At 40.6% G+C, this 144,179-nt stretch overlaps 1 protein-coding gene across 1 annotated transcript; it reads left to right on the top strand.

Moving 5' to 3' along the window:
- Positions 1 to 46,024: 46,024 nt before the first annotated feature.
- Positions 46,025 to 135,188, top strand: MBOAT2 (membrane bound glycerophospholipid O-acyltransferase 2; the record flags this gene model as incomplete). The annotated part of the gene is made up of 13 exons (XM_084260997.1): positions 46,025 to 46,096; positions 61,345 to 61,490; positions 64,635 to 64,712; positions 103,687 to 103,782; positions 107,117 to 107,172; positions 116,260 to 116,314; positions 117,158 to 117,341; positions 122,890 to 123,082; positions 126,013 to 126,116; positions 126,486 to 126,550; positions 131,617 to 131,749; positions 134,233 to 134,384; positions 134,966 to 135,188. 13 exons carry the CDS (start codon positions 46,025 to 46,027, stop codon positions 135,186 to 135,188), a joined length of 1,557 nt encoding a protein of 518 aa, XP_084117123.1.
- Between the last annotated feature and the right edge of the window lie 8,991 nt (positions 135,189 to 144,179).

Here is a 144,179-nt window from a genome sequence, read left to right as displayed (position 1 = left end):
TGGTTTTAGTGGTGGGTAGGAAGAGGGGGGATTACCCAGGCTACTGGAAAAACTTACTCTGTCCTGCAGTCAAATTCCTCACGCAGTCAAAGGGGAAAGCAGAGGCTTGTAGTGAGTATTAGCCTGGCAACAGTAACTTTAATTACCATACAGCCACGAGAGAATTCTAAGTCCACTTCATCCTTCCTTTCCAAAAGTTAATTCAGCTTTCTTCTGAAAGACCCATATTAAAAGATTTTTAATTTTTTTATAATTCTGTGTCTCATTTCCTGCGTGGGACCTTAATCTTCTAAAAAATATCCATTGAACTCAAAGGTTATTTCTGTCTTGTTTTGACGCTACGAATTTAAAGAATGAGATCATTTCGGTTGGATGCCCAGCTGTTTAAGAATCTGTATCTCTTTTTAAGAAGTGCAAGAGGAAAACACAGTGTCCTTGCCAAAAAACCAATCAGATAATAAGATTGCATTTTATTTAATTGGGAAGAAGAAGCAGACATGATGTGATGTGTGGATGAATCAGCACAGACAATGTATGTGACCCAAAAAGCTGTTTAATCTCCAAGCAATTGCCATGCTGTGTGTGGAATTACTTTTACCTCTCGCGCTGTAGTTTTCCATCTTTGGTGCATAATATTGCTGAAACGCTGGATTTCCACGCTGTGCCGCTTCTGCTGGTTTTATCACAAGTTTATCTTCCCAAGGCCCATTTCTGGAAGAGATAGAGGAGAAATCTTGGACACTCTCAGTTAAAGGTTAGTTTCTGTTCACCCTGGCAACAGGAAAAAATTACAGCCGTAATGACGATCAATCCAGGATTTCTACAATATTTTTGTGCTGCCTGTTGCGTGATTTTTTTTTAATTTTTTTTTTTAAGTGAGGACAAGTAGAAGAGCTCATGTGGTTTGGATCCTTGCACAGTTAAAACCGCCGGTGGAGGTCAAGTATGAGTTGCAACATGCAGCAAGATTATTATTACACATTTTATATGGGGGAAGGTGAAAGGCTGCGTGGTTAGCTCACTGTCCCTGCCTTGCTGTTGCTAGACATGATGGACAGAATACAGGGTGGTCACCTGTGTTTCCAGAGGAATGATCTTTTCCCTCCCTTTATCATTCCTTTAAATTATTCCTTACTTTAACCTTTGTTTATGGCTTTGAATTTAAAGGACCATCATCAGAGTTTAGGATACAAGAATTACAGTCATTTGAACAAATTTTGGCATGTTGCTTGAGTTACTGTAATGTTTGCTGCACAGAGAGTGTTTAATTATAGCAGAAGGCGCTTTCCCTGTACGTGGAATTGTTCAATTATGAAATCTGCTGCGGATTAGAGATGGAAAGAGTGACTGAACTTGAACAATAAGCAAAAGACACTGCTGATGCTACGCTGGGATGCAGTTAAAGGCAGAGCTCATGGGAAACAAATACAACTACATTGCCATCAATTAATTACTATTAAGAATGTTTTCCTCCTAACTGTTAATGCTGATGAATGAAACCAAATTCTGAAGCTGTCCCTGCTGGTATACCCTTACCCTTCTGAAGGGTCACGCCGCTTTATTGCAGCTGCTGAAGACAGAGGTACAGAAAAGTTGTACGTTTGGTCTGCTTTGATGTCTTGATAACTTGCTACAGTGGCAAACAATTACACAAGGATATATTGGGAATTAGGCAGAATTTCTGGAATATCTGTTTCAAATATATATATTGGAATATCTATTTCAGATATATTGGGAATTAGGCATAATGCCTTTAGTATTATTTTAAGTATAGTGCCATTGAAACCGAGAAATGATGAAGTTCCACTGAATATTTTCAGTATGTTCCTACTCTGTATGTTGACAAATATAAATCTCCTCTACCTGAGGAGGCTGAGCCATTTCCCTGTTCAGCTCTTCCCTGCAGGAACTGCATTTTGCATCTTGATTCTGCCACCATCCCCTACTTACAAACTGTCACAATTAAGCTATCACTCTTAAACTGATAAAAGGCCTCTTTTCCCCACTCGTTAAATAATGTCAGGAGCTCTCAGCCACCTGAGGCCAAGAGAGCAGCAGGATTTGAAAAGGATGACAAAACCCTCTCTCACAGGGATAATTGGAGCTTTCACAGGCATGGGATGTGAATGCTAAAAGGACACAAACCACCCCGTGTTTTACCTTTGTATCCAAACACCTATAGAGCTTGCAACATGCCGAAGTGCTTTTCCTCTTGTTATCACAGTCTGCTCTATTGTCACCATGTTGAAGTCACACCTCACGTCTTCTTGGCTGCTGGTCACCATGCCCTTTACCCCCTTCGTAACTATTATCTTTTTGGAAGGCAGAGAGTTTGCCAGAGGATGGTGAGCCTGTTGTGGGAACCTGGGCATTGTCCACTGGATCAGGCCCCTCTCCCACAGCACCATCTCCATCAGTGGCATCAGGAGGTGGGACAGGCATCTTGGTGGCACATCTTGGTACTAGTCTGCAGAGCAGGTGGGGAGACAGTACGTGTCCTTGATCATTGTGGAATGCTGATTCAGGAAAAGAATTGGGAAGGAGACATCCATAACAATTCCATTAAAAATGGAAGCTGATTTTTTTTCTTAAAGTTAGCTAGGAAAAAATAAAAATCAGAAGCAACAATAATCTTCCAATTAAAGACATCTGAGTATAGCCAGATGTTGTAACAGTTAATGTCTGCTTCATTTATGGGGTATGTCAAAGATGGTAACTTTTGCAAAGAAGAAACTATAAATAGAATTTGGTAAGCAGAAGGAACTAAGAAATACTTCAGAGACAGCTGGAGTATCTTTTTTGGTGAATTTATTAACTGACCAGAAAGTTATGATTCCTCATTTGAGAGAAAAGACAAGCTTGACTAACATCCCATCCTGGGTCAGGGAAGACAAAAAATTAAAAATAGAAGAATGGTTGATGAGAAATTGTGGTGGTTTGACCCTGGCTGGTGGCCAGATGCCCACCAAAGCCCCTCCTCAGATGGACAAGGGAGAAAATATATATTATGAGGCTCAGGAGTGGAGATAAGGACAGGGAGAGATCGTTCTGCAATCATCATCATGGGCAGAACAGACTCAGCATGGAATAAAACGAAAAAAGCATTAATTCATTACACCACACACACAGAGTGAAACCAGAGCAGAATAATGAGAAGTACAACCAGATCTTAACGCACCTCCCAGCATCCCTCCCTTCTGAGCAGTAGTGGGGTGGGGAGGGCATTCCTCACACCCTTCCCCTGCTCCAGCGTGGGGTCCCACCCACAGGAGACAGTCCTTCACAAACTTCTCCAACCTGAATCCTTTCCCATGGAGCTTCAGCTCTTCCCCAGCTGCCCCAGCGTGGGTCACTGATGTGGGGTGCAGTCATAAATCATAGAATGTCTCTCAGTCTCTCAGGCCCAGACTGATCCAGCCTGGTCCCCCATGGGGTCACAAATCCCCTCAGCAAACCTGCTGCAGGGTGGGTCTCTCCCCATGGGCTGCAGGTCCTGCCAGGAGCTTGTTCCAACACAAGTCACAGTGTCTTCCGTATGTCTCCACCTGCTCTGGCGTGGGACCTCTCCACAGGCTGCAGGTGGGGTCTCTGCTAGTGGGGTTTTTTTTCTTCTTAGTGTGATTCCCAGAGGTGCTGTGACATCGCTGATGGGCTCGGCCTGGTCAGCAACGACTCAGGCCTTGAGCTGGCTGGTGTTTGCTCTGTGGGGCCTGCAGAGAGCTTCTGGCTGCTTCTTGCAGAAGCCACCCCTGCAGCCCCCCCCCCCCCTCCCCCCGCCTTCTCCACCAGAACCCAGCCCTGCAGAACTACAACAGAAACATAAAAAAAATTTAAAAAATGCAAAATTCATGAAGACATTAAAGAAAAATCTCTGGTCTGTGAGGCTTAAGAGATGCATCCCCTGTTCAGGGCTGCTGCAGCATGCACACGCTTTACCTCGGCATGTGAAGTCAGTGACAGGTGGGATTCTGTATGTTCTCCTAAGTAACAAACAGTTAGAGGTTGGGTATGTCCTTCTTCCTGTTCTACCTGCCAGTGTTCTCATTTTTTTCCTTTTCCAAAGGGACTGCCAGTCTACTAAAAACAGACTGAAGAGAAGCACCTTGAAATGTAGTTGAGAAGGGAATAAAGCCCTGGGCATTCTCGTCTTGAGCTGAAAATGAGTTTTACAGGTGCAATGACCCTGCAAACCCTCCCTAAGGTTTGTACCCTGCTCCATCCCAGCCCACATCCAGCTTGCTGAGACCTCTGCTGAGACCTCCCTGCCAGCTTAGAACAAGTTGTACCAGGCAGTAATGGTTCCCTGACCTGTATAAGCAAGTCTAACAATATTTATGTGGTTTTTTTCTGACTTGGCTATGCCTCTTCCTGAAACGCCATCTTTACAAATACAGGAGTAAAACACCATGCTTGACATGCCTGGTGTCTCACAGCATGAAAGCACTGTGAGCCTGCCCTCAGTTCCTCTCATGAAAAGGGACCTGACTGTATAGGTCTAAGTCTTTTCCTGTAAGTTATGAGCCTCAGACACAAATAATTTGCTGTCTGAATCATTATAACTTTCAGGATGGTTTCTGAGATCACAACTCCAGCACTTTGTATCCGAATGAAAATAGATTCATAGAATCACCTGGGTTGGAAGAGACCCTTAAGGTCATTGAGTCCAACCACAGCCTAACCCTGACTAGCCCACCTCCAGATCGTGTCCTTAAGGAATTCATCTACACACCCTTTAAATACCCTCAGGGATGGTGACTCCACCACCTCCTGGGCAGCCTGTTCCAGTGCCTGACAACCCTTTCAGCAGAGAAATTCATCCCGGTATCTAACCTAAATCTCCCCTGGTGCAATTTCCAGCCATTCCCTCTTGTCCTATCGCTTCTCACACGAGAGAAGAGACCAACTATGACATCTCTGCAACCACCCTGCAGGTAGCTGTGGAGAGCAATAAGGTCTCACATTGCTGAAGGAAGGTGCAGGAACCAAGCAGCAACATGTCTTTTTTAAGCTGAAAGACTTTTGTTGTTGTGTTGTTGAAAGAACAATGTTAATTAAGACATATATATCCATATAAGAAATACCTACACCTTCCAGCATAAAACAAAATACCACCTGTGTATTGCGGTGTTTCCTCTTGGCTGCACCTCTGTGAGGAGCAGGAGGAGCCCATGGACCTAATGCAGCAGCGCCTCTTAGTGACAGAAGTAAGTTCTGTTTTTAGTACTAAAGCAGAAATGTTTTTGCTTGCCTTGCCTTTCACTTGACTCCAAAGTCACTAACAGCAGGCAATCGTTTAACTCCTAATAACTTGTATCTGCGAATTCTGCTTAGTATTCAAGCCGCAGCTCTTGTTACATTAATGGCTATGCATGGGCTTCCACTGCAGCCTCCCCTTCAGAGCAGGAGCTGACATTCATCTTTTTGGGTTTTACAGGTAGATTTAAGGTCTGAGGAAAATGCATCATGTTATTTCAAAATTTTTCTCATCTTCAGTACATTAAAGATGCTTTTTTATTATGAGATGTTTAATTTGCTGTCTGTTAGAATTTCAAAACAGATTGCAGGCTGAATTCATCTTTAGTCAGGAATCACCCCTCCACTAGCCCAGGATGCCCAAAGCCCCATCCAACCTGGCCTTGAACACTGCCAGGGAGGGGCCAGCCACAGCTTCTCTGGGCAGCCTGTGCCAGGGCCTCACCACCATCAATGTAAAGAATTTCTTCCTCATATCTCATCTAAATTTATCCTCCTTCAGCTTAGACCCATCAGCCCTTATCCTGTCACTCCATGTCCTTGTAAACAGCCCCTCTCCAGCTTTCCTGTTGGCCACTTCAGGTACTGGAAAGCTGCAATAAGGTCTCCCCATATCCTTCTCTTCTCCAGGCTGAACAAGCTCAACTCTCACAGCCTGTCTTCACAGCAGAGGTGCTCCAGCTCTCTGATCATCTTTGTGCTCTCTTCTGGATTCACTCCAACAGCTCCATGTCTTTCCTGTACCACTTCATGTGGTTCTCTTGGGCCCACCTCTCAAGCTTGCTAAGGCCAACATGGTGCCTACAATAAAGGTTTATTCTAAGCTCTCTGTGCAAATTACTCCAGTTAACAGAAAAAAGACATGTTTGGTTTTTTAAACTCACAACTTTAAACCTTTAATAACATCCAGAATATTTTAGAAAGAACTGGTAGCCTATCTGCCTTTCTACCTATGCCTGGAAATACTTCATTGTGTGCCAAGTTTATCTGGGGGGGAAAAAAAAAGTAATTCAACAGGTCAGAGGGGACTACAGTAACAAAGTAAATAAAACATAATCTGTGATGCATAAGACACTGATCCTTGAACATGTCTGAAGACCTAAGTAGTGAATTCTTTTCTTTTATGCTTTCCAGACATTTGCATCAGAAGCTTCATTACGGGTTTAGAGTTTCCCCTGGTTCCTCAGCTTCTTTAGGAGATTCATTTCCCATCAGGCTTCTTTATTCCCATTTTAATGTTGGTGCTGCTTTTTGGATAAGCTGGGGTCGTGTCCTCCTGAGCCCCCACTGCTGCTGGGCTCTGCTTGCTTGGCAGCCCCTGGCCCCGTGTCCAGCACACGGGTACAGCCTCATCTCTTCTCTCTGCTTTTCCAGGTGGGGTGGAGGGAGGAGAGGTGTCTGCTCATGAGCTTTTGAAACCGCTGGCAAATTGCAGCTTCGTTTGGCAGAAGGGCTGGAGTTGTGAGTCAAATCAGAAAGCAAGGGCATCCAGTCCAGGGTGAGGTACCTGATATGCAGCAGCCTTTTGGTTGTACCAAAGGTCTTCTCCCACACGTCTCCGGGAAACTAAGGGAGAGAAGCAGTTGCTGCTGAAGGCCTCCAGAGGGAGATCCTGCCCACCTCAACCCCAGTGCCTAAACGCGTCTCTAATTCCACCCCGAATTCCTTAAAGTTTCATGAAACTAGATGGCCAGGGTGTGGAGAGGGAAGCTATAAATACCGTGGCTGAAGGAGCAGCTGCAGAATGAGTTCACCTGTAATCAATGGTGAGAGAGAATCTGAGCTGGAAAAAACCAGCCCAGTCCCTCCAGCTGTGGGAAAAGCTGTAACCAGAGTTCACACACCCCATAACCCCAGTTGTCTGGAGAAGCCTCCATTAGGTACAGCAGTCAGTCATTGCATGAGAAAGCAACCCTGAGCTATCAGGCTGCATATGTAGCCCTTACTGAGCGTTGGGAATTCTTTACATAGTTCAAAGCAGCATACAGAGCCATGGAGGAACAGCTGTGGCCTCTAAGAGATGGTACAGACCAGATGCAAATCCCTGGCAAACCCAGAAATAGATGTTTTGAATGATGACCAAACATCATCCAGGATGACAAAAACCATAACCAACAACTGTTCTATGTCAAAGAGCAGTTCCAGCACCAATGACCTAACACAACAACTCAGACTCCCTTGGAGACGTGCAAGAGCTGGTCAAATCTCACTTCACAGTGGCTACATTTTTCTGTAGTAGACAAAGAGTTGATTGGATGCATTTGGTAGTTGGTCACTTTTGTCACCAATAAGGTGTGTTGAGGGAGGTTGTCCAGTTGGGATGGATGCTGAGAACATGGAGAGGGGGCTGCCAGGAAAGGTAGGGGTTGAGAGTGTATGGCCTACAAGGAAGGGTTAAGGGAGCTGCACTTGTTTCACCTGGTGTGAGGGTGCTAGGAGTGACCTGCTGAGAGGAATGCATCCAAGAGGAAGCTCAGTGGGAAAGAGACAGAAGGAATGTCACACAAAATCCCAGACATACCCACAAAGCATAGGCACACAGCCCTGAAGTGCATGTGACGTAATCCAACATAGTCAGTGAGCTGACAGGGTAGGTCAGATGGCCAGTTGTAATGCACTCAGATGGGAAGACCAGCACATCCCTGAGGTTACAGCATACACACAGACCAACTTTTGTCCAGTTTCAGACCAACTCCTGTTTGGGCTTTTCTGCTGAAAAATGTATGTCTAATATGCAACTACATCAAGAACATACAGGGGCCATGAAGATGATGGAGCATCTCCCCTATGAGGAAAGGCTGAGTGACCTGGGGCTGTTCAGCCCTGAGAAAAGAAGACTGAGAGGGGATCTGTTTATAAATATCTGAAGCGTGGGAGACAGGGGAAAATGGCCAGCCTCTTCTCAGTGGGCTGTGGGGACAGGACAAGGGGCAATGGCTGCAAGTTGGAGCACAGGAAGTTCCACAGTAATATGCGGAAGAACTTTTTCATAGTGAGGGTGACAGAGCCCTGGGACAGGCTGCCCAGGGAGGTGATGGAGTCTCCTTCTCTGGAGATATTCAAGACCCATCTGGATGCCTATCTGAGTGATATGTCCTAGGGAGCTGCTTTGGCAGGGGGGTTGGACCCAATGATCTCTGGAGGTCCCTTCCAACCCCTATGATTCTGTGACTCTGTATTGTGCAGTCATAAGGAGCTTGTGACTTCACATGGCTACCCTGATTCAATTTAAAATGTTTTCATTTATCTGGTACAACAGCACATAAGGCAGCATGTGGCATTTCAGAGAGAAACAGAATTTTTAATGATGAAGTAAAAAAACCCATAGAAAACCTGCTGCATTCACCCCAAAAAAGGAGAATGCAAAGTTTGGTAAATAATTTGAAAGTTGGGATTGAAAACAGAAAATTAGAAGTAGTGATTAAAAAAATTGTAAATGTTTTAAGAAACTCCTGTTGTGTGAAAATATTTATTTTTCAATAGTTTTTACCATGAAAAATAAGTTCTATGGATATTGCCCTGCAAATCACAGCTACACTCTTGTAGTAGAAACAGCCAACCTCAAAATGAGGTTTTTCTGATCTCCACAAAGATTAAACATATCAGATATGTTCTTCATGAGTTATCAGGTATGTTCTTCACGAGTTATCAGGTATGTTCTTCATTAGTTATTCTGGTCTATTAGTTTATCTTTGATCATCTAGTTTAAGGCAAAGTCATGTTACATAAACTCTTTAATTAGTCCTCCATCTAACATTCTTCATTATCTTTGTTTTTCCTTTTTAACTGCCAGCCAGGTTGCAGCCAGGTTTTGCTCGCCAGCAGCTCCCTGGACCAGAGAAGAGTTAAGCTGCTTTGGCTTCTTGCTCTGATACTTCTTTTTCCCCTGAGCATTTGATCCCTCACTCATGCTGACAGTCAAGGCTGGTTTGAGTCACACTCTTGTTAGAATCTTTCCTGAAGATTTCAGTGTTACTACAAGACCTGTCACAGCGTGAAGCACTGTGTACCCTGGTCCTGTCTAGAAATGACTTCTCAGAAAGCTGTGACCCTGATCCTGCATATACAGACACACATGAGGATGCTGGTGCTTGAATCACCCCCCAAAACCACTGTAAATATCTCAAGCATGAAGCTATTTATATGAACATATGTTGGCAAGTTGCTGACTACTACAGACACACGTGCTGAGGTGATTACAGTACAACTGAATACTTCATTTAATACAGTCTGGCTTTGGTTTAATAAGGTGAAAGCAAATAGATGAACAAGATTCTTTTATTCATGAGCTCTTGAAAACTATCCACAGAACGTGTGAATCCTTCCAAAGTGAGAGCTGAAGAGGGGGTGGTTACAAGGGCATCCAGTGATAGGACAAGGGGTGATGGTCTTAAGCTGAAGGAGGGGAGATTTAGAGCAGATACTAAGAAGGAATTCTTGCTATGAGGGTGGTGAGACACTGGCATGGGTTGCCCCAAGGCATTGTGTACAGAATAAGAGGAGTGAAACTGATGGGAACAGAGGTAATATTTTCCTCCCTTCCTCTAATACCAAAAAAGCCTGACCTGAATGGAAAACCACAGATGCTTGACACCATCCTTGCCCAAGCTAGGCAATCCCAGAATGCATTAAATTGTCAAGAAAACAGTAAGTACTCGATCTACAAATCCTATTTTTATGTTGTTAGGCAGAATAAAACCAATGAGCTCTAATAATTTAATGATTATTTGGGCTGCAATTTCTAGATCTGTTTATGGAGAAGAGAACCACAGAATCACAGAATGGTTTGGGCTGGAAAAGATCCCCCAACATGGATCTAGTTCCCACCCCCTGCTATGGGCAGGGACACCCCATCCAACCTGGCCTTGGGCACTGCCAGGGAGGTGGCAGCCACAGCCTCTCTGGGCAGCCTGTGCCAGGGCCTCACTGCCCTCAGTGTAGAGAATTTCTTCCTAATATCTCATCTAAATCTACCCTCTGTTAGTTTAAAACCATTACCCCTTGTCCTGTCACTACACTTGCTGATAAAAGGTCCTTTCCCAGCCTTACTGTTGGCCCTTTCAGGGGTTGGAAGGCCACTATAATGTCTCCCCAGAGCCTTCTCTTCTCCAGGCTGAATAAGCTCAACTCTCAGCCTGTCTTCATAGCAGATGTGCTCCAGCCCTCTGACCATCTTCGTGGCCTTCTCTGGACTTGCTCCAAAAGCTCCATGTCTTTCCTGTACTGGGGACCCCAGAGCCGGACGCAGCGTTGCAGGTGGGGTCTCATGAGAGCAGAGCAGAGGGGCAGAATCACCTCCCTTGACCTGCTGGCCATGCTGGTCTTGATGCAGCCCAGGACACAATTGGCTTTTTTGGGCTGACAGCTCACATTGCTGGCTCATGATGAGCTTCTCAGCCACCAACACCCCCAAGTCCTTCTCCTCAGGGCTGTTCTCTACCCATTCTCTATCCAGACTGTAGTTGCTGAGATATAGTCAAAGTCTGCAAGGTAGGGGCTGTAAACAGCAATACCCTGCCGGTGTCCATTTTGCCTGGTGGCAATGAATCAAGCTGAAGATTGACTGGTTTGGACAAGTTTTCTCCCAGTAGCAAGTGGTGTATAGCAAGTGTTTGGGTTTAATATTTCTAAATAAATCACTGCATTTAACCTTACAGGAACAATCAAGTTATATAAAACATAATTTATTTGTGAAACTTCAGTAGTTGGATATTTTTTAATTACTGAGGAAAATTAAAAAAAATATTAACTCCAGTATTGAGTTCCTCACTTCCTTGGGCTGAATAAATGGAGTTTTCTATGAAGTGAGAAGAAAGCAGACATCTGAAACCCATTTAGTTTTGTGTCCTCAAGTCTCTGTCAACTGTCTCATCCTCTTCTGACACAAGTACGGTCACTGAGCTCGGGGCACTCACCCTCAGTTACCTAGTGCCAAGAATGATACAAGCCAAGCATCACCATTGAGTGAAACAGAAAGAGAAGAAAGTGGGGAAAGGGGAATCTGTGCCAAGGCAAATGCAATCCTGAGGCTGTACTGACCTGAAAGTGCAAGTTCCAGTTAGTGTAACCTCAGCCAATGGCCTGGAGCTCATCCGGTGAACTTCACGCAGGGAAAACATGACTGCTCTGCAGTTTGAAGCAGTGTTGCTCTGCAGGGGGCTGATGTTTTGCTCCTGAGAAGCACTGCCCTGGTCTCTGGTAAGCAGGGCATCCTGCTAGTGCAGGCACCGGTGGAGCTGAATTACGTTTGCCGCTTCTCGCTCCTCGGTGGCACCACCGCACAGCTCTGCCGGCAGCACCTCCTTGTCACCAGCCCTCACATGGGTCCTGCTTGATGTCCTAATTCACACAGCTTCCCGCTGGAGCTGCACAGCGACGTATCTATCATCTGCCACGAGAGTTCCACTTAATGTGTGCGGTGTGGAGAGCAACACCCATCACAGTTCTGCTTTTGTGCCGCCTGCCCACCCCGCATCGCTTTCCCGCACAAGCCTCCCTCCGAACCCCCTCCCCGAGGCCGGCACGCTACTCCATTCCCAGCCCAGAAGTGCTACTCTGCACTGCCGACCTCCATCCCACCAACACTGTGATGAATATGGCAATTTGTTTTCTTGGCGCAGCTTCCGTGTGATGCAGTAGGTAAGTTCAATCAATCAAACAAGCGATCTGCCCTTCCCAGATGGATAATAAAAAAGATGTAAGGACTGAGGTATTGTATCAGGCCAGAGGCCCAGCTCGTTCATTAGTCTTTCCTTGAAAGTGGCTGACACGAGGTGCTAGGGAAGCAGCAGACGAGCAAGAACAGCATGTGGTGGCTCTCCCCCAGCTCACCAGCCATCCTTCAGCGATCTGCAACTAACTGCCTTGCTGAGAGGTGACAACTCTCTGTTTCATGGCACTTGAAGCGTTTTCCTTTCATGAATCTAATTACTTCCTGGGTGTGTATAAAATTTTACTGTCCATAACATCCTCTGCAAGCATTGCCCAGCTTTTTGCTTTGGAGGCTGGTTTAATCTCCAGTTTTTCCTCAACCTTACTAGCATTATTCTCATAATTGCAAGCCTGGTGTTTTTATTACTTTCCGACTAGTGCGTTGATAAATCAAAAGTTATGGTGCAGACTTTAAGGAAGGTAAAGAGGGTACTGAGGGATTTAGCAAGCAAATAAGATTTCTTCTCCTTGGTATCCAGTGATAGGACATGTAGGAATGGTTCAAAGCTGTGCCAGGAGAGGTTCAGACTGGACATTAGGACACATTTCTTTACCAAGAGTGTGGTCAAACACCGGAACAGGCTTCCCAGAGCTGCTCGATGCCCCAAGGCTGTCAGTGTTTAAGAGGCAGTTGGACAGTGTGCTTAATAGCATGCTTTAACTTTTGGTCTGCCCTGAAGTGGTCAGGCAGTTGGACTGGATGATGACTGTATGTCCTTTCCAACTGAAATAGTGTCTAGTCCAAGCATTAGAAAAGGTGTAAACACCCATGATGCTGAAAAAATTTCTGCTGCAGTAAGAAAAGATGTGATGGGAGTAAAGTGTTCTGACTGTGAAGGAAATTACTTTCCATCAGTGCAATGTATTCATGTCTGAAGTATCTAGTACGAGATCGGTTGTGTCTAAAAATGGACTGGACCTGACCCCTTATGGAAGAGGAAGGATCCCTCTGCACTGGCATTAAAAGCTTTCTCTCTCTGCAGTGAGTGTCTTTACTTTCTTCAATACCTGGGAACCAAACTGTAGATCTCATATTTTCTCACTGCTCTTTGTGCTTTGGCATCTGACCCAGTTTGGATTTTCCCCCACCAGTTTCAAACCAGGGTTATAAATGGATCACACAAAGTTTTTATCTAATAATCACTATGTATTAGAGGAGGAAGTTATAAATCCATTTATTTGCTCGTCCATATTATCTACCAGTATCTAATAAAGTTACAGCTAATTTAGGAAGTAGCAGGAGTACAGTTCCCTGGTCAATAGCTGAAGAGTGTTACCTGAATCTGCTCCAGGTTCCTTATGTCCACAAGTCCCTCTAGTCCCTGGACACACACGTGGCAGTGGCCTGGAAGTAACTTCTGCAGTGCTTCCTGTGCAGTAGGATTTTTGCATCTCCTCTGTGGCCTCTGAGAACACATAGACAAGCACGAGTGAGAATCGTCAGGCTTTCCATCTGTGTGGATTTACTGCTCGTTATAACACCAGCATTTCTGGAGCTTGGATGCCCAGACTGGAAGTCTAAGTAAGTTGGTAAAAATAAACAGGGCAGACAGAACTCGGTGCATTAGGTCTAATCCCGACGATAGCGTGGGGTGGCCTCATTTTGCACTGGGAACTGGCAGAGGTAGCAGATAAGGAGCGAGTGGTGACAGATGCCAGTTGGCACCCGATAAGGAAGCTTGGGTTTATAGCCCACACTGTGAGTTAATAATGGCTACAAAAGAGGACACACAGACCAAATTGTGTGCACTGGTGAAAAAGCTTCTTAAAAGTCAGTCTGGACGAATGAAAGCTGGATTTTTGTATGCTGCAGCGTAATGACCACACTGAGCAGAGTTCATGTGCCACTGCAGAGGTAATTGCTAAAAACTTTTTTTTCAAAGTTCCTTTAAATTTTCTCTCCTTTAAAAAAAGTGAAATAAAACTAATGAACTGTCTGTGGCTTAGGAGTGCAGCTTGTCAGTCCTGTGTTGTAACAGAGCGGTCACTGGACAGAGAACTGTGGCATTGGCCACAGACCATCTTACTTGAATTACTTACCCTCCCTGTGCAGCACTTGGTATTTGCCCTGAGAAGTGGTGTGCTTACAGGTAACTCACTGGGAGAAATTAATTATCCACATACATCCATAGGGTATTATTTCCCCTCCTGGGTTATCAGAGTAAACAGGGAAAATTCCAGTTTTCATTCCTTACCCAGCAGAGGACGAGGTGCCCCGCGGGGCTCTGCGGCGGTTCCGGTGCGGCTGTGCCTCACGCCCGGCCGTCGCTTGTCTGGTGTGGGATGGGCAGGAGTCCAGCGTGGAGCCTACCTGGAAAGAAATGCCTGAAAGTAAGAGGTGGGGCACGGTTAGCATATGGGACAAGCTGTGACTGCTGGGAGGAAGACGTTAGTAGGATGTTTACAATCATATGTAAAGAACGAGCGGGCAAACGGTCTCGTTTTCTTATGATGGTCCAAAATGAGGATAATTATACTTACCTTATTAAGCACACTAATTAGAGATCTAAACACAGAAAGCACCATATGTTCCTAACGTGATAGTCTTCAGCTCAAGGAAGGGAGAATTGCAGAGATAACAGGAAAGGGAAACAAAGGGAATATCAGCCCTTGATCTGGTGCTGGAGTGGCAGAAATGCCTCCATGGTATTTAGATGAGGGCTGTGAGGAGAACTATTTCAGGCACCTTTGCAGCTTCTTCTTCACCAACATAGATTCATGTAGCAGTTCAGGTGTCAGCTAACTAAAAAGAAGTGGCATCTTCTTCATTTTGACCTCTTGCTAACTCCAGGATAAGCTGAGCAATTTTATCTTTTCGTTTTCTATTCTTCAATGGACAGCACATGCTACTGTGACAACACAGTTTATCACTAGCATCTGATATAAGATGGGAGGGAGATATTTGATGTATTTCATAGAATCACAGGATCCTATAAAATTTTGTGTTAGAGGGACCTGAAAGCCCATCCAGTTCCCACCCCCTGCCATGGGCAGGGACACCCTCCACTAGCCCTGGTTGCCCAAAGCCCCATCCAACCTGGCCTTGAACACTGCCTGAGAGGGGGCAGCCACAGCTTCTCTGTGATACCAGATAGTCCAGGGGCTATCTGGGGAAAAAGCTGAAGATGAAGTTCATAGTTTGGTTTTTGACTAGCCTTCAAAGCACAATACAAAACCAATACAGTAAAGAGTCTGTGATAAATGAATATGTTGGTGCCTAATAAGTGCCTGCACTCCACACTGGTCAGGTATCCAACAGGGACAAATCAGGGCCCTTTGGATACTGAAGACTGTATTTAACCCATGAGCCCTTGTGGGAGAGCTCAAGTAGAAAAGCAGGGGTCAGAAGAAGGCCAAACCCTTTTGCAAAGGCAGGCAGAAATGCAATACCCTCCATGTTACTCTTTGTTTCATCGCTCCAGTTTAAAACAGATTTCATCAAAGTCTTTATTGCTTCTCCATGCAGTCTGCAGCATACTAATCTAAAACGTTCTAAACAGGAGAGTAGTTTCATCTCCTCCTGGTTTGGCTCTGACTGACCTAACCTTTTCAGTTCCTTTTCAGTTCCTTTTCTGACGTACTTCAATGAGGTGAGAAAGCCTGGAGGCAAGGTCTAAACTTGGAAGGGATTAGCAGTACAGCAATGCTGGGAGCCCCTGCTTGTACAGGGCTTGTGATATGTTCTTGGCTTATGGAGATTTTTTTTTTTTTTATTATTAAAGGGGCACAAGTTCATCTCTCCTCATCATTTCAGTGGAATGAGTGATCTGGGCGATTCTGTGTTATGTAACAGGACCTAGACCCAGGTGTTCAGTCAGTACAGATTTATCTGCTGCGATTCATATTGTCACTTTGGCCTGGCTCAGTTCTGATAATAATGATACAGGGCCTGGCTCAAGTAAACAGGTCTCCATCCCACTAACTCCTCACTGGTAACACTTTGCACTGCAAAGTATTCTCCAGAAAAGGAGACAAACCTCCACGAAAGGAGATCGTCTCCATCTCTGCTCACTCCTCCAAAGCTCACCTTGAGGTCAGCTCCCCAGTGATTCCTGCTATTTGTCAGAATACACAGAGAAGGGTCCTAACATTAAGCCCTTCTACCATTTACTTGTTCCAAGGTAAAAAATCACTGTGCAATGTGTTATGGGAAATAAAAGCACTATTATGGGCAGATTTTTTGAAGTGGCTGTAAAGATCCTCAGACAGCTAAATGCAGGACTGATCTATTTTCTTTTCTGCTTCCTTAAAATCCCATTAGTTCCTTTTGTTTCAACAAGGTGGAGAGGAGATTTGTTTTCAGGGATCTCTTGACAGCTGCAATGCCTTGTGTTTGATTTTATGCTTTACTAAAGGCATGCAATAATCCCCCTACAATGCACCGCCTGCCATGTTCAATTGCTTCATTAAGTGACTGTGGTGAACTCATTAGGACTATAACAGTTTAAATCTATTTTCCATAGCCAGCCCAACATTAGGAATAAAATGTTTGCTTCTTACTTTGGAGTCTGAATGCTACCTTTCTGCTAGAGGGGGAGAAATAGTAAACTGACCATATAATTGGAAATGTGGGCTGCTTTTCACAGCCCAGAGTCATTCTCCTCTCAGTGTCCGTGTAGGTATGACCTTGCTTAACAGTTTAACAGTGAACTGATTTAAAATAAACTAAGAAAGAGCAAACTGTTCAGCAATAAACTACACAATGTGATGAACAGCGGGATGTTGAGTCACAAACAGCACACCCATATGACTGACAAACAAGGTGTGTCTTGAAATGAATATGGATATCCCCACAAATCCCAGCATTTGCAAGTATGGTTCCAAGCTTGTTTGTTTGTGTGGCTTTATGTGGGATCGCAGCTAAATCTGAAATAAGCAAAGAAAGAACAGCAAAGGTTCACAGAAACAATCATCTGGGTAGGCACATCATTAATCAGATTGCTACTACTAGAACAAGAATGATGAATGTCAAGTGCTTTTAAGAGCTCAAGGAAACAAGAACTGAGCATTGGAACTAATAATTCCATCCATCTGTGGGAGAGGTGTCCAAACCCAGAACAAAAATTCCAAGATTTACTCTCTGCCACGCTGGCCACATCAGACCCGCCCACCACTGTCATAGCACAGGGGGTTCTCTCAACAAGCTGGAACTGTTGGGTAGTGAGAGGGGCTTCGGGATCAGAAAGAGAATATTCAGCATTTGGGTGGAATTTACATACATTTAAGATACCTCTAAAAGTTAAGACATATTATAGTCTGTATAGGTAGATATTCTCATTAGTAAATCGACTCTAACAAGTTAGATGACATACATTGAAAGTTCTGGCAAGTTCTTTGTGTTTCTTGTTATAGCACAAAACTTCTTGTCCTTGATATAAGGACTCTCATTGCTGCAGTATTATTTGATTCGATCAGATTGAATTAAGAGAGTGTGAGTACTAAATATAAAAAATAATTTCCTGAATGTTCAGAGAAGGCATAAAACAGACCTGCAGCTTTCCATATAGTGCAGTAAGCTGCTCTCTTTGTGCTGGTCTATATTCTGCTTTTCTTGCTTCAGTTCACGACTACAATCATCTGAAGAGAAAAGCCAAGTTGTTAAATGACAAGTCCATGTAGTTTTTCAAGTATGAAATCAGTGACCTTGTTCTAGGGTGCACACCACTTCCTAGCCAACTACCGTCTGCTCTGGTGAGGCACTGTAGAGAGGAAGCTATGTAATTGGGAATAAGTCTTATTTCAAAAAGTAAAGAAGAAATGCAGTATGTGGCTGATCTAAATGTGATTGTAGAAGTATTTTACAGCGTAGATTGCATTAGCAGAGTCTCTGAGGCAAACGCTGTTTGCTTCAGTGGAGCTGGGCTGACTGTGGCTGGCAGCTTTTAGGCAGGACGGGGTCTGCCTTACTAAATGTCTATGCTAAGAACAGGGGATTCTACTTGACATGCAAGTGACACTGATGCTAGTTATATTCTGACTGTAAACAAGGAACAGTGCTGATCACTCAGAGCATCTAAGGGTTGCACTTTCTTGCCCATTTCTGTCCATTTTGACATCAGGATGCTGATGTTATTTGTGCTGTGGTTTAGACAATAGCTGATGCTGGGCAGCCCGGTGGCACTTTATGCAGGGGGTTGCACTACAGTGACAGAATGCTTCTCTCCAACCTTGTGAACAAAATGTGTACACATCCGTTAATGAGAGATGCTGGAGGTGTGTACAACTGAGGGATCTGCTTCTCTCATCTTCTCCCTGCAAAATGAAAGCTCAGTCTGAAGGATCTTCAGGCTCAGTGCATTATTTACCAGGCACTGCCGACCACTGACCTTATCACTTAATCAACAGTTTTTGTTGATTATATACAAAATATTATATACAAGATTTCTCTCCAAACACCAGAATAAAGCTTTTATAGGCATGAAATACTGAGTTGACTGAATTTGATTAGAGGTAGGGTAGAGAAAAAAACCATCCTTATTACTCAGTGTGAAGATTTACCTCCACTACAAAATTTAAATTATTTAGGCAACTATACATTAATTGTTAGTCAGTCATCTTGAAGTTTATATAAAATAGTTGCTCATAAGCTTTTAAGAAAGGAAAAGGTTTGTATCCACATATTGCAATGAAGTTTTTTTACTTGTCCTAGGGACCCTGCTTTGGCGGGGGGGTTGGACTCGATGATCTCTGGAGGTCCCTTCCAACCCCGACAATTCTGTGACCCTGTGAATCTGCAGGAAGCTTCCCAACCTCTCTCTTGACTTGGCTGGTTCAGCAAGCCCAAAGAGCAGCACTGGCATGTGCTGTGGCTTAGCCCCAGCTGGTAACAGAGCACCATGCAGCCAACGGGATGGGGAAGAAAATGGAAAAAACTCATTGGTGGAGATAAAGACAGTTTGATAGGGTAACAAAGGAACAGACTAATAGTAATAATAACAATAATAAGAATAAAACAAGTGATGCACAACTGTAACTGCTCACCACATGCAGAAAAAAACCAACCCAGCCTGTTCCGGAGCAGCAATTGCACCTCCCAGCTCACGTCCCCAGTTACATACGGAGCACGACGTTCTCTGGCAGGGAACATCCCTCTGGCCAGTCGGGTCAGCTGCCCTGGCTGTGCTCTCACAGCTTCTTGGGCACCTGGCAAGGCGTGAGAAGCTGAGAAGTCCTTGACTTAGTGCAGACAGTACAACTGCCTAGTGACAGCTAACACCACCAGTGTGTTATCGACATTATCCTCATCCTGGATCCAAAACCCAGCACTACACAAGCTGCTAGAAAGAAAATTAATTCCATCCCAACCAAAACCAGAACATGCCACTTCTGTGATTGTGACTGGCAAATTGCAGACAAATTCCATTTCCTTACCCAGATCTGTTCCTTGCCAGTCATTGAACTTCATATGCACTTCCAAGCTGGTACATGGCTGAAGGAAACTGGTGAGGCTGGGAGACAGCTGGGACATGGGTTTGTTCAGCAACATGAATCTGTAGTGAGCTCGTTTAGAGCTAGCTTTAATAACCTTGTGCAACACAAAGACTGATGGAATGGAAATTAAAAATGCAAACCTTTGATAGGGAAAGATCTGTATCTCTTGGTGGACAGAGTGGAAAGAACCATCCTGTGTTTAATATTGACAAATAATTTAAGAGAATGAAAGGTCATACTTGTACAGAAGGGAACAGCAACCTTGGAAATGAAAGCACTTGCAAAGCAGTGGCTTTGCCTAACTGTTGAAGAGAGAAGCTGCAACTCAAAGGGTTCAGACATCAAATATATCAGTAGATGCATGAATTATGTTTGCTAGGCCATCACTACAATAATGGGCTAAATACTTCTCCACAGCACACTACAAGTGTCTCGCATTATATGTCCATGAAATGAAAAGCTCACATCAGTTGCACTGTATGCAAATATTTGCCCTAACTGTCCATGTACCTTGGGTTTTCCATCAGTTAAAGACCAGTAAAACACCTGTCTGTATCAAGAGTTGGTTTCTTTATGTACTTGACATGAAAGAAATGTGGGGATAGAAGCAATGAATATTTTATTTGATGAGGTGCATTATGTTTTCTTCTTCCAATTCACAGTAGGTTTTCTCTGTACTCTCTATCCTTTCATTTTATCACTGAAGTCATGTTCAGTTTTACAAGATCGCTTTGCTCTTCAAGTGTATTATCCAGGGGTGGTCTGCAAATCCCATTGGTTATGATCTCAACCAAGTAAACTAGTACCTGAAGTGGTAGGTAGATGGGCATGTTAATAATTTACATCACAATGTTTTTATTAAAGGTAACCGAATTGATTAATCCTTGCAGCACATGACAACAAAGTGCTCACAATACACAAAGGAGCCACTATCAAATATTAATTCCAGGCTCTGAGCAACAGAAATGCATAAAGAACGTTGATGGAGAATCGCTGGGGTGTGATACAAAAGGGGAATTTTACATCTTATTAGAAAACCTATCAAAAGACTTTTGATGCTGGATTTTTATCTCATGGGTTGGATTTCTGGAAACAGGTCAAAGGTTCACGGAACATAATTAATCAAGCAATTAATGCATATTATGACTTTCATAATGGATGATTGCTGCGCTCACACAACATGAAGCATACATCATGTAGGTGACTTGCCTACACAGGACAGGGATTTGTGCCGGTTCCTCCCTTCCAGCCATTGGATTTCTCTGTCCAGCCCATCACCATTGCTGGTGTAACAAGCTGTGACTCATACGAAACCTGCCTCCTACCAGCTCTCTGCCAGCTCTCTGCAGCGATCCTTCTCAGGTGAGCATACTGCGTCCTCTATTCGTACCTGCACTGCCTGCCATTATATATCAATAGGTGATTTCAGGGACTTGCACTCATCTAACAGCCCTTCCAGGAATCTAACTTCTTTTTCAAATTTGTGGGGGCCTCAAGCTGATGGAGTCCATCTATACTGCCCAAAGTTAATTTGACAATTTCTGTTTGAAATCACAAAGAAATGCCCTTGGAATTTGAAACATCAATGTAAATTCTGTGAAATGATAAAGAAATAACTTTGTTCTCATTGAATGCGCAAGTAAAAACCTACCTCTAAGTATTAATGTAAGCTATATAACTCATCAGTGTTAGTGGACTTCTCTGTATCACTGGAAGATAAAGCTGAATTTTGACAATTAACTGGAACAAAGCTAACATGAATGGTTGAATGATTGGTAGGTATTAAATGCATTTGCTTCCTGTATCTATTATTATATCACTATCCCCTGGACATCTGTGATGATTCAAGCCTATGACATCTAACCAGCTATGTTTTATAATTGCACCAGAAATGAAAAGCTTGTGTTAATATATATTTCTAAAAGAGCTGTCACACAAACAGGAGTTTTCCTTATTGAGGAGACTGAGGTGGAAGCTTTATTCACGTATATGAATAGTTGCATTGAATCTGGAAAGCTGATTTATCTGCATTTAACTAAACCCTAACCCTGAGTCAAGATGCCTGCTGCCCGAGCTGCAGTCCAGCCTTGCAGTGCTGACAGCAGAGCTACCACCTTAACTGCATTCACATAACATCTGTTGCCTCAGCACCTCCGAGCACCCACCGAATGTTAACTAACCAGGAGCCTGCCCCTGCTCTTTCTGAAGGCAGTGGCAGCATTCCAGTTGTCCTCAAAGGGAGCAGGCACAGGCTCCCAGCCTCATAATAACGTAAAAGTAGGTTAAGGATCTCTGTGTTCACGGGAGAAGGGAGGGATAGTGGAGCTGAAGAACAGAACCCAAAAGGCTTTTCTCTAACTGTAGGGCTCCCTTCCCCTGGAAGAACAAGTAATATAATTTACTGGTGAGACCACAAAATGAACCATAAAGAAGGAGCTGCTCACAAAGGCTTAAACTATTGTTGCCTCAGAATGTGACCTTTTTCTTAGTCCAAAAACAACAACTGGGGACAAAGCTGGGCTTCCTGGGATGTTCCTCTCCAGTGGCTGCAACAGCCCTGCAAATAGCTGCTCCTTGGAAAGGTACTTTTCCTTCACTCTGGGGCTTTCTCTACAGAGATATGTGGTATTTCTAGAGGTCTAGTTACTTTGCCTCTTAAGTTTTCTGTGTCCATGACTGATGTGTTTTCCAATCAGTGCTCTTGGTCTTGACTAACCTCACAAGGAACAGAAGTCAATATGCATTTGCAGGTTCACTCTCAAGCACTTTCCTTGTGGCTGTCCTCAGCTCTGACTCCCATTTCAATCAAGTGCTCTGGCATCTCCTCTTCATTTGGATCAGGTACCTCCACACCAAGGTCCACATGGAGGATCAAGGGTCACGATTCTGTTAGAAGCTGCCGGCTTGGCTGTTCCTTGTGCAAAGATAAAGAGCATTTAGTTAAACAGCATCTTTTCAACACTGTCATACAGAGGATATACCATCAGAGCCCATAAATGAAAGGGGGGCTTTCACAGACAATGTCAATATTGTTTCAAAACAAAAAAAGCCCTAACGATGTATCTGAAAAGAAGGAAGCAGAAACCAGCCTGTAGTGATTTTCCTCTAGTTGGCCTATACTTTAGAAGACTGAATTAATTTTTTGTGAACAACTGCACCAGGGAGCCTATGGCCTATTTCCATCAAGCCCCCGTGACATGGGAAATGCAGATGAAGACACTGGAAGTTCCTGCGATGACATGTGTGTCACACGTAGTTCAGTGAGGAGAATTGCTGTAGCAGGAAGGACCAATATTGATTAGTTTATCTGGCCTTTACAGAAGACATCCTCAGAGAAACTTGTCCCTGCTCAGCAGCACTGTGGAGGGAAGCAGCATATGAAGATCCATCTGCACAAAGGGATTTAAATGGGCATTTTTTGTGGGCACAGACAGGACCATCTCCCTGCCTTAGCAGCCACATCACTCCTTTTCTTTTAATATACTCTAAACAGCATCAGCTTTGGAGATGTAGAAGTGTTATTTATCTCTGCAGTACGAACAACCCCCACAGATTTCTGGCCACATTTGCTGCCTGCCTCCCAGTTTGCATTCTGCTCACCATCCATCTTCATTGACTTTTCCCCCACACCACCGCGAGATTAGAACACCACGGGAAATTAAACACAGTGCATATAAATCATGTTTATTGTTGCCTCGGCTACAGAAAGATAACAAGAATCAATAAGAAAGGCACGATGACTCACTGTTTTATTAGTATGCTCAGTTTTTCATGAGCTATGTCTTCATAAAGAAAATGGTTTAATTGGACCACTGAGATCTTGAAGAATTCATATATTCCTGGCTATTTATCTTCTCAGCCCTCAGTTTCTGATTTTCCACAGCACTTAGAATCATGAGGGAAAGAACTTTACTTCTCTCAGAGAACCTGACAAATTTTTAAATGGCAGAGAGGTTTGTGAAGGCAGAATTCATCTTGGCTGCAGTACCCGTGGCAGAAAGCAGGTCTCTGAGCAGCCTTAACTGGGGAGGAAGCAGACTGCCAAAACAACACCCAGAACTGGTGGTTCAGATGACTGAAGTGTTGTCCTTTTGTCTTCTACCCTCACAAAGCATTAAGCCCTGCCATCGTGAACAGAACTACAATTTCTCCCTGACTAATCATAGGATCAATGGAGAACCTTATTTTGACCATTCCTCATGATTATTCATCTTCTATCACAAACTCTGGTGACTTCATTTCTATTAAATGCTGTCTTATTTAAATGTGTTGCTACTGTTTTTCTGGAAAATGTTATTCAAATACAGGTTAGCCTATGCTTATCAGAATATGGAGGCCATACAACTATCCCTAATAAAATCAGATCCAAACATGTTTCCTTGCTTACAGCAGTCCTTAACCATGGCTTTCTTCTGGCAGCAAATGGGAGGATTTGTTTCCTTGACTGCTTCATACACTTCACCTGCATCCTTCTGAGTTGCCTTTGCTCTCCACAATACTGTACAATTGTGGGTGTTTCTCTCCAAAGCACTCAAGGATGGAAAGGCAAAATCCAACCCCTAGCCGTGCTGTAAGATACACCATTCCTCTTTCAGTCTTTCAAAGGAACATTCCACAGACATTCAACAGTTGCTTAGGTTATGACTAAACTCTTTTCTCATGGGTTAACAACTTCAGAAGCAAAATCTCCACAAATATTCCACTAACATCCCCAAAAGCCTTAGGAACTTCCTTACTCATTTGGGCAAACGGGCCCACATTTCCATACAACTTGTTACTAGGGATCTCTATATATATCATTCCCACCTGAGCATTGGGCCTGTCTTTCCACACAGCCAATCATGAGGTCCCTGCCCTGGATCCTCCCCATTTGATGACAGGAAAACTGAGCTGCAAACTTCTACTGTACTGCCCTAATGGCAGCTGATTTACCATGAATGAACTTTAATGCTAACAGAAATGATCAACAGCAATGGATGTGAGCACTTGGCTCATGCTGCCAGTATGGCTTTCCACTGGGTTGGTCTGTCACTGCATCTCTACTCATTTCTGGCATCCCTCCACCATCCAAACTTTTTGGTTGTCTCTTAACTGCCTCATTCATTGCCCTCACCCACTGACCACTGCAGCCTGGCTAGCATTAAAGATGATAATCAATAAGATAAAGATGCTCTTTGCAGAAGTGACTCGTTCTTTACCATCCTCTGGTCCTTGTAGAAGCTGCAGGGGAAAATCTGTGTCTGGCAGTACTGAGCCCATAACTGATCATGTTAACAAAGGTTAATGACTTCAAAAGCTACTAAGTCAAAACAAGTTTTAAAAAGAATATGTACTTTCTTTGTACGAAACCCGTAGTCGTTCCCTAGCACCTCTGCATCATGCCAGGATATAAAATCATACAACTATTATTTTCCAGTGAAATTTGTTATTTTCTATATGTAGAAAACAGTAATATGTTTTGAAATCATACTGGAGGTTCACACTAGTTCTGCTGAAGAATCTGCTTTTCATGACAATCAAGCTCACAAGCAATACAAAGAAGTAACCTGCAAACACAGGATCACTCAATAACCTCAGTCTTAATCACAGCTGGAGGCTTTCTTGTTAAATCTCAGGGAGAGAGTCCAGAGAAGGGCTACAAAGATGATTAAGGGCCTGGAGCATCTCCCCTATGAGGAAAGGCTGAGTGAGCTGGGACTGTTCAGCCTTGAGAAAAGAAGACTAAGGGGGGACCTTATTAATGTTTATACATATCTTAAGCATGGGATGCAGGGGGAATCAGCCAGCCCCTTTTCAGTGGTCTGTGGATACAGGACAAGGGGCAATGGCTGCAAGTTGGAGCACAGGAAGTTCCGCACCAACATGCGGAAGAACTTTTTCACAGTGAGGGTGCCAGAGCCCTGGGACAGGCTGCCCAGGGAGGTGGTGGAGTCTCCTTCTCTGGAGATATTCAAGACCCGTCTGGACACCTATCTGTGCAATATGAGCTGGGGAGCTGCTCTGGCAGGGGGGTTGGACCCGATGATCTCTCAAGGTCCCTTCCAACCCCTATGATTCTATGATTATCTGTCTTTCTACCTGACCTGAAGGGGAACGTGTTATGCTGATCAAGAAAAACACCTGCTCTATGCCTGTGGGTGTTTTATTAAGGTGAGCAAAGGTGGTGCAGCAGTAAATCACCATCGATGAAGAGCTCAGATTTCTGGGTCAAACATCAGCACAGCTGCTCATGTTGGGATACTTCTGGCAAATGTTGGAACAGTTGCAAATGTGGCCAAAAAGATGTTTTTCTTCAGAAAGTCAGAATTTCTTCAGAACCTTAAAATGAAGCCTTAGAATTTCAATTGTCATGGTGGTGCAAGGCTCTACTGATCATGGGAGAGAACACATTGCCAATATGACGTTTTAGAGCTGACACTTTGACAGCCCTGGCAGTGCTGCCTGAACCAGAGTTCATCTCTCCCCTATGAAAGGTGATGGTGACAAGGCTGCTGACACGTCATGGTCCAAGCCAGCATTGACAAGCAAGGATGAACAATGTTTTGTTAGACACTGAACGCACACTGGAAGTGGGGTGGCTAATAGTTCTTGCTCTGCACAATGCAAATGTCATTGGAAATGCAGAAGGCACCAAACCAGACATGAAAGGAGCACACTGGCAGCTTCTGGAAAGCCTTCTGCCTGTGCTAAAACCAGTCCAAGCTATCAGTGCATATTTGTCAGCTGAGGATGCAACAATGTCATTCAATGTCTGCCTCAATAGGGCTTCTCAGTAGACATATGATAGCAGATGATGATGGTATCCCAGCAGTATGTAAGTTTAAAACAAATTTATCCACAGATAAATCTGTATCTATGGCTGCTGACTCAACATGAGTGCTACAAGCTGCCAGCTTCATAAGCTCTTTCAAGCTATCACGTTGGACCTACTCCACAAGCATAACCTTGTTTTCTAATGAGCTCAAGAAACAAAGTTGCACAGCTTCAGCCTCAGTATGCTCAAAGATGAGATTCAGCAGCTGGTCACTGAGGAGAGAATGTGCTGGAAAACAGCAGTCAAAGAAAGAATACAGATTATTAAAGTGCTCTGTAGTGGTGGGCTGAAAACTAAAAGTGGCCAAACTGGTGGCTGGTGTCCTTTGTCATTCCTGGGAGAAATGTTGCATATGACAGTCTTTTCTGTTGCTGTAACAAACCTATAAAGGAACTATATTATTTGCTACAGCAAACTTTTTTTTTTTTGCTTGAAATGATTGATCTCTGATTGCAGTCAGGAAGAAAATCTTGATAAAATCACAGTTGACTTACAGCTCTTCATTTTCAGTATTTTTCAAATAAAAGTTCTTGAATATTTTCGCCAATTCTTTCTTGAAAAATTTCTTATTTTTCTATAACAAAGTTTACTGACTGCAGCTAAAAGCAATTTTTCCTAGGTTAATTACTGACATGCAGTGCATTTTATTCAGAACAATTTTTCACAACTGTATCAACAGCCTAAGAAGGGGCCACCTAGTTGCATGGCAGAAACTGTCTACCTCACAACATGCACTCTTTCTCAACAAATACTGGAATAAAATAATTCTAGTATTGGAGTTATGCTGGAAGACATTAATAGTGGAAGATGTTAAAAAACCCATCTGAGATGCACAAGGCACGTACTGGAGTCTGTTACTTGTAGGACTTACCTGCCTCGTGGGATGGAGTCGGTCACTGGCTGCAGACAGGTTGTGATTTGTATCAGGTAGCACTGGAAACTCTTGGCTCATTTTTCAATCACATTTTATATTTGATCTTTAGCTGTACTTAGAAAGCAAAATTAATAAGCTATTCCAAATGCAAGTGTAACATTTTCTCCTTAAGACTAGCAGAGCTCAGCTGTAGATTCCCCTGGCTGGCTGACAAGAGGTTTGAAAATCGCTTAAAATTGACTGAATGGCTGAAATGACTCAAAATGTACAGCATTTATTTAATGCCAGCAAAGGAACTGTACAGCTTTGTTAGTTTGATCTCAGTTCCTTCTGTTAAGAATCCATGAACATTCCCAATGGGAAAAGGAAAAAAAAATCCTGTAATGCAGGGCAGGACAAGCAAACACTGAATTCTGAGCTGTCAATCCAATCCATCCTGCTGAGTGGCTGACTCAAAATCATGCAGAAACGTATGAATGGAATAACTAAGGAAAATATCTTAAACACACATAGCAAAGTGCAATTCACTGTAGTAAGATTGTTGCACTTACAGCAAATTAATTACACCGATTACTTTAGGGCACTGGCAATGAGTGAAGGAATTAACTCATGGATGACTTGGAATACTGGAAGGAGCAACGATGCCAGGTGCTCTGTAAGGACAGCTCCCAGTGCAGGACCATCAGTGGGAATGGGACTTTGAATTTTGAGCTAAAGAAGCATATGAAAGGAAGTGTGCTCTTTCAATTAAAGCACACAGTGGGTATCAAGTACCCAAGTTGACTTTTACTGACATTAGAACAAACTAGTGAGTTTCTGAAAAAACCTTTCCAATGGGAGCTATAAGGGTAAAACAGTGTAACAGCACTTACAAATTAATTTAATCTATAAAAGGAAATGTGTGAGATGGTTGTCAAAAAAAGCCAGAGACTGGCTTTGCTGAGGTGATACTTGCTGCTCCAGCATTCCTCTTACACTTTCTTCTTCAAATTTCCCATCTCAAAGCAGATGCAGTTCTAATATGAACAGATGTTGAGCTCAACCTGCTCAACAAAACATTCAAGGTAACCCACCCCTTTCTGGAATTTGACAACCATAAAAAAGAAATAAAGTGAAGAAACAGATACCAATTCAAGCTTTCTGACTGTGTTTACAGTGTCCCACCCTTGCAAACCCTTCTAGACTGTACAGTCCTTGCCCCTTGTTCTACACAGCCACTCCCCAGTTGCTTTAACCAGCTTTTGGTTACACAGTGAGTCAACTGGCTTATTAAATCAGCATAAACCATTACACACTTTCATTACACACATGTATCACCAGATTTGTTTCATGCTGAATGCCCACATCTATGCTTACTTACCTTTTCTTGGCACTACAAGACTGACTCCATCAATATTTGTAAAGTGCCATGCACTTGTTGGGTAAGAACTGTACACATGCAATTAGTAGGGATTACTATTGTTCATCTTTAAACAAAAAATAGCATTTCAATCTCAACTCCTGAGGAATCTTGTGTTCAATCTAGACATTTACTTCAGAACACTGAGCAGAAAAACTACCACTAAGGGCAATGGTTTTATGGTAATGCCAGCAGTACATAATTAGATGATACATTAAACTAGAAATCTCAGGCTTAAAATCCGTGGGAAACAATGCTGTAGTCACATACTGAAAGCATGTGCTGGATGAATCAAGATGATGTAGCCATTTGGTTTCCCTCTGCCATGCATTTGCCAGTTGCCCTCTCAGCCACACCTTGGGAAGGTTCCTGGGCTGCTCCACAAATGCCACTCAGGATAGTGCCTCTCTTCCTGGGACACTGCAGGAGCTTTACAAAGAAAGAGAACATGTGGTCAGTTTTGTTATGCTTAAAATCTCGCTGGTGGGCACAAAAGAAGCATTCCATAGATGTATTAACTAAAGACAAGAATTTGCTGTTAGTATAATGCAAATCTTCACAGTTTAATAAAGGAATCAGCATTAGTCTAGATCTAATTATTATGGGAAAACAAAGACTAACAATGCAGAGAGGATATTTATATATGGGAAAAGTTACAGTAACAGCAATCTTCCTTCTACTTAGGGTCATATACATACATTTTCTAACACACATTTACATCTTTATCTCCAGGTAACGTTTAAATTTACTATATATGGACTCATTTGTGAATTTTAGATACTATTTCTTTGTTTTCTTTGTACTCCTAAAACCAGCTTTGTCCAGCTCCAGGTATGCAGGTTCTTTTAACTGTTGCAGAGCTGTTTCTGGCTGTGGGGTCTCCAGTCTGGCCCCATCTCTTACCATCCACCCCACACACCTCTATGATACATCCCATCTCCACTTTTCCACGCCTCCACTGGCATACCAGCCCTACATGCCATTGTGGTGTCAGTTGTAAACATCTCTTTCTACCCAGAAAAACTGGTTGTTATTGCTGTCTATATAAAACTATTGGTTTATCACATACAAGTTAAGTAAAGCATATTAGATACAGGCACCTGGCCAATGACACAATTTGATGCCACAGCTAATCCAAGTAAAACAAAGTTGCAGGCAGGTCAAGAAAAGTTCAGGCAGAGCCCAAGGTTATTGCAGGCTCAGGACACAGCTTATGGCCTCTTACTGGCCATGGTGATGCTGTGTTGCAGGGTTACATGGTCACAAACCCGCCTGATAGCACAAAGCGCTGCCATGGATGCTCCTCCTCGAGCACTCACTGGTAGCTGTGTGCCTGGCTGGACTTGGGTGTGAGCCTCTTCTTGTTCATGCTTCTGTCCAGGAAGCAGCCCTCCACGCTCCTATATTTGCTCCATGGCGTAACGGCAGCCTGACTCAGGGAGCTCAGATTTCACTCCTACACCTGCTTCAGCTGCTGTCCCCACTTTATCCTGCTCACTTGCACCGTGGCTTCAGCAGAACCACAAACTGCTGGGATTTAAGCCAGTCCACCCTTCATTTGCCATCCCCAAATCTCCTGCTCTTCTGCCTTTTGGATGAACTTCCCCACTCCAGCGCTTCACCGAGGCAGTGTTGTACAACTGTGTTTGGACTTCAGCCTGTGGGCTCCTCCAGGCTGCCAGCCCCAGTCAGTCAGAGGCGCTCCTGACACACAGCCGATCAGTAGGAAGCGTGCAGTCAGATCCCAGTCAGATCCTGCAGGGACACAGCAGGCCTCATGACTTCAGCTGATACCATAAGCAGATGGCAGCAGTGCCTTTTGAGGGAGGCTGCACATAGCAATCCGGGGAAAGCATCAGACCCATGACGTCAACTTCCTGAAAGGCAACGGGTCTGAACCATGTCGGGACATGCCCTGGCTTCCAGCCTTTGCTACACAGAGCCCTGTAAGGTGCTCACATCACCTTCAGCACAGAGCTTTCTGCAATCCTATCTTTTCTTTCACAAGTCACTTTTTCAGAAGGGAGGAGGGTAGAAGAGTATGCCATGAAGTGTAGCCAGAACACAGACATGACCAAGTGTCCCAACACACAATCTGGAGCAACCTCCTTAACAAATGGTTCTCCCAGAAGCCAGAAGAATTACTGGGACATCTGGTACACTGGGAGCAATCCTTCTGTGCTCTGAATGAGGCCCCCAAACCGCCAAGCACTGCTTTTGTTACTGTTTGAGGAAAATCTCTGTGCAACAGGGAGGAGATTTCTGCGTAAGAGGCTACAGGGAGCCTCACCACTAGAAATGATCCTGCCCTCTTCACAGACTGACTGGTTTTGATCTACGGAAGAAACCAAGTAATGGGTTTATGCCTGCTGCTTGCATGGATGACTGCCAAGAGGAGGTGTTTTTATATACATAAACTGAGCAATTGGCATCACTTTGAACTGCCACAGTGTTGGGGTTTCTTTAAATTATGTAATGAAACACATCTCAGCAACTGCCACACAAAGGTTAAAATAGTTTAAAATATGCAATTCTGTGCATAAATATTCAGATAGCAAAAAAGTCTGGTTTTATCATGGTTGCAGCACTTGTAGACAAGTACAGCAAACTCACAGGGAGAACTTTCAGAAGCTGAGGGCTTGTGCCACATTACTTTGACAGCTGCCTACAGCCAGGTCTGGCATAGTGCTCTGCAAAGGAAACAATCTAACCCAGTATTTCCCCCATCAAAGAATCTACCTTGGATACTTATTGGCCAATTTCTTCACAGTGAGACATCTTTGATGGATCTCTTGTTCTGGAACCTATGAGAATGGCAGGGCAGCTCCTTCAACACTGTCAGAGTGGCCCTGCCCAAAGTCACACAACAGTACCAATGCTGCAGAACTGTTAACCATCTCATTAAACTTCTTTCTCCTGGGTTAATTTAAACTAATATCTGTTTTCATAGAGGGTTGTCCCCTAAGTGAGGATGATTTGTGGGTCTGTGGGAAATGCTGCAGCCTGTATTCATCATCTGCATAAGCACAGTGCCTGTGAATTAGTCTAAGGAAAAGTTCTAGCTAAGCTAAGCTGTGGTTTAGCTTTTCACTTGTGAGGCTGCTTTAGTGGGTGACATTTATGAATGTTAAAAGTCACCAGAGGTCTGTACTGCTGGTCTGTTTTAAGTGGAAGCTGTCCCAGGCAGTGCAGCAGCCAGTGCTTTTTGGCATGGGTTCCTTTGAGGATCCAGTTGTAGAGCTGTATCAGAGATATATTGGAGATCCTGGTGATAAACTGCATATCACTTGCTTCTCCCTTTGCTGCGGCAGATAAGCTGTCCTTGAGGGAAGACTGATTGGCAGGGATGATTCAAAAAGTAACCTCAGATCAGCATTCTTCCATATCCAGATATAATGTAATAATTGACCGTATTTAAAGAGAAAGCACTTCAGGCAATGGATTTGGTCAAATAATAGCACAATTTGTGTTCAAGCTCCTGTAATTCTCAGTACTTCTCATTTTACTTACACACTATGTGTTCATAAGGCTATCAAAACACTTTGCACAGCCTGAAGAGAATGCTCAGGCCATGCTAGCTTTGGAGATTTCCTTTCTTCCCCATTCAGGGATCTCTAAGATATTTACATCACCAGTGGGTGACCACAGTGGTCACCATAGTGTAAGACATGAGAAAATACACCTCTATACCCAAATTAAGAGGCAAAACAATCACCAAAGTTATTGCAGGCACGTGGGAGTTCCCACCCTGGCAGGGTTCTTGGAAGCAAAGTCCTTTTGTAGAGATAGCCCAGAAACACTTTGAGCATTGGTTCAGTGACGAAGGTCTAGAAACCCTCATGCAGGCACAAGAGTATGTTCAAGTCCCAGCACTGGCACTTTTGCTAGGGCTCTGAGAAACACCTCCTACGGACACACAGACACATGATCCTTGTCTCACAAGTTCCCCTGCAGGTTCACAGGCAGGCACCCCAAACTTCTCTGAATCTTTGGTCTGTTCTCAGAGAATGAAAAAAACAAAGGTGAGTATTTTGTGAGGTGCTTGCATAGCCCCACATAGTAGTCAGGCAACCTTTGTAGTCCATGCCAAATGTAGGTGTAGGGAAAAAGAAACTCCTCAAACGCAGAAGAAATCCCAACTCATGTCCTTCCTAGCATTTCAGAAGTTGAATTTTGGCTTGTTTGCATACATTCCCACAGTTAAAAAGTACATTTACTTTTTCATAGCAATCTGACAGGTCTCCCTAAATAGTTTCTTGTACACTTTGCGAATTTAGTACAGTTCTCTGTTTAAACACACCACATTGTTCTCCCCAGTAATTAAATGCTTGCCTAATGAAGTCCAAGAAATAATCTGTGACAAAACACCCCAGGCAGAAGAACAGCCCCAGACACTTTGAAGCTTAAGCAAATATAGACCACACCAACTGCTAGAAATGAGGACAATGTGTTGCAAGGTATTTTGCAACTTAATACTGTACATGGTTGCAGGCAATTACTTATTGAAGTACCTGTGAAAAGCAAAGAAGTAAACATGTTCAACATTAATTTCACTAGCATCTCTTGGCCTAGGTCAACCAGCTACTTACATGGCTGGTTTATGTCTGTGAAACTCTGCTACCTTTGAGTAACTAAGAACAAAATGTCCTGTGTGATCCACATTGTGTGAGGTTGCTTTCAGGACATGTCAGAAGGTGACAGGCTCAGACTGACAGCTATACACGTGGCAGTAGTTTTGGCAGTGAGGGACCGCTCACTTGGTCAGGAACATGTTGAAGTGGAGTCTTCATCCAAATGGGTGTTAATGAACGTTCCTCCTAATCCTTCAGGACAAAGGAATGCTCTTTGAGGTTAACTTGGGTCTTTCAAATGGTGCAGTCAAGTAGACATTTGTATCCTGTAACTAGAACATTCTAAAAACCAGCTCATATTTCAGCTGTGTTCCTGGATAACACAGTTATCTACTGGGTCTAACAGTTGACTTGCCACCACCAGTCCAACCTCTACCACTTCTTGACTGAGACACCAGAGATTTGAGGCAGGTTCTTCACACAGAGGTTCTCTGGGATCACTGGTATTGTTCTGTCTGCAGTGAGAGGTATGAACAATGCAGGCAGAGTTATCCTGCTCTGAAAAGTCTACTCTGCAGCCACAAGAGATCTTCCACATCTGTGCTGCTTCCTTCCTTCCTGCTTTATCTCCTTCTCAGCACTGTAATGCCTCTCTACAATGTCTGTGCATTGTTCCCACAAAGAAAACATGACTTGCACACATAAAGATACAGGGGGGGTTGCCTTTTTTTTTGGTTGTTTAGGGTTTTTTTGCCTTTTTCCCTCCACAGCAGTAAGCATGAAAGTCTGAGTCTAGATCAGTAACGTGCAGACTTCAAAGGATTGAAACAGGCTGGTTTATTGGGTCCTGTAAGAAAACTGCAATGCTCCTCCCAGGATAATACAGCCAAAAGTTCCAAGCAGCACAGCATGCACACGGGTATTATGACCTCACATAAGATTCAGAAAGCAGCGTGGGATAGTAAAAAAAAACCCAAATAAGCCAAAACAAAGAGCTTTGCACTTCCCAACTTGCAGGGCAAACTCAAGTACATACATCAGCAAGTAGAAGAATGATGCAATTAAGCAGCATAGAACTTGTAATCCCTTTAATACAAGCACATCTGTCAACAAGCCTCCTCTAGTTAGGTGTAAAACACATGCTTCTGCCGTGCTGCCAAATTTAATATATAAAATTTTGGCAGATTTCTTTAGGATCTATGGGTGGAATTATATACAATCAATCTCACATGAATATATGAGATAATTATGTATTACAAAGATTGAATTGATGAACATTTTCTCCCTTATGTGATGGAGCTTTATCCCTGTTAAAGGTAATGTACTCCTCTCAAGCCTCAATGATTTAACTGATTTTCATGGCATTTCTTTTTACTGTAAAATTTAGAGCAAGAATCATGCCTTTCCTTTTGTTTATGTAGACCCATCATGCTGGACACCCTGCTAAACCTGTTCCATAACACAGTTTAAAGAAAGAGATCATCAAGGAAGCAGAGAAACCGAGGTCCAGCCTCTATATTCTTCCCCTAAGACACAAGCACCCAGCTGTTACCAAAAAAAGAAAGCCTTTGCAATCATTCTGGACTGACTAATTGCATATTTGCCACAAAAGACTTTTGGAGCTTATCATGAAAGCAAAGGGAAGTTGTTGAATCTCTGCTAAGACTCACACGGTTGATGACCTGGATCCTAGAGCAATGTCCAAATTGTTGAATAATGGCTGTAGAATCTCTTATAAAAGGGAGAAGAAACCTTAAGTGTGGAGTGTTTCCGTGTACATGTCGTGCCATGTCCCACAAGGAGATGGGAGGGGAAATAAAAGACATCAAGGAAAAAAAAAAAAAACCCAAACCCCAACAAAGTAGGTATAACCACAGCTAGGAGTAAACTGCAGGAAAAGGGGTGATTTACCCAAGTATTATCCTGAGCACCATCCAAAACATGGCATCAGCCCAGGCAATTCCAAAAGCCAAAAAGTGTGTATAAACTACTAAAGATTCTCTACAAGTGTGGTGAGAAGCATCTTTAATCTGTTTCCCCTTTATTTAGTGACATTGTTCCACAGATACATAAAAAGCCACAACTAGCATTTTCTTGAAGTTGATTATAATCAACTTCCTCAAACACGCAGTAATAAGACAAGTCTCTGCATGGTTGAATCATAGGGTTTCCCAGCAAGTTCCCTGAATTAACAGATTTCAACAGAAATCACGTTTTGTTGGGTTTTTTGTTTTGTTTTTTAGTCAAAGGTCTCTCTACAACTGGAAATTCCAGTCTAGAGGATGTCTATTGGCAACTCAGCATGGAGTGCCAGAAGAAACTGTTGAAGTCTGTTCTGCAAGCATTTGTCCATTTGTATCTATTTCACCCCCCTTTATGCCTGAATAGAAACTCCTGACCAACAATGTAAGTTGAGGCTGTACCTGGGTCCTTATGCTCTTATGCTCCATTTGGAAATGATGGGATTTATCTCAAACCTTTGTCGCTGCCCTAACTTGATAGAATCACAGATTCCATTCCACAACCCCTCTGGGTTTCAGTGTCTGACCGCCCTCACTGTAGAGTTCTCTTTTAAATTTAAGTGGAATTTCCCATCTTTCAATTCCTGCCCACTGCCACTTGCCCTTTCCAGGCAGCAGTGACAAGATGCTGGTTCTGTTGTCTTTTACTACCTCCCTTTTGGTATTTACACACATTGATAAGATCTCTTGAACCTTCTCTCCTCCAGGCTGAACAATTCCAGCACTCTCAACCTCTACTTGTATGACACATGCTCCATTCTCTTAACTATCTTTGTGACCCTTCACTGAACTTGGCTACGTGCTTGTCTCTGAGGCTGGGTAGCCTAGAACTGGACACAGCACTTGAGGTGTGATCTTCACCAGTAAGGAAGGGTCACTCCCCTTGACCTGATGTCAACACCAAGGATGCTGTTGGCATTCTTTGCTCTAAGTGCACTTTGCTGGCTCATGGTCAACTTTTTGTTCCCTGGGAGCCCTCCATCCTTTTCTGCAAAGCTGCTTTGTGGCCTTCAATGTGTACTAATGCCCAGGGGCTAATCCTCACCCACTGCAGGACTTGGCGCTTCCCTTTGTTGAACTTTATGAGGTTCATGAACAGGAGCTGGCCCGTTACTCCAGTGCACCAAGGTCCCTCTCAGTGGCAGCACATCCAACTGGTTTATCAAACTCTCCTCTCAACTTTGTGTTGTCTGAAAACTTGCTGGGGGTGCACTTGGTTCCCCATCATCCAGGTCCTTAACAAAGAGGTTAAACAGTACAGGCCCCAGTATCAACCCACATGGTACTGCACTAGTGACTGGCTTCCAGCTGGACTTCATGCTCAGCCCAACCCTTTAGGCCCAACAGTTCAACCAGTTTTCAGTTCACCTCACTATTTGTCTGTCTAGTCTGTACTTCGTTTGCCTGTGTGGTTGTTGCCAGAGAGAGCATCAAAAGCCTTGCTAAGGTCAAGGTAAACAACATGCACTGCCAGTTATTCCATTGCAGAAGGCAATCAGATCGGTCAGGCATCATTTCCCCTGCATATATCCATTCTGACAACTCCTAATCATCTTGTTCATTATATATTTGAAAATAGCTTCCACAAGGATTTGCTCTATTACCTTCCCAAGGATTGAGAGGATTCAGACTGGAGAAGAGGAGGCTGAGGGGAGACCTTATTGCTCTCTACAGTTACCTGAAAGGAGGTTGTAGTGAGGTGTTGGTTTCTTCTCCCTCATAACAGGACAAGAGGGAATAGATTCAAGTTATACCAGGGGAGGTTCAGATTGGATATTGGGAAAAAATTTCTTCATCAAGAGTAGTGAAGCATTGGAACAGGCTACCCAGGGAGGTCGTGGAATCACCGTCCCTGGAGCTGTTCAAAAACCAGGTAGATATGGCACTTCAGGAGATGGTTTAGAGGTTATGGCGGTGTAGTGCTTACGATTGAACTTGATAATCTTGAAGGTCTTTTCCAACCATGATGATTCTATGATTGAGATAAGGCTACTGGGCTTGTAGTTCCCTGGATTCTCCTCCTTGCCCTTCTAGAAGAGAGGTATATTTGCTTTCTTACAGTCCTCAGAATCTCCTGATTGCCATGACATTCCAGATGAAACTGAAAGAAGCCCTGCATGCATGGATGAATCCCACCAAATCCTACAGATTTGTGTATGTTCTATCTGTTTTTCCTAACTGGAACCTTCTCAAGTCAGGTTAAGTCTTAAGAGCTATAGACTTTTCCACTGATGTCCATAGCCTGAGATCCCTGAAAGGAAATCTTACCAGTAAAATCCAAGGAAAATAATTTAGCTGTGCTGTATAAATCACTCCATTTAGTTTAGCTGTGATATTTCTTCTATCTGTGTTAGAAGTAGGAAATGAACACTGTCAGTGACTGAGGATTGCCTCTTGAGCAACCTGTACCTGATCAATATCTAAAACTACTGTTCTTACTGGTGAATGACATATAGATATTAAAAGGTGAAAAAAGCATTAGAAGTCACTGAGGGCATTTGCCTGCAGAATCATATAGTGATACTGGCAACATAAATCTGGTTTAGAGAAAGGAAGACAAATCTCTCACAAAACTGGAACAAAATTATAGCAATCAAAAAAGAGCCAGACTCCTCCTTGTGAAAAGAATATGAAACCATATTTTTCCAAACAAAAAGCATAACTTTTATACCTAAAAACTGGAGATAATGCAAAAATGAAAGCAATCATCTCCATGGCTTTGAGAACTGAATTTTGAAGTTTCTGATCAAATTCCTGTTATTGTACTGCTAAGGAAGCAGCCTTGTTCACTGAACTGAAACGATACTGGAAGAGCTTCCTGTTTAAAACAGCAGGGAGTGCAGCCCTGAGAACATCAATCACAGTTCATGGTATTAAGGCGACTGGAGCATTGCAGGAACAGGGCTCCATTCAGCTTCAAGGGTCCCCTGCAACATTATATACTGCAGAATCCCAACGTTAGTATTTCTTCACTGTGACACAGTAAGTGTCTAACAGAAACTGGTATAGTTAGGAAGAGATGGAACAACTTCACAGCGCCAGAGAATCCAATCAGTGGTCCAGCACCCTCTTGCTCTGGCGTCTTTCAAAAAAGGTGAAAAAAAAAATCTGAGGAGTCAATTGCATAATAATCCACACACCAGTGTGTTCCACAGGACAAGTAACAATTGCTTAGCTTAGTAACTGAAAGTCCAAGGCTTAACGATTTATATCCCTTGTAATTTTAAACTATGTCTACAATTGCTGGCATTTTAAAAAATGCCTTTAAAGTGGCTTTGATTTTCTGGTATTGATTTCCACAGAATAACTACATATTTTTAAGATTTGCTGTCTGTTCTACATTCTTTAATAGAATTTTACTTTAATACGGGATTTTTAGGAGAAAACTAAGAAGAGTTAAGTGCTTCACTGTTCTCTCAATTTTGCAATAATTGCACTCTGTGTTTAAACAAGACAAGGAAATATAGCCAGTGCTCCTATAAAATCTTCAGCACTCACAATTCCTTGTTAAAAGTAAATGTACTCATAATTTGTCAATTAAAATGTCAAAACAAGCAGCAACATGCCAGACAGATTTTTCTCTCTACATCTTCCTTTTCTAACTATGTGGTCAAATTCTTATGAAATGGACCACTCTGATCTCCTTAACAGAGTACAGCATGTTGATGTTACGAACAGTTTTTGCTATATGCACACATGTATCTTAATCTTCACATAAGTGATGAAGGTGCTACCATCTTAAAGCAAGAGATGGAATACTGCCTATGCGTTCAGGCAGTTTAATCTTTCACAGCCCTAAATATTCCCAAGTACAGTTTAGAGACGTGTTAAATTTGCTATCATCTTAAATATCCATTTCAAAAATCATAGAGGACATGACAGCCAAACTCTACTCTTACATACAGTTTACGGGGTCAAAAGAATGTAAAACTGTGTAAAATACAGCAGAATAAAATATATCCAATGTGATAATGCTTTAATTGAACTGACGGGGAAAAATCTGGATTTTATATATAGATTGGTATACCCCATTTACTAAAATGCTTCCTTAGTTTCCTAAGTACGTTTTCTGGAAAATAATTCATATCCTGAAGTGTTTCATGTTTATACACAGCATTCAGAGACAATGCTGTTTGACCAAAAGACTGAACAAATTAACATCTTTGCTTATGCAAATAACATCACTTATATAAATGGAATACATATCTAAGCTTGTATATAACTTGAAGTAACAATCAGAAACTCTTAATACTAATGTACATTGTTGCTACTGCTCACAGAAGGTTCCAGCATCGGGCATGCTGTGGGGAGAACTACACTATTATGGCTGTGTCTCACAAATTTGCATTTGGACAAGGCCTCACATGTTCACAGAGGGACACTTAGGAGATGGAATAGCAAAGGAAGATGCAACTAACAACATTAAATCTCAACAGCATACTTTTACACTCAGTGGCTGACTGGTGTGAGGCTCCAGGTCCATTCCCTCTCAGGTCTCTAGATCTCAGAGTTGAGTAATGCTTCCCCTATCCTGCTGCTCTGAAAGGTGAATGCTTACCCACCCGAACAGGCAGCAGCCATGTCTTGCTTCTTGTACCCAGCAGGAGAAAGGCACTGGGGAAGAAGGTGGGACCTGGAGCAATTCCAGAAACATTCAGGCTCTGACTCCGTGACAAGTTCAATTGCACCAGGCTGCTCCAGGCTCTGGCTGACAAGTCTAATACCCTGAATACCCACTTCCTACTCATTACCTGACACTCACCTTGATGCCAACACACACCACTGGCTTTGGCTGCTACGCAGTCCGACATGACTTAGTGGCTGGCAAAGAGGTGGCACCTCAAGCTGTGCTGGCTGATGCTGCTGAAGCCAGAAGTAGCAAGGGAGTAATTTTAAGAGCAGAAGCCTCCAAACTGTGTGTGGAGGAGGAGACATTAGTAACAATGAGATGAGTAGGAATTAGGTGTGATATGACCAAGCCTATCCTTTTCAGTGTTGATATGTGCAATTTTTATAAGGAATCTAAAATTAGTATCAGACAGTAAAGCTAATAAGATGCATGTACACTGAAAATGTCTTACAACAAAACCCACAGAAAATATTCCAAAAATAAGAGGGTAATTGAAGCTTAAATGAATGGACAAGGACTAACCCCAGAAATCCCTCAAGGAAAAATTCCTACTCCTTACTAAACAGAAACACGACCAGGATTGAACACGATAATTCATAAACACAGGAAGAACCATCCTGAACTAAGTACCACTGACCATATGGACTGAGAAAGCTATTTAGGGCGAGCCAGTCCTGGGGGACAGAAAAAGAAAATTCCACAGTCCTCCCTTTCTCTGAATTAACTGTGAACCTGAAGCAACTGAAAGGAAAACTTATTTGGTAAGCTTAACTTTAAATTGTATTTTTGTTATTTACTTTGCACCCCTCCTACACGTCAACCTTTGCTCTTAGAATAAACTCACTTTACTCTGCAAGCTTATCTTGGCATTAAAAGGAATTCTTAAGCAACTCTGGGATGAATAAGGCATATTATTTTTTCAGAAACAATTGATCCAAATACAGAAGAGTCTTAGTCCTATCTTGTCGCACTCACCTAGGGCAAGTGGTAAGAACCCTGGGAACTGAGCTCTCTAAACTGCAAGGATCAGCTTCAGAACCTGTAACATCAGATACCGAGAAAAGGCAGGTCTCCCCTTTCAGCCAAAGGACACACAATACAAAGCCCAGAAACCTGAGAGACTTGTTAAAAGCAGTTATTTCCATGCCCTGATATTACAGTGTGACTAGAAATTAAACTAAATTGTGTACTTGCTGTAAATTCATTCATATGTGTTTAATCTGAATGTGCTTTTTAAAATAGAGTTAAATCAATAAATTTGTCAATTCTTTAATACTGTTTTATAGTAGTAGGCTCCTTGCAGAGTTATCACCAGCCTCTCCCATCCACCATTATTGTCACAGCTCAGTAAATACCTAATTAAGCTCAAATACACTGTTCTTAAACTCACAACTTAGTTTGCAGTTCACTACTTTTATTACAGTTCTGAAAAAGGGCTTCTATTCCCCAAATTTTTCCATCATCAGAATGACAATTCCCCAGTTGCAAGTGGCGCTAGTTATTACACTCCGAAATATTTGTACTGTTTCCCCAGAAAGAATCAGTATAATTTGCTTTAAAAAGGCAACTCACTCATTTATAACAGTAACCATACGACTACTTGTTGAAGTCAGTTGGTTTGCCCTTGTCATGAAAGCAGGAAGCTCCTTTAGTGAGGAAACGATGATTGCTAAGATCTGTACCTGAGAGTTTATATTTACAGCTTAATAGTGAAGGCAGCTTTCAACCAACCCTCTTTATGAAGCTCTGCTTGATTTTACTAATTGACTTAGTGTTATAAATGAAAACCAAAGTGGAGTGAGTTGAACATGAGTCTATTTTTGAGAGACATCGTTGCATCTCCCCATCAGGGAATTTACAAAACTTCAGCACTTTGAAGAAAGTTGGTCCAAAACAGTTTTATGATAGAAATTGGTTGCTGTCTTAAATGAGAGAAGCTTGCTAGCTCTCAGAGTAGCTGTAAGACCAAACCAACAAGTCAAAAATGTTCTGCTAAAAGAGTCAAAGCACGACTTTAGCTATCCTGTAGCTAGACTGTAGAAAGGTATTAATATTTTTCCTAAGTAGAGCGCCAAACAAATGTTACTTCGGCTGGCAATCAACAGTATCACCATGAATAATCCCTACTAATATTAGCAAGAATCACATTGGGCACTAAATTAATAATGTAGCAGAACTGGCTAATTAAAGATTATATTAGTTCAGAAAACAGCTGACATGTGTGAGGCTTATTGTGCTGTACAGAATATTTGAAGCAATAGCAGAAGACTGCTTAGGAAGAAAGGTGAGGCAAAGATATAAACAAATGCCAAAAATGTCAGTAGTAGATTTTTTATGAAGAGCAATTCAGTCTGACTGGCAGCAGCTTTTCCAGAAATATTCTTCACTTCGGAATGAAGCCTTGAGTATTTTATGCTAAGCAAAGCCAGGTAAGTAAGGCTCAAGTAAGACCTTCCTGTGGAAAAGCGATCACCTCTTTATAGCTAACACTGAAATCCATTTTCCTTTTCATCTATTTTGCTAAAAGGAGTTTCAATAATTATTCCTATTTTCTGATTGTGAATGCATTCCCAGAATGACCTTATCAAACAAACAGAGCAACAAAAACTGAACACAATGGTACATCTAGTTACTCTGTCCCACTGTCCCTTCCTGTCCTCCACCACAGCGCTTCTGTTTCTTGTTCTTTATTGTATAATGTCATATGGGAAGACCGGTATTGTAAACATCTGAGAATCTTCAATTGCCATTCAACTAAACAAAGTTTACAGGAAACCTCTGGTGTTTGTTACATCAACGTCACATCATTCTGGCAGATTAAGTAATCTCTGTAGAAATGAAAGATGCCTTTCTGATTATTTTTATACCTAAAAACTATAAGCACTTATGGGATCATAAAAACTTAATCACAGAACATCAGAAGAAGTTCATCTAATGCCAAGCTACTCTCCAAGGATTATTTAAATCAACACATCCTCCTGCATTTTGACTGACAGCCTCTGGCGGAAAGAATTTCCTAATGGAAATACCAATTCTTGTTCTCTTACATGAAAAATTTAAAACAGTAACAAAGTAAGTATTGTTTCTTGAAAACTGTCCAAGTTACATGACATTTTATAGATCCACTACTCTGGGTATGCTACTTCCTTTGTATCACTCACCAGCCTTCTCTTCCACAGCACCGTTTAACTTTGAGGACTAATTGCACTGTGTCAATGTGATGCGGAACGCTACCTGTTGGCAGCCAGTGCTTCATCTTCCCACACACAACATCATATTCTCACACAGGCAGGAAGTTCTCTGAAAACATATGTAACGAAATCTTTATAAAAAAAGTAGAAAGAAAAGGGAAAAGCAGAAGACCTAGTTTTACTGCAGTGCCCGTGAAAGCCCTTACTAACATTTTACAGCAGACATCAAAAGACAGGCTACTTTTCTATGTCAGAAATTGCTTATTTTCCTATTACTTTCCTTTCAATCAACATTTGTATGCTTCACTTGCGAACCTAGATTTTAAACTCTGTGGGGCAGGAGCCCTTCTTTTCTTTCATGTAACCAGTCTCCCCTATCACTACAAAGGGACTGTTATTTTGGGACTATCATTCTGTGACTATTTTTAAGATGTATTTCTTTGATGTTGTCCTCCCCAAAGCACACCTTCCTAAATAAGAGCCCAAGAACATCTTCCCAAAACACTGCATTTCTCCAGTAGAAGCTTGTGAAAGATACAATTATGTAACACAATGCCATAGCTGGTAACTGTTTATAATGATATTGTTATTTACAGTATAGATAAATGAATCTTTCAAGTATAAACTCTTAAGATCCTAGAAGTCATGTAGGGAAGCATACTATTGCATTTTCTGAGCACTGCATTAACACATAGATTGAAAAAAAAAATTACCAGTAAATCAAGGTCTGTGTTTGAAAACCAACTGACATTTCTGCTGCGATATCATGAGCTTGTTCTCAGCATTTTATTATCAAAAGTAAGGAGTTCATTCAGTAGGTCAATTATTTGCTGCGAATATTTCGTGGAAGTCACAGTAACACCACCTCCATCCTTTCTTGTGACTAGACTATGATTCAGAATTAGCTACCAGCCTTTTCTAAAGCAGTTATTTTGTGTTCTTTTAAGAATGTTTAGGTTAAGATTTCCACGTAGGTATAGATCTTCTTACTAAAAGAAAACCAGAGAAGATCGGTTTAGTCTTTACATACAATGTATAGTGTAACATGGACTGAGCCTAGTGGCACCGCATTCCTACAAAGTTACTCACATGTATATATAATATACAGGTTTAGATTTAAGGGACTGATTTGGAGCTAATTGGGAAAAGTGTGTATGGGGAGGTTCCCCTTTCTGAAAGCAACTCTCATTGCTTTACTACAAAAACATCATGCTATAGCTTCTGAAGCTGCAGATGCCACCACAATTGTAATGGCCTGTCATGCAGTGAAGAGATCTAATTAAAACCGCTTATTTGTACCTATTAGCCAGTCTCTTTAAATGCAGACAAAAGATCTTACCACAAGCTAAAACAGAGTGTGGTCTGAAATTCAGTAAAAGCAACAACGGATGTTTTCAGATAATTACACTTACCTCCATTTTCCTGCTACTCCCAATTAGCATTAACTGTGAGCTTAAAAGGCTACGTAAATCACTATACCTGGCCCCTACTCCAAACATGGTTCAGACTGTTAGCATGATATTGGACAGGACATTCAGTCTTTCACCTCCTTAAAATAGCGAAATTTTTGTGTTGAGGGTAAATTACTGATGGCAGCATGGCTTAGAGGTATAATATACAATACTTACAAAAAACACTTACTAAAGTGTAAGAATAAACTGCAGTTTTCTTTCAAGAGACCCAAGATTCTTAAGTTTTATAGGTAGGAGCAGTATATTCCTTTGGGGGCTCCTTCACTGCATCATTTAGAACAATTAAAAGTTACTTTGTAAGACAAAATCCTCAACACTAGCGCAACAGAAAGGTCTAACACAAAAGAGGTGGGCAGGGCACTATATTGGAATGATTTAATAAATACTTTACTGCACGAGGTCTTCTGGTAGAGCCTGCTGTGCTTCCCAACGTGAAGCTTGCACTCAAGACTTCACTCTTTGTTTCACACTGGGCAGTGGCCACAGGGAAGAGCTGTGCTGAGCATCAGTTTCTTACCATCGGCATCACATTGCTTCTTGCTTGCTTTAAGGAAGTTGCCTTGCTAGGCTGGACCTACTGAGAAAGTACTCACAGCTGTACTGCTTCAGGCTTCTGTATTTAAGCACAGGCCATTAATAAACTAAAAAAATGTGGCTTACGGCCATGACATAGAGACTTCCTTAAGACAACAGGCGCTTGTAGAAAGTGGCTTTTACCCAATTTTTGTGATGTTTTCAGGTGCCAGGCCACCCTCACAGCCTGGGTGTATCCATCACTCACCCCCCATCGCCTACACTGAGCGCGGAGCTGCCAGCGTCCCGGATCTAGCCAAGGGGACACTCCTAGGAGCAGACCACGGGCTGACTGTACCTCAACACACTCCTCGCCACACAGATTCGCGCTACCCTCAGCCACAGATACCCCCACAGCTTCCACCTGCCCAGGGCTGCCAGCACCCCGCTTCCTCGGGAAGCTGCCCTGTCACGCTGGCCCTGCTTCCCCACCCCGCGCACAGAGGTGCCATCCCACCTCAGGTGCTCCCACCCGTCTCCCTCGCCCTGAGCTCTCGGCGAGGCCGCGCGCACCTCACCGCCGGCCTGAGCTCCGCACGCCGTGAAGGCGAGGGCGAGGCGAGGCGCGGCGCGGCCGCGCCCCTGCCCCGCAGCGCCGCCTGGCGCAGAGCGAGGCCGCGCCGACCCCTGCGCGGTACCTGCGCGCAGCTCCTACCAGCCCTCAGCGCAGAGCGGCCGTCACAAAACCACCTCCTCTCCTTCCCCCACAGCCCACCCCGTGATTTACCTCAACGACCCCCCGCCCGCCCAGGAACCATCTTCCCCCTCCCGCCCCCCACGCCGGGCCACGGTCGCTGGCGAAGGGGAGCCGCCTCATCCCGCCCACCTCGCCGGGGGGCGGGGATTGGGCGAGCTCGGCCGTCACTCCGCGGCGATACTGTACGTGGGTTGGTCGTCGACGCTGTCAGTCAGCGGCGGGGGCGCGCCGGCCCCTTGTTGTCACGGCGCCGTGCGGGGCTGGGGCTCTTCGCGCCGCCGCTGCCGTTGTTGCCGCCGCTGCCGCCGCGGGAGCCTGGAAGGGGAGCGGCGCGGCTCCGCCAGCCTCGTCGCCCGTTCTGTCGGCGTGGGAGGAGGCGCCCTCGCCATGGCCACCAGCACCACAGGCTCCACGCTGCTGCAGCCCCTCAGCAACGCCGTGCGGCTGCCCGTCGACCAGGTGAGGATGGGGAGGCGCCTGCCCCGCCGCTGCCTCCCGGGGGCTCGCCGGGGAGGGGCGGCGCCGCGCCGAGCGAGCGCCCCCGCGCCGCTCCGCGCAGACCCGCCCCGCCCCATCCCCCCGCGGCCCCTCCATCCTCCCCGCCTCCACCGGGGGGAGGGTGGGCAGCGCCTATCGGGGCGGCGGCCGTTCCCCTCACGCCCCTGTGGGTGAGGGAAGGGTTGGGGGAGGGTGGGGGGCGTATGCGGCCCGCGGGGGGGCGCCGGGGTGGGGAACTGCGGCCGCGCTCCGCGTGCAGGTGCGCTCGCGCCGCCGCCCGGCCCGGCCTGACCCGACCCGCCTCGTCCCGTCCCGTCCCGTCCCGCAGGTCGCGTCTTCGGACTGCCCAGGGTCAGGCCGCGAGGGCTGCGGTCGCGGCCGGGACGGCCAACTTGTTAGCATCCCGCTTTGGGCAGATGCGGCTCCGCGGCTGGCAGCGGGGCCGGTGTCGGGTCAGCAGTGCGAGCGCCGGGCGCTGCCCGCCCGTGCCGGGCGGCGCGCCGTGCCTGGGCGCGTCCGGCAGCGGTGTCTAAGCGCAGCCTTAAACAATAACGCGTGCGGCACGGAGCGCTCGTGGGAACCCCCGTGGGCCTTGGTGGGCAGCGCGTCCCTGGGGTACCTTTTGTCCGAGCGAGGTAAAGATCCCTGGGGGCTGTTGATCCCGTTACCCGCACGCAGCGCCGGCGGGTTACAAAACCAGCCTGGGAAGCTGAGGTTTGAGGGGCTTAACGACTGAAGTTGTGCGGGGTGTTTGTGTGGGGGAAGTGGGCTGGACCTCCTGACTCCACAGAACATTCGTGTGGCGATGAATGCGTAAGGAAAGTACCCTGAAGTAACTCCTCCTGTAAATTTTGTGGCAGCGGGAAGTTTCCCACAAATAATTCTTTCTAAAGAAGCAACAATCTCCGTTAATGTGTAAATGAATGGACGAAACGCATCCAGGAAAGGAGCCCGTGTTCACACAGAGGGAGATTTTCATGGTTTGGGTTTACCACCTACACCTAGTAAGTGAGAAAGTATTCGGAAACAAAATGCAGAGCGAGGAGCACGACTAGTAAAGAGTTTTGGAAGTGCACAGACTACACGCTCTTTCCTTTTCCTTATCCCCTTCCCCCAGCAGTTTGTTTGAATTAAGGGGAGAGATCCTTAGGTTAGGTTAAGGATACAGACCAAAAAGTGTCTTCTAGAAAACTGACAAAAGCAGGGAAGTTTACACTGGGCTTGGTATGATGGAAGAGATGCTGTGTGTGACTTACAGTGTTACCTGCATCTGGGACTGATGGCGCCAAATGGCTCAGTGCCTTGTGTGTGCAGGCTGCAAGCTCTTCTTGGCAGGTGCTGTGTGTTTGTTTCAGTAAAGCATTTAGCTGCTACAGGGCACTGTAACACAAATAGGAGATGACCATCTATTTATGGCCTGATGCTAGCATCATGTAATTGTCTAGACGTAATAGTAGTCATAATTTTAATTGCTTCATGACGTAGTGTAGCTTCTACCAGACTTACTTTAAATGCTGTGGATACGGCATTTCGATGATAATGAAGTTAGTTTTTTATCAAAGCCTGGAAAACTTCCCTGTATTGAATGTTTAGCAACAGATGCTCCTGTAAAGCCAAGATGTCCTTATGAATTACTATTTGAGTTTTGTTGAAGCTTTTTGGGATAATCACAATGGAAGGTGGCTAAACACATGGTGTAAAATATTTTTATAAGCAGTTAAAGTTTGCATACTTTGGTTTTAGATATCAGTGGACTGTACATAGTAGAGGTCCAGTTGTGTATGAAGAGCACTGATAATGACTGGAGTATGAATTGAAGAGTTAGAAAATTAGGCTGCGCTGAGGAGAATGTTGTCTATAACTAAAAAAAAGGCAAAGTTAGACTTTTGTAACTTCTCAGCCTGAGAGTTTATCTTGATAGTAAGTGTGTAATACAGAAAGAATGTGAAATGTGTTCAGTGTAATCAAGTCAAAGGTAGTAAAAGAGAGAATGAGGGCAGAGAAGAAAAAGAAAGTGCTGGTACTCTTTGTGTGTGTGCGCTCACAGATTATGCATGATGTTCAGTGATATATATGCATAACTCGGTATGTAAATGTAGCTGAGTTTTTTAAAAACCTCTGCTTTCTGCTTTGTATTTTCTTTTCACTACTTGAGCAAAATCTATACTGTGATTACCAGCACATCAGGTACTTGAAATGGGTGCTCCAGAATAGTACCACCACTGAGAACTGGTGGAGGTGAATGGGGTTTGTTCCTGTGCTTCTGTGTTTCAGTTTTGACCACAAGTAGATTCTGATGTGATTGTAATTTAAGTTTAAGCTGTTACTGTCTAATTATTCTGCTTTAAAGTTTTAGTGAAGGCAAAGGCATGTAACTCTGGGAGGACAATTCCAGGTAGCATGTGTCAATGTTAATTGACTGTCTGTGTGTCCTATCAAATGGATGGAGGAACCATGTCTATTTGGTAGTGAACAGAAGTAGAAATGTCAGTTGAAGGTGGAGCTGCTGTCTCCAAGACTGAACCAATTAATCAGATCTACATCTGTGTGTGGATTGAATGTAGGAAATTGATAATTCTTTGACTTAATGCTTGATATGCACTGAGGCACTGATTTGTTTGAGAATGGTGTTGGTTGTGTGCTAGTTGGAGCTCACTGTAAAAGATGGAGGATGAACAGATCTACCAGAGCTGTTTGACACACTTGTAAGAATGGTCTTCTCACTGTGCTCAACTGCTTTGCCAGAGAAAAGCTTTGCTTTAACAGAAGCTGTTCCTAGATATTTCTTTCTGGTACTAGTGTACTAGTTAGCTATAGGAATGGAGAAGAACTTGTTTTCCACCGTTGTGCCTCTCTGCCAACGAGGTATTATGTGATAACTTGTCACTATGTTAACCCTTCCTTTGGCTCTTTTTTTTGTCTTGCACCAAGTTAACTGAAATGGCTACCAGGAAAAGCTAATGCATATTTCATAGGCTTCTTGTTCCAATTTTTCCATTGTTATTTGCTGTCATTTGGTGCAAGAGAAGATGCTTGGCGTGAACAGGAACCTACAATTATCTCTGTAGATTTGTGAAGGCAAACTTGCATATCTTTCTGTTGTATTTTATCATAGGAAAAAGCCTAAATCATTCTTTGGCAGTGAAAAGCCTTCTAAGAACTGTGTTTTCACTTCCTGGAGAGCTGAAGTTTGCTACTCAACCAAGGAAGCATCTAGTTGACAACTGTATCAAGTTGGGTCCTTAAAGTCAATGAATGAATGTTAATGTATCACAGTATTCCTTCTGTCCTCTTAGGGGAGAGAGTGAGTAGAAGCAGGTATGTCCTTCCCACCCTTGACAGCTGAAGAGGAGTATGGGAAGGATTATCATAAAAACTTGGCTGCTAGAGAATCGTGTGTTGCATAATGCATCGAGGTTGCAACTTGAATGATTTTGTTAGTTGTGTCTCTCACCTAGGCTGCTGTCTTTGCTGCCTGTGCTCCTGCCATCTTTGTATCTCTGCTGCCACCGCCTTTCTCTGAGGTGAAGCCTAAGTTGGACCTTGGTCCGTTTCTCGTTCTGGCGTTGTCTTGTGGATTGACAAATGGCTTCTCTTGGTGACATGTCAGCTTACCCGTCGTTAAATTGGAGATAAGCTGTGAGATGAGAGTGGTTCTACGAGAGCAAAGCTTTCTTCTTGGCTTTAGGTCTCTGGGGAAAGGTGGATTCAAAGAATAATCTTTTGCAGTCACTGCTTCCACCAGAGGGAGCAAACTTTTTATCTGAAAGTTGGCAAAAATGCTATAGGTTATTCCTGCCCTTTATTTGCCATAGAAACCTAACTACAGTAGAGGATGCTGAGCAAGGGATATAGCAGTTCAGCTATGTCAATATGTCAGTGTGAATTTTTTGTATGGGTCATCTACAAGATTGATCTTGAGATCCCAAAATAAGATGGACAGCTGGAAGAACTAAGATAACTTCAGTGATTTTCTTCTAGATAAGAAAAGAAAGAGTAAGGCTCTGTCTGCTAACAGTATAGCTATGTGAAGATGTCTGCACAGAATAAGATGTCATGCTTCTAACTATGGATTTCAATTGAAACCTGGGATGTAAAGACAAACGGTGTTGTTTTTTCATTGTTATTAGGTTTTTATCACAATCTGACATTAGCTTCTATTTGGATACATCTGTTTATTTGTGTAGAATAAACATAATTTTCCACATGAGCACCATTAACCTTCAAAGAATCAAAACTGACCTTTTCCTTATAGAACAGGCATAAAAGCTAAGGCCACCTAAACATGAACTGTACAAACCACACGAACTTCCTTAATTTAGCAATCACAGGCCAGTCTGCTGTGCCTACGCCTTGGTGTAACTGTCTGAATACGCTTCCTTGTGCGGAGGGCTACCAGCGCTGCTTTCCACGTGTGCTCAGCGTCCTCAGTTCCACATAGCAGCAGTTGTCACTGGTGCATTTTTACCTTGTGCATATGTATGAAATGCTTATTTCTCACATGCATGGGATTGGTAAGATGTATCTGCAATTGGTTTTTTTTTTTTTTACTTTTTGATACTTTAGTGATGAGCCACAGCCTCCAAGACCAGGCTTGAAGGTGGTGTATGGAATCATTTTGCTGAGGAGCAGTATGTACCTGGTTTGTTTGCAGGGAACATCTGGATGTATATCTTACTTAGCTCTCGTTATTTCACAAAACTTTGGGCATTAGTGATGCCTTAACCTCCCCTGTTTTCTCTTAAGGCAACCTAAAGTAGCCTCCTGAGGACAGAAATGGTCTTACTGCTTTTTGTCTAAACATGGAGTGGAAATCAGTAAACTCATCCTGTATAGGTGTCCAGAATTAAGATGGCCTAATGTTTGTCCTTAGCATTATTATATGAAAACAATGAAGTGAAGAGTGGCCCAAGCTTTATTCTCTTTCCACATTGATTCTTAGACCCATGTGTGCAGCCGTGAAATACACGGCAGCACATTATTGATTTTTCTGATGTGACCCAGGAAGCTTGTGAGTAACAGAAGTGAGTAAAAGTAGCATTCATGGGTAGTATAAAACCCAAACATTCAAGATAAGGGAGTGGTAGGATAAGAAGATTGTGCCCCTACTTTGCCCTCTACTTTCCTTATCCACTGCTGGCAGCGGTCAGAAAAAGGAAGGGTGGATACCAAAGCACAATATTCCGTGACAATAAATGGTGATTTATTGGATGGGTGAAAAGAAATTGGGGGAAAAAAAAAGTCCTGTTCTCCATTCTATACGTGCTGCTTCAATGGTTGGATGGTTTGAATTGTTTGAATTCGCGAGCAAAGTCCAGGGACAGTGTTTTTACTGGTTTCTTAATTTCCCTTTGGAATTAGTGGAAGGGAGGAAGGGAATAATATAATCAGAAGGATCCTATTCTTTGTGTGGTAAGACCTTTCCTATGTTTTAATATTAATGTTTAGATGTTGACTTAAATCTCCAGGTATTGTTGGTTGAAATTACTCTGTAATTAAAAATGTGTAAAGAAGGATGCAACTGTGTGGATAGGAGAGGCTTGGCTAGAGAAAGTAATGATGTTGAAAGAAGGAGTGGCAGCTGTAATGACCACAATCAGAAAAGAAAGCAGGCACTGGATACAGTGTTGGAAAACCATCTATTAAGGATGAGAGGGGTATTTCTTCCTTGCACTAAATCTATTTAATTAAGGTTCGTGAGTATTTTTTGTGAGGATGCAAAGTGTAGAGCTACTTTAATTCTTTAATATTCAGGGTGGGAACAGTGGATTTTCATTCTGATACACCCAGTATGAAAGTGAATGAGAGAGTTTTTTCTCCAGTTTTTTGTGAAGCAGTGGAAAACCACAAAAACAATAACAGCCCAAGGTTTCTACATCTAAAATAAACAGTCTATCTGAACAGCTTGTAGGCACCTGCTTTGTTCTGTCAAATTGTTTTTCCCATCCTTGGGCAATTCGTTTAGGTGGCGTAACTGTGAGCACTTACTGACCTGTGTTCAAGCACAGTACAAGCCATTTCTGAATTCAAAATGCAGTTCAGAAATTACTACAAAAATCATGCAGTCCTGGGATGTTGAAGAGAAATAGTGGAATGACCAAAGAACAGGCTAATGAAGAAAAAACTGCAGGGCATGGGGAAGATGACAAGAGTCTCTTGTTTACTGAGTACATAGTTACCACTCTGTTGTTTTCTCTTTGTTTTTTGAGTGTTACTGCTGTAAATCTATTGTACCACAGCTATGTGAATCTTTTCCCTCAGTGGGCTTTTTCTTGGGTATGGTGCTGACTTAAAGTGAGAGTTTTGAAAACTCATAATGCTGAAATGAATAACTCATCTGGATCATTAGTTAACCCTGATATTTGTTGACTTTAACTTCTGTTTACCTGTTCCTGTGTTGACCTAATGAAGGACTGTGATAAATCCTTCACAGCCTTGATTATGGTGTGTCTTCTTCACGTTTACTATTTTGGCTAGCATGGACTGTTCCTGAGTAACATTTGCACAGTGTTTTTTTTCTTGTTTTCCAAACCTTGAACGAGGCAGTCTAGACTGTGGGTTGTTTTGTTGTCTTTTTTTCTCCTGGAAGGTGAGAAAGACCACACCTAGCCAGGTGAAGACTTGTTTATTCAGTGTGTGCATCTGTACAGTACTTATTTTAGAGAGAATGCTGTTGATGTTCTTCAGTATAGATATTTGATGGTCCTTCTTTCCTTTGGAAAGTACTTTGCGCTCAGTATTGTTATTAGTCTTCTAGTGCTCGTTTAAGTGAACAGAGCTGTTCAGCAGTTTCAATTTGTCTGCCAATTTAGATAAATGCTAGTTATGCCTGCATATTTTAAGTGATGTTTTCGGCAGCTAAGCCATATTTTGCAAAGGAAAACATCCGTAGTTCTGCCTTTTATTCTATATTTGTTTTGTTTGTTAATTGGAGTAATATGTCCAAAGGTGAAGAAAGAATCTGTTTTGGTTTGGCTGTAATGTTGTAATTTGCTGTAGCTGAGATTTTTGGTGTTTCTTTAAACTTGTAGCTGAAGTGGCCTAAGCTGAAGAAGCTACTCTTATTCTGAAACATGGCTTGTGAGCACAATGGTTGTATAACTACAGTGGTGTATTCTGTACTGGTAATGTTACCAGTCTTAATTTTCCTGACCTGCCTTCTGGCTGAGCAGTGCTCTTGATTCTACTGCTGCCTGTCAATCATTCATATGATTCATATATATAAATATATGTAAAGGTAATAATTCAGCGAAGACTGTGTCACTCAAAGTGGAGTGACAGTCCAGAGTATAACAAATGAAAAGCTACAAAGAATTTGAGGCCACCATGGGTCTGCAGGACTTTATTAGAAGGCCAGTGATGGCTACCAGATCTGTACAAGGTCTAGCCTATGTTAGTGAATGTTTATCTGTAATGGGCTTGAATGCAACAAGTTGCCTAAAATATTTTAATATGGAAACATAATTCTAAATGTTACTAATATACTGTAATAGAAAATAGAATTAATTTGAAAAGCTGTAACAGCTTGTCCATTTGTCCATTACTTCTGCAGCTTACTGTGTATTGCAGATGTTCACAGGGCTGCTGTTGCGGTGCTTGGAGACTTTGTAGATAGATGATTTCATGCAGATAATTCCTGAATTGGGAGGAGCAGGAGGATAATAGACATGGAGGAATAGAAACCGAGTTGAACAGTAGTTCATTCAAGAGCTTGGTGAAGTACTTTTTCTTTTTCTTTTCTTTCTTTTTTTTTTTTTTAAATTTTCCCCCTTTTTCCCTCCATGGAGAATACTGGGAACTGACAGTTTTAAACATGGGGAATATTTGTTTTGCTTGTTAATAAATTGATGACTGTTTTTACTGGATTTCTGCTGGCTATATGGACAACAGAGTGTTACTTTTTATGTTCTGTTGCCTACTGTAAGATAGACTTCAGTTTCTTGCATATGGGCAGAATATCATAGTACTGAGGCAGTTGTTAATGGAGAAAGTATCAATTTCTGTTTGCCTTTGCAAGGATACCCCCCACAGATGTTAGTTACTTTAAGTTTTTTTAATAACTGGGAAAGTGTGAGTAACTTGTAAAAATGTTACAAAATTTCAGGCACTGTAGTGGCTCTCTGAGCATTAAAATAACAACTTCTTGTTCAAATACACGTTTGAATATCTTTTATACTGCTGATACTCATGTGATGAAGAGTGGAGATTTTGAGGTTACTCACTATGTGAATGTGCACCACGTGTGTGATAAAAAGCCATGTTTCTGAGAATGCTGCATGCTGCAGTGAGCCTGGTTTTCTTTGGAACTGTGTTTTGCCAACATAATGCCAGGCTGTTGTGTTTTGCAGTTGTCAGTCCTCTTTCCATGCAACCCTTAACTGGCCAAACCAGTTTTTGCTTGATGGAAGCAAGTGATTCAGGTCCCTGTTGGTTCTGAGGAGAGGGAAAAAAACAAAACAAAACCCAAGCGTAACAAACCACACAAGCAAAAACCCCAACCCAGCATTCTTAGTCCACTTTCACTTTGAAATCAAACTTGATTCCCAGATTTTGGCTAGCCTGGTGAATAAGTAGCTGTTATGTGTGACATCTCAGTATCTGTGATGCTGAATCTTTGAGCCAGTCGGAAAGAACAATCTTCAGCTGACATCTTCACATCCTTAATGAATTAGCTTTGGTTGTTTTCACTACAAAATGTGTAGTTTTTTCTTTTATTTTGCATCTTTAGTTATATAGTTTTTTCTTACAGTAATTCTGAGTAATGATTTAGTAAGTCCAGTTTGAAAAAAACTTAATGATTTGATGCTCATTCATTACACAAAACAGATTACTAGTGCCTACCTCATGTCCTTCATGATGTTCTTTGCTCTCCAGCATGCTTAAGAATTACAGGCTAGCACTTGGATGATAATACTGGAAATAGAAATACTATTATTACCATATGTCATGACTGTCTTTGATGTTTTGGACTGAAATCAGCTTGGAAGGAAAGCATTCAGAATCTGATGAGTAGGTCCTTAGAGCTGCCAGTAAATTCATATGAAGAGGAAGTATATTTGTGCAACATTAAAAAGCTTTTGCTAGTATTGTTAAAGTTGACTACCATGAATAGTTGGAGTATGGACTTAAAAGAAGTAGCTGCTGTTAGAGGGGCTGTGCTCAGAGGTCTCATATGTCCCCTTCACATTGGGTACTGTATAGCTATGCAGCAACACAGTCTTTGCTGCATAGAACACACTGCCTTACCATAAACATCTCCCATAGTGATACTGCCCCAAAATAAACACTGCTGCTTATCTGCTTGCTCTTCATGTTTCACCTGTCAAGTGAGGTTGAGACTCCAGGGCAGCACTATTAATTAGTTACATTTTTTTCATCATGGAAGGTGCTGCTTGTTATTTGAACCAAAAATGCATTTGAAAGCATTGTCACAAAGTTTATGGTCTTTGATTTGAAAGAAGAATGCCTGTTCCTTTCAGAGAAGAGGAGTTCTCTGAATCTCTCCAGTGTTCTTTATCAGATACCTGTCTCTGGACTTCTTTTCCTGATGTTTCCCAATAAATTGAAAAAATGGCCAAATACTTTGATCTTGATTCTTGTCATGGAATCATGGAGTTGCTTCTTTCAGCTTTACTGTGGAAGCTGTTAATTTTTTTCTTTCATAATACCAGTGCAGTAAGTTTTAGGAATAGTTGGAAAATTGATCGTTGGTTTCAGATAATAGTTATTCTCACTCTCCATTTTTTAGTGGCTTGGCAGTAGGCAATTATTGGATAATTGTACAATCTGTTTGTTCTTTTTCTTTTATACTGGATGAAGGTTAGTAATTGGACAGAAGAAGATCCATCTGTACTGTTATCTGGTTGCTGTGGAGAAGCATCAGCTCTCCTGTATTAGAAGGAGCTTTTTGTGAACATCTGTAGATGTTTTTAATTCCTCAGCTGACTGTTTTGGTGGAAAAAGGAAATGGTTCTGGCCGAACTGGCAGTGAGAGTAAGAAGATACTGATGTTTGAGAAATGAAGCACAACTGAGGCCTCATTAATTGTGATAAAGTTTGGCTAATTTTTTACAAGTTTGTGTCAACAAATATGATGCCTGGAGAGGTTTGTGATTTTGCAGTGTTATTGATAATAAACCAGCCCTATAGATTCACAAATACAAAGCCTGAGCTCTAAGATAGGTGCTTATTTTTAAATAAAATGTACATTATTCTGTCTAGCTCTTGCAAGAGCTCCGCCCTTCAGAGTGTTTTTGTTGTTCATATTCTATTTTTTTTTAATGTCTTTTATCTCAAGTAACTGTAGTTGTTGAAAACAGGGACAATGGGAGTGCTGCTCAATGCACCTTGCTCACTCACCCTGTCAGGCAAAGCAGGGAGCGGGTGTGGTAACTTTGTTTCTCTGGTAGACCAAAAAAATAGCTATAGGCAATGAGACACACAGTGCTGGGAAAAAACCCTCAATCTCTGGCTGCAGAATCATTTTCTCCACAGGCTCTTGACTGTTACTTGTGAAGCATCTTCCATCTCAAAACTGTTGGTCTAGGCTCTGTGTGTGATCAGGTAGGCTTGAGTACTTCTGCTTGTATTTGGGTGACCTTTTTTCCAAAGCCTTATTTCAACAGCAATAAGAACTAAACTGCTGCCTTTTTTACTTCTTAACAAGCCAGCTTAATATGAAACACCCCCCCCTCCACCGCCCCAACAAAACCCCTACATCTGCTTTCATTCATTGCACGTGTGTTATTGAGGCCATGGGCATTCATTCCACTCTACAGGTTTGAATACTTTTTTCTTATGATCAGAGGTTTGTTTAAGATGAGAAAAGAAAGAAGCACAAAGATGAGGTAACTTCCAAAGAGTCTGCACGGGTCCTTGGCAGAAGGGACTAAAATTCCTGAATCTTACTTGGTGCTCTGCACACTAGATCACTGATTCTCTTGTGAGGTACTTCACAGTCCCTGCTCTTCTGAGCGCCTCTCAATACCTTGCTAGAACATGTAAGCAAAACTTTATGCAATCATGTTCCAACTTCTCAGTGGATTGTAGGCTGTGTTGGGCGGTATAATTAACTTGTGCTATCCAGTTAGGAATTATCTACAACAGTTAAATTCCCTTGCTGCTTTGGCTGCTTCTCTGAATGAGGCAATGCCTTCTCTGATGTTAAGTAGCAGGAGTCTGAGAGGCTTGGTTGCAATCATTGGCTTTTGATATTAAAATACAGCTGATGTGAAGAGGAAGCTGAGCCTAAAGTCGGAATTAGTGGATAAAAATTGCACGGCAGTATGTTAAAAATTAGTTTTGTAGGATAAATAATGTATTCTTCTCTATTTCTTTTTAACATTTATTTAAGAAATTCTTCAGTGCATGCCAGGGACCCACCTTTAGTTGGAATACTGACCTCATGAAGCTATTGCAAAGTTTACATTTATTTTATGCAGTCTTCCCACATTATGGACAGATCTGCATAAATGTGTCCGTGGGGAAATATAAGGGGGTTGTATTCAGTATAGGATGCAGATGGTAAACATTTAATGGGTCATAAGATGAGGGCAAGAACTGAGCAATTGTCCATTTACTGAATGAAGCAGAAATCCTGCTGGGGAAAATGGAATAAAGCAGCAGAAAGAATATTATCAGAAGTAGATCTGTATAAAGGTTAAACTGAAGCTGCATGGCTTTCAAATCTTAACTGCTGCATAGGTTGGTTTTACAAATGTGTATTTAGAACTTTGGAAGGATTTAATGTAATACAAGCCTGTAACATCATTGGTGCTTTGTAATCTGTATTTCTGTGTGCTGCAAGGCAAGTGTAAGGATTGGATTGGTAAGAGTAGAGAAGGAACACGAGGTGGTGTGTGAACATTGCAGTCATGCCTTCTCTGTGTTCAGCTATGTACGTATGCACGCTTTTTGGGAAGAGCAGTTTAAGGATACACACTGGTGGGTTTGGAGGCACTTATGAGGAAGGCTTTCCGAACAAGATTGTGTTGGTTGAGTTGTGTGTTTGTAATGAATTGGTATCCCTTGAAATTTTACTTGTGAAGTTGGTCTAAAGGTATGATTTTACTGCAGTTGTCAAAATATTCTTATTGGGGAAGGCTTGTATCTTTTGAGGGTTTTTTTGTTTGGTTGGTTTGGGTGTGGTTGGTTGTTTGGTGGTTTGGGTTTTTTCTTTGTTTGTTTAGTGGGATACTGTATTTAGATGTGGATTTGGTCGTTTGAATAAACAGCTAAAGTGAAAGCAAGTGGCCAGGAAAGGGCTCAGCATGTAGGGAACAAAGAGGGGGGCACCTTTCTGAGATTATTTTTGCATGTGTCATGAAGATTTTCCAAATTTCTAAATCTGCAAGCTCATCCTGATTTTGTGAAATTCCAGGTTGTTTGTTTTGCTTGTCTGCTCCTGTAGAGATGATGGTACAGGTCAGAGATGTGAAGAACTTCTGCCGTTTGCCATGGTAACAGTAGGAGCCAGGTGATGACTTCTCTTCATCCCCAGGTCTTGCTAGCTTACTTGGAGGGGTAGCCTGAAAAAGAGGAGCATCATGAAATGCCAACTGGCAAATCGTATGGAATGCAGCCAAAGCAGTGATTTCTTGATATTCATTAAAATCAGCAATGATAGGACAGTGGACAAGTTACTGCTTATAGACAGTTATTTCATGCCAATTTCTCCACTCTCTCTTCACTCCAGCAACACTTTACATGTTCCCCAGTTTTCTCTTCTGTCTCCATCCCCTTTTAGTCTGTGTAGGGTGTCAGTTCTTTGTGTCAGACATATGCTCTGTGGTACACATAGCATGATTTCTGTAATAAATATCCAAATGAAATCATAGAAGCACAGAATATCCTGAGCTGGAAGGGACCCATAAGGATCATCATGTCCAACTCCTGGCTCCACACAGGCCCAGCCAAGTCAGAGCATGGGACTGAGGGCATCGTCCAGATACTTCTTGAACTCAGTCAAGCTCAGTGCTGTGACCACTTCACTGAGGAATGGTTGATACTGAATTCATGGTTAATGACTATGCCTTAAATTTTTCTTTATCCTCTTTTTTAAATACATTATCAGTTAGCTTCCCTTTCAGTGGTTCATTAAACTTGAATGTTCTATATGAAACTTTTCCACTAGATCCAGAAACTCATTCTGAGTTATAAACCTCGCTCCGTTTCATTTGCATCATTGCTTATAAAGGAGAGAAAACAGGTCAAGTTATGCCCGGAAAGAATATCTCCTCATTCATTTAGGATTTTTCAGATATGTTAAAAGCATAATGTAAATGTGGGAGTAGGGGAATGGATGGCAAAGTGTATGTGACAGTTTAGGGAACTGCTCCTGGTAAAAATAACAGCCCTGTCTTCTGAGCCTCTTTCCCTACTAGCACTTAATGCTTCTGTAACTTGTTATTACAGAAGGTTTTAGAGTGGTTTGTAAGAAGAGGAATTAGCCTTGGATTTGCAAATGGGCAGTCTATGCAATTGTTACAAAGATGAGAGTTCTATAAGTAGTTGTTGTTACTTAACTTCCACTTTAAAGATAATCATGTTTGCCTGTTCTCACACCCTTACCTGTTATTATTGCCTGAAGCTTGTAATGAAGGGGTGGACTAGCTGAATTACAGTGCTAAAGGTGTGCACTTGTGTTGCTGCAAACATCAATATTAGGCCTACTGTCATGAATATAAAGATAGTGTTGTCATACCCTGTGGTATAAGTATGTATTTCAGCTAAGTGACATCAAACAGGCTAAACCACTGTTGTGTTAAGGACTAGTCAAGCATTCTGGATGTGCAAGTTTCTTGTACTGAAGTGCTTGTGACCTGAAGGAGTGCTCTCTAAGCTGTTGGTTGTGATGACTTGGGCTGCTCCAGTCATTTCGAGCCCGCGGCTGCTGGATGGGGCTAAACCACAGCACTATTAGACACAAAAAATTGTTAGGCAGTTTTCTATGGAAGAAAAAAAAATCCATGGAGTGGGAAATCTCTTCTGAATAAAGGAATTCATCTGTCTTTGTAGCAGTTTTCTTAGTGGTTGCTGTATTTGAGGAAATTATTTCTTTGTTGTACCCTTACTGTTAAAGTTTTTCCAGGCCACAGTCAGAACTTTATATTTTTTTAAACTCACTGGTTTGGTTTTTTAATTCTACTTTTACTTTCAGTGCCCTAATGTCTTTAAATATTTAATACACAAGAGATTTTCTATCTTCTAGAATAAATGGCCTGAAGGGAGAAGGACTTTCTGCAACTAGCCTACTTGAAATTAGAAGAAGAAAATCCAGTGTGCAACCAGGCTGTTTATCTGATTTCTTACCACTGAAGTGCACTTCGTTGAGCCTTGCTTCTGCACAGGCCACTGAAGTGATCTGCCAGTGATTTGTGGAGCTGATCTGTATTTCCAAGTCAGGCTTGCTTAAAAAACAGGACAGTCAGGTTTTTATTTGGTTTTTTGTTTGTTTGGTTGGTTTTCTTTGTCTTGGACAGAGTTAATTTTCCCAAGAAGCTGGGAATGGGACACAGCCAGGACAGCTGGCCCAAACCAGCCAAAGTGTTATTCCATACCATGATGTGCTCAGTTTATAATGGGAAGCTGGCTGGGGAGGAGGGATTGCTTCTGAAGGGCAGACTGGGTGTCGGGTCCTGGGCAGTGAGCATATTGTAGTGTGTATCATCTGCTTTATATATTTTCTAATTGGTATTGTCATTTTTATTTTCCTCTTTCTATGCTGTCTTAGTGAGCTGTCCTTATCCCAACCCATGAGTTTTGGCTCTTTCTTCTGATGTTCCTCCCTGTCCCACAGGGAGTGGAGGACTGAGTGAATGGCCATGTGGTGCATATTTACCAGCTGGGTTTAAACTGTAACATTAACCCAGGTCTTCATGTTATTGGGAAAGTACAAATGCTTCCATGGTTGATTTTATATATATATGGTTTGGTATATAGAGAATTTACAGGAAGATAGCTTTGGGTTTTTTCTGGATTCATGCATAGTTTGCTTCTACAGGTTTGATTTATCTTAGCTGCTCAGGGGAGCACTGTTTTGTGCTTTATGGAGCCAGGGGGTTTTGGGAAAAGCTCTTTGAGATTGTCATGCTGTGGCGGGAGCAGTGGCAGGGCCAAAGGTTCTGCAAATTGCTAACAGTGTCTGGATATTTCTGTTCATTTTTAATACATAAATGTGTGAGAATTTTTTCTTTTCTTTTTTTCTGCAGGTCAACTTTGTAGTGTGCCAACTGTTTGCCTTGCTTGCAGCTATTTGGTTTCGAACATACCTTCATTCAAGCAAAACTAGCCCATTTATAAGACATGTTGTTGCAACCCTCCTGGGCCTTTATCTTGCACTTTTTTGTTTTGGATGGTAAGTTGCACTTAAATTTATTTTTCAGGAACTTGCAGACTTTCATTTCTTGTTTGCAGGAAAGCAAAGCTTTTTTATGAAGAACTCTATTGCCTAATTCTGGGTTTTTTAGCTGTTGCAACTGTATAGAAAGTAGCTTAAAATTTACTGATGCAGTGCAAAAATTTTGAAAGATTTTCCATTTGCAAACCGGTAACTCACATACTGTCCTCCTGTGGTTTTGGGAGGATGGAACAGGTGCAGCTTATTTAAGTTGTACCAGGTTTTCTTCTGTAAGCTTCCTTGAGATATGATCCCTTGAGGCATAGCACAGGTGTGATGAACATAATTTATCTTAAATATTCATTGCATGCAATAACTTCCTGTGGCTTTTTCTGAATATTGAACGTAATTCTTTATAGGAAGAGTGGCTGAACTGCAGTACTGATGATGCTCCTAGTAGTCTAAAACACCTGGAAAGGAGCTGGCCTTGATTTGAGAGGGTTTCTGTGGCTTGGTTTTTTTCTTTTACATTTCAGGCGTGATGGTGGGGTGGTGTGTTGTTTGGGATTTTTCTTTAAACACTAATTTTATGTGACTACTGTTTTCACATCTTGATCTTTTCCAGTGTAGCAGGCCAAAACATTATTAGGGCTAGTAAAAAGTATGCATTTAGTTTGGTGAATCCATTTCTTTCAAAATTAGTGTACTAAATGATACTCATCTTTTCAAGCTGGTTTAAGATTAATAAAGTCCCAGTTTGTTTTAATGCATGGTAAACATTGTGCTTGCTCAGCTAACTATATGGAAGATTTATTTGTACTGACTATTGTAGATATTACTGAGCTGGGGGAATGAACCAAGCTGTTGTGCTGGTGGGAAGGTGCCCACCGTGTGTGTGCATCTATGTCTGGGCACACACAGAATATGTATAAATAAATCTTGGAATTCCAAGCCACAGATTTGGTGTCTACAGTGGCATGTTGAAGAAGCTCCTCAACATTAGTTGATCTGTCCTACTTTTACATTTAGGGAAAGAATAATCAGTAAGTTTTATTCTTTGGGTATATGTGTGCAGCTTACTAGTATATGCAATTCTGTAACTCCCACACATTTCTCAAACTTTTGGCCATGGTATTCTGCTTTGAGAGAGTGTTCTGATGTCAAAGGTTTCCAGTAGCACAAAATGAGGAGGATGATATGGGAGACAGGTTGATATGGAAGATGGTGCTACCGTGTGTAGTTTTTGTGATAGCTGTTTAAACTGCTTTGCTAAAAGGTGTTTGTTTTTTTCTTACAATCATGGAACTAAAACCTTTTTTTAAGGAAGAACATAGTTTGAGATATTAAAAGTACACTTTCTTAGAAAGCTGCTACTTGTATTGTGCTTGTGCCAACTCTTCTTCCCATTGCTTTAGTATGTATTTATACAAGAATGTTTTTTGAGGGTTTGGTTTGTTTTCCCTCACCCCTTCTCAAGGAATGAAGTATACATACAGGTTACAATCCCATGGTACACCTTCAAGGACTCTTCAATTGAGTTATAATGGGCAAGAGGGAAAACAGTAAGAGTTTCTATTATAGTGTTTATAGTAAATGTAGATTTGCAGATAATCTATGAAACTAAATGTGGGAAATAGTTTGGAATCTGCACCCTTTTAAGACTAATAGTTGTAATGTCCTCTTCAATTTCAGATGTGCTAGTTTTCAGTCACATTTAGTGCTTGTGATGGTGATGTGGGACAGGAAGAAAACATATAATTACCTTGAGATAACAGCAAATAGCATAAAAAGCCTAGAATACCCTTTTTATGTAGCTAAAATTTACTACTGCATGTTGTATTTAAATGTATCCCTTTTAATTTTGGAATCAGCAATCAATCATATTGCTCCTGTTAAAAACTCTGAAAGAAATATTGTCAGAGACTGTAATCTTGATACGGTACTCTGCGTCAACCCACATTTTCCCAGGCTTTGATATAGTGTGTCGCTTTTGTTTAAGAAGCAAACCTCTTAATTTTTTGTCATTTATTAATGCCTGTCTTTGCTGCAGTGTTGAAATACGTGGCTGATAGGAAAAGAAAAAAGAAAAACTGTGTTGGTTGGTTTTTTGGGTTTTTTTAATTGGCAATTGCTTATATTAAACGTGAGCTTCAATTTTGGGTAGTTATATCTTAGATAAGATTAGTTAGTAGGGAAGCATGGGATCATATGCAGACTGGATCACCCATAAAAAGTCGAGATTTTCAAGGTCAGTTAATACTGAAGTGAATTGTTTTCATTTCGTCCATTGTGTAGGTTTTGTCAGATTTCAGCTGGATAGAACTGGGTTTCTTGTTGAAAGTCTTTAATGGCATTTCCTTATTAATAGATGAGGAATGAAATTAGGAAATTGCTCATGATAAGCTGAAAGAGAACAGTATCAGTATAACAAAATAGTAGCTGCTTTTTAGGCTGCTTTTTGGGGGCTTTTAGCATTTTGTCTCCCATAAATGCCAAAACACCAGTGGTTTGGTAGCTGTGGTGGGAAGGTGTAGAGCACAAATAGGGAGAAGAGGTTAGAGTACCCTGATGAGATAAAACTGTGGGTTATTAGTGTTTAGTTTTTATGGTGTTTGGTGAGACTGTTATCACCACCATCCCTTTATCAATTACTGATGACCTGGGGCAAAGAGACTGGCTGGTCAGAGTTACCATGTCTATTGACTATGAAATCTTCCCATATATTGATATTGTGGATACTAAGATATGATTGGTCCTATCTGAGAGACTTAGTGTTGTAAACAGGTAAAAAGGTGATTATGGCCATTGAACCACAGAACATCCATGTTACTTACACATAAAATAACATTCAAGCAGGAAAGAGTTGTTGTATTTGAAGTGTTATCAGCATTTACTATATTCTTGTTTGTAAGCTGGAGCATCCTAGCAAAGTCTATGGGTTTTGTTCATTACTGCTGTCTGTGCCACGCTGAAGCAGGGAGCTCCCAACAGAAGGCAGAGCTGCAGAAAACCTCAATGGAACAAAAGGGTTTTTGGAAGCAGTGATGGGGTTAAAATTTGACAGACCTCTTTAATTTCATGTTAAATAAATAAATGCATGGGGTTTATGGACATCAATGAAAATGCTGTGGGGGTTTAATTTTTTTTTTTTTTTCCCCCTAGGTATGCCTTACATTTTGTTATACAAAGTGGAATTTCCTACTATATCATGATCGTAATAGGAGTGGAAAATATGCACAAGTAAGTTTTCTATTATCTCTTTTTTGTTGCTTTTACAAGAATGCTATTTAGGGTTTTTTTTGTAACTGTGCACATATGCCATGCTTCTGGCTGTATCATAATATTTCAGTATTTGAATTCTGCTAACCATGGTTATATTTCCAAGAGCAAAAATTGTTTATTTGCATATTTTTCCCAAGTTTTTTGGAAAAGCTTGTTAAAATCGGTAATATTCCACTGAGAGTTTTTTTGTGTCTTCAGCATTTTGCTGGTTTTGGTCACTATTTAATCATAAATAATCCTAGGTGTTTCACAAATGAGTTAACTATCCAAATATGATCTGATAACAGCCAGTGCTAGTAGAAGGAAGATGTCTGAAGGGAACAGAATTTGTGTGAGAGAAATCTTTAGGTAATAAGTGTGTGTTGTTTCTTTTTTTTTTCCTTTTGTCTGTATGTTTTGCAAGAATAATGCAGTGTGAATGCTGCCTTAGGTTAAGAATACAATTGTAAATATATATAGGGTATTATTTTAGGTTTGCTTGAGTGCCTGATTAGATCAGCAGTATCTGAATCTGCAGAGAGTAGCACTTGTTTCTCTTTCTCAATCATTCTTAAAAGTAGCAAAAGCATTTATTTTATTACTGTTTGCATATGTTTTACTATTCCACTAGTCTAAAGATCAGAACTAAATTAGGTTCCCACTGTGTTAATTCCTGCCTGAATGTTTAGTAAAATAGCAAATCCTAGCTTGAATAGGTTCCTGAAGTACGTGAGGCTGTCAGGAAAGATGTTGGTAAAAGAACCAGAAAGGAAAATTGCTTTACACAGGAAGGAAGCCAGGGTGGCCTTAGTTCGTGATCCTGCCCATTAGAACACTCTGCTGCTTTACAGTCTGCTGTTGAATATGATTTTATTGACTTGTGAAATATGCCTATTAGGCTCTTATTGTCAGGATTTTTGACAAAGCCTGACGTATCCAAACTACTGCAGATGTGAGAGGACTTTATTTGGTTGGATGTCTGGTTTATGTTCTGAGGATTTATTTGATTAGGAGTTGTTTTAAAGCAACTTGTTCATATCCATTTCTGCTTAGACATGTAACAGTGTAAGTAATAACTTCTGTGGCTTAGTATTTTAAGATAAATTATTAATGCTGTTAAATGCTGCAAAGGGAGGTACATGAAGGAATACTTTTGTGCATAACAAATCATGTAGGTTTCTTGTAAAAGAAAATCTAGCAGTGGTTTACTCTGGCAGGTAGGCGTGTGTATTTAACATCCCTGCACTGGAGCAAGGGAACTGGCTAGTTCCTGATCCTCCCAGTTCGTACCAGTTGGTTTAACTGTGCGGCCTGCTCTGCTGAAATGTCTGCTGTGCTGTGTGTGTTCCCTGTTACTCTTTTGTGCTGCTCAGGTGGGAGGGTAAATCCTGAATTTGACTGCTGGGCTTATGTTTCTCTATCATAATATGAATCAATATACCCACTGCATAAAAATAGAAAGCTCTGCATTTGGAGAAAAAATATGTAGCAAATGGAGCAATGTGTTACTTCAAGTTGTGGACAATGCTTGGATGATGTATGGGAAGCTCCAGGAGGCATTTCTAATAGATAATTCAGGCAAGACTGTACAAGGTTTGCTCCCTCCATTGCCACAGTATCCCAGGAGGGATGATGCCTCTTGGTGTCCCTATATGTCTGTGCCTCTAACTGCAGGCATGCATCATTTACTCTTAATTTTCTCCTCTGAAAATATCATTTACAGATTGACAGTCTGAAGAAACTAATGTGAATGACTTCCCTCCCCATCTAAGGGTCCGTCTTGAGGCTGCAAATGTGTCTCATGGAGCCCAGGGGAGATATAAGGCTGCTGTATAGAAGGATGCAGCTGGTCTCAGGACTGGAGAAGATCCCTGTAAATATTTTACTGGCGTTTGTGTGTATACAGCTATTAAGAATACCTGCATTAAGTATACCTGCATAGCTCAGATTTTGGGACTGACTTTGTATGCTGTGGAGGGACCTGTTGGCTGGAAGTCTTAGTTAGGTTACCTGCATTGTCCATAAGCTTCTTAAACTTTGAGACTATAGCACGTTAAATATATTTACCTGATGTGCATATGGATTCAAGTGATTCTCTATGGGTAATCACTTGGTATTGTACAAAATATTTTTGTCTATTGCCTAAAATTGTTCAGTGAACTAAGTTCCCCTCTTCTCCCTGCCCTCGTTGCTGTACTGCAGATTTTGGAGTGTATGGATTAGGAAAACCATTCTCTCCTTCCTGCTTCCCCTCCCACCTAATACAGTTCCTCAGCCTCTTTAAACAATGCTCCAACAAGTAAGAGACAACTGAAGTTCTTAGACTGCTTATCAATTTAGCTGGTATGTGCTGGGTATACCAGCTTGCTTTACCATCTGAAGCAAGGAGAGGTTTTTGATAAACTTCTCCATTCTCCAAAACAGACTTTCAAGTCTGATATTGATACTTTTCTAAACCTCTGTTGCTTTCTTAATGTGCTTCCACTGCATCCTAAAAGTCTCTGCTCTACAAGATTCCTACCTTTGATTTTCCTGAGGGGACTGAACCTTGTGCAGCTCTTGCCTATAGCTTGTTCTTGACAATACAAGCTGGATTAAAGATGAAAGGATTGAATAACAGAAGAGGGAGGGAGGGAGGGGAAGAAAAAGGTAAATCCCAGTGCGGGGAGCGTCAGGCGGCAGCCAACTGAACAACACGACAATCCTGACCGTATTAAGATGGAAGAAAACATTGCCTATTTATTTTAACAACATTTTGATTAGCACAGCTACCTGATACTTACAGTAAAATTGATCATCTATTTTTATACTTGTATTATTTAAGTGGTGGTACTTTAAATAAAAGGTGGAGTGGTAACACTGTCACTCCTAAATCATTCAAAAGCTCTCATATTTTAATTTGTGACTAAGTTATTTTAATATTTATTTGGTGCTTTCATGGCTCAGTTAATTGTGAAACTGAAAAATGTGTTTAAACAAGTTCTCAATGCAAATGAATTTGCATTTGATAAATGATGTGGTGCTTTTTTTTTTCTTGGAAATTCTTCTGTTTGTTCTATGGCTGTGAAATTTCTACTTGTATTAAAAGGCAGAACTATGAATGGCACAAAGCTTTTTTCTTAAAGCATTTGGCTACTGGTAGCTAAGAGCTATGTAAGTAGTGCTTCTGCAGGGGATTTGATGACAAGGTTTTTATGGTTTCTAGGTAACTCACTTTTGACTTGATTGTTCATTTTATGGTTGGTAAACAGTGTCCCTCAGGATGTGGAAAATAAACCTGTTTATTTAAAATAATTCCTGTTAAATGGTTCATTTGAACTTCTTAAATGTGCCAAGTTTATCACTTAATTTTACATGTTGTTCATGTCCAGCATCTTCTGTGTCGTGCTTGAAGTTACAGGACAATACTTTTCTTGATCCAGAAGTCTGGAGTTGAAGTACTAAGACTTAAGGAGGTTATTTCTGGCTTTAGAAAAGAAAAATCACTTTTAATGAAGGAGCCAGATACCTGAGATGATTAATAGCAATGAATACTTAGTGAGCTGAAATACCTGTGTGTCACAAGAGTGACACAGATGATGAAGTGACTGGAGTATCTCTCCTGTGAGGAAAGGCTGAGAGAGCTGGGACTGTACAAGCTGGAGAAGAGCAGGCTCAAGCAATGTATGTAAATACCTGGAGAGAGGGAGCCAAGCTGTCAGTGGTGCCCAGTGACAGGACCAGAAACAGTGGGCACTAACTGAACATAGAAGATGCTGTCTTAACAGCAGGAAATGTGGGGTTTTGGGGTTGTTTTTTTGTGTGTGTGTGTGGTTATTGGTGGTGGGTTTTTTTACCTGAAAGAAGTTGTGGGGCAACTTTTCTTAAACAGATTGAGAAGCTGTCTAGACCGAAGCCTGGGCAGCTGTTTCTGGGTGACTCTGCTTGAGCAAGAACCAGATCACCTCCAGAGGTCCCTCCCAACCTCAGCCATTCTGCGGTTCTACTTTATTTTGGTGCATGTACAATTCTTTGTCCTGTACCTAAGCTCATGTGAGCTGTTTGGCCATGATAATATAAAGACATACTGAAATTAAGTAAACAAATGTTACTTCTAACAGGTCTGACCCCTGTGGAGGTGCTTCCTGGTCATCCCTTGCCTTGGCGTTTGGCTATGTTAGCCCTCTCCTAGACAGAGCCGGGACAGAGCAATGTCTTGTTCCCCTTCTCTTTGCTCCTTGCTGGGGCTTTGACAAACAGTGGGAGATTTGTCAAAGGAGGGCTGGAGGAGACTTTATGATTTGGTTTTAGAAATCTCAGATGGAGACAAGTAAGTCTTGTTCATCTGAGTGAACTAATTCACTCAGCATGTTAATTGAGGCACTTAATTTGTCAATTAGGTCTTTAATAATGCTGAATGATAGACAGGGTTGACTGCTAGTAAACCTACCGTTCAGATTGCTGTGCAAATTGTTAGGTATTGTTTAGAAGTTAAGGTTTCAGTGATCAGACAAACCACTCTTATTCATCATCACTTCATTCATAAGCTGAAAAGATTTTTGAAAATGGGAGTTGGGCTGGGTTTTTTTTACTGACTTTGAATGATCAAGGTAAACGTAAGTTTGAGTTGTTTGGCTTTTTTTTTATTGCTGTCTGCTTTTGAGTTGATCACAGGTGCCTTAATCTATAAAGAATGTACATGTGGATAAAGACATTTTATCTGCAAAAGAGGATCCAATTCAACATCTAAAATTAGTCATAGTCAAATCAACGGACTGAAATAATATCAAAGAATCATTAACAATTTGACTAAAAAACTATCAATTTCTAATCATTTTTAACAAATCTAGGATTGCAAGCCTGCCAATACTCTAGTTCTTTGAAGGCGCAAAAGGCAGCCAGGCAACTGTAAGCTCTCTGGTCTAACTCCTCAGTTACAGATGTGTAATTTATTTATGTAGCTTGGATAAAAATGTCTGATACACAGGTAGCTGCCAAAGAACAGTGAGCATAGCACTGAGAATATCTGGATTCAGCATCTGAAGTAGTAGCTGTGATCTGTTTTGCTTATGCAAACACAAGTTTTGTGTATTTCTGCTGCTACAGCTAGTGCAAATAAGATAAATTTATTTGAAGTTAAGAAACTAATTGAGCTCATAAATATTAGGTATGTTTTTTGTCATTCAGCCAAGGATAAATGCAAGATGGGGGAAGATGAGATCTACTGGTTCTGTAGCCTTAAATAACAAAAGGACTGAAAAAAACCAAGTCATTTCAAGCTTTTTTTTGTTGATGTCTTATCAGATCTATGGCAAATGCAAAAAAAAAAAAAAAAACCCTTGAAACGTTATAAAGTGTGTATTTCATTAAAAAGCAATTAAAAAGCATCTTTGTATAGATGAGATTCCAATACATATTAAACAGTATACTTTCTACAGTATGCACGGAAATCTTATCATCCCCTGTTAGAAATAAACACCAAGGCTAATGAGTGGCTGTTATTTAGTAGCATGTTTCAATAGCTATCAACTAAGAAGAGTCAGTCTTCCACTTTTGAAGCAGTGTCTTTTCCTAAAGGAAAAGGATTGCACTTGTTGGTGTACCCCTGAGAAAAGGTAGATGGTCATTATATTTATCTGTCTCTGCAAAACCAATGTTGTAGTTAAAATAGCTAATGCAAATCTTCAATATATAAAAAAGATCATTGAAGGGGTTTATTTCCAGAAGTAGTGGGGAGATTGCAGAATTTTGTCTCCTTTTAGTAACCAGGATTAAGGAATTATTTTGAAATAATCTCATGTGAAGAGCTATAGCAATGATTTGAGGGACTGAAACCAAGTCAAGGAACTACCAGACAGTGAAGTATTTAAATTTGAGATTAAAATTCAGAGAATTTCTATTTTACTTGGTAAAGCATTACAAAAACTTATGATAATGGTATTGAAATGGTGTTGTTTTCCTTTGGATGGAAATTTTTCTGCTGTCAGAAATACTAGTATGGCTGTGTGCAGAAGGGTGCTTCAGCTCTCTAGTTGAATTGGCTAGTATAACTTTTTTAATAGCAAAGCACATAGTCTGGTGGCTAGATGCTCTTCCTAGTTGGATAAAATCTTTGAGGTTTTTCTTGTGTAATGGCAAAGACTTTCCTTGTTTGTATGCAAAGGTCAAAGATAACTTTTTTCTTTGAGAGTGTAGTTTATCTTATATATTTAAAAAAGTTAAAACCAGAGTTAGAATATAGAACCATCGGCGATAACTGAAGCTTGTGATCTGAAGTCGGCTTTGTGTTTTCATTAATATTTCTCATGGCTGTTAATTTTATCCTTAGCTGCCAAGCTGCTTCTTTATATGATTAAAACAGATGATCTACTTGAGAATATTTTGAGTTAGCTGTGCAGACAAGAGTTTTGCACAACTCAAATTCCTGTACCCTGCTGCTGCCACCTTGGCAATATGTGGAGATAGGACTTGCATGGGGCATATCTTACAGGGTTTTTGAAGTTTAATAGCTGCCTCCTACATGTGTTTTGCATCAGTTCTACATCAAATGGCTCATCAACCCACATACAGTTTAAAACTGACCTACCAAATTTGAAAAACAGAACAACAAACCCCTCTCTATCCTTGCTTACTTTTGTGGAGGTTGGAAATTGAGATTAATAGTGCTAGAGGCTTTGTTTTTTGCTTGAGTGTGCTTTATTGACTTATTTATTGTCATAATTTGTTATGCATCAGACTTTTGTATTCTGAAGAGTGTGAATGGAAACACTGGCTTAGCACCAGGGAGTGATTCTCTGTGTGCTGAAGATTTGGCTGTTATAAAAATAGCCATTGAAATGGATGGTTGTGTTCAATGACTGGAAGAGTGAGCACTTGTTGAAGTAAACAGCTGTAAAGGAATTTCCTAATCCTTATGAATTTCTTTTGAAAGTATTTGTTTTAAGTAGCTATTAGAAGTTTATCCACTTTGATAACTTCCTGTAACTCTCTTGGCTGTGTTTGGCTGGAACACAGCACATTCCTTAAAGCAATCACAGAATGGTTTGGGTTGGCAGTGACCTTTAAAGGTTATCTAGTCCAACCTCCCTGCCATGGGCAGGGGCACCCTTCACTTGCCCAGGTTGCCCAAAACCCCATCCAACCTGGCCTTGAGCACTTCCAAGGGCATCTACACCCTTTCTGGGCAGCCTGTTCCAGTGTCTCACCAGACTCACTGTGAAATATGTTTCCTTTATACCTAGTCTAAATCTACACTCTTTTAGCTTAAAACCATTACCCCTTGTCCTATTGCAGGAGGTCCTGCTAAAAAGTTTGTCCCCTTCTTTCTTAGAAGCCCCCTGTAAGTATTGAAAGGCTGCAGTAAGGTCTTCTTGAACAAGCCCAACTCTTTTTAGCCTGTCTTCATAGGAGATGTGCTCCAGCCCTCTAATCATCTTCAGGGCCTCCTCTGGACTCTTTCCAACAGGTGCACATCCTTCTTGTACTGAAGATTCTAGAGCTGGATGCAGTACTCCAGAATCATCTCCCTTGACCTGCTGGTCATGATTCTTTTGATATGGCCTAGGAGCTGGTTTGCTTTCTGGGCTGCAAGCACACGTTGCTGACTCATGTCCAACTTTTCATCCACCAGTACTCTCAAGTCCTTCTCGGGCTGCTCTCAATCCCTTCATTCCCCAGCCTGTATTGATACTGGGTTTGTCCCTACTCAAGTGCAGGGCACTCTTGGACTTGTTGAACCCTATGCGGTTCATATGGACCTACTTTTCAGGCTTCTGTCTGTCCCTCTGGATGGCATCCTATCTCCCTCAGGCATGTCAATGATGCTACTCGGTTTGGTGTTGTCTGCAAGCTTTTTGCAGGTGTGCTTGATCCCACCATCTGTGTCACTGATGAAGATATTAAACAGTTCTGGTCCCGCTATGAACCTGTGAAGGACACCATTTGTCATTGATCTCCATCTGGACATTGAGCCGTAACCATTACCCCCTGGATGCCACCATCCAACCCCTATCCAACCATCCACCGAACAGTCCATCCATCAAATCTGCATCACTCCAATTTAGAACGAAGGTTGTTGTGAGGGACATGTCAAAGGCTTTACAGAAGTCCAAGTAGATGGCATCTGTAGCTCCTCCCTTATCCTCTGATACAGTTACTCCATCATGAAAGGCCGCTAGGTTGGTCAGGCAGGTTTTTTCCATGGTGAAGGTCAATAAATGTACAAGTTAAAAAATAAATTGATATATTATCCTTTTTGGAATGTTTGAATTGAAGGGCCTTTGTTGGTCATAATTTTTGTGATTACAGAAATGGGGTGAAAATAGAACTGGAATTTTCTTTAGTGCCTGTCACTTATTTAATCTTTGAGTCTCTTTCCACCCCCATATGTGTATGTATAGGGAGAAAGGAAGAAGAACAGGATTCATGTTGTGTCCACAGCTTTGTGAAGGCTGGCAGTTGAAAGGCTGATAAAGATAACAAATGTTTTTGCAAAATAAGGTATTTTTAAAGTGGTGTAGCCACTTTAGCTGCTTTGGTACAAAAGGGATATATGCTGTCTTAATAAATCTGCAAAGTATTCTGGGTCTATCCTTGGCATTTCCAGGGAGAAGATTCTAAATTAGTCTGTTTTTAAATCACCCCTTTTTAATTTATTTTATTTTTTACTTGGTTGCTGATATTATTCAAAGAGTGGAGTTTGCAGAACAACAGGCATTTTACCAATGGAGTTGGCATATAAAACCTCTCATCATGCTTGAGAGAACTCCAGTGAAAAAATTTCTAGACATCTGTTTTACGAAGTAGCTATACTCTATTTAATATTATTGCTTACCTGAAAGAGGATTCTTTTACTTAAATTTGAAATATATAAGTAGTTTATAGTTTTTTCATACTGTGTTCTATATAAACCTATAGACACATAGGACAACCTCTTCTTGGAAAGAAGTGGTAATGTAAAATGGCTGGGTGTGCTAGATAGCTGTCAAGACTGAGTAGCTATTGTTTTTTGGCTTGCATAGATCTCATTTTTTAAAAAATCTTTGTGCTCAAAGTGAAGCTGAAGCACAATCAATCAAGCAAAAGAAAATTGATAGTGAGAGTAAAGTCATGTTTCCTGGGCTCTGTATTTGTATGGTAATCTCTGAAAGCTGCAGCAGCTATATAGATACTTCTTCAAGGCACATTACTCTGCCTGTCATGCTGCCAAGCAACTTGACTGCTAGCAAATGAGCTCTGAGTCATGGTATCATTGCTGCATGGTTTATTACCTCAACAAACTATTGATGTCAAATAAATCAGGCTCCCTACAAAATGAAGTGGCAGAATAAATTGTACCTAGAAGAGTTCAGTGAAAGCTGTGTTCTTCTTCAGCTCCTGGCAAAGACTGCCACTAGTAAGAGTTGATTAAAAATTCTGGTTGCATGGCATTGACTGAATTGAACCAGCGGTGTTTATGACAGATGAGATGCAAGGGTTCTGTATGTTATAGTCACCTTCTCTAAGTGCATGCTTGTGCATAGATTTTTATTTTATTCTTCGGTGGAATATTTTGTATTTGAGACAAATTTCACTTGAGTAATTATGACAAGCTCAGCAAACAATAATTTCATTGTCCGTAATGGAACTGTTTGCTGTAAATTATGCAAGCCAGTTTTGCCTGCAGAAATGCAGGTCGTGGTGTACAAAGTATCTGGGCTGGAGCTAAAAGATGTTTGAAGTAAAAGATAATGACCTTTTTTCGTTACAGAGGCACAACAAAACATAAAAACCCCTTCTTGGTGTTTTCTTTCCTTTAAGGGATAAGGTAGATATAAATAAAAAACATTGTTGTTTAAAAAATGTAGACTTGTTCAGTTTCAAATTCAATGCCTCAAACATGTTAATAGGTTTCATATAGCTTTTAAAGCTGATTAATTTTGCAGGTCAAATGCCTTTACTGGAAGTCAAAGATGAGATCACAGAACTGCAGAATAGCAGAGGAGAGGGAAGTGTTTCTGAATCCAACCTCCTGCTCCATGAAATCTAAGTCTTCCTTAGTACAAACATGATCCTGGATAGCTCCAGTTGTCATAAACATGCTAGACATTTCCTTTTGGTGTCTTGCTTCAATGTCTAGTAGAGCTTAACATTTATTTGAGGTGACTTCATGCAGCTTAGTTTTCTGATCTGGACTTGCTACAGAAGCTTTTTTTAGTCTTTAATTCTTTCCCACCCCCCAATAATTGCACTGTATAATCAAATTTCAAGGAAACGGCAGATTTAGATTTGGGAACTTTAATCTGTTAGGTTCATTTCAATTTAAAGTGAAATAAAACAATGCAATTGAGACAATATTGTAGTAGGAGGAGATCACATTAAGCAATAAGTAGTGGCTGTCTTCCTAGCCCTCTTTTTTTATAAGAGGCAGTATCAATAATAAAAAGGAGGGTAGGAGTGAAACATACAAACAAAAGACTCTGTGAGGAGAAAGTACACAACTCTTGTATCTTAAAGTCAGTAGAAACTGGTGGAAGCCAGTCTGGGTAGTAAAGAAATACCAGAGGGAGTATTTGATATTTCAAGTTTGGTTTTACTTTCAGTTCACTTTGAAATTGCATTTGAAGAGACAAATACGTTTCCAGTATTCGAACAAGAAATCCATTCTTCTATCCCATGAGAAGATGTGTAAGGGATTTACTTATACTCTCTTCAGTCTGGATTAATTGTCTGGAAGTTTTAAGAGGACTATATGCCAGAAGTTTTATTTCCTTGTTTATCAGTTGCATAGTTTTTAGCTGGGAAGCTTACTGGTTTATGACCATAAACTTCAAACTTTGCTGTTTAGAAGTTGTGTTTGATTATGTTAAAGCATAAGTGGGTATATTAAAAGAGAGATATTGTAAACGGTTATGTGATTCTTAAATCTGACTCAAGTGATAGTGGAGATTTTGGTGTTCTAATTTCTGGGAAATTTGGGCTATATGATACTGAAGCAGGTTTGCTCTGTGTCTACATCTGCTAAGAAGGTGCAAGTACCTCAGACAATGTAGTGTGGTATTAATCTTCAAAACTGGGGATCAAATAAAAAGTTTCTTCATGTAGCTTCATATAGCTAGGTGCTAAGCAGTTTGCACAGTTGTTCCTTATTCCAGGCATGGCAGCAACTGAGAAGTCAGTAGGCTTGCAAAAGGAGGCTCTCAGTATTTTGCTATATGATTAGAGTGAATATTCTGTTTTATTAATAGATCACATCAAAATGCACAATGCATACAAGTAATGCACAATTTTAAACAACAGTTGTTTAACTGGCTTTCTTTTTCTTGGTATCTGCCCTTTCTAGGAGTGTCTGTGATGTTTTAAATCCCATATCCTGGAAACTCCTTAGTAAGTCTCAGGCTTTTTGGTTCATCAGGTGTTCTTCTTCTGCTTCTCCCCACTATGGTGTCCATTTGTCATACCACATTTAACATATGCTATGGCATCATCCATGTGTCTAATCGTTGTCTTCCGGCTTGGATATCAAATGCTAGTTTTGTGTGATTGCTATTACTGCTTCTGTAAAGACTTCTTCATTTTCAAAGCAGCTCACCATCTACTGAATGCTTTAAGGATGTCTTTTGAGGGATGAATGAGGTGGTACCTGTATAATGAACATCAGTAAGATTCTGCCATTTCCTGGCAGAAGGTATACAGATGCCAGCTGAAACTTGTTAAATGTATTTCAATAAATCAAAAGAAAACCTTATAGAGCAGTTCCCCCACCCTCCAAGTTGAAGTTAAGTCACTCTTTGTCTCCAGCTGCAGTGAACAGGGAGGATCTATTAGGGATTGACCTGCTGGGAAGCAACACTGTGAAGAACTGGAAGTCCTGTGAAACAGGCTCACCATGAGCCAGCAGTGTGCCCTCGTGGCCGAGAAGGCCAATAGTATCCTGGGGCGCTTGAAGAAGAGCGAGGCCAGCAGGTCAAGGGAGGTTATCCTCCCCCTCCACGTTGCCCTGGTGAGGCTGCATCTGGAGTTGTGTATCCAATTCTGGGCTCCCCAGTTCAATAAAGACAGGGAACTACTGGAGAGAGTTCACTGGAGGGCAACAAGGAAGATGAAGGGACTGAAGCATCTTTTATGAGGAAAGGCTGAGGGACCTGGGACTGTTTAGCCTGGAGAAGACTGAGAGGGGATCTTATCAATGCTTATAAGTATCTAAAGGGTGGATGTCTAGAGGAAGGGGCCAGACTCTTTCGGTGGTGCCCAGTGGGGTGGATGTCTAGAGGAAGGGGCCAGACTCTTTCGGTGGTGCCCAGTGGCAGGATAAGGTGTAGTGGCACAAACTGGAACACAGGAAGTTTTGTCTGAACATGAGGAAAAACTGAGGGTGACAGAGTACTGGGACAGGCTGCCCAGAGAGGTTGTGAAGTCTCCTTTTCTAGAGACATTCAAAAACCTGCTTGGATATGATGACCCTGTGCAACCTGATGTAGGTGGTCCTGCTTTAGCAGCAGGGTTGGACTAGATGATCTCCAGAGGTCCCTGCCAACCCCTATCATTCTGTGATTCTGTATGTAACAAAGTCCAGGCTAGTCTGGTCCTCCTTCAGTGTGACCATGGTGTTCTGGAAGGCTGATGACTAAATGCTGTAGGCACGTTCTTCTGCAGGCAGAGGGCATTCATATAAAACTCTGGTCTTGAGGGCATTGTTTTTGAATTGTCATGATTGCACTAGTTTCACTGGAAGGTTTCTTCAGAAGTTCATGTAACAGATTTTGCTGTGGTTTTTTATAAAAGTCTGAAATAATAATATCCATATGCAGGTAGGATATTTCCAAACAGAAACAGCTAAGGCTTTTTAAGCCTTTTAAAAGAGTGTGAAAGCAAAACTTGTTTCATAGGTGGCTTCTGAAAAGTGGGTTGAAAACTTTACTTTTATGGTGGTTTGATATAAAGTATGTCACTTTGGAAGCTGGTTAGTTTCTCTGGCATTTTTCCCGTTTCATGTTTGAGCAATTAGTGCATGTGACACAACCTGTATGAACAGTGGAAGGGTCTAAATAAAGGAGCCTATGGCACCTGGAAGCAGATTTGTTTTAGGTTTTTGTGCCAGCTATGCTTTGCTCTTCATATAACTACTCAGTGCAGATCTCATATATGCTGGAAAGGTATTCCCTTTTCATTGTAGAAGTGCAAGTACCTCAAGACAATGAAATAATGTCTGTTACTAAACAGAACATTGAGTTACAAAGCATTACATGAAAATCAGATCCTGTCCTTGTTAAGTTTTAATAGCAGAGCAGTTCCTTTTGCTGGAAATTGTCAACCCCATGTATTTTCACGGTTAATATGATTATTGGGTTATGGGACAAGTGATGCTTTCTAAAATTGGTAAAAGGGGGCATTGGTAGAAGTAATGCCAGTGTTGGCTAATACATTTATTCCTCACAAATATCACCTGTGGCTGTGAACAGCATCAATGAAGAAGTAAAATTGTTCTTACTCTTTTGAGTCTTCTGCTATAGATAGACTAAGAGCATCTATTTATATATATAATCAAGATATTTCTTGGAAACTTACTCTTCAGATCAACACTGTGAGCCAGTTGTTTATCTTTTATCAGAACAGTAATTGACCTGCTGTGTATTTGTATTCATTGTGAAATGAAACCATTATCTGATTATCCATAGTGTACTTCTTCAGTATTTCATAATCACATATTTGATTTTCTTTCCTTATTTTTTTGTATTAAAAATAAAAATATGTGAGCTATCATCAGATAGTTTGTGTGTCTTAATTGTTTTTTTTTTTTCTTCTTCACCATCTGGAAGCACACAGGAGCATTGTGGCAGACTGTCTAGTTTGTTCTGGATACACTGCCCCAGTTAGGTTTCCATGTTGCAGAACGTTAACAGTGATGACATATGTTTGAAGTGGCATTTGGTCAAGTCCCTGAGCAGATACCTGACCAACTCGTATCGGTCACTTTTCCCACTGCCAAGGAGAGCAAAGAATTCTTGCAGTGTTCCTGTCTCTGTGTGCAGTTGTGCCTAAGAATTGTAGTAGGTAGTGATTAACAGGTAACTCTGCAACTTGTGGTTCATTTGGCAGTTGAATGAAGATGGGATAGGAAAGAGGAGACCAAGCAACCCGAACAGAATAGTTAGTACTTGGATCACGGACTTTGTGTGTTTATTGTTGTTCTGACCTGTTTGTCTGTTATCTTTCAGTAATCGGGCTTTGTCATTGGGTAACTTCAGCAGGTTGAACTACCAGTGCGGTCAGTTACAGATTCTCTGTCCAAGGGAATCTTTTGCAAATGAAAATATCGATTAGTTTTGCCAGAGAAGTTCAGAGTGACCCATCTCTTAGAGGAAAACTGAAGGATTCCAGAAGTGGACTCCTGCCAGATAGATGCTGGTTGCTGGATGCTTTCGATGCTAAGAAACCTGAGGAGGCAGAAGCAGAAAATGGATGGTAGCCTCAATGTAAGCCAGACAGTGGTTGGCTTTAAAGGCTCAACAGTGGACCTTCCACTGCAGCAACTGGTTTGCTTTGTCTGTTCTGCCAGCATCCTGTTTTCTAAGAGCAGAATTTTGGGCTTGGGGTTCCAGGATTGACTCATATAGGAGTAAGTACTAGTTTTCTGATGCTTACCTGAAATAAACTGTTTTGTTAATTGTAATAAACTGAAAAGTCTTTGCACAGTCAGAGAATGGTTGAGGTTGGATGGATCCTCCAGAGTTTAACTCCTTGCTCAAGCAGGACCATCTACAGCCAGTTTTCCAGGACCATGTCCAGATGGCTTTTGAATATCTTTTAAGGAGGGAGATTCTACAACATCCCTGGGCAACCTGTGGCAGTACTTGGTTACCCTCACAGTAAAAAGTGTCCCTTGCTGTTCAGACGCTACCTCCTGTATTTCAGTTTTCTCATTAACTCTGGTCCTGTCACTGAGCACCACTGAAAGGAGCCTGGCTTTAGCCTCCTTGCACCCACCCTTCAGTTATTTACATACAATGATGAGATTTCCCCTCCCTCCCCCCACCCCCCCCCCAGCCTTTTCATAGAATCCTAGAATACCCTGAGTTGGAAGGGACCTGTAAGGATCAAGTCCAACTCCCAGCTCCACATAGGAAGAGTCAGATCAAAGCATTGTCCAGAAGCTTCTGGAGTTCAGTCAAGCTCAGTGCTGTGACCACTTCCCTGGGGAGCCTGTTCCAGTGCCCAACCACCCTCTCACTAAAGAACCTCATCCTAAACATCCAACCTTAACTTCCCCTGTCTCAGCTTCATACCATTCTCTTGGGTTCTGTCACTGGTCACCAAAGAGAGGAGATCAGTGCCTACCTCTCTGCTCCCCCTTGTCAGGAAGCCATGGATGGCAATGAGGTCTCCCCTCAGTCTCCTGAGGAGGCTGAGAAAACCAAGGGACTTCAGCTTCTCGTAAGACTTCCCCTCCAGACTCTTCACCATCCTCATTGCCCTCCTCTGGACATGCTCCAATATTTTTGTGTCCCTCCTGTACTATGGTGCCCAAAACTGCACCTAGTGCTTGAGGTGAGGCCACACCAGTGCAGTGTAGGGTAGGACAGTCCCCTCCCTGGACCAGCTGGCAATGCCACGCTGGGTGCAGCCCAGGGTAGGGTTGCCTTCCTGGCTGCCTGGGCACGCATTCCTGTCCCACCTCTCTCTAGTCCTTTATCTTGGTAGCTATTTGCTGGAGCATCCAGATTGCCTATGTCTCCCTTGTAATGGAAAACACAGCACTGGTCCCAGCAGTCCCAAATATGTCTGTACCAGTGCTGAGTGGAGGGGATGGGTCATCTCATCTGCTCTTTCCATCCTTTCCAGTTCATGGGTGAAGTGTTAATTTTTCTAGAATTTGACCTGGCGATAGCTATCTGACTGCTTATTGTCTGTTACAGGTATTCTCTTCAGGCCTATCCCTGACCTAAATTTGGGCAGAGGAAGCCCTTTTGGCTTCAGGCAGGAAAGAAGTTGTTGCATGTTTATTCTAGGCTTTTTGTGTTCGTAGTAATAATTGGACAGTATTAAAGAGCCAACTACTTCCAAGTAACTTTAATGTTCTGTTCTTCCTTTTGAAGGGATTAACTACTCTCCCACATACATGATTCTATCAGGTGACGTACCAGCATCTCCTTTCCTTTAGGGTTCTTTTAAAAGATCATTTTGAGATAACCTTCCTTGCTAGGATGTCTTAGTTGTTAAAAAAAAGAAAAACCAAACCACAAAAACCAGGCAAACAAACAAACAAAAATCTAACCCTCCCAAACCCAATAATTAAAAAAAGAAAAATAAAAAAGCACCTCCAAAGCCAAACCAAGAGCCTCCCAAAACAACCAACAGTAAACCCCCACAAATGCTTAGGTGTTTGCTGTCTGACATAGTTCTGCATAGCAAAAGCTAAGAAGAGGGAAGTGCAACACGAAATGTGGGTTGGGAGGAGGTCTCTGGCTTGATTAGCTTACTTAATGGACTCTGGTAGCTGTTGTATTTTTCTACAAATATAGTTTGTGTGTTTGTTTAAAAAAAAAAAGTCTTTGCATCATGCTTTCAAGCTAAACCTTGGGAGGGGATGACTTAATTTCTAAAGGGAGACCAGCAGCTTTACCCTTTAAATGTCAGAGGCTATTTTGGAGATTATTTGGCTGCAGCAATGAAAGATACTACATCATTCATGAAACTTCAGATCTCCCTACTACTGGAACTAGATAAATATAATGAAATATGATTTCCAGAGGTTGCATAAAAAGAGCTCCAAATCCCTAGGAAACATTTCTAGATAGTATGGGAGCAGAGCCTTTCTGCACTTCCTTGATGACCTAGAAATTATTTCAGACATCTGGCAGTCCTATTCCCAGGTATTCCACTGGGACGCAAAACTGTCTAAAATAGAGGGTGCCAAAAATCTACCAATCAGCTACTAGTGTGGAAGTCACCCTTTAAATGAAGCAAGTATAAACCTTCCTTTCAGATTAGTTTAGACTTTTAGAAAGAGATTGATTGTTGATGACTTGTCACTATTAAAGTGTTAATTGGAAATTAAAGGCTTTTTCTGAGCTGAAGGATATTACAAGTACTTTCAGTTTAGGTTTTAAGTTTTAGGCTTTTTCTTAAAAGCAAAGAAAACTTCTGTATTTAAGTGCCTTATTTTTGGCTTTGATTTTTATACCCTTTGGCAGAGTAGACAGACCAACAGAAATAACTGTGAGTAGACCAGAAACAATATTCCATTTTGTTCTACACTGTTTTCTCACCGTTGCTGAAAAGGAGAAAACAAGAAGACTTTTGTCAACAGATTAACGTTCTTGGAAGTGCCTTTTTGAAGGAAAAAGCATTCATCTTTCTTCATGCTCCTCTGCCTGCTTCTTTCTTACTGTGTTTGTCAGGGGCATGCCTTGTGAGCATCAACGTGTGGGTGCAGTTCTGATGTGGAGTCCTAGATCACTCCTTGAGGAGAAGCAAAGTTTTTGTTGGAATGTAACTTTTGGATTTTTAATCCCAACATCTTTACACATGTTCCTGAGGTAAACATGCATATTTTTAGGGTTTTTTAATGAAAGATTTAGGAATAACTTGCCTCATGAAGGACTGATGTCAATGTTGCTTTGCCCACAAGCTTTGTATCCTCATTTAGGATGGTGCTGATTCAAATGTCATAGTTCTATTATTCAATTTGTAACTTATTCAACATGTTCTCCCCTTTTTAAATGGAAATTAAGGAATCCAGTATTCTAAGCACAGAATTTTGATTTCTTGATTTCTTCAGAGATTCTCTCCTCTTTCTTGCAGTCCCTGCTTTATCAATGGCATTAATAAGAAATGTTCCATTGGACTTTTCCGGGAGAAAAGCATGTACAGTATGTGAGAGGGAAGAAAAAGTGAGAACTTCAGCTCAGTTCAATTTTCTACATTGCTTGCATTTTATGTTTGTGCCTCATGGTGTGTTCTGTGGCTTATTGCAAAGAAATTTCATAGGCAAAGTATTTGTACAGTATGTAAATTAGATAGAAAAAATATAGTAGGTTATATCCCTCTTACCAAACATGCTTCTGAAATTGCTGGTGCTAAAGCCTCATGCTCACTCTAAAATATTGGTTTGCATTGATCAGGAAATAAGAGAGGTGTAGACTACCCATCCTCACAGCATATCTGAACTCCTTAATTAGATAATCTTTAGCATATGGAATACGTGTTCTAAAACAGGTACATGGCTATATAATGCAAAATGTGAAGTCTTTACCTCAAATGTAACCTTGGCTTGACGAGGTTGGAAACATCTAAAAGAAATCTGAGTAGTACTGAAATATTACAACAAAAAAACCCAGCTCGGTTGGCTGTTATTCCTGTTCCTGAGTTTGTCTTGCCAGACCATCAGCATCTTAACTGGCTCCTACAGCTGTTCTTCCTCTCTATTGCATCTGAGTTCTTACCAGACTCTATAAATTATAAATACTTTAAATACAGATGTCTTTTCATCTACGTACTGGGCAATTTTTCAGGCAGATTCCTTTTCTCTCATTTCTAAAAATGTTTATTTGGGAAACAAAACCAAGTAATAGATCCATGAAAAAGGAGGCTGGAGCGGATATGAGAGCTTATCTGGACCTCTAATTAAAAGCAGTTTGAGAACTTAAAAACTAATAATAATAAGAAGGAAAAAAAAAATCCACAAAGTGCTTCCAGTCTTGTTAGGCAATCTGTATGGGTGCTGAAGGACGCTTGCAGTTACGGTCTCATAGGAAGTAGCCTAAGTTTAACCCAAATCTTCTGTAGTTTGAGCCCCCTCATCTGTGTAGGGGAGTGTGTTCCTATTTGCAGTAGTCTTCTATTTATATTGTCTCCTTCCAGTCCGGTAAAGCCTGAACAAGGCATGGTTTCAAGGCTTCTTTTGACTCTTGTGTAGCTGCTTTTGGACTCCTTTCAGTTGCTCTGTGTCATTTGGAGACGTGCTTTTCAAACCAGGCAGAAGTATTTGTAATGCTAAGCAGAGTAAAAAGCTTATTCTGTCTGTTTTGCAAGCTGTGACTTTCCACAGATCCTTTTCTGCTCTAATGCCACCTAATAGTTGGTTTCCATTACAGAGTTGTATGGCTGATTATTTACAGCCAAAATTGTGCTTTGCACATGATTTAATTCAGCTCTATCTGAGGCTTTTAAGCCTTTATTCATTCTACTTTTTTCAAGGTAACTTGATTTTCTGATTGACTGTGTTTTCAGTTTTTGTAATTTAATGTCCACCTGTAGATTTAATTAGCGTACTTACTGTTACCAAAATGCTTAATGAAATGTTTCCTGTTGTTTTGGTATGTTTGAGTTAATAGAACTATTTCTGATGCATCCTTATGATTTGATGGTTTCATCAATACCTTTTTTTGGTGTATTTTGGATATCAGCAGGTAGTCTCCAGCAACTCAAACATTAGGATCAAGACAGAGTAACTGGCTGTATGCATGCCTGTACCTCACACTGGCTGTGCTAACAGGGTAGGCTTGATCATGGCTGTCAGTAGGCTTTGAGTGTACATGCTATGTCTCATGTGGTAGACCATGTCTATTGCAGGCACACATTAAAGTCATTAGAAATAGGCTATTTGATAGTCAAAGGCTTTTCCAGAACAAGTACTCAGTTGTGTTGAACTGTTTACCTTCTAGGTGGCTATAAATATACACTCGGTAATGCCCTCCCTCCCAATACAATCTCCAAAGCAACAAAACCTTTATAGTACTTGACACCAAGTTTACAGGTCTATGATTTTCTGAGTTCCCATTTCTACTTTTAAAGATAAGGTTCTAAAGAACCTTAGCCCTTTTCCCCCCCAGTTTCAAGGAAACTTATGATTCACAGGCTATTTCATTTGCATGGTTTTGAATGTATTGTAACTCTTAGAAGGAAAGGTGGATCAAAACCAGCTTCTTGTGAATTGCTCTTGAACATTGAGCGTTTTAGAGGCAAAGGGCTGGTGTGTAAGTATCATCTATGAACAGGAAGATAGTAGAAATATTATTTTTTTTCTTTTTTTTTTTCTTTCCTGGCTGAAACTTTAGCAACCACACAACTCAGAATTAGATGTATTAATGAACTGGAAAAGATATTAAAAATCAGAGTGGTCAAGGTTGGAAGGGATGTCTGGAGGTAATTTTTTCTAACCTCCCATGCAGGGCTCACCAGCACATGTTGCCCAGGTCCATGTACAGGCAACTTTTGAGTATTTATAGGGAGGGAGACTCCACTACTTCTCTGGGAAGCCCATCACAATGCTCAGTCACTTTCAAAGTATAAATGTTCAACATGTTCCATGTTCAGTTTGTGCCCATGGTCTCTGTCCTAGTCACTAGGCACTACTCTCATGTGTAGCCTTACTAGTGCTGAATAGAGGAGAAGGATCACCTCCCTTGACCTGCTGGCAACACTTTGCCTAATTCAGCAAACAGTTGCCGGTATTAGTGTCTTCTACAGACAAAGGAAGATTTTGAGGAACTTCAGATCTAATAGAAGACAATAAATGGACAAAAAATGACGATCTTAGTTCAACACTGGAAACACAAACAATATTTACTTGAGTTGAGGCTGTTCACCTGTGCATGCAACATAGTTGGCTTCGAATTAGGAATGGGTTCTCCTTATCATGGAGGATCTCCAAAAGAATTTCCATAAAACAAGCTGTGTGGAGAATGATAGGGAAGACACAGTCTCATTGCATGGATAGGGGATGTGACATCATACAGAACCTGGTGTTGAGGACCTTATTTCATGTGAAGTACTGCACATTTACTGAGGATTGGGAAAAAGTTAGTAAAAAAACCCAAGGTGCATGGAAAACCTGGATAAGAAACTGAGGACATTTGAGTTGGTTATCTTGAAAAGGAGGTTAATTGGAAGTGATGTAAGATTAAAATCTGCCTAAAGCTGTTTGTCTGCACAGGAGAAATTGCACTTCTGTTGTAGGACAGTGGGAAGGAGACCTAGAAGGAATCAGGGGTGTAAAGCTGGATTTGATGTTTCTGCTGGGAAAATAGAAGAAGCAAGAGGTACAACTGTCCTGTCCAACAGGGATATACCCATTTCTAAAAAGTTAGGCTTTCTTTCCTGACAACATGTTACACTAACCAAGTACCTGCTTATAATGATATACCTAATTTGGGCTATTTATAGAGATGTATATGAACAGCATAGGAAATACAACTTGTTAACTTTTCTCTCATGAAGAATGTAAATCCAGATGGCTTTTAAATTTCTGCTACTAAAAGGTGGAAAGGTTGGCTTACATCTCTGTTCATAGTGGAAATCTAAATTTTCATTTTCTAGGATGTTTCTGGGGCCAGACTGGAAAAAATGCCAAGCTTCAATATCCTTACTGGAGAGAAAGGATTCAGGAAGGTTTATAAATGCTAGACATGAAAATCTAGCATGGTTTCCAGCTATAAGGAATTAGGATAAAGCCCTCATGAAGTAAACTTCTAAGGGGAGATTTTAAAATTCATCTTACCTTGCTTCTGATATAGCACAGACACAGTATTTCCCCTGGTTCAACTAACAACTTGTTAAATCAAATGTATTTCCAAATCAGGATTGGATGCTTTTGTGGAAGATTCTGAGAGTCGGAAAATGTTTTCAATTAAAACTTGATTTCCGTAATCAATTTTATTGGTTCTGGTATGAATGTTTTTTGCACTATATTTCTGGCATTATTTATTTTATGCATGCCTGGGTTTTGCCTTTTTAATAGGTCTTCTAATGGACCTCCTCTTCTTTCACTATGAAAGTAATGTTTGTCTTCTAAGCAGGTATTTTCTAATCTAAGCTACTGTGCCACGTGATTCTCACAACTGCTCCTGATTTATCTGCTCCTAACAAGGATACTGAGTTAAGTGAGCCATTGGTTTGAGCCTTTAGGCAAAACAAAAATTGCTGAAGCTGTACCAAAATAAATTACAAGAAAGAAATTGCATCATGACTTGTTTCTTCCTTTTACATCTCTTGTATGGAGGAGGAAAGTGTTTCTTCCTTTCAGAGCTTGCTTAGGGATTATGGGACTGAGAAATTGCTGAATTGTTCAGAAGAGGTGTAGAGGGAGCTGCTGATGCCTGTGGCTCATCTAGAGGCTGTGAGGCGTGGGTGAGGGGCCAGGACTGGGTGACCGGGCCTTGGAGGAGACAGGGAGAGCTTCCGAGGGACTCGGGGTAATTGAGCAGAATCCACCACCATTCAGAAAATAGTGGAGTTGGCTGGAAGTACAGGCCTGTCTGCCAAGGACACAATGAACAGAGGGAGGGATGTGCTTTTTGTTCTGTCTGCCCTACTTGCTCTCAGTTTCCTCCGTTTAAAATTTAAGCTTCTTGTTATGGGTCTAGTAATGCTTGTATGTGTGCATTGGTTTGGTTTGGTTGTGTCGTGTTCCCCCTGCCCCATCTAATAAGCCTTTGTAACGCATCCGGAAAGCTTTCCTTAAGGAAGGGAACTAGACACTAATTTTAAAGCTGTGGCTAACCCTGGGTGCTTTGAATTACTCCTGGTCTCCTCTGACCAAGTGGTTTGGGGCACACACATGGGGAGACTTCTTTAATGACTCTTCCCCACAGCAAATCATGGTGACTGGTGGAGCATATGGTTGTTAAACTAAATCATCTTTCTGATTGCCTTCCTCTCAGATGCTCCCTTGTCTTGTCCCTGGTTATTTATTTCAACGTATCTTTACAAATGTTTGGCATCTTTGTAGAAAAGTCTGCATTTTTATTGATCTCTGCCATCTATAGTAAAAGTTGAGTTGACACATTTGCTTTCATAGCTACAGGATTATGCAACTTAAAAATGGGTATTTGGGAGTAAATAGCTTCATAGTTAGAGCAGTAAGTAAAATTTTAGAATTTAATTGTGGTGCCTAGAGTGCAGTAGTATCTTCTATTTATATTCACGTTTTAGGAATTGACAAGTTTGTATAGGAGGTACATGTTTCTGCTATTACCTAAATTAAAACACTGGAATTTTAAAGCATCGTGCTTTAAGTACAATTCCACAAATAAAGCAATATTTTATAACTTACTATGTGGTAATGTGGAGATACTATACAGATGGAGCTATGTGCAAAACTGTCATTGTTGCATTTATCCCACGTGGCAACATCTCAGTTGAGCTCCAGCATTGGTCACTGCAATGTAACTGCTTCACCCTGTGCCCTGTGGTGCTGTGATTGTGCAACTCTCATGTCACAAGCACTAGGAAGGATTTTGATTATTTGAAGAAGATCAACTTGTTTAGGGCAAAAAGCTAGTAGACACTACTCTTATGCTGGGAATGGAGCTAAAGTATTACTAGATGGCAGACTACTGGGCAAAAAAGTTTCACATTTTCTTTACCACATTTTATCTTAGAAGATAAATGGTTAAATAAACTGTTAAATTAATGGTTAAATAAACGGAATAAATTCATATAATGAGAGGTTTCGGGTGGAAGGGATCTCAATAGTCTCTGATCCAGCCTCCTGCCCAAAGCAGGGTCAGCGGTGGGGTCAGATGAAGTTATTCAGGACTTCATCCTGTTGAGTCTGGATAACCATCCTATGCTACTCTTCAAGCTGATCTATAAAAGATCAAAGTAGACCTTGAGAACAAAAACCTATCTTACGCTTGATCATCCCCATTGAATTAAAACTGACCACAATTATTGCATTTTATTATCACTTCATAAAGCACACACCATAGGCTAACTAGCTGTGGGTTTCTTAACAGCAGTTCTGATGGTCTGAGGTTTCCCTCTCATCCTTGCAAATCTGGTTTTGTAGCGATGCGGTCTGATTTGGGTGGTGATGAGTAATGACTCCTCAGGATTAAAATCTTTGTCCCTTTATTCACTCTTGCAGTAATAGATTTCAAGAGAGACATATGGGTGTACTTTTTTTTCCTATGCCATTACATTCACAGGCTTCACTGTTGAAGTAACTTGAGAAATTTGATAGAGTCATTGCAGAGGTGTAGCACATCGGTATCTAGTGGCAAAAATGAGCTTAGGCTACAGGTGTGCTAATACATTCATGATTTCCTAAAAGTACCTTGTCTGGCAAAGGTACAAAGAAAGGAACTCTGATTTTTTTTTTTTGTTTGTTTTGTTTTGTTCTGTCACTGATTTTAATTGATTAGGAACTGATGGCTAATCTGCATGGTAGTTTCAGTTATAATAGAAATATCTGACCAGTGTGGTAGAGCCTTTGGATGGGCTGAAAATACTTCAGTAAATCAACAGCTGAGAAGTTTCAGACTCTTTTCTTTAGCTATTAAGTAATTCACTATGAATTGTAACATGACTCACACTCCCTCTCATAAGTATTATTTATAGTTGTTGCTGCTTGAAGTAGAATGGTTTTTCTCATGAGGACTTCTGTTGATCCTTTTATCCTCATCCTTTGTCACTCTGTACTTTCCTTGTTATCTTTGCATCTCCAGAGATGAAGTATGACAGGGTTTTGGCATACAGCTGAACTCACCAAAGCAAAGTATGAATCTTACAATCTGTTTGCTTGTTTTTAATTCTGTGCTCTTCTCAAGATTGCCACCAACTTTTTTCTTCCCTTTGCCTATTTCAAGTTTGAATGTATCTGGCACAAGACTATGTGAAGTGGTCTTGCAATAAACAGTATTTGTCCCTAACACCAAGCAGAAGTTTGGAAAGTGTTCCATCTCGATGTTTTTTTTCAAACTAATGCCATTTAGATTGTTCCTTCATCTAAGGAACAAAAAGCCCTAAACAGAATACGTTTTCAGACCAACACTGTTTTCACAGAATGCTTTCTCAGCTATTCTAACAAATAAAGGTGGGAGGAGAATAATTACTGGTACAGCAAGAGCATTAAAAATGGTTGCAGGGCTAGGACTCTTAGTATTGAGTAGTAATTTAAATTTAGCCCTGGCTGGAAAGATACCCAGTAGTCTAAAGCTCAAGCAATGAAACCTACTTGCATTTTGAAAACATAACTGGTAATCAAACAACTAAGGCAAAATGTAGGACTGTAAGCACAACATGTTTGTTTCAGATGCATAGAATGTAGCTGATTCAGACCCCTCATGGCAGAGTTCCCATCACTCTGGTCTGTGACTACATTGATACCTATGCATTTTGGTGGGCAAAACAGTATGAAATTGTTTGTGTAAAAAATACAGTCCACTTCCCCTCACATTTTTGTGTTCCTAGTAAGTGTCATAAGCCCCAATCATGTTAAACTGGGGGTTTTTTTTAAGGCATGTAGAACAGGGTGTGTGCATTTAGCTGAAACTTTTCTTCAAATTTGGTTTATAATGAAAATTCAGAAGGAAGCTCAACTGCAGTGATACTGCCAGGCATCAGTAATGAATAATCAGAGAGTATGCACTGTGTGCTTGTGTTACAGATTAGTTTGTCTTGACTGTTACGCTATATGTGATTTTTCAAAGTCTTGACATTCCTGGCAAGTGCAGCGTAGGAGCTTCTGGATGCATGCGAAATTTCTGGCTGAGTGGCAATCACACTATTTTTAGGCTTGAAGGGTTACAGTGTGGAGTTTAACATGCTTAGAATGAAATGAAAACTTCTATCTGAAAATAAGTGGGTTTTAATTAACTTGAACGCAATTCATACATGGCCATGTGACAGATGCTTTCTAACAAAATGTGGGTTTTGAGAGTGGACAAGTTTTTAGGGTTTAGGTGTTTCTGTATTAGTGACCATAAAGCAGTCAGTGAATCATAATCTTTAATTCCTTTACTCATAGAATGCTCTTGTGAACTAGATATGGGTTTCTATTTGCGTTTTATGTAGTCAAAGGGATTGAAATAGCACCATAAATTTAACTCCTCAATATCAAGGTTCTGTGGATTTGTGGATCTTGGTTTAAGTTAAGGTGCTTACCATCGTACCTTGAGTCTGTGGTGGATCTCCCAGACTGCTGGATTTCAGTTCTCTTCCTTGACCATTCTGCCTGTCTTTTCTGGCCATTCAGTGGTGTTAACAGTGACTAATGCACAGTGGGATCTTTTGCTGCTGTAACAATAGTAATCTGCTTCTGTATGCATTTAAAACATATTACCAAGAAATATGGAAATTACCTATGATCAGATAGGTATCAACTATTTCATGTAAATTTCTTTTTTGGCTGCTGCTCTAAGTTTAACAAACTTGATTCCAAATAAAAATATTTGGCTTTAAATAGTCTAAATACAGAGTTTTTCATTGCATTCTGCCCAAAATTATGATTAAAAAGAAATTGGGGCATATTTCCTAATTCAGCCTAGTACCAGTGATGAAAAGTACGAATCAAGACGAACTCTTTTCTCACTCTCATTTTTGTAGTTGAGGTTTAAAATTTTTAAATATCTCTTTAGAATTCTCTTGTGACTTTTGTGGTACCTGTAGATAAAGGAATTTAATGATAATTTTCACAAAAGAAGCTTTGAGCTGGCAAAATTATTGCAGATACCAGCCCCGTACGTAAATTGTAGCTTCCAGGCAGTCCTGCTAGCAGGAAAAGATTTTGTTCATCGATAAGTCAGTGTTACAAAACATTAGGGAGAGAGAAGTTCATTTCCTTGGACACCCTGTTTGTGATGAGAAAAATAACCGGTCTTAACTTGCATGAAGAATGGCTCATTGTGTTTGGTCATATCCCTACTTGTACAAAACAGAATAAACCATTAGTGTGAGGAATTTTCCAGATACTCTGTGAATATGAAAAGTGCTTGAATGCTGGGAGAAAAAAAAACCAACTCTAAGTATTTATTCCCTTGAGAGAATTTTAAGAAAATTTTAAGAATTTTAAGAAAATTCTCTCAATTTTATGAATTCAGAATTGAAAGTTCAGGTCTGTATTGAGTCTTAGGAAATGTAAGAGACAGTCAGGAAGGTAAAAGAACACCTTGATGAAGCATGATAGGCAAATTACACCAAAATGTGTGTGTGTTCAGGTGATTTTTATTTCAAATCTGGTATTCCTTATCCTTCTTAGCACTGACATGAAAGCTGCACTGAAACAGAAATGTAGCCTCTTCCTGTAGCATATACTGTGATTAAATCTACCCAAAAGTTTCTATTTGATTTTATACAATAAGTTGTTAGGGACAGGTCATATGATTCTTTTGGCTGGAATAAACTGAACGATTCTGAGGTTTTGTTCAGTGGGTTGTTTAGTTGGTTGGGTTTTGTTGAGGTATTTTTAGCTAATTGGGAGAGGAATTGATAGGAATTTTTTAGACATAAAATTGTGAAGGGCATTAGAAGATCATGAATGTGAGTGGTTTTGTACATCTTTACTGAAGGCAGAGTGCAGGCAGTTCAGCTGCTGTTGTAAGCTGAAAGTGCTGCAGAGTTCAAACGTGTATGGAAATAGGATCAAGACAGTGTGCAAGTAAATGGAAAGCAAGAAATGCTATAGGTTATATAATTATGAATATCTATAAATATACTGTGAGAACACAGCTACTTCCTAACTTAGAGATCGTAAATGTATCTAATGATTGTTTGCTTGAGGTTAATGTATGACACTTTCACTGGAACTGCTATTGAGTAGCTAATTTTCTTTTTTTGGTTTCCCATTGTTAACTGGAAAAAGGAAAAATGTTCCAAAAAAAAAAAAAAGCAAGGCTTTTTTCATAATGAGTTCCTTGTTCACTTGCATCTAATAATCTACAGGTATGATTCTTGCCAGCCATCGAGCCGAAGCGTTTCCTTGTGAGTGTACAGTAAGACTACTGTATGCCACAAAGTACCATTATGGCTAGAGCTCACTTTTGCTGAGGACTGGTTTCTTGCCATGCCATTTCTATTGCATATCACTCTTTTTGTGGAGCATCTCAAATTCACCCCTGGAAACAGTCAATAGTGTTTCTGTTGTGTGGGAGAAATCTGCATGAAAATAGAAGTGGCCATCCTGTATTTGGGAGTCATTTGTGTCAGGATTCACCACAAAACAAAGAAAACGGATCTACCAGAAAGGTTTTCTGCAGGCTGGGAGCAGGAGACAGCTGATTTAGATCTCTACATGTGATTCTGCAGGAGCATGTGACAAGTGTTGTGACAGGGGTAAGGTTGATGCATCATGTGAATGTTGTGTATGTTGCCATGCATTTGTTAAGGGATGTAGAAGATAGAAAACTGTTGTGTGATTGTGGTGTTTGAACTTAGCCTGGGGGTGGGGTGTGGAGAGAAAGTGGGACAGAATTGAAACAACTCATCTGAAGGGTTAGGTCTTTCCAGGTTAAAGGAGTGTTAAGCGGGCATTTTGTTAAGGTACAGTTTGGGTAAATGGGATTTTTCAGGAAAGCTTTTATTCTAAATATTGTGCCGCTTGAGGTGTGTCTGATTGCAACGCAGCCTCAGTAGCTCCGGGAGGAACAGGGCGCTGGGGCAGGTCAGACCAGCAGTGGGACTTGCAGTGGACTCAGTGTCCAGCTGAAATCGAAGAATTGTTTGATTCCTTCCTGAAGACAAAGAAAGAAATAGGGTGAGAAATATAGCACCATCATCCCCTCTAATAAGTGCTTCTGTAAAAGAGGGCATTTTGTTCTGAGAAATGGTTTAAAAGAAAATGCAGCTGCGCTAGGTTGCTAACCCAAAGTCCTGGCATTCCTTGGATATTGAAATCATTCAAATGTTCCACTCCTGTAACTAAATTTAATTCCTGTGGCCTTTCACTTTGCATACCCCACCTTACAGGGATTTAGGTTGTTTATTAGTCTGCTAGCTGTCCTGTGTACTGCTGCTCACTGCACAACCACCTTCTCAGCAAATTACATCCCATGTATTTTCCAGCTGCTGCCATCCTTAACACATGCAGAAAATGTCTCCTGGCTGGCTGAACACAAATTCCAGCTGGCATCACCTCATGACTGAGCAAAACTCCCTGCTCTCTCCTGGCAGTGTTGCAGTTGTGCTGTTTCTCTGTCTCAGGTGTTGTGTCTCTAGGCAAGGATGTGGGGGTCACAGCAGAGCTTGGGGGGTCGAGACAGCTGGGAATCTGTTCTGCTCTGCAGCCAGGAAGGAGCAACAGCTGTGGCACGTGGGGATGTGTGTGGGTTACAAGGGGGTGTGTAGCTAGAGCAGGGTGATGAGTGGGTGAATGAAAATAACAGCTCGCTCTTATCTTTATCCAAGATGATACTTGCCAAGTACTGAGTTTATGGCAGCAACGGGTTTAATGATTGACCTCGGCAGGGTTTTGCCGGCAGAGAACTTGTTCTGTTTCATTGCCTGTGAGTTCTTGTATGAAGCTTTATGGTCCACTGAAACAAAAAATATTTTGCAAGACTAAATAATTTTATTCAGCAGTTCTAGTTTACAGTTGCTGAACAGTTATGGCTAGTAGGGGCTGTACTTCAAAATAGTGCTTTGGATAGTCCTATTGTTGTCAGGGTTCTGTAATGCTTTAACGTAATTTCTTTAACGTAACTCCTGTAGAGTATTTTTGTTACCTAGCTCCTAAAAGGAGACTGTTTTCTGGCTGTGTGCTCTATGGGTTTCTGCTGGTGTACAACAGTGAAGATACTAGGCATGGTTCTGATGTTTGAAAGAAGATTACTAATATATCACGTAGGATGAAGAGGAAGAATAATACCACTTGCATGCTGTGATGCTCAATGTTATATAGCTAGGTAAATATTATATTGGTAGGAAGAAGCATAGGAAAAGGGACAGACAGATGAAAATTTACAGCACCATCATAGACTGTGGAGCTTAGCAGCTCTTTTATTTGAGTTATGAGTTGAGAATCTTCTTCTTTCATCTGGGCTTTGTAAGGCAGATTCCAGCATCAGGGAGTTCTGCCCTTACATATTTTGTGTTAGAAGCTGTTAGACTGTCTTCTTTGTGCATGTTTTTAAGTGCTATGTTCTACTGTCAACTTTTCAGAATATGAAGGTCAGATCTGGTGCTCTTATCTGCATTGTTTACTGTTATGCTTTCAAGCGATTGCAGAAATAGGGGTTGATATGACACACTGGTTTTTGAAGCGAGAGAGAGAGTTTAGATGACCTCTTATGTCTCATCTCAGTTTAACATTAAGATTTTGGATAGGGTCAACCTTAGCTTTGAGTCTGATCAAGGATAAGAAACAATTTTTCCTCTTACTTCTCTTCCTGGCTTCATGTTCCATTGGAGACCTGCAGGATGAATGAAGCTCATCCCAGGGAAGACATTAAAGCACTCTCCCCTCTTCCCCGCCCAACATCCCTTCCCCCTTTTAGTTGTACATGATGTTTCTCCCTTCTAGGAGAGCCTGAAGCTTATCTCCTTGTCCTTGAGACGTTCCAGATTTGGAGGGAGTAGTCGAGAGGTCAGAAAGCAAGGGAATGTAAACTTAGGGAGCATGTGGAAAATACCAAGGGTTTAGTATGCATTTTTGACAAGAATATCTGTGTTGCATTTGTCATATATTAATGTTGCAGTTGGAACACAGCCTGTGGCTATAAATGGAATGATTGTTTAATTTAGCTTGGTTCAAGATTTATTTTACTGAGCCATTATGTTGCCATTATGTAGCAAAACATCAAAATACATTAGGCGAGTGATAATGTCTGCAGCCAATCTGTAGTAAACAAAACTGGAAAAATCATCGTGAGTGGTTCTGGGTGATGTTGAGCTAACGTAGCCCTGTGTCCCTTGGCTTTGTGTGTTGTCTTGTATGTGGGAAACCGATGGGTCTGGACAGTTTTTTCTCTACAGGCTGAGCAAAACCCAGCACAGACAGTAGCGGGTCCTGAGGTGTGGGACTGAAGCGTGGGCCTGAAGTGTGGACAGCACGTGCTGACCCGCTCAGCAAGCCACTGCGCCGAAGTGGTGGGTAGGCCAAACAGGCCAAACAAGTGGTGTTGGATGCTTCGTGCAGCCATTGTATTTTTTGCTTTTTGCTTTAACGTGGCCATCAGACCCAAAAATCTTCACCTGAGGGTTGAATAGGGATGGGGTGGGATAGCCATATTGTCCATTACCCAAGCGTAATGGTATGAATGTTTACGTCTCTGTAAATGGGCTCGTAGATCAGTGTGTAGATCGGAAGGCTTCCAGCTGGCTCAAAAGACTGCTCACATTTTAGAGAATGGTTTCATGAAATCCAGTGAGGATTGGGACTTGGCTAAGGTGTTTTTGAGTCTGAAACTGATTTAAGTCACAAAACATGTTCTAAGTAATACCAGTGATATATGTCAATAGTCCATATTGTGAATGGGAATTGTCTAAATATGAATCTCCTCTTGGTGTAACAGCAGCAGGTTGGGGCAGGCTAGCTTACCTTCTGACTCTTGGGCAGTTAAAAAGAACCTAATTCTAACTGATAATTTTATTGGCTTGTACTTGATCATTACAGAATTAGCTAGAAGTTTAGCTTTGCTGCTTTGGACCTTTTTTGCTTGGTGTATATTTTTTCCTCTGAAGTTTTGTGAACAAATATTGTATGCTCTAACTGCAGAGAGTTGTATTTCTCCATGTGAACAATAGAAATTAATTATTCTCATTTGAATTTCAAAAATGTAGCTACATTTTGATAAGAATTTAGTTGTGACGCTAGAGACAATGACTTATTTATTAATGGGGGGGGAGGGGGGCGAGTGTTATGGTGGCACAAGCAGCAGGAAAAACAAAACCAACCCATGCTGCAGCTTTCAGCACAGGGCATGGGAAAACTCAGAGGCTATTCTGTCACCTTTTCTAAGAATCAAAGCTGTATAATGTTGCCTGGTGGTCAGGTCTGCCTTTTGAAACTGTGTAATTACACATCAAAGGAAAGGATTCTTTCCTAACAGAATGGAATGAGTGGGTTCTTGACTGGACATGAAACCTTTATTTCAATGCTCAATCTGTAGGATGTGCCAACTAGCTGGAGGAAAAGTGCCCTGTGTTGATTGATTTATTTAACTTTCTTCCAGCAGAACAGCATACTGCGCTTTTGTCCTTCCACTGCATGGGAAGAGGCTAAAATAACAGGAGTGGTTATGACATCTCCCAAAGCGTGTCTTTGTCAAGGTCATAATTCTATTTTTGCTACATTTTGTCCAAACAGAGATAGGTATGGTAGGTACTTGTCCAAATATTTTATAACTAAGATGCTGAGTTTCCCCACAAGTGTGAAACGAAACAAGAAAGCAACTCCCACCCCTGGTTATGCATATGCAATCAGCTAATGTATGTTAGGTTAGCCTGGGCCTGGATGCAGCCTGGCTTGACCATCAGTAGATACAAAGCTATAGAATTAACCTATGGATGTTCTTGCTTGTTCTTAGCCAGCAACCCAAAATTTCTGAGGAACACAGTTAAAAGCTGGGGGTTCTGCTGTTAAACCACAGAATATAAAGTTATGGAAGATTTATGTAAGCGGGTTCTGCTGGATCATTCCGTGCTATCAAATTTGTCCATAGTTATGCTGAAAATTGTAGAAATAAACAGATTTTTCACAAGTGTATTTGGAGTAACAGGTTACTAAAGGTAAGGGAGTGCTTTGGAACAAGGTGTTTCTAGAGGAGTAGTATGCTGAGGGTTATTAAATGTGTGGATGCCATCTTTGAATCTAGATCTTTAAGGTGCTGATGGTTTGAGTCTGGTAGAGTGTTGGGAAGTGGTTTCTGTGCTTGATTCACTCATCTGCTTTCCAGGGCATTTGTGTTTTAGCTGCTGCGCTGGGAGGAGATGCAGTTCTGGATCTGGGTGGACACTTTGCCTAACCTACTACTGCTGCTTATGTGGGGCCTTTGTGTCCTTCTCCGTTATAGATGATGTGGTGGGCAGGATAGTAGGTGTGTCACGTAGAAGACATTTATAGCACAACGCCAGATAAAAAGGCTTTACCTGTAGAGTTAAAAAATAAAACTGTTCTAACAAAATCAGATCACTTTGCACTGAAGTAGATGAGCAGTGCTGGTGTGAACATTCTGTTGGCTCTGATGAACTTGTGAGGATGATAAAAAAAGAGGGGTACCACAGGGGTGAGATTGATGAGGTTTTCTGCATTAGCAGAAATGGTGCTTCAGAAGTCTATTTAGTGTAGCTACTCCAGTTTAGCAAAAGAAAGTGTAATAGAAAATGTATATTGAATTGAAACTAACAGAAAGCTCCTGAAAGAACTGTTGTTTGTGTATCTGTATGTGTGTGTGCATATATGTATGTGCACAGATATAAGGAAGCTATTTGGCTTTATATATATATATATGCAGGTAAAAACCCTAACATTGATATTGATTAATGTTATTTGACAAAAAATGACTGGATGAGAAGTAATGATATAGGACAACATGTTTTCTTTGCTCATAAGAGATTAATTGGGGGGGGTTGGATTGAATTTTTTGGGGGGATGGTATTTTTTTAAATTGAATTAAACAGAAGTTCTCTTGAGTACCATCTGTAAAGTACTACTTGGAGAGGCTGCTTATTTAGCATTTTCTGTGCATTGTAATATATGTGGATCGCATGATATATTTTATGTATGTTAGAACATACATTTTAAAACCTCTTGATTCGTTTACTTGAAATATTTCTTTTTCAAGAAATGATAGAATTTTATGTTTACAACATATTAAGAACTGGTTTTAGTGCTCTGGGAAGCTCAGAACAATAAGGGAATAAAACATAATATGGGAGACTTAGACAAGAAGAGCCCTCCTGTACAGTGCATTATCCAGTATTGGTTGCTTAAAAGCCATTTTTTTTTAAATAAACTTTCAATCACAAGTTAGACATACCACACAATCTGTTCTGCTTTCTGCTGCTTCATTACTGTAATGTCCCCCAGACGTGTCTGACTTTGCACCTGTCATTTTGAGAAAGATCCTGTGAATTAGTCTCAAACGTATTCTTAATGAATGTCTTTCTATTCTATATAGTACAATATTCAGTTTGTGTTAAAGGTATTTGTAATAACAACAACAGCATTGTGACTTGCTTCTAGTTGTTCATGTCTGTTGTGAATTACTTCTGCCATTCTGCTCACAAGAACATTGTTCGCTGAGTAGCAGGTATAGAGTAGCGTTGCCTGTTAAGACCAATTTGCTGTTCTCCTGGAGGAGAAAATTGAACTTTGGGTAATCGTGTTGCACTCATGTACAGCCTGTAATTAGTTTTGTTGCGGTTGGGTAAAACTGCACGTGGTTGAGCTCTGCAAAACCTTACCCAGCTTTCTGATCCAAGGGGTGTTTTTGGTGGATGAGTCTTTGGAGAGGGTAGGAAACATGCTATAAGAAGCCTTCAGGTAGTTTTTAAAGCATTTTCAGATCTGTTTTGGATTTTGAAAAGTAAGGCTTTGTTCGTAATAGATTTAAGCTGATCAGCAAATTGTACCACAAACCTGCAGGAGAAACGACAGGATGACACAAGCTGTCGTAACCCTTTTAAGTCTCCTTTAGGGAGAGCATGTTGCTGTACTTTCCCTGGTTAAATGGTGTTTCCTATCAACAAAGGATGTGATGTGGCATGACTAATGTACAGAGGTGAACTTGGAAGGTGAAAGCCATTGTGTGTGTTGCAAGTTCATTTTGCGACATCATTTGTGTTTGCAAGTTCCTTGGAGTCTTCCAAGCCGTGTGTAACTTGGAGCTGGTGGTCAAACCACCACACTGACGTAGCTGGAAAACAGTTAAAATTCATAGTTGTGTTTGGTGAATGCATCATGGCAGCAAGTTTCACTGCTCAGTGGGAAGACACCTTTTGGTTTAGACTGTAGAACAGAATCTGGAATCTTAGCAAGGAGTTTAGGAGTTTGGTGGGTTTTTTGTTCTTCCATTTCTGTGTTATAATTTCAGTGTAGATTTAACTGAATGTTGTGAGAAATCCCACCATGTCAGTCATGATGACTAACACAGCTAATTTTGAAGGATATCTGGAAGTACCCAGGTGGCTGATATTTTGCTCAGCAGATACCAAAACCAGAGAAATGCTTTATAAACATGAAGGCAAGAAAGGATGCCGTTGTTTTGTTCTTTCTAACTGAACTTCATTGTGAAATGTTATGTTTTGGGATGGAAAAGGGTATTAGGAAGCAGATGCTAGATCTGATAGATATTTCTGCCTTTCTTGAAGGCAAGGTGTCAGTTGAGCTTCTGCTCAAGTTTCATAACAAATGATATTTAAGATGTTGGGAAAGCTCTGTTCCTCCCCCTTCTAGCCTTCTTGACTGCAAAGGCAAATTGTTGGCTCACGTTCAACTTGGTGTCCCCTTTTCTGCCAATCTGCTTTCCAGCGCTGTGACTACCAGCCCATTTTGGTGCCAGGGCTTGTTCTTTCTCATATGCAGGACTTTGCACTTCCCTTAATTGAGTGTCATGAGTTTCCTGTCAGTCCATTTCTCCAACCTGTCAAGGTCCCTCTGGGTTGTAGCGAGACCTTCCGGTATATCAGCCACTCCTCTGAGTTTGGTGTCATTGGCAAACTTGATAAGGTTACACTCTGCCCCGTCATCCGGATCATTAACGAAGGTGGAGACCTTACTGCAGCCTTCCTGTAGCTAGGGGGCCTACCGGAAAGCTGGAGAGGGACTGTTAACAAGGGTGTGGAGTGATAGAATCATAGAATGTATTTGGTTGGAAAGGACCTCTAAAGGTCATTGAGTCCAACACCCCTGCAGTAAGCAGGGATGTCTTTACTAGATCAGGTTGCTCAGAGCCCCATCAAGCCTGACCTCGAGTATCTCCAGGGGTGGGGCCTCCATTACCTCTCTGGGCAACCTGTTCCAGTGATCTACCACCCTCATAGGACAAGGTGATGGTTTTAAACTAAAAAAGAGTAGACTTACATTAGATATAAGGAAAAAACATCTTCCTTGTGAGGGCAGTGAGGCCCTGGAACAGGCTGCCCAGAGAAGCTGTGGCTGCCCCCTCCCTGGCAGTGTACAAGGCCCAGTTAGATGGGGCTTTGGGCAACCTGGGCTAGTGGAGAGTGTCCCTGCCTGTGACAGGGGGCTTGGAACTGGATGATCCTTTACAACCCAAACCATTCTGTGATTCTGTTTTAAAGAGGATTGGACCCACTATTGACCCCTGCAGTGCACATCTAGTTACTGGCCTCCAACTCAACTTTGTGCCACTGACTGCCACCTTCTGTGCCCTATCCATTCAGCTTTTTTTTGATCCACTTGACTGCTAGTCCAGTTGTCAGCTTGTCTATGATGATGTCAAGGATCAAAAGATTTTTGAAGTCCAGGTAGACATTATCCACTGTTCTCCTGTCATCTAGCAGGCCAGTCATTTCATTGTAGAAAGTTGTAGAAATTGGAAGGCATTTAAGCCACAGGAGACCACAAATGAAAAAATAACCTGTAAACTGCCTGCATATCTCACTGTTCCATATACAGGTAGCGTTGCTGCCACAGTCTCTATTCCTAAATGCTGGATGCTACAACATGTTTTTATGTATTAGCTACAGATATGATCTTTCACCTTTCATGGAACACCTATAGTTAGATTTGTAGAAGTACAGAGCACTCGTGTTTGTGACTGAAATGTACTGGTGATGTAATTTCTGTCATCTTAAAAAAAGATAATTTTGCTCCAGAATTGAGGTTGCATCTCCCTAGTTTGATATTCAGACCCATGTAATGTCCTTATTCCTCAATTTCCACATATATTTATAACTGGAGTAACATTGAGTGTCATTCAAATTCATCTTAAAGGAGTGCAATTCTTATAAACACTTGAATGCACAGAGAATACCTGGGGAAATCCCAAACTACTTGAATGCAGCATGTGGAAGGTATGTAATAAGTAAAATCATGGGATGCTTGATCTTGAATGCAAAGCTTTTAAAAGATACAGAGCATAATGGCCTATTTCTTCAGTGAGAGAGGAATTGGCAGTTCCAAGTTCACATAATGCTGCAGATCATCATAATGATGAGACAGAAATGAACCTAAGGTTTCCTAACCTCGTAGTACTTTTCTTCTCTTAGGTTATTAGCTTTTCTTCAGTTGTACTTACCAGCATAGCTTTTGTACTTGCAAAGGGAAGTCTTCATAATGTCTTGTTTAAAACCAATGACAAACTCTATGAAGTGGAAACTGGTGTGTGTTTTCTTTTACCTGAGGGTGTGTCCACTAATGTGTTGTGGTTTTTGTCCTTCCAAAGTATGTATGGCTGCTATGGAAGCATTTGAAATTATGAAAGCTGTAATTAGTGCCACTTTTGTAATTCTGTTTATTCTAGACCTATCACAATAAACTGCAAATAGACTGTGGTTAAAAAATATATGGCCTTGCCAAGGGGAATAAAATGAGATTTTTCTTAAAGAAAAGTCAGTATTTTAATTTTTCCTGGCTTTTAGTGAGGTACCTATGGGTGAGTATGTAGGCATGGCTATGTCTAACAAGTTACTTTTCATCTGGGATTGTTTAGCATGGCAATCAATTGGGTGGTAGACCTGAAAATCATATTGAATTTATAGTGTATGGAAGAAGTGGGACTGGTATCAGTGTGTGCAAACTAAACCCACATACTTCTTATGTGCGTAAGACCTGGGTGGGTTTGTGTTTTTTTGGGGATTTTTCTTGGTTGGTTGGTTGGAGTTTTTTTGTGGGGGTAGTTTTTCTTAAAGTACTTCAGGAAAATTTTAATTCCAAACTTCTTTGAGGGGTTCTGTACCATATCATGTTCCTGATATCTATAGTCCACTGAACACAACTTAATCATGTTAAGTTTTTTTTCTTGCTGAAATAATTTGGTATACTTAGGAGCCAATTAATGTGTAATTTTGTTAAATTCTTATTATAAGCACTTTTGTATCAATTAGCCACCCAAAACAATGATTTCTGAATCATTAATGTTCTTGGAAACAGGAAATACACTATTGCTAAAGCAGGCTCCAAGTCTGATTCAGTGTAGTTACAGATATATAAGGTAACCTGTAATTTGAAAGTTGGATATTTTAAATTATTAAATGTTTTATCTAGCACAATTCTTAATTGAAAGCTAAATGGCAGGTGTTCTGTGTGGCAATAATAGGTTTCACTTTTGGACTGAAGAATAATTTCTAAGACCTTAGAATTCATTACGTTAACACTCTTTTTGACAAAAATACGTGTTTGGAAAAGAAACAAAAAGCATGTTCCAAACTGTTCCTGCAGTGTCCCTCACTTTCATCTAAATCCATTTCTAAGCATCACTTTCCATTTGGTATATGGATATTCTCATTCTAACTGGAATGTGAATGCATAGCATGGCCTGCTGTGAATTCATGTGAACATGAAGCAGGGGCTTGATTTCATTACCATGAATGTTTCCCAAGTTATGTGGAAACGTTCAGGACTGTAAAGTTCATATATAAAGTTGTAAAGGATTAGTTAAGTTCCTGCCAGTATTCACCATCCTTTTTGACAGCAAACATTATCTGCCAGGTTTTGTGAGCTGGATTGGCAAATCAATTCTCACTCTAGTAGACTGTTATCCATTTTAAAGAGGGGGGGGAAGACAGGTACCCCAATTCTGATCTGAAAAAATTATCTGAAATTAAATTAGTAGTACTTACATAAAGTGGTTCTTATCTGTGTTTTTCTTACACTTGCTGAAGATCAGATTTAACAGGAGGCATAAGGGCATTCTGTTACTTTTTCACTCAGATATGTTTTAATGTGTGTTAAGTTCATTGCCTTTTCCAGTTTCCTTGAAAATAGCAGCAGTGGGTTTTGTGGTGCTGGATTATGAACATAGAAATATGTTGAACTAAAAAAAAAAGCATAATTCATTTTCTCTTTACAGTGGTGCTGCAATTATAAATCCTATACTTTATTTATGTGAATAAATATTTTGGCTAATGGCAATAGAATCTGTAAGTTAGTACTGTGCATGTAAAAAAAAAAGGCTATGTGGCTGTATGGTTGTGTAGAATAATTATTACCAGAAACCCCAGGCAGAATGAAGGTGTAATTACACAATCCAATTATTTAATGTTCACTAGAAATAGTTGGAGACTGAGCTCTACATAAAGGTAGTTTATTCAGTGGAGAAATGTTTATGGGTTTTAACTGAAAAGCTTTTCTTTTTCCCCATTTTTCTTCCAGGTATTGCTTTGTTTTTGCTTTGGGATACCTCACTCTGTGCCAAATTACTAGAGTCTATATCTTTGATTATGGACAGTATTCTGCTGATTTTTCTGGGTAAGGAGAAAATTATCTTTTGATCTTGTCCTCCTAAGTGATACTGAATCTGTTAATGCTTGGGGATTTTTTCTAAGTCTGTCAGCCTTTTAAATTTTGGGAAGAAAGCTGGGATTGTGTATGTGTACTGGCTGGCTGTAGGGGTTTGTTTGGTTGGTTTGCTTTTTTCCCTAAAATCTCTTACCACCCATGACAAAATGGTGACACATGAATTGTATCTTAGGTACTCTCATGCCTGTCATAGTCTGATACTGCTATGTGAGGAAAATTTTGCTTTCATGTCAGATGTTTCAGATGGAGAAAGCTAAGGAGAGAGGCACCTGTATGGTGAAGTAGTCACATGGCCCTTTTGTTTATGCTTTCTCAAGTTTTTTGTTTATGTGTTCTCATTTTATATAATGAGCTTAAACATGCATCTGACTTGAGCTGTATGGGAGCAAAAAAAACAAAGCAAAGGAAAAATGGTGTTCACTAGACTTTTTCAGATGATACTTTTCAGGAATACCATGAATGGCACTGGTCTTTGTAGTTTGCTATTACCTGTGTTGTGTAGCAGAGTTGAGCTTGTTATCGTTAGCCTTGCTGCTTCTCACTCTTCATTGGTAACAGGCACATAGTGCAGAAACTTAACTTGAAGCCAAATTTTATTTTTTCTTTGAGTTCATATTTTCTGTCATTTTTAGCTGGGTCTTACCTTCTGAAATATCTTTCATATGTTTATGTCTACATCCAAGTGTCTGCCTTCAAGTCAGATATCCAAGTTCCAATTGTAGTCAGTGGAGATCTGATTGATGCAGACAGTAGAGCCTGGAGGGCATTCCAGCCCACCCACCTCTAAGTATCTACCTTAGCACAAACTGGGTCACTTTGCCAGATGCCCCTGACTGTATTGACTACATCCCTACTGCCTATGATGAAAGCTTGCAACACAGACGTGCATAAAGACACTTCAAATTTACTGATGTTGAACTAAATTTCACTGTTATTAAGTGGAGCAGTAACCTAAATGCTGTCCCTCCATTTTGCTGTAAGGCCAAAGTGCACAGCCTTGGTGGTGATCAAAGCTCTGAGTAGACTCTGGAAGCATTGTGATTGTACTTGTTTGTTGCTGCTTACAAACTATTACTAGAGCTTGAGCACACCATTGCCCAAATGTGACTGTGCTGGTTTCACACAGCCGCTGTCCTTGTGGCTCTGTCAGGTTAATGTTGGTTCAGAGATTTACACTAGGTCTGTACATGCCCAAAGATTTATGACTTCTCTGAAGCCTAGATCCAGACTCTCTGATTGTTATGTTTCAGCTGCCTGATTGAAACCATCCTTTAATGCACAGGTTTGGGAGCCTGGTGTATGCATGTCACATGAAATCTCTGGCATATACTGCATCTGCTCCCTTGAGGTCTGAGACAGAGGTTACTTCCAAATCAGGAGGACAAAGAAAATGAACCAAAGGGGGCTATTTTCTGATAATGAAAATAACAAAACTTGCAAACTAGCTGTTGAACCCCAGTACCAGCAAGTTCCTTCGAAGATGTTGGCATGGATTCCTATAATGCTCAGCCCCAAAAGAGCTTTAAATGTCTCTTTACCTAGATATTTCTCCTAGCATGCCATGCCTGTCTAAAGTGTCCAAGCCCAGAGAATCTGCAAAAAGTTCAAAGGAAGGTATCCATGTACTGACAGTAGAGAAAACTAAGGACCCCTTGTGTTGAAGGTGCAATTGCTTATGCAGAGCTGTGTGGTCCTGGCTTCAGTACTAATAGATCAGAGCTGCCAGTGAGCCTTCCACCGCCTCTGCCTTTCTGCCGGCACCCAAAAAGGGTTCGTTAAAATCCTGGTTCACAGCCTCACTATTCTAGGAAAGACTCTTCCCCTTTTAGTCTCTAGATTGTTGCTTCTCAGCCAAATCCCTGAAGATGCTGAAACAGCCAGTTGAGTAAAAAAAAGAATTAAGTACCAGAGTCTGCTGTGATAACAACGGCAGCTGTATCAGCCCCTCCTGGGCTCCATCCTGCCACCAGGCAGGATCCAGGATCCATGCTGTCACATGTCCATCACAGAAGGGAAACCCATTCTGTTCAGAATTATTTGGGAATTTCAGCCAGCACCAGACAGGACAAGAACTTAAGTGCTAGAGTGCTATGAGCAATTTCCTGGGCTGTTCCTGTTTGGTTTTCTTCTCACTGACCCTTGCCTGTCTAGTCTGGGTGTCAGAGTTCTGGGGCACTGATAATATGATAGAAAAAAACCTTTTTCCTTGTTTGCATTTTGAGGGCTGGGAATACTGTGTGCTTTGAAATAACCATAAGAAATTAATTTGCCTGATGGATTCACCTGGCAAAATACTGGTGTAGCCCTGTCAACAGGGAACTTGATGGCTCTTGGATTTGTTTATCTGTGCCAAGTTTAGCATGTTATAAAAAGTCCAAGCACAATCAAAAGATTTGAACAATACTATGGGTCTGTCCTGCAGCATGGTTATTTTATTGTGGCTTTACTGGAGAGTTTGGGGTTTTTTTTGTTTCCAGCTCAGATACTATTAGGTAAATGCAGTCCCCGATCCATTTTTGAGATCTGCTTTCAAAGTGAAATGACTACATTCTGTTTCCTCCCTCCTCCCAGTTGGGGGTTAGCAATGCTGGGACTTAGATCAGTCAAAAACTCTGAGGTACTACAAAGATAGTATCGTTTCTCAGCATAAAGCTGAGTTGCTTAGCCAGGGAAGAATCTCTTGGACAGTTTAAGATCCACTCAAGTGTACCATATTCAAAACAAACTAAACTCTGTTGGAGACAGCATAATTATTCTGGGATTTTGTTTTGTCAGATAGGTTTACTTGAGGCAAAGAATAATTCTAGATGGAAAAATTAAGCATGGGACCAGGTGTTAGTAGAAATAGTGGAAGTAGCCTGCATATCTAAATAAATGTTCAACTTCAGTATATTTTTATTGTCCTTTGATTACTGCTGCTGTAATTTACAATGCATATAATGGCTCTTACTGCCCCTTTTTCCTTTTCTGCTGTAAAAAAATAAACTATGTTAGTATAAAATAAATATGAAACACTTTGGCTGTGTTTGTAGAGTGTAATGCAGCAATAAAAGGCATGGGCTATCAAATGCTGTATCTAAGGATTAAAGTACTTTCATTGCATTTAGAACTCTGTAATGGTTTGAGCTCCAAAAATTAATCATATTGTACTTGCATTGAAATCTTTCCATTTGAGAGTAATTAACCTGGACTACTAGTATAAAGTTTCCCTAATATATATACCTGTGAAAGGGAATCCTGAACTTGCTTTCTAAATTATTCTTTCTTCCTTTTTTTCTAACAGTCCAATGATGATAATTACACAGAAGATCACTAGTTTGGCATTTGAGATTCATGATGGTAAGATTTCTTTAAACTGTATTTAATTTTCCAAACAAAATAAATTTAAGGAAAGTTAGTTTTAAGTCAGTTACTTTAGTCCAGTGTGTGTTTTTAGGACAAAATATATTTTTGTGTCTCAGTTGATTCTTTTGATACTCACGAATGGAAGTACTAAGATGCTACAAAAACTCTGAAAATATTTAACGTTGTGGAGAAGATACTACTTACCAGAAACCAGTGATGCTTCTGGGGCCAGTGAATAAGACCAGTGACTAAGACCACTGACTCTTTTTCTTTTTTTTTTTTTTTTTTTTTTTTTGGGCTGGGGTAGTTCTCCTGAGCGTTAGTTAAATAACTTCAAATTCAGAGATCACTGTTGCTGACAGCTTGGTAGAACAAGTACATGTAACTTCAGGTGTTGAGGACCTCTTGTTTTAAAATGCTAAATGTTAATCTCCCCCTAATTTGTGTCACGTATAAGGATTTATAAAACCTTTGTACATGTTTCATTTCATTTACTATTGTGATTGTACTTGGTGGGCTAACATACCAGTGTCAAAAGGGAGATGATCTAATTATGTTTGTGTTGTCTTCTGTCAGATTTACCCATCATGTGGGTCCTAGTTATAACAGAAGTGAATCCTAATGTTGGCATTTATGGGTAAATTCAAATGAACAATTTTAATTTTAACGTCTGAAATTATTATACAATAAACCCAGCCAGTGGGTTTGAATCACTTAGAGCTATAGCTGTCAATGGAAGAATTGGGAGTATAGCACCTGACACCTTGATGAAGCCACCTGTTTTTTTGAAATTCCTTTAGTAATATTATATATGGAGTTGAATATATTTTTGTCTCTTGTATGTGGCCTAGCTTTAATGGTGTAGGCAACTACATACATGAATATGAAAAGTTAGGAAAATGCATTTTTGTAAGAATTCTTGTATGAATTCAAATAAAGAAATAATACTGGGCATATCTGGTTGGTCAAAGAAGTTGATTTCTAACTTCCAGAGAGAATACTTTCAGAAGTTTTAGACTTGTGAGCTGTAATCAATGAGAGTACAAAGTACACAAGTAAGAGGAAACACCGTGTAATAAGGAAGTAATAATTGTAGTATCAAAGATGTATCTTTCCTGATACTATTGTTTTGCTAGGTGAAAGAGCTAGTCTCAATTTGGTGACATCATGCACAAATAGTGGAGCTGTATTATCAAGCAAGCTTTGAGTGTTCCTGGTAATCTTCAAACATTTCATTCAGCTCTGTTCTTTGACCACAAACTAAACTAGGTTTTTTTTCCCCTACCAAATTCAGGTAGTTTGTATTTTCCTCATAAACCCTGGGTTTTTTTGGTCTGAATTTCTTGTAGATATCATTGTGTTCTCAGTATTGATCTTGAAATTTTGTTCCTCGTTGGCCTTGTATCAGAGATCCTCCAGAGTCTTTTTCAGCCTGTGGGGAGTAGCTGATAATATATGGGAAAACTTTCTTTCTGGATGCAGTTGCAGCCTAGCAGTCGTTGACACCAGCTGGATTATCACCCTTGCTGGGAGCACAGAGTGAACAGGACTTTCAAAAGTTGGTGTGACCAGTGTGAATTCAAGAGTAGCTTACAGTCTGACGTCAGGAGATGCTAAGAAAAGATGTACAGGGGAACCTGTATGAAAGCAACTGTTTTTAATCATAGACAACTTAAAAGGGGTCCGTCACGAGAAACTGATGGAAAGAAGCCTGCTGTCAATGGGCTTCTGTTCACTGCACAAAGGTCCATGCTTCCACTGGAAAATACTTTGAGATACACTGATGGGGAGGAGATGATGTTGAAGATCTTTATGCTAAGTGATGAGAGGCACTCTGAGCCTCTAGGCACAAAGTATTAATCTGTAATTACTTTATTTTTCCTCGCTTAATTTTTACCAATACAACCAATGAAAGTAAACAGCTGGAAGAAAGGTGTTGGTGTGTTGTAGCTAGACTTTTTGGTAAAGGCAGGTCTTCTGGACTTCATCTTCTCCCAGCAGGCTGTTTGGTGTGTTCAGCTGGTTTCAGTGATACATTTGAAAGTCCTGGGAAGAACTGGATGTAATGATGAAGCTGCTGTGTAGAGTCTGTGTAGCTGCATGGGTACACTAGTATGGAATCCCATAAATAAATAACTATGCCTATAAATGTTACGACCCAGTACACTTACTGTGGGGCTTTTTTTAAGCAGCAAATTCAGTGCAAGTTGGATAGGATTAATTTAAACTCTCTGTGTAACAGTGACTTTTCAGAACACAAATTTGCACATAAATAATTTTGGAGTATGCCTTTGTTGTATTCTGGTTCACATTTTGAACTTAAATTCTTGATAGTTCTTTCCTTAATTCCTTGCTGCTTAAATGAGCACTATAAAAAATAAGTGGTCAGTATGTGAAGATTTGCTTTGTATTTCTTGCTGGTTATCTTTGGCAACACACATCTATGTTAAAAAAGTAGAAATGTTTTTACATGATTTGGAGGCTGCTTATAGGTCCATATTAATCCTTTATGACAAGAATTAGGTATGTTTATGCAGTGCTTTAGGCTAATGGCAGAGTTAAGGGAGATAAGGTATATTCAGTACTTCAGTTCCTATATTCTGGAATACCTTTTATCATAAAATTTAGTTGAGCAGATTTTAGAGAAGGAAAGGTGCATTGCAGTTGCTCTGGAAGCAGGGGGCTTGTCTGCAGGTGCAGTGTAGGAGGGCTATAAAACAGAGGATTGTACTTGCATAAAAAATGTCTAGCGAAGAGATGCTGAGACATGGAGAAGCCTTTGCAATGTTAGTTATAAGGTCCTAAAAGTTTAACAGGAGAGAGGAAGAGAGATTCTGCCACTGCTTCTCTCTTGCTTATAACTTGCCCATCCCCGCAGAGCCTCATTTTACTGCTGTTCTGTACTAGCTCAGGGAACTTTAGAGGAAGAACCCTATTCTAATCTCACTAATCTTTATGCACTTTGGCATCTTGGTTTTAATTCTAGTGCTTAATGAATTTATAGATTCATTCGTTATATTCAGAATCCATTCTGGATGCAAGTTCTGGAGCTCACAATGTATTTATTTATAAACTGCCAGTAGATTCAGCCAGCAAAACCAGGGAACATTAGACCTGATACTCAGTGTTTGAAAGGAAAAATGCCCTCACAGCTTCTTCCAACCTCGTGGTTACTTCTCTTCCCTGATTTAAACTAAATAATACATAAAACTTCAAAGGGAAAACAAAGTAACTTTTTTAATCCACCTTCTAAATGTGAAATCTAATTCTTCCAAATTGTTTCTTCATATTACTATGTTGCACTTGTCCATAAAAGTATGTGACTAGATAGAGGTAAGAATCAGAACCATAACACTCTTCTGGCAGCTGCTGCTTGGTTCCCAGGGGCTTCTCCTGTCCTATCTAACCACAAAAACACCCTCTTTGTTCCTGTCTGTGTAACCTTCTCCCATCCCTCATACCTTAGGTTTCACCTCTGTAGTTGATAATTTTTAAATGAGCTTTTCCTGGAACACTACTTGGGTTTTTTCCTTCTCATTGTTATTTCCTCCAATGTCTCTGGAGCACTTCATTTCTGCAAGCAATAGACACTGAAGCTGATCTGGAAAGGCACTGCATTTACTGAGAGAACTCAAAGGAGATAAAGAGTACAGTGAATATGCAACTCAAAGGGTATTTTTCCCCCCTCTGTCTCTTTGTTTGAGTGATATAGTTGGGAAATACATTTAAAGGCTAGTCTTTCACCAGTATGTCAGGTCTCATTTACTTTGCTCCTCCAGCAGGCTATTAGTACAATAGCTGGAGTATTTAATGCTGTTTTTTCCTCATATTGCTATTGTGCTATTACAAAGTTGTAACATTTCCAAATAGGCAATTAGAGCCTAATCCCCCTGCAAAATAATGTAAGTAGAGTCTCTGTCCAGTATGTCCCTTGAGAAGAGAGACATTTTAAGACAGATGAGACACAGGGAAAATGGGAAGGAAATGGGGAAGAAGAAACAAAGGTGATGGGGAAAATTGCACACACATAAGGTATTAGTTGCTGTGGTCTTAATTACCTATTGCTACCTGCCTCATCAGGTTGTGATACTGCACCATATGCTTGGGATATTTTTTAGACAGTACTTTTTTCTAATTACAAAGTAAATTTCTTGTTGGTTTGCAGCTAAGTAGATGAGCAGTCCCATCCGAACTCCAGTACCTGCTATTGTGTAATGGTTTTGTTAGCTGCTCTTGAACAATATAATAGTGTCAGCAGTACTGAAGAATGTTTGATTTAGTTGATACAAACATTTCTTCACTGTTTTCAATTAACTGGATTCTTTGCCTTTTACTTTCTAAGGCTTGCAGACACCTTTAGTATTGGTCTTCTCTGGCATACAGGGTAGAAATGTGGGTGTACCACGTCTCCTGTACGGTAGATGTTCATTGAACAGGTTGTGTATTTCCGTACATTAGGTGTGATGTATCACACTTACTGTAAATAAATACCTACAAAACCAGAACAGGATCGCCAGGCTCAATTGTGGATTCTCCCAGTATGTGGAGAATGGCTCCACACAGGCCCAGCCAGGTCAGAGCATGGAACTGAGGGCATCGTCCAGACACTTCTTGAACTCAGTCAAGCTCAGTGCTGTGACCATGTCCCTGGGAAGCCTGTTCCAGTGCCCAACCACCCTCTCAGTAAAGAACCTCTTCCTAACACACAACCTAAACCTCCCCTGTCACAGCTTCATACCATTCCCATGAGTTCTGTCACTGGTCACCAAAGAGAGGATATTGGTGCCTGCCCCTTTGCTCCCCCTTGTCAGGAAGCCATGATGAGGTCTCTCCTCAGCCTCCTTCTCTCCAGGCTGAACAAACCAAGAGACTTCCCCTCCAGACCCTTCACCATCCTTGTTGCTCTGCTCTGGGTGCTTTCCAGTAGTTTTGTGTCCCTCTTGTCCTGTGGTGCCCAAAACTGCACCCAGTACTTGAGATGAGGCCGTACCAGAGCAGTGCAAAGTATCAATGTGCGTTTCTGATTTCAAATAGGTCTTTTATGGCTGTTGTTGTTACTTCTTTTTGAAAGTCTGTTTGGATGGTTGCTGCTGTAGAAGTATAAGCAAGAGAAAACTGAACAACTATTGAGACATAGAAGTGTGTGCTTAGGTATGTAGAACCCCTTAAGGGTTTTGGATAGGTCATCATGACCTGTTCTACTTTACAAATGCTGGTATTACAGAAAAAAAGTTGCAGCTGTTTAACCAAGAATGTTCTATTCTAATTTGTCTGTTAATTATGTGAGTGAAACTGCCACGGTGTGGTGGTGTGTGGGTGTGTATTTATTTTACTTTTTTTTGGTACCTTAGTGCTTTCTTCTTATGTCTAGGAGAATTTCTTTTAATGCTCTCTCCTACTGTATCTTGAATTTTTTTTTTTTAAGTGCTTCCTCTTGTTAATGACAGAGTGGTCATTGTTGTTTGAGTATCAGTTACCAAATCACTTTGATTACAGTATGTGTCACCAGTGTTTAAAGGAATCATATTGTATTTCTCCCCTCCTGTGTCTTTGATTGTTGTTCTTTGTTTACTTGCACAGCTCTCTGGATATCCAGACTTCTGATTTTTCTTGCTTTTTATAGTTTCTTTACAATTTTACTCAGCTGGCATCTGTGTCTGTCTGCTTTTGTGGCTGCCAATGTGCTAGTAACTAGAAAAAACTAACAACTAAAAGTGTCATTGTCTGTCTTCTTCAAGTCTTAAAGTATTTTAATAATAGCATGCATTTGGGCTCAGCTGGTGATCCATTTCAGACTCTCAAATAAATGTTTGCTCAAATTACAACAAAGCAACATGATCTCCATGTTTAAGTAGTGTTAATGTAAAATAATCTGATGTCTAAGCATTATTAAGGAGTTACTGATTGGCCAGGTTTCATGCAAATACAGAGGTGGATATATTCAATGAGATTAACTGCAAAACTCAGGTAGCACTATGGTATGATTCTAAACCATCGTACTACTGTAGTAAGAGCATGGTAGGAGTGGTAACATGCTTTAATAAAGCCTATATGGCAAAATATTGTTGTGTACCTAAAGATGCTGATTTTGTTGTGATTAGGATGTGATCTCCTGAAGGTGAATGAAAAGATGGAATTTTCCCCTGATCTAGACCACCGGGGAGAAATTTTGTTACTACTGATTTACAAAAGGAAGGAATGTAGGAGTATTTCCTACTTTACAGATGATGAAACTGAGTTACGCTTGCTGAGTGATCAAATGATTTTACCTCTGTAACAGATGTTCAATAAAATCCATTTTCTTTAATCCCCACTGTGTGATTTGGTAGAAACCAAAAGCTGCAGCCGTTGCAGTAGTCTCCTGCTTTAGGATGGGAGAAAACAATTCTCATAAGCCCCAGACAAAGGTTACAAAACTCCATGAGTTCCCTAGCAATGACATGCTGCTGAAAGGGGGTTTCTTCCTATCTACAGCACCTTGGAGATGGAACAGTTGTGATTTGAGGCCTCTGTTCCCAAGGGCAGATATACTGGCTGGGAAACGTTGAATGTATATATTCATCTCATGTTAGATAACATCAGTGAAAGAGCACTTTTCCATATGTATTTCCTATGAATTAAAAAATGCTAATAGTAGCTTCCCAAGAGTTTTCAAGGGTGTGACACTGGCAGAGATCAGTGGTTTCCTGCATGCTATGCAAAGGTGGTAAATGGGCCCTCAAGGCACTGGGAAGACTTTTTAGAAAAAAATACAGGGAAAGTGGCTGAACTGATCTTGAAGAATCTGCTGGTTAGAGGGAAATGAAAAATTAATGGAGGATTACTTGTATGTGGTGTGTTTGAGACAGCAAGTGTATTGCTCACCAGGTTATTGAGGCCTTAAGTGACTTCTCATATATGTGTGTGTGGATATAACTTGAACCAATTTTAAATATTCCAATTCTTTCTTCTTCACCCCTCCAAAAGTCTAGGTCATATTTCAGCAGTTAGATTCTTCTCTTTCAGGTTTGACAGGTTCCCCCTCTGTCCTTTTTTATACCATATAAATGATGTGAAGTTTTTCTTTTGACTGATTACCTTTATTTAGCAGTTAGTCTGGCTTTATGTGAGTCCATTGGGACACTTGGTGACTGCTTCCTCCTCCTGGCTTAAGGGCAGAGCACTGATATGGAATGTAATGGGGAGGAGACTCCTGCTCCAGGCAGTTTGCATTGTATGTGCAGTGAGAGGCTGAAGACTGTGTGGGCTGTTTGTCTATACTAGTCATGTCGTGTGATCTGCGTCTATCTATAGGAGTGTCCCTGTTAAATTTCTGCTTAAGTTTGTGTTAAATTCGAAGATTCCACTACCTGAGAACACTTAAAGGTTAAAGGACCTTTCAAAATGCTGCTCCCGCGCTTTTTATTCAGTACAATTTTCAGTGTGGAAATCTTTGCTTGTAGCACCAAGGAAAAGATGTGAAAATGTGGTGTTGGGGAAGAGAAAGTGCCTCTGTGAATTTAGGGGGGATGCTATATCCTTCAATTTCTTGCCTTGAGTGGGTATGAGTGAGGGTAACTTTCCACTGTGAAGGATCAAGATTGAGGAAGGTATTTTTCAGTTTGTACTGGGAGAGAGGAGATGCCAAGTTGCAAAACCCTCTGTATTCTCAGCTTTGTTGGAGACTAAAAGTGTAATTTTGAAGTTGTACGTGCATCACAGTTTTGGAGTCACATGAAGACGAGAGAGTTATCTTCTCTTCAGATAACATGTATTTCTGTGAGTCATAGAATTAAACAAGGTTTGACTTCCCTTGTCAGTCTGAAGCCTGACTGATTTTGATATCTAGAAAAGAAAAAAAAAATTGGCTCCAGTTGAAACTTTCCTTATGCTTGGAGCAAATATAAGTGCTCCTCTCTGGATTTATGGGGAATCAAGAAAGTGTGGGATTGAAGGCAGCTCTGTGAGTGGAAGAGGATCTTCTACAGAAGTAGGCATTTACCCAAAGAATATAGGGATTTCTTATCTCTGTTACCTTTCATCCAACTTGATTAGAAATTGGTTCTTGGTTTTCAGCACTGCTAGCAAAGAAGATAATTAAAGTGAGACTCTGTAAACTTCCTTTCCTTTGGGAAGCTGTGGGTTTTTTAGTGCTTGCAATGGCAAAGAAAACTTGGAAATGTTGCTAGGAGGGAAGGGATGCAGGTGGTAATGTCTGAACCAGTGAAGAGGCTGTGAGAGGAGCTGAAGCAGTCATTTTGGCAAGCTGTGCAGGCTGTGTAAACCAGGGCTGCCTGAAGAAAGGAGCTCTGCTGCTTCTGTGCCCCTGAATTAGTGCGCTTTATAATAATGAAAGCCTTGAAGATTTTGCTTTTCTCTTCTATGGGAACACAGCTTTTGAAGCCTGTGTTTCAAGGGTCGGCCACCAGCACTTCAGAAAGCACCAGGTATTTCAACAAGGTAAAGTCAGTCTTGCTGCTGAACTTAAACCTGGCCTGCCCCCTTCTGCTAGCAGGGGTTAGGGCTTGCTCCCGAGGAAGACTCGAGCACCCTTTGCCGGTGTGCCTGCTTCTCTGCACCTTGTTTACGGTCTTTCCTTGCAGCATACGTGGTGCTCTTGAGGTCTGCCTTAAGTTTTGTAGTGCTCAGATCTGCCTTGGACTGTGTTCATACTGTGCATCAGAAGTATAATAGCTAGTGTAATGTCCCTAGGTTGCTGCAGGGTGAAAAGGGGTTGGGGCTTGTCCAGTTTCCAGGACTAGTAGTATAAAGGGTTTGAAATATTCACCAAAGCAGGGGAGTTGTATTTTTCAACACTTATTACAAGCCTTCTTAATGCTTTTCTGAAATCCATGTGATTTCATGTTTAGGCACTGCTGGATGTAACTGAGGATACAACAGTTTGTAATTCTGTCAACATTAAAAATTGTTTGATCAAACTCCAGCAAAAATGTTATGTGACATAATACCTCCAAAATTACTTGAGGACTTAAGAAATTACATGCAGTGTGAGATTCTACTGAGTAAATAAAAAACCCTAACTAATGGGGGGGGGGGGGTTAGCTCTTCTTTATTTTTCCTTTTTCCTGTCCTCTTTCCTAGGAATGTTTCGGAAAAATGAAGATTTGACTCCATCACAGAGGTGCTTGGCTGTAAGGTAGGCTTTCAGACATCTCTGAGGGTCTAGCTTTGGGGGTGGGGAGAAGCTTGTGTTTTGTGGGCTCTCTGGAATTGCTACAGTTCACATTCAAGACAGACTTTACAAATCCATGCAAAACAGATCCATGCTTTTTATATTTGTAGCTTAATTCATTGTCAGGGGCCAAAACCAGGACATTCATACATCTGTTCTCCTGGAAAATATGACTAGAAGTAGGTTTTATACTTATTTAAGAAAAATATGCTAAGTTCTATGCAATCTAGGCAAGTTAATGCTGTATCAGACAGGAGACTAGTTAACATTTAGTACACACACAAAGTAGGTGAAGGAACACGCTTGTTTAATTCTGTTTTCCAGTATTTAACTTACCTTTTCTCCTTTTGTCATTCAGAAGACTTGAAAATACTACGTTGTCCTGGGAAAAACAGACTTGACACATTTTCTTTAATATAAATTCTTGCTATTTAATACAAAACTTTGTTAATTGAGTCAGTTATTGATGAGGCAGGGGTGGGGAGGGGGAGAACCATAAACAGTTGAACAAACACCTAGGAAAACACCCTTCCTCCTCCTTCCCCAGGCTCAGCTTCAGTTAGAAACATCTACTGGGCAAGGAGAAAGTCACCAGATCTGTCTGAAAAGACTCATTATGGATTGGAAGGAGATACTATGTGTATAATGTCTTAAGTTGTGATTACAATAGACACACAACCTACTTTTCTACATGTGGTTTTTACTGCGGTTAGAGTAAGCAATGACATGGAGTATGACTTTTCCTGCTGTGGACGTTGTGTAGAACTACACATCCCATCTCACGAGTTGCTTGTCTTTGAATTACAGACGCATGCCAAGTCTACTGGAGTATTTAAGTTACAACTGTAATTTCATGGGTATCCTGGCAGGCCCGTTATGCTCTTACAAAGACTATATTACTTTCATTGAAGGCAGATCATACCAACTGCAACAGTCTGAAGCAAATGGGAAGGAAGACACAAAATATGAGCAAACGGATCCCTCTCCAAATGTAAGACGCGTGACTCTTGCAGTGCCGATGCTTATGTAGCCGTTGCATGGGAAGCTCGGTTTGCACTGTTCATTTACAGGCATAACTTCTGAGCTGCATCTGGAGTTCATTCATCAACAGTATAGATCTCTGTGTAAAAAGTTAAATACTTACTTTTTTAAGGCAGGTTTTCTCCATGGTTTCCAGTCTGGATCTTGTGGACCAAAAGCAAATTAAATTGGAGCTTCCTAACAAGCTTACATGGTAAAAAGTTGTCTTCAGATGGAATGGTTCATGCATGTTTCCTTCAAAGCATATACTCTGCACACAAAAAGTCCTGGCAAGGATGAAGTGCATGCTTTGTCACTTTAAGGCTGATGAAACTTCAAAGTTCCAGCAAGGTTTCATCAACATTCTCTCTGCTGGTGTTTAATGTCTGCTTGCAGCAAGTAGAAAATATTGTAACAAGTTGAAAAAAACCTCATAGAAATAGTTTCATTCTTCCCACTTTCATTAGAGAAGTACGAAAGATTAATATATTGATAATAAACGTTGCAGTAGCCATAACTCTATAGCTAGTAATCCATACAACAATTTCTTTTTTTTCCCCTCTTTATTCAGTTATTGGAAGAGAGACCAAATACTTACAGGAGAAAGTCCCACTGACTGTACCTTACAGAGATATACTGTATGGCCTGAATTAAAATCAAAACCTCCTGAAGCTTGTTACTTTTTAATTCAATTAGTTTAGTGCTCAGGGTACTGAATATAATCTTTTCATTCTTTTCATATCCTCTGAAATAGGAGTGTATAGGAGTTTTGAATTTGTCTGGGCTTAAGATAATTACCACACACAAACCCAGGAACACTTCAGCTAAATGGTTTTTGCCAATTCCAACACCAATTATCTGTTTTCTGCTTTTCTTGTGGACCACCAACTGCTGCTGGAGCAGCTGAAGGCATTCCCATGGTAGCTGCTTGTCTTCTCCTACCACCTAGAGGCTACCATCCCCACAGCTGGGCTAACAGGGAGCGCTTCCCAATTGGTTCTGTCGTCTCCAGCCACATCCATCCTTTGAATGTGGAGGGAGGACTCTTGCACCTGTCAGTAGTTGTAGTAACTTGCACTGCAGGAATGTGAACTAGTGGCTGGAGGATGGTAACACTTCAAACTGCTCCACATGTTGACAGAGCACCTAAGGGCTTGGAAATGTGTATTGAGCAGGTAGTTAGGAAGAGGAAAAGACACAGAATTAGTTGCAGAGATTAGTACCTCAGAGTCTGTGGTCTGTGTTGAGGTGTTCCATTGGCAAAGTTGCAGATACTTCTTTTGGTTTTAAACATTGTTTTGGCTCAGTAAAGTTGCTACATCTTATGGACTAAATCCCATTTCTGCAAAAACAAAATCTTGTGTAGCAAAATTATTGCAAGTAAACAGAACTAAGCAAATCTGCCAGTATCAGCAATACTGGACATGCATCTACCGGTTGCCCCGTAGAACTTGCTGGCTTTTTACCATGTAATCTTGCTGGCAATCTGAGCAAAATCAATAGAAATAAATGTAAACCTATGATGGATTCTTCTTCCAGGTAAGCAGTTCTCCTTAAAGCAAATTGCTCTTCAGATGCTTGAAACTTTTTGCAATTTATGCTGCATTACCCTTTGACATAAAAATAAAGAGAAAACTGTCTATGCTGTTGATACTTCATGTCCCAGTGGGTGTTAGAGAAATCTGGCTACCAGCGAGTCCTGTGTGCTTTTGGAGAAATACAGGTGATGCAATTTTACTGCATTTGCTGCATCAGTTAAAATATTCATTGTCTTGTTCTAGAAGAACGTTTAAATACCATTAATGTCATACTAATACTTCAAATTTATTCCTTAAAAGAAGAATAAATTCCTGCAAGAAGAATAAATTGTTAGATAATTAAAAAAATGAAAATTAATGGGGATCAGCAAATGTTAATGTAGTGAATGGGAAAAAAAAAATCTTTCAGCTGAATTACAGTAAGTTTCATTTCTTGTTAAATATATTTCCATAACCTACGTAGTTCATGCCAGCCTCCTCCTCTATCCTGTGTGTTGACTGCATGATATTAACTTAGTTAAATATTTTTTTGCTGTGTTCATTGCATGTTAAATGAATCAAGTCAACATATTAAAACTTATTTCTTATGTCTCTCCTACTCCTATTGTGCCTTTTTGCAAGCTATCAATTGTTGGTGCTCAAAGTGGTGTCAACTCTCAGAAATTAATATCTGTCTTTGTAAGTTTCTTTTTATTCTGGCTACCCTTAAATGACAAGATTCCTGTCAGCAGATACCTGCTTTCTTGCTTATTATGCAGACTCTTCCTACAACTTATATAGTTCTTGCTTAATTACCTGTAATTTTTAACTGAGGTGCTAGCTTTCCCAAAGCAATATGCTTTTATATAGTTCAGTATTATATTGAGTTCTTATTGATTCTCTATCAACCAAGAACAAGTTAATTTAAATAATTTTTAAAGATACTTCTTCCTTTTTATATAGTTTATATATTTATATATTATGCAAGAGTATCTATATCAAATTCCTGAGCTCAGTGAGTGTTTTACCTTTGTTGCTTCAATTGGGAAGCTGTTCCTGAACTCCTGTCTCTGATTAGGTATCTCGCTTTCAGCCTAATTACATTCCTATCTAATTTATGCATGTTTTGGTTTTGCCCTTGCACTGTCTTTTAGCTTGAGTACCTTTTTTTGCTTCCCATTGTTGACCACATTTGATGATATTATACAGATATGCCCAGGTTTTGCTCATCAAAACCAAATGAGCCAGGCCTTTCTACCTTTTTGGTGTAAAATGAATTGTATATTTTGCATCATATGAGGTCAAAGATGTCCTGCAGCTTATGGCCTTTTCATTCTGCAACAGAATAGTTATTTTGATACATTGAAAACTTGAAAAAGTGAATGAAATTGAACTTCAAACTTTTACTATAGTTACATTGTCCTTGTAGAAACTGATCAACCCTCCTGTGAATGTGCCATCCCCTGATTACGAATTTATGCCTTGGCAAAGATAACCTAGTTAATTAAGCAGTAGGAAGGGAATTAATGCTTTATCAAATGCATTTCTATAGGAAATCAAACTATGTATTTGTGCCAACTGAAGTATAAACTCTTCCTGAATTATGGCAGCTCCTGGCCATGGTTTCTGGTTTTCCCAGCAGTGCTACTAGTGTGCACTGCACTGTGCTGCGCTCTGATTCAGATTGTTTGACCCAGACTAAAACTAATCTGTCATTTGAAAAAATAAAAAGCAAAACCCCCAAAGGTTGAAGTTTCACCAGGTTTGCTTCTCAAATCTGACACATTGGAAGGAAAAGAGCAGGTGCCTGGAGCCAAGGTGAGGAGATGAGGCAGGGCTGTATCTTTGCATTGCAGCCTGTGTTGGGTTGTCCTTCAGAAACTCTGCTTAAACCAGTCCTGAAACTACAGCTCCCAGGCCTTGTAGAGGCAGGAGATTTATCTCCATCACTGCTTGCTGAGGATGCCAATATACCAGATGCTAATCTCTCTACGCTCTTGGGTTCTGGGATTTATAATTACTGAGTGAAAGAGTGTAATTTTTGAATTAAAAAAAAAATAGTATTCATGCTGTTTCTGGATGTAGTTCTGCTTGTCTCTGAACTTAAATGTTGCTGCTAAAAAAATTGGAGGAATACATCATTTAAATACTTAAATAACTAAAAACACGTTCCTCCTACAGTTGTGTTCTACAACTACAAATTGAAAACTGCAGCATTTAGTTTTGAGAAGTACAACTTATGGCAGAGCCCCAGATAAGTTTTGTTGAAACTGATATTTTTCCCTAAAAGAAGGGCTTTCACCTCCACTATTTAGTTAAAATCCTTCAAAGAGACACTAAGTATATTTTGGGTTGGACAGGCAGATTAATGGTAGTATGCAGAAAAAACCCCAAACTGATAAATAGTGACAGTGGCAGAAACCCAGCCTTTCAACAGAGATAACATCACTTGTGAGTTGTCAGAGCATTGCATGTTATTTTGAGACTTTGTAGAGATCTTCAGTTGGAAAACACCTATTCCGTATGTCTGTGCTTATATATTAAGTTGCATCTTAATGTTACCAGCCTATAAATGCTGTTTCTTGTGCTAAATTGAACATGATTTTTAATTATGGATTTGACTTTGATGCTAAATCCTTGCAACTGTCTTCAAAACGCTGGGGCTACGAGTATTTACAAATATCTGACTTTTGCATGCATTGGGTATTGCATGCCAAAATTAAAGATTTGTTAATAGATTTTCTGAACTTTAGTTCCTATTTAACTTCCTGAAGAAGTTAAGCCAACTGAACTTTCTTTCCCTCTGCTCTGGCAAAGAGATGGATTGATAGATACCAGAAAAACAAAAGAACCCTTTCAGAAAGTTAACGCCCTTTGCTTTGACGTCCTGACATACAGTAAAATAATAAAATGAAGATTATTAGAAAGCAGGTAAAAACATGTAATTAAACACCAGCTTTAGTTATTAATAGGTCACTGCCCCCTGAATTATCCAGCTGGGTTCTTTCATCTGAAAATATTTCTGATATATATCTTCTGAGATGAGCCACATGAGATACACGTAATATCCAAAGTTACTGTCACCCTTTTTCAGCTTTTCCAAGTCTCAGTTTTGACTGAGCTGTACCACTCTTACACTGGTGTGACAGGGTGAATCTGTGAGATTGTGTTTTCAGTTGGGCACTTAATGCTCTGTTCTGTATCATGGAACAGAATTGGTTTTTATTTTATTTTGATTAATTGGTTTCTTGCCAAGTTTGATGTTTGTCAAATTGTAATATTCAAATTGAAATGTTTATTTAAATATCACATTTACATATGATCAGATCTTGAAAATGACATTTAAATGAAGTAGCTTTCAGACTTCTCTTCTGTAGGTGCTTGGTTAGTGTGATACTTTAGGAACTTGCGCAGAATGTGGTGTCTGTGCTTGGGAGTTGGATCAGACCAGTGACTTACAGCAGTCAATCCTGTGCAGTGTTGCTCTCAGTGTTGTGTAACAGAACCTTAACAATGTATATATTGAATTGGGCAGCCAGTGAACACTTGAATTATTTCAAAGATTACTGAAAATGATACCAAAACTTTGCCATTGTTGTTGAATTCTGTAATAACTGTATTGATTTTGTTCTAGATCATAGGCTTTGTGTTATGCTGTAATAATTTACTTGCTTTGGTAATTTGACAATGAAATAAGGGGGAAAACTGGAGTTGCAAAAGGTGTGGCTGTTACTGAAAGGGCTTTTAGAGCCTCACTGTACTCAAATGGGATTTGCTGTGTTCGCTGGGAGAAGCGGTGCTCACAACTTAATCAAGATAACAATATTCCGTGAGCTTCTATAAAATGTTACCGTGTGTTTCAAAGTTGGTAGTGTATGCTACTGGAAGATTGGCTTAAATATACACACATCTGTTTAGGGAAGGAAGATTGTAACTTGCCTTTGTTTCTAGAAGGTTAACAAAAAATGAAGCTTACTAAGTTTCCCCTCTTAAACTTTTCAGATAGCTGTGGCACAGAAACTCTTAATCTGTGGACTGTCCTTACTCTTCCACATGACTATTACAAAAACTTTGCCTGTGGAATACAACATTGATGATGACTTCAGAGCTACGGCATCATGGCCTATAAGGTTTTTTTACCTATATGTGTCCCTTATGGCTGCCAGGCCCAAGTATTATTTTGCATGGACTTTAGGTAAGTGTTTAAATATATACTAGCAAAATGTTAAAAAAAGCTTATATAGAGTTTCCTTTGAAATGCTGCGCGCTAATCATGTATTAAGAAGTGACAGTGCCCTCTTGAGGGCTTAGGGAAACATTAATACATCCAAGTATTCTGAGGCATTGTCAAAGTATATTGAATGGTGTCCATCATTTGGAGAAACAGAACTTACCATCAGTCTAAGCACAGTGTTGCAACAGTGCTGCAAATGAGATCACGTTCTCCTGAAGAAGTCTGAGTGAAACCTATGGGGTTTTGGAGAAGGATAATCTTTTAATGACCAATGGCTATCTTGTTTAAAATTATAGTAAAACCAGTCCGATGGACAATCCCTGACTTTAATTTTTTTTTTAATACCTTGATTTTGCCACATCTAAAAATTTATTCTAAGCCTCTTCCTGGGGTTAGTTACCAGTAATTTGCTTGGCGGTATTCAAGCATGAAGGAAAAATGAATATATTGAAATTCAGATATATTGTAGCGTTGTTAATAGTAGAGGTCACTCATAGTAGCATTTTCAGATTTGATGTGTGTTTAATTTTAGTTTTTGCTTACTAAAAGTTCTGACTGACAGGATAACACCCAGAGCCTTTGACGTAAGACACTCTGTAGATACAGCTTAAAGAACGTTTTACTTTTCCCTTTGTGTTATTTGAAAAAAAACCCAACACATAGAACAGCAAAATGCTGTATTTATGTAAGCTGACATCTTGGAAGCAGCTCACAAACCAGATTTCATCAGCTTCCTCCTCCTCTCCAGTTTTACGTATTTGTTTCATAATTCTTTAGAGAAAGAATCTGTGGGAAACAATGCGATAAAGAAAGCTTTAGTGTGGCAGAGCAGCATGACTCATTTACAGCTGCTGGTTTCATTCCTGGTCAATGAATGAGGTGCTTTCAGCTTGTCTGGATATAGTAATTCTGGGGCTTGTTGTGGAATGAAGTAATTTTGAATATTGTGCTCTTATGCACCAGTATCATCATCAGTAAAGCGTAGGAGTCATCTGAAAAATTAATCTTCGTTGTTTTTTTTTTTTCTCCTCTGTAATACTTCAGGTGTTAGCAGTGTAGAGCTCACATTCCATTGGTAAAATACTGAAGAAAATAAACTATATCAACTCTGTACTTTAGTTGGCTAAATAGAGCTTTTTTTTTTACTTTCTTCCTTCCACTTTACCTCATCTTACCTTCTAATGGTAGGAGTAGAATGTGAAGGGGCCTTAACAGTTTTAGTGGATGTTGGGCTTTTGAGTTGTACATTACTATTCTTTGCACTTAAAAAAATAAAGCTGTTAATAAAATTAATTACTTAAAATGAATACTTACTAAAATTCTAGTCAGTAAAATGAGTACTTGCTCTAGCCATAGTCTTTGTACTTTAGCTAGCAAGATGTCTCCAGTTTTTTCTAATTGAGCACAAAACCATTGTCTAATGTTTAAAGTCAATGTCAGTGATACCAGATACCAGCAAATTTTGTTGCTTTCGAAGATGTTTTTTAAAATTGCTTTTGATGAGGAAATAAAAATATTATAAATTACCCTATATTAAATCAAATGTTACAGAGCCTGCTTCCAGACTGGTAGATAGCTGGAGAAACTGAACTTCAGGAAAGGAGCTGTTTGAATCAATTGTTTCTTACTTTCTAAATTCACTGGATTAATACCTGGGGAAAGTTGTCAAAAGGAAAATGCAGAAGATAACAATTTCTCTTAAATGTCACAAATTATTTTAATATGGTAATGCAAACTGAGCAATTTCTCTTGCCATGCTTAACTGCATTTTAGAAGGTGTCATTGTAATTACAGTGCTTGAGATGAATCCTGAGGTAACAAAGAGGGCTCATAGCCTGGGACTAGAGGACTTGATCTGTGCTGCCTCTGCAGAGCCTTTTGCCTCTCTCACTTCAAATTCCTCAGGACTCCTCTGAGCTGGGAGAGGAGCTGGCATTCTTCTGGATAGTGACCCATGGTCACTTCTTGATCCACATAAGCAGATTCGCAGTTGGGTTCATGCCTCATGGATGTGTGTCCGTGTTGGGTGCATGCAGCTAAGTGCCTGGCTCCACAGAGGCAATGTTTGGCCAGGGTCACAGGGGAATCTCATTTCCTTCTAAGTGGCCATCCTAACTGGGGAGATGTCACTGAGGAAGTGTTAGTGTCTGAGCTCACCAAGCTGGGGCAGAGGTAAAAGCAAGAGGCAGCATTCAGACCAAGGTCCCTTGTAACTTCCTGCATGGTCCAGATGATGGTAGATGATGGTAGCAGCCTTTTCTCCTCTGGAGAAAGACTGTTTGCTTTGGAGTCTCTGGCCTTTGACACTTGCCATTCAGAGGCGTTGTACGAGCGTCCCTGTGCCGTTGGTGGGAATCTGACAAACCGCATCACTTGGTAAAATTAGTTCTGCTCTGTTAGGTTTGGGCTGCTCTGTGTGGGGTGCTGTAGCTGCACCTGCTCAAAGTGAATCATGCGATTTTATCTTTGTGCTTCAAACGTCACTGGTACTGTATAATGAGGACCAAAGATGCTTCTGAGTGTTAGGCTGCTACCTCCAGTCATTACAGCCAGCCGCTGTTTCATAATCTCGATGCATCTCGTTGAGTTCGCTTTCCTGTCAGATTGCTCAAGCAAGTCTTAGGGGATGGCAGGAGACAGAGGGGACCTCTCTACTGTGTGCTACCTTTCTTTCCTCTGGTTTTGTACAAGTTTTTGTATTAAAAGCCAGTGCATTGCCTGCGTTATTTTATCTTTGTTCAAGTGTCTAATACAGTGTGATCCTCAGTATTTTAAAAAGAAAGAAATTTGTAACCGTTAAAACCTGATAAATATTTTGAACAAACTTTGCACGAGACACTTTGTGATGCAAGCAGTTTATAATGAATTTGTTTCTTTTTGTTTCATTGCAGCAGATGCAATTAATAATGCAGCAGGGTTTGGTTTTAGAGGCTATGATAAAAATGGAGTTACACGCTGGGATCTAATATCAAATCTGAGAATCCAGCAGATAGAGGTTTGTTTCTGGCTCTTTCGAATAAGATACGTGCCCGTGTAGGTAGGTGCTTGTAGTTGCAGTAACTTTTCCTACACATTTTGTTTCTCAAGATAGAGAATATGCTCGAAGTCAAAATTGATGTGTTCACACCCTTAGGAAAGGATGGAAAATAGAGTGGTTTGAATATGTTCTACTTGTCATTTGACTTTCAAAATATTTTGTGATTAGAAGTAGCTGAGCAAGTACCTTATTCAAATCATCACAAAGTCGGGAGGGGGGGTGGGGGTGAGGGGTGGATAGGTGTGGTACAGCTTGTATGTCAAAATTTTGAACTATTTTCTAACACTTTACAATTAGGGAAATAATTAATTTGTTTTTACTTTGCAGCTTTCCACAAGTTTCAAGATGTTTCTTGATAACTGGAATATCCAGACAGCTCTTTGGCTGAAAAGGTATTTATTTAAAAGGAAAGCTTTTCTCCATTGAAATTTCTTAGATAAATATTTATTTGAGGATAATTCAACATTTACAGCTAAAGCACACAAAACATCAGTTGTTGTGCAACTGCACAGGACATTCTTCTTCTAATATTTGAAGGAAAACCTCTGAATTCAGGACTTAGTGTGAACCGCCAGGCTATGATAGTCACTGTTTTTCTTCACTGGTCATAGGGAACCTCACCCCATTCATCTGTGGAGACATCTCTTCTCTTTCTCTCTTGGCGTTCAAAGCACTGCATGCTGCTGAGAGCAGCAAGCAAAATGTATATTGTAGCCTGTGTAAGTTCTGCATTCTTTTTAGCTGCAGAGTGATACAGGAAATAACATCCATCCTTCTGTAATGAGTGCCTGGCAATATCAGCCCTGCAGTGTGCACCCCTCAGATGCACTTTTCTCCTTGTCTGGGACACAGGTGTACCGCCTGGTGAACTACATTGTTCTGCTTTTGCTGCTTCTTCGTGGCAACTAGGAAGTAAAAAATTGTGTGGGTGTTGATTTCTTTTTCCCAGTCCCTGCTTAGTTGATCTTTTACCAATAGGTACAAGCTTAATTGAGACACCCCCTCCCCCCATCTTGGGAACACTCAGAGGACGTTATTCCTTATTCTAGGATGGCTGGCAACAGGATGTTTCTTCCACCAAGTTTCTTTATAGTGTATTCTCTTTCTATCATCATTTCTTCTCTTAATATTTTTCTGACCCAATTAAAAACAGAAATTGAATTTTATATGATTATTGTGTCTGGCTCAATAGACAGTACAATCTATTGCTAGGACAGTCAGCAAGGAAGAATTAAATCTTTGCAGGTATAAAAATCTATCATTTAGCTAAATATTTTATTTGCTTTATTATCTTCAAACACATTTTAATTTGAGAACAGAAGTTTAGCAGTATTAAAACTTAGTAGGAAAATGCTGTGTTTCCACAAACTTTCAAATCTCCCAAATGGAATGTGTCTAAAGGAACTGGAGCATTCTACCATTTCTGTTGAAAATTGAAAGAAAAAAAACTCAGGATGACATTAAAAGAGGTGAAGCAAAATTAAGCTATCTCCTTTAATAAATATTTTTAGGAAAAACTGTAGCAGGATCTTTGGGCATAGTCTAAGTTCATATTGATTCTGCCACAGTGAATGGGAGAAGGATGGATTTTTTTTCCTCAAGTTTTCTTGTGAGTAAAAGATTGTTTTAATGATTCTATACAAGGACCATAAATAGTGGTACAGAGTGTATATCATATTGCAAATCATTTGATTGTTGCAATGTTACAGCAGTTTGAGCAGAGGACAAGCTCGTGTGTTGCTTTAATAGGCCACTTCTTTGCCGTTTATGGGAGTACGGACAATCTTAGGCATTTATCTTGTATGAAATACCAGACACCAGCATTTGTTCTGTTTTCTAAAGAGAAACCAAACCATCAGAATCACAGGACTTAAACCCTGACTGTGTATAACAACCACCACAGTTAATGGGTCTGCAGATCACAAAGAAAGAAGTTTAAAGACCATTTAATATAGATCACACAATACAGCAGTTCAAAGGTACTGTTGTTACAAGCATGCAAGTTAAAATAGATGTTTACATAGTTAAAATAGATATTTACATAGCTTATTTCAACAATATACATCATGATGATGTTTCCTGACTGGGGAAGCTGTTATGAGCCCCCTCAACCCGTTCATTCTTTTTTCCAAAGAAATCACCTAATCCTTGGTCATACTTGTGAAACCTCCATGGTTCTTGTTGCTCGCTTATGGCATCATTCCAAGCTTCCTGTCTTCTGCCAGTGGATGTAGTACTTCTGCTGAGACCACGATGGCCTTTTGCTGGCTTGTTAGAGTTGAATGATTTGAGTGGATTAATTACCTTTTCTTAGAGAACGCTCTTCCTAATACATCACACAGTGTTACAGCTCTCCTGCAGCATCGGTCTGGTGTTGATTCATGCTCAGCTGATGCTCAGTGTTTCATGCAGTTGATTCATACTCAGCTATGTTTTTTCAGAAATGTTACAGGGTGGGTACTGTTCATTTTCTTCCACTTCTCTTATTAGACATTCTATATTTGGGCTTCATCTTGCTGATTTCAGAGCACCATTCAGGTGTCTCAAGCTGATTTTGGATTCTGGTGGTCTATCCAATAAGACAACAATGCCAGTCTTGTCCACCCCACTGCCCACCTCAAAAAAGGAGGGAAGACAAGGTGGGAAAATACCCTTCAGTCTAGCACCCAAGTTAGTGTTAAAAGTATAGAACCAGACCAAAGGCAGTACCTTGCTGAACAGCTGATGCTTCTTCCCACTTCTAGAGCAAGTGACGGATAAGGCAACCTGCCCACCTGCCTTTGAATAGGTTTTCTCAGCCTGTTGCAATGACTCCATTTCCTTGGTTTGCTTTTGGAATGTCAAGTGAAGCATTTCAACTCAATTTATTATTGACAGATACATGGAGGAGTTTAAGCTTACTTTTTATTCTTCAAACTTGAAGCCTGATGATTTTTTCTTACTTTATATCTTATCTGACTTGGATTGATACAGCCAAAATTTGCTTAGTTAGTTTTGTTAGCTCCTGGATGCTTTGCAGGGAAAAAAATGCTTAGTGAGAATATTTAAAACCAAATAAAGATGGAATATACATTTCTAAAGAAGCTTCTGTAAGTAATCCCAGGGAGTTCCAAAGGAGCACATAATGCACACAGCTCTGTGCAAACTGGGCTTCTGCTCCCAAGTACGTGTGGGATACAAAACCCCACCTTGTCCTGGAAGTATGGGACCCCTGCACCTATGCACTGACTGTGGGAGGCGTGGGTGCCCCAGCTCTGTGTGACCCACTGTTCACAGGCCAACCAGAAAAGCGTGCCACGAGTTCGTGTCTGTGCAGCAGACAGTGCTGAGATGCTGCTGCCTGTGTACTGCATGCTGCACTGATTCTCCCCTGGCTAGACGGAGGCTGCTCAGCATCTGCCAGGGCAGGTGCTCTGTCTTGGCAGAGACAGAGGTTGTGAAGCCAATGGGGGTGACTTCTGGCAGGTTCAGACCAGTTTTAGAGGACTAGTACTTGCACAGACTCATGAAACAGTAGGGATTGGAAGGGACTTCTGGAGATCTTCTAGTCCAACCCCTGCCAGAGCAGGATCACCTGCAGCAGGCTGCACAGGACAGCATCCAGGTGGATTTTTAGTATCTCCAGAGATAGTCTCTGCAACCTCTCTGGACGGCCTGTCCCAGGGCTCTGTCACCCTCACAGTAAAGAGGTTCCTCCTCATGTTTAGGTGGAACCTCCTATATTCAAAATTGTGCCACCTCTTGTCCTGTCACTGGACACCACTGAAAAAAGACTGACCCCATCCTCCTGATACCCACCCCTCAAGTAATTATGAGCATTGATAAGATCCCCCCTCAGTCTTCTCTTTGATAAAAAAGTCTCGAGTCCCTCAGCCTCAGTTCATAAGAGAGATGTTCTAGTCCCCTAATCATCTTCATAGCCAATTTTTGTGCCCTTTCCAGTAGCTCCCTATCCTTCTTGAACCGGGGAGCCCAGAACTTTGCTCCAGGATGCTCCCTGCCCTGTTACAAGTTTTCCTAATGTTTTTGTACTTTCTAGGCTGACAGATTCTTTGTCTCAAAGTCACTTTGAAATTCCCTGGTTACTGTTTAATCTGGCCCATGTTGCTTTCCTCTTTGAGGTGGTGTAAGGTAGCTTCTTGTACTGTGCATGCGCCCGCACACAGTGGTCTCATCTGAATGGCCATTGTTAGCAAAGCCCTTTGGCAAGGCAGGGGCTGTGCTTGTGCCCCCCCTGCAGAAGACCTCATGAGATAAAACTTATCATGGGTATTTGACTAGAAGAAAATAAATTAGCAAAGTATACTTTTGATCTTTCCATATTCAGATCCCCTCTCTTCACCTTCTGCTCTTTCAGATGGACTCTATCATTCTGTCTCGGAAATCGCTTGTTTATACCAAGTCGTAGTAAAGCAGCTGCATTGGTAGAGTGTGTGTTCCAGCCCCCTCTATCAGTCTCTTGCTGCTTTTGAATAATTGAGGCGTGTTCTCTTCTCTCTGTTACTTGCTGTTTGTTTATAAAACCTTTTTACATATTGGTGTCTGTGGCCTTTCCCAGTTAGAGCTCATTTCTGTGTGTTAGCCTTAGATCTGTGCTCATGCATGCTTGCGCTGTTTGGTTTTGCTTCATGGGAGTGTGCATCTGTTTCCATATTTCCTATTGCTTTTTGGTTTTCAGATCATTAAAGACATTAAAGAACTCTTGATGAAACCATATCAGGACCTTCCCATGCTTCCTATCATTCTTCCACATCATAATGGTTTGTCACTGTGTCATATAATGTCGCCTTCTAGAAACTACCTTTCTTGGATTCCTTTTTCCCCTCTTCCTCCTAGAATTCCTTACTGTACAACCTTGTCTAATAATTCAGTGTCTCAATTTTAAAATAGCAGAGTTCAGCATTCTCCTTATTTGATATTCTCACTTCCCTAGAGTCATTAATTTCATTGTCATGTTCACTTAATTGCTCAACGCAGACACATTTTCAACTGTAGTCTCTCTATTACTCAAAATTGAAGGTAGTTGTTCCTTTCCCCCCCTCCTATAAACCTTTGTTTTATGAAAAATACAAAAAACTCATCCCAAGAGTTTGTGGGACAGTCTGTGCATTCCAGCATACCTTTTCAAACGTATTCTTTGATGGCTGAAGATCCCTCATTAACCCCAACACCTGACTCTGGATGCTTGTGTATCACTTCACTGTAAAAAGTGCTATGTGTGATGCTGCTGAGCAAAGGTTAGCCCTGAGGGGTCAAACTGGGAGCTGTGAATAGCTTTAAGTATTTTCTGTAAGTCATAATACAGTGGTAACAGTATTAAATAATAGTAAACGGCAATTGCTTTGCAAATGATGTGTTGGAGAAAAACTGCTACAAGTATAAATGTCTAAGTGGTAACTGGAAAGATTGTTGGTGATTGTCTCATGTTATTTATCTTGAATTGTCTTTGACTTGCTAGAGTGTGCTATGAGCGAGCCACCTTCAGCCCAACGATCCAAACCTTCATCCTTTCTGCCATCTGGCATGGGGTTTACCCAGGATATTATTTAACATTTTTAACAGGAGTACTAATGACACTAGCAGCACGAGCTGTAAGTACCAACCAGGTATCTTCTTAAATAACAATAAGTTTTACAAAAGAAAGTTGATTGTGTTCTGTAGTCCAAAGATGTGCTATGCAGTTGATACACAGTCTGTCTGGGAGTGGGGTTTACTTTTTTGGTTGTGAGAGCAGTAGGAATGATTAATTACAAGGAGGGATTGTTTGGTGGGAACAGGCAAAACTGTGCATATTTGTGGTTTATCTTTTGTGGAAGCTCTTCCTCTGTGTTAACTGCTGAGGTGGTGTTACGCTGTGTTGAACAGGATGATATTATCAAAGATAATTTTGAAAAAAACCCTGATGATGAAAAAATCACTGTTGATGAGTAGCTAAAATTTGGGGGTCAGTGCTATTGATTTATAGGGTGTGGCATGTTACCCCACCAACTTCTGTCTAGCATTGTTGTAAAGATGGTAACTAAGGAATGCTCCATCCAGCAGATAAACTTCTCTAGTGCAGGTACTACTCAGAATTGGCCCACCAGCTGCAGTTGCATTAACAAGTTTTTGCAGCTGCGATTCAGAACCATGTGGAACCTGCAGATCAGCCAAGAAGTGTCTCTTGGTTCTCCTGAGAGAAAGCTGAGTAAGAATGGAATCAGGTTGATCAGTTACTCAGTGGGAGAGAGGAACAAATTGGTTACCAGCTCAGAGCAGCATAACAGCCCACTTCTCTGTCAAAAGAACCGGGAGAATGAGAAATGAAGCAGAGCGCACTCTGTTGCTCTAATAGCTAGGGGAAGGTGGTACTTCAGATTTAGATTGTTATTAAGAGTAGTAAAACACATGCTCCTTCTCTTTCTTCACAAAGATGTGGGTATAGTCCTTGTTTGGCACAATTGACTCTTTTTCTCACAATAGGTAAAGCTCCCTTCTCATTTCCAGCCTCTGTCACAGTGAACTTTTGACATTTATCACTCAGGGGCTGGTGCAAAAGCCAAGGTTCAGGGTCAGTTCACAGGTAAAAGTTGTTGTGTTCTCTCAGTAAGGTGAGTCCAGTAAATCAGAGTGCTCGCGGCACTTTGTCCCCAGCTGGGCTGTATTCTCACTTCATAGGCATCAATCAATAGGCTTTTAAATAAAAGCATTTTGAGATCCTGTATTAACAACTACTGATACAGTATTAACTGATAGATCTCTTAGAGCTACTTCAGGATGTTTATTATTTAACTCTGCTAGGCTTAGTTAACGGCAAAGGTTGGCAGCTCTGAGCCACTCGTTCTTCCTAAGCATGGATTCAACTAGTTTTACTCCCTTTAATCATTACACATTTCATAATCAGGTCTTTACCAGGAAACATCATATGCTTGTCTTAAAAGTTGTCCTTCAAGTCTTAAAATATTGGATTTTTCTACAAAAAATTCTGTGAAACTTCATCCATGTTTTACAGAACTCAGCAGCAAGTTGTACATGACCATAGGAGAAATCTGGGAGGGGGCATGTGCTGGTGAGATGATGGATATGGAGGGTAAAATGACTTGTTTCATTTAGCTGAACTCAACAAAGTTTGAGTGGAAATGTGACCTCTACGGGGAAACTTGATTAAGGAGGGTAAAATAAGGTTTTTCATGTAAAGAATGAAATTGGTAGGAGCCAGCCTCCCAAATGTTCTTGAGAACCATTCTAAAGGAGCTGAAGGATGAAGAGGAGGAAGAAGCTAAGCTGTATGTTGGTGTGCAGCCTCTCAGAAAGGGTTACCTTATTGCAGGTGAAGAGAAGGTGGCAGCTGTGATACCAACCCACCCACAGGCTGAATTGAGCCCATCTTGGCTTGTCAGAAAATAGGAGCGTGAGCAAGGATGACAGTTCAGTCAAAGGAAGGAGGAGCCAAGATCTACTCATGTCTTTTTTAACTATACACTTAAAACCCAACCCAAACCTGGGTGGGCTTTGGATTTTTTTTTTAATCTCATATTCCATTGTTTGAACAGAATGTTATGAACAAAAGAAGACTCAGCAAAGGAAATTGAGTCCTTTTATAATAGTCCTACTTGATACTAGTTTTTATTAAGGCTCCTGAAATATGTCTTTGGAATTGATGTTTGTATATTCTGATTTGTACTCTACTTGTCCTAAAATAGAACTTATTAGCATAAAAATGGCTTTTATCAGAACTATTCTGGCTTTACTCCAAAGCTCTATTTTTACAGGTACTGTTAGACAGATTGTCTCCCTCATTCAGATGAGTAGTCCAAAGCTGCACTGGATTTGGGGCAGTGTGTGTGTGTGTGTATTTTACTTAAATGAATGAATATTTACATTTCTGTGCTGGATGAAGTGCACTGTGCAAAAAGGCAGGGAATTCAGACTGACTCCTCTTGAAACTGGTGGTTATTTTGAGTGGTTCAAAGATACTTGACCAAACTGTAGCATTTCAATTCATCCTGTGAATTTTGTGAAGTGCAGACCCTGTACAGTAAGATAGCTCTCAAAGGTTGTTCCTAATCTAGCTTGTTATTATCTTCTTTTTCAGATAAGAAACAATATCAGACACTATTTTGTTGAATCTCCAGCTGTTAAACTATGTTATGATGTTATAACGTGGATGGCAACTCAATTAGCAATAAGTTACACAGTTGTGCCATTTGTACTGCTCTCTGTAAAACCCTCTTTCACCTTTTACAGGTAAGCACATTGTACCTGCTTCCTTGTTCTTTTTTAATTTGAAATAGAAGTATTTTCTGTGGCAGAAAATTTCTGAAGCTCTTTTAGTAATAATTTTAAGGCTGATTTGTTAGCTGAGCAAATGGTATTTCTATTCTAGTGATCACAGTTTGTGTTCTGCATGAGAAACCATAAAGTGCTCTTGCTCTCTTCTCATAATAGACTGGGGAAAAACAAAACCAAACAAACCCCACAAACTAAAAAAAAACCCCAAAGGTTACCTCTAAGATTGCTGTATACACTTGAACTATTTTATATTAAGACTAGATAATTATTTCCTGAAAGTAACTATTGTGAAAATAAAAATAGCTCAAAGCAGACTTCCCTTGATGTCTCTGTTAGAGCACTAACTGTGGTGAGGAAGAATTAATTACTGATTTACCTTTTATTACTTTCAATAAAAGGAAGTATTAATGTCTTCCTGACTTACATGTCTTACGTGCAAAGTACTGCATGAAAGTAGGTTTTGACAGTTTATTCCTTAAACATCCTGTAAGCGTGGTCAGAATTGTATTGATTTATTATTTTTGCTTGCTTTTTAGCTCCTGCTATTTCTGTCTTCATATTGCCAGCATCCTGGTGTTGTTGGTATTACCATTGAAAAGAACTCAAAAAGGAAGTAAAAAGCATGAAAGCGTCCAGCCCGTGTGGTCCAAAAAACTAGAAGAAGAAAATCTTTTGCAAAAGAACAGTTATTCCACAACAAATAATAGTTTCAGTCAGAAACAAGAAATAACCTGCAGATATCAAGCATTAAAACAGTGATTGAGGAAATACTATGATGAATATATTTTGTATGTTTTCAGAAACCCATTTTTAGCACCTTTTAAAGGGGTTTGTATTTGTTTGCAAAGATGTTTAGTAAGACAAGAATGCATTACCTAGGAAAATCACATACAATAGCAAGACTGGAAACAAAGCAAATTAACCCCTCCCATGCCATGTCCCTGTGGGTCACGCCTTATATGAAGATATTTCCATTATTTCAATGGGCACTCAGGACTTGCAACGTATGTCCATAGGGTCATATGTGTGCCCTTAGCTGAATGTACGTTGTGTATCCCAAGGCACTGATGGGGTGGAATAAAATTGTGTCAATCTAGGATTAACAAATGGAAATGAATTTTTCCAAATTAATGACTTGCCTTAAACCCTCTATTTACTGAAAAAATGTTTCTAAGTGGGTATTTTCAAGTTTGATTTTTATACGGAAAGCGTATTTCAAATGCATAATACCATAAGCTATAAAGAAGATAAAAATAGGAAATGCAAAGTCATTAGAAGGCTTTTGATTCTTCAAAAGGGAATTGCAATAAGCATCTCAGTATTTGGAGGGTTTTCTTAAAGTATCTCAAACTATTACAGTACATTACGAAACTGTAAACGTTACTGATGCCAAATTATAGTTAGTTTTCTTAGATAAAGAATATAATTACACACAGCCCTTCTGAACAGATTAAAAAAAACCCCAAACCTGAAGGTTCACCTTTTCCTGGGCTCAATAGCTCTAATCTAGGTTTCTTTTACTAAAACCAGTAAAAAAGCACTGCTAAAGTGGGCTTTGCAGCTAGAGAAGGGAAGGCAGCCATAGGACACAGAGGAAAACATGCAAGCACCAGGATTCTGATGAAAGTGTGTTTTTTACCCTTAAATACCAGAAATATTTGTTCTAGAATAGAACTGTTTTATAAGAAGTGATTTTTAATACTTAAAGTTGTTTTAAATTTTCAGGCATACAGTAGTTAGTTGATGATGCTTTCAGTACAAAAGCAGCAGAATTCCCTCGAGCTCTGGTGCACAGGTCGTCGAACACGAAGTTCCCATCACAGCTGATTTCTGTATGCTTGACAGGGGGTAGCCCTTTGTCCAAAGAAGTGTATGAATTGGAGGAAAAGCTTTTTCTTTAAATTAGAATTTTAGATGCAAAGTTCACATCATGGTTGTGGGTAACACAATGGAAGAAAGAAATCCTTCAGAATATCTGACTGACTGAATTACAGAGGTGTGTCAAGGGAATAATGCAGTGGTTGTGTCTATTCCAGACCATTTATTGTGCTGGTGGTCCCTGCTAGAGTACTACTGTTAAAGGGCTACATTTTAATTGCTTATATTCTGTATTTTCATATATTTTTTTAAGTAAACACAAACCGTTTATCCACATGGGGTTTTTTTGGGGATGGTGGGGAAGTGGGGTGGGGTTTTTTGGTGGTTGTTGTTAGATTAAAAACTGACACAAAATACTACCAGAGAAAAATAATGCAGCTTGTTGAATAACCTACAAATGAATGAGGAAAATTTTGTCTTAGTATTTTGAACCTTACTTTTTTGATCAAATATCTGGCACTAGCGGGGTGAATATCTTTAGTACCAGAACTGCCATGGTAGCCCTCTGCTTCAGGGATGCTGCCATGTAAAATTAGTCACAGTACTTCTGGCTTATAGATCCTGAGTGGGGTCAGAGCTGTTCCCTTGCTGTGCTGGTTCTGTGTCTGGCCCTTGGCTCCTTGCCTAAAACTCCAGGAGGGCGACATACCTCTTCCATAGACGTAGGTTGGCACTAATTAACCTACGCAGTTAGAAGTGGGAGCTAAATATACAACGAGAGCGGGTGAGTCTGTTTAGATGAATAGGGATGTTTGTTGTTTCAGTGACAGCTGTATTATCTTTAAAGGAAAATAATCTGACTTCTAAATCCTTTCTTTGATTACCCAAGTGACCACCTACGTGGGTTGTGGTTGTCTCATGCCTCTCTGAAATGGCATTTTGTTTTTTTCTGTTATTTGTAACTAAGGGCACACTGGTTTCTCTGTTTGATTACCCTTATTAGATACAGGATCAGGAAAGACATTCTTCCACTTTCTATCCTTGAAGGGACACTTAGATAAAATAACAAATTGGAATTGCACATTTCTGGGTGGGTGAGTAGAAATAGGGTTGGTTCTTTCAGCATTTGTTGCTGTTGGTGCAGTCTACATATCTACCCAAACAAGCACTTTGGGATGCCAGTACACCACATAATGTACCATGTACTTTTCTTGGTTTTGGCATGCGTGCCCGTACGTGCAATGCAGGCTTGCTGATTCCTAGTTGGGAAATATGAAAACAGTTGTAAGCACTCCCAGAAAATAAGCGTGCTGAGGCTAGTGAAGACTAGTGCTTCAGTGTGAATGAATTCAGAGGTACAGGTTTGTTCAGAGCTTGTGTATATAGGGAAGTTGAAACAGCTAAAAATGTTCGTGCTTTATTGGGCACAAGTGGCAAGATACAGATTTCAAAACTGGATGTGACTGGTGTCCACGTGCAATACAGTACTTTTTTCATCGTCATATGAACCCCTTACATAGTTGCAACACAAGAAATATATGACAATTAATTAGTTCTGCACAGAAATTATTTTAAGTGTAGCGTTCTCGAATTTGCCCTTTAAATGTCGTTGCTGAATATACAAATACTTTGAATCAAAATCTGTTCTTCATGCAAATTAATTCTCTTGGGGACTACAGAAGGAGGTTTCTTTGTTTTAATGGCAGCACTCTGATTCTAGTCAAACCAGGGTTCTGCTGTTGTTGCTTTCCCTCTGCTTTACTAGTTCTCTGCCTTGCTGTCACACAGGATCCTTTATATACGTTCAGTCAGAAAGTCAAGAGCAGCCAGCCCCGATGCTTTAGATAGCTTTTAGGCTTTACACATATTATTTTATAATACTGAATTTGAAAGGATGGCAGTGATTTATTATTGCTCTTGATGAGGAAAATAGTAGCAAGTAAATTTCCTAGAAGTGATTTGGGCATGAAGGAAACATGGGTTTAAGTATTCTTTCACTTATTAACTAATATATATCCAAAAAGTAAAAGTGTTTTCTGTATTGCAGACCAGCACACTATGGAAAGTAAATACAACATATCATTCATAATTTTATGGTGCTTTGCAGATATTTGCCTATTGTGAACAACTCATTCAGGCACTTGAAGAGTTAACGTTAGTAAATGTAGTCACCCTGATAGTAACTATTTGCTTGCTTAACCTTTTTTTTTAACCTTTATGATTCTGTATTAATGAAAGAGATATATATTATATATTTAAATAATACTTTCAGTGGTGCCTACTACTGTTGAAATCGGGAAGGCTTTGCTAGCTTTACAGTTACAGATACGCCCTTCTTATTCAGGAAACTTATTCTTCCACGGCCATTCCTTAAGTTGACATGCAGATGAGATTTCAGTAATAGGTGACATTTTAAAATTTATTACCGTGTGCAAAAAAGGGTATGCATCTCACTGTGGTCCTGATAACAAATTGTACTTCAGTGAGAAGACTTTACAAAGAGATCTTAGTATATTCCTTGCTCTACACTGACTTGTGATATGAGTTTTTTCCAGTATAGTATATTATTTATTAGAAGAATTTTATGCTTAAATAACTTGTTCTGTTTCCCCCGTGGGAATAAGTAATATGAATATAAATGCTGTACTTGTATGCCAGGGTGCACGCTCGGGGGTTGTGCCTCTTTTGATGGCATTGATTTGGTTAGTGGTAAAATGTCCTCTGATGCAGAGGAGACCTTTCCAAGATCCTCACCTCCTGTCAAATTCATATCAAAAGTAATTTTAACAGAGTCTGGATTTCTCTCTCGGAAGCTTTGCAAACAAATTGTTTACAATTTGCTTAAGTACGTGCTCAGATGTGCCCTCACGTTTGCCTGCACATGTGTCACTGTTGCTTACATGTAAACTTTCACATGCTCAACTTTATAAGTTGGCCCTGAATGATGAGTTTAAAAGCACAAATTTCGGTAATTTAGGCTTTCATTTCCCTTACCCCCCAGGCTTTCACTTTGTAATTCTCATGGAATTCTGAAATTGAGTTTGAGATTTTTTTTGTTTTCAATGAAAAATTGGAAATGTTGCCATTTATGCTGAAAAGCAATCAGTGTTAGAAAAGCAGATGGAAATAAATGTAAGGAGGTTAATATGATGCAGGCTATCCATAAAAAACATACATTAGTTCTGTGCTGATTCATCACAGCATTTCACTACATGATTAGGCTTTATGCATTTATTTAGGTCCAGCAAGACTCTGAACAGCATTTGAAAGTATTTTTAAAAAATCAGTTGCCTGTGAATACTTAGCATTAAACCAGTATTTAGATTCTGTGCTGATACCTAAGCAGATACTCTTGTGAATCGAGCCTACTCTCATTAGATGACCAGATCTGTCTGGATCTAAGCTAGTTTGCACTGTTGGGCTTCATCATCTCTGCAGTCATGATGAAAAGCTGGCTCAGAAGTCTCTGTGAGAATACATCCCATGGCCAGGAGGGTTTGCTGCAGAGTTCCTGAGGAGAGCTAACCTGACATACAGAGCTGGACAGAGGAACTGCTGCTTGTGACCCAGGCTGCAGCTGCTCTGTGTTACATCTACATGGATTTTTGATATGTTTCATGTCATAACCTAGGCATTTTGCAAACACCATGAAGTCTTTGCACCCTGCAAAGTTTCACCTACAAATATTGTAACAATTGCTTGTTATGATCAAAGCTATATGGAAAAAAAAAAGTTCTTGAAAACTTGTTTTGAGAGGAGCCTTTTGTAGGGTTTTTTTTTTTTAAACCTGATCATCAACTGTATCAATCTTCATCCCATTAAATATTGAAAACACAATTTTGCTCACCTTAGGTGTATACAAATGTGCAAAAGAAAATTTTGCCACGCTATCTTTTGTGCATTAGCTGCGTCTCCAATGACTTAGGCATGCTTTTGGTTTTAGATTCTTTAAGATTGTCTAAAACCATGTGCATATCCATGTAAACATTGTGTAAACTTTATAAATTGACAAGCTAGTTACACAGAGTGTGCATAAATATACTGAAAATAGGCCATATCAGTATTTCCATGAGGCTGGTGCTGAGCCCTCCAGTTGTTCACTACATCTGAAGAAGGCTGGCTGTTCTGCTTTCAGAACACTAAAGCTTTCTGCTTCCGAAAGTTAAAACAGGATCTGTTGGTTGCCCTTCCAAGTGGAAAGTAAAGGGTTTCTTTCACTCTTGCAAACCCAGCCCTCACAGGGTGTTCAGCTGCAAGCTATGAATTCAGAATGTGAGTTCAGATAGATGATTGAAATCTGAGTTAGGGCCACTCTGGAAACTCTTAATATGAATAGTGATTCAGTCCAGCACCTTATTCCAAACAAACCTCTTGTTGAGAGACCTCTGCACAGTCTCCTTCCTTCCTTCCTTTCTCAATCTGCAGGAGGAATGCCCCAAGCTGGATTTTTCATGTAGGCTTCACTGCAGTATGTGTTATGAATGGTAGCTGTGGTCCATGCTCTAGTCAGATTAGGCTTCCAAACCATGATGATATAATCTGAAACAGCAGCCAGAGAAACAGGGTGCCTAGAGACCGGTAATCAGAACAGTGCAACACTGTATTAAAGGTGCAACGATCTTCTGTCACAATAAGTTAAGGATTATTTGCCTACGCATATTTTGCCTTTCTACGTGTTTATCAGTTCTCTTCACATCTTTTTTTACCTCCTTCTGTCCAGTGGTGTTGACTATTTCTATGAAGAATCTTCTGATGTGTCTTACTGTGACAAAGGTGTCCAAATGATACAATAGTAATTAGGGTAGTTACTCTTAAATCCCAGACCTCAGATGTGTTCTAGATCAGTTAGAAGAGAACATTCTAAACGTATTGAATGAAAAATAGTGTAAGATGGGTAAATATAGCATTATTCAAAGATGTTGTAATAAGTTATTCGATTTAAGAATTTAAAATATGGAACTTTGTTCTTTCCTGCCTTGGTTACACATTCAAGGGAATAGTTTTACCTCAATACAGAAGTAGTTATGCCTCCAACTACCCATATGTTAAGGTGCGAAAACACCCCTAAAAGTGGATAGCTACAGTATTCCTAAATTTGCCTTTCCTGGTTCAGCTTATAAGGCATTGTCAGTGAATTTCATTTTTATTATTCCAAAATATATATTTTTTAAAAAGTGTTATTTTTCAACAGATCCATAAACTAAGTGTTGGTGTATGGTAAAATTAAAATACCACTGTTAGTTACACTGTGATTGTGATATTTTAATAATTACTTATTTCTAATTTGTCTCAGCAGTGCTGCAGAAGCAGCATGCTGTTCTGTTTTAAAGGTGTTTTTAACTTGCCTATAAATGTTTTTTTCTAATTTGTGTCTTTAAATCTGATTAAACTGTAGTTTAAAAAAAAAAGCAGAGTTGGTTTTTGAAATTCTTTGGTCCCTGTCTGTCTTTAATGAGTGCTAAAGAGCAAAAGGAATTGAATGCACTTTCTCTTTCTAGATTACTAAACATTACAATGTGTGCATTTACACTGTTACTTGGGGAAGTCAGCTTCACAACTGCTTTGACTTCATTTGCTTTCTAGAGCTTATATACAAACAGATGTGTAGTAATTATTTTCCAGTAGAGCTGGTAAACAGAGTTTTATATTTAGCCTCCTGTTACTTGGGCCCTCCACCTCAAAGCCTATTGCTACCTCACCTGCACTGCTGAGTACGACTACTCCAGTATTTTTTGCTTGAGAAATGGAAACCTCACAACTAACAAATCAAAGTCGATGTTTTGAACAAGCTGCTACTTTAACTGATGATTCCAAAGAATCATGATTAAATGAGTATTGTATATATATGCATTGTTCTCCTTTCTGAAACTTGGCTGCTAGGACCCTACTACGATGGTTTCTGTTGGCTGGTGGCAGTATGCTGAAGCTGGCTGAGACTCCTTGGCCTACAGGTTCCTTGCTGTGTGTGTTGGGATTGTTATAGAAAAGGGATGTTATACATTGCTACTGAACAAGGGCTGCTTCCATCACTTCTGTCTCATACTGAATCCTTTTCTTTTGATCTTGTACTAATTCTGCTTCAGTACAAACCTTGTGGGGCTGATATAACTTCACAAGGACCTGTTTCTGCAAATGGTCCCACCCGAGAGGAGCTCTGGAATGTGTCTGTTGCTCTCTTGAAAGGCCTTGCTGCACTGATGATATTTTTAAGGATTCTCTTTTAGCAAGCTGTGCTGGGGAAGATAAAAATAGCTGTCATTTCAACACAAAGGACTACAGATGCAATTTTAGAAGCTGGTGATTTTTGTCATTTCAAAGAGAAGTTAGGTGGAAATTTTGCTTCTCAAGTATGTGTTTGCAGTGGCTTGGGTCAGTTGTATGAAAAGTATCTTCATAAACTAAACATTTGTCCCTGTAATTACTGAAAAACTCCCTTGAACAGATTAAGACAAAACACAGCTTTCTGCTACTACTTTAAGATGTGAAGACTTGCTAGTGAATCTGACTATTCTTCTGACAGAAATGTTTAACTCTGCTCTTTTAAGGTACTGCACAGAAAGAGGTCTGATTAACAGTCCTGATCCCAAAGCCAGCAGATACTTTCTGCTCCTGTAACTAACTTAATTCCTTCTGAGTAACTTCCTGCTAACAAACGTGCCAAGTGTTTTGGTACAGACACAGAGGTAGTTCTAGGGGAAAATGTCTTCAGCCTACTTACTGGATTAGAGTTGGAGACCTGTACCCTCAGCAGGGTTTGCCAGCACATCTTGCAGATCTTCCCAGGATGCTCGCACATAGCAACAAGAGTTATTTCTTTGTGGGGTTATTCGTTATATTTCCAAATTAATTAAAAACTATAGCAAGAAAAGGACTTTCTGCACTTTTGTTCTAGTTATTCTGCTGTCATAAGAAATCCATTTAAATAAATCATGCATGAGATGAAAACCAAAACATTTTATTACACATGCTTAAAGCAGTGTTTTCCCAGAGACTTCGTGATGGGATACCTAAATTACTTGCTCAATGTTTAATATCTTATTTAGTGGGGGAAGAACTCCATGCCAGTTTTCCTTCTCTCTGAAATATATTGGGCTTTGGGTCAAATCCTTCTGGTTTGCCCTCGGTTGCCTACTTTACTGTTTGTGTTGTTACACAGTAAGTATCGTGTCTCACCACGTACTCTACCCGTAACAGCCTCTTCCCCATTAATGCTTTTGTCAGATGACAGACACATGCAACTTGAGGAAACTGAAGGAAGAAAAGAACAGATGTAAGTATTATTCTACTGATTATAATTGCTATAATGAGCTTAGTAATTAAAGCACAGCAGTAATTTTAAACTTGCATTGAGTAGATGTTGGAGTCTCAAAGAGGTGGGCAATTCTGTGTCTGAAACAAGCGTGGTGGTTACTGTGACAGTAACTTTTCAGTTTAAAAATGTAAAGATACCACATCTGTTATGAGGGAGGCTAAACAAAAGGGTTGAGAATTATTTGAAAAATGCACTTAATCTATTTTGGGGATTTTTTTTTTTTTTTGTCAGTCTTGCTAAATTTTATCCTTGATTCTGGAGTACTGAGTATCAACTAACCCTGGAAACAATTCCCAAGCTCTTCAAGGATAAGAAGGTGACTAGAAATAAGTCAGCATGGATTCACCCGAAGAAATTCATACTTGAGCAACTTGATAAACTTCTGTGATGACATACCTGTCTTGGTAGACAAGGGGGAAACAGTGAACATTGTCTGCTTGGACTTCCACGAGGCTTTTGACACTCTAACCTCTAAGATCCTCACAGAGAACCTGTTGAAGTCTGGGCTGTATGAGCAGGCAGCCAGGTGGGTTGAGAACTGGATGAATGTTTGGGTTGGTCAAGTTGGAGGCCAGTAACTAGCAGCATAGCTCAGGAGTTGTTAATACTGGGTCTGATAA

The sequence above is a fragment of the Gallinula chloropus genome (genome assembly GCF_964237585.1).
Source record: "Gallinula chloropus genome assembly, chromosome: 3".
NCBI lineage: Eukaryota > Metazoa > Chordata > Aves > Gruiformes > Rallidae > Gallinula > Gallinula chloropus.
The sequence above is the reverse complement of the archived record's forward strand: the minus strand, read 5'-3'. Positions and strand labels throughout refer to the sequence as shown.